Source organism: Coregonus clupeaformis, chromosome 19 (assembly GCF_020615455.1).
Source record: "Coregonus clupeaformis isolate EN_2021a chromosome 19, ASM2061545v1, whole genome shotgun sequence".
In the NCBI taxonomy this organism is placed as follows: domain Eukaryota; kingdom Metazoa; phylum Chordata; class Actinopteri; order Salmoniformes; family Salmonidae; genus Coregonus; species Coregonus clupeaformis.
In genome coordinates, this window is record NC_059210.1 from 2,034,350 (window position 1) to 2,178,528 (window position 144,179).

The window sequence follows — 144,179 nt, forward strand, 5'->3', positions numbered from 1 at the left end:
CATCCTATTTAATCACGGAATTGAATGGGAAAGCTGTATGTTTGGTGTGTTCAGAGCATGTTGCAGTGCTGAAAGAATATAACCTTCGTCGCCACTATGTGAGTCTTCATGCCGACAAATATGACAACTTTCAAGGACAGCGGAGATGAGAGAAGGTGAATGAACTGTTGGCGGGTCTGAAGAAACAGCAGTCTGTGTTTACTCACAGCCGAGACATCAGTGACGCTGCAGTGAAAGCTAGCTACCTCATTGCTAATGAAATCACAGTGGCTTCAAAACCATTTAGTGAGGGTGAATTTGTAAAAACATGCACGATGAAGGCAGCGGAGATTGTGTGCCCTGAAAAGCGGCAGGCTTTTGCAAATATCAGCCTGACAAGAAACACAGTTGCAGACAGGATTTCCGATCTTTCAGGGGATTTGGACAGCCAGTTGAAGCAAAAAGTAAAGTCATTTATTGCGTTTTCGGTTGCAATTGATGAAAGCACGGACATTACAGATGTTGCACAACTGGCCATTTTTTCATCCGCGGAGTTGATGACACATTGACCGTCACCGAGGAGTTCGTGGAGTTGGTGCCGATGACAGATACAACGACAGCAGCTGGTATTTTTACCGCACTCGCCAGCGCCGCTGGACAGGGTCGGAGTGGACTGGTCCCGCGCTGTCAGCCTGGCTACAGATGGTGCGCCCTCAATGATCGGGAAAAAAGCAGGCGTTGTGACAAAGTTCAGAGAGAAAGTGCAATCTGCAAATGGAGGACGTGATTTTTGACTTTTCACTGTATTTTGCACCAGGAGGCTTTGTGTTGCAAGTCATTAAAGATGGATAACGTCATGAAGGTGGTCATCCAAACTGTTAATTTCATCCGATCCAGAAGCCTGAATCACCGTCAGTTTGACAGCCTTCTCAGAGAGAAAGACCACATCTATGGCCTGCCATACCACACTGAGGTAAGATGGTTAAGCCGAGGTGCTGTGCTGAGGCGTTTCTTTGATTTACGAGAAGAAATTGAACAGTTCATGGAAGAAAAGGGCAAACCAGTGTTAGAATTTCATTCCGCAGAATGGATGCCGGACCTTGCATTTATGGTGGATGTTACAGAGCACCTGAATAACTTGAACAAACAGCTGCAAGGGCGCAACAAAGTTGTCACGCAGTATTATGACAGCATACGTTCTTTCAAGTTGAAGCTGTCATTGTGGGAGACGCAACTTGCCGGGTGGTGATGCAGCTCACTTCCCCTGTCTGAAAAATGTGTGCTGACCCAACATGTGAGCAGACATGAAGCGGTTCAAAGATAAAATAACGGGACTGTTACGGAGTTTGAGCAACGCTTTCAGATTTATGTTTATATGTTTTTATGTTGATGTGCTATTGTTTTTAATTGATTTTATTTTATTTGTATATTTAACCTATTCTTGACTCTGTGGTTCTTGCACTTGTTTGGGGAACAGGATTTCATTATTTGTATCTACATTTCTGCCTGAGAAATGACACCCTGATATAGTTCTGTGATATACTTCTGTGAATCACTGAGGCATTGTGTGTTCTTTGTCCTCAGAACTTTCAAATAACTTGAGGTGTTTTATGATTAATAGTGATGTTGTGCTTTTGGACACTGTCCTCAGGCTCCAGCTTTATGTTTATATGTTTTTATGTTGATGTGCTATTGTTTTTAATTGTTTTTATTTTATTTGTATGTTTAACCTATTCTTGACTCTGTGGTTCTTGCACTTGTTTGGGGAACAGGATTTCATAATTTTTATCTACATTTCTGCCTGAGAAATGACACCCTGATATAGATCTGAAACAGTTCTGTTAATCACTGAGGCATTGTGTGTTTGTGTTCTTTTTCTTTAGAATTTTCAAATAAACTTGACGTGTTTTATGATTAATAGTGATGTTGTGCTTGTACTATTTTGGACACACTGTCCTCAGGCTCCAGCTTTATGTTGTATGTTGATCGTATTAAAACAAAGAAAACAATCTGAAGTTGTTGTTTTTAAGTTATATATACCATGATTTTTCCGGTCCGGCCCACTTGGGAATAGATTTTCCTCCATGTGGCCCCTGAGCTAAAATGAGTTTGACACCCCTGTTCTAGACGATTCTGTGCTTTCAACTTTGTGGCAACAGTTTGGGGAAGGCCATTTCCTGTTTCCGCATGACAATGACCCCGTGTACAAAATGAGGTCCATACAGAAATGGTTTGTCGAGATTGGTGTGGAAGAACTTGACTGGCCTGCACAGAGCCCTGACCTCAACCCCATCGAACACCTTTGGGTTCATTTGGAACACTGACTGCGAGCCAGGCCTAATCGCCCAACATCAGTGCCCGACCTCACTAATGCTCTTGTGACTGAATGGAAGCAAGTCCCTACAGCAATGTTCCAACATCTAGTGGAAAGCCTTCCCAGAAGAGTGGAGGCTGTTATAGCAGCAAAAGGGGGACCAACTCCATATTAATGCCCATGGTTTTGGAATGAGATGCTCGACGAGCAGGTGTCCACATATTTTTGGTCACGTAGTGTATATAGGCCTCTGTATCTATAGGCCTCTGTACCCTCCGTGAGGGTCCGTGGTTACAGCTAGGGGGAGGGGTTGTACAGTGTTCACACAACCAGGAAGCGCTCGATATAAAAAGTATCGCACCCAAAGCGAAGTGTCAGTAGGCAGACACAGAGAACAGCAGGTCTCGACGTCCCTGACAATCACTTAACTCTCGTGCCAATAACGATTTCTTGATTCGGAAAACGGAGCTGGAAGAGTAAAAAAAACATTTGCTTTTGAATGCTTATTTTGTGAATTTGGTTTATCGTTTGTGCTAGACAATTGTCAATTTGAAACACAGGAGAGAAACTCGAGAGTAGCTGTGAGGTTTACAGTCCGGACCGAGACAGTCTTCCCTCTCCTCTGCCATGGCTTCGACAACCTGTACCAGATTTACCGACGAGTATAATCTCTACGAAGAGCTGGGAAAGTAAGTATTACAATGTTTTCATTTTTTGCCATCTTGATTGCATTATGTTTACGTACTGATGCTCTAAACGAGTGGTTCTTGAGATTACCTGTTACCTGCGTGGTGCACAGAAAGCGTTATTGTATTTACATGTTGTCTTCAAATAATGTTCCTAAACTTGTCATCTCTAAAAGCGTCGTTGCAGTTGTTTTTGATATTTTTACTTATATTTCATGTTTATGTAGTCTTTCACTCGCTCTTGACAAGTCACCGCCCTTTTAGTGGAACAGCCATTGTGTAAGGGCGTTGAAATTCCCAAGTGGTGCGCTGTCGTCTATAAAGCGTAGCGTCCCCAAATTTATGGAAAAATCATCTTTCTTCATAGGTGATGTCATCCCCAGCTCTCAGCAAAATGAAAGTGACATAAATGTGACCTATTGATCCGCTCTTGATTATTATTATCCAATGCCCACGTGTCATTATGCTGTTCTTGCCCTATTTCTAATCAGAAACAAAATAAATAAGACTTTTTTCGATAGGAACAATGTCAACACATTGATATGAATGATGGTGCGATAAAAGGGCATTGTAGATCCAAGGGTTACCGTTTTAAATCGTTAACAACAGCCCTCTATCCCTGGGTGACCTGAGTAGATGGCTTTGACATTACTAACTGTAGACTGTCCTACTGTAACAGCACAGGGCGCCTTTGCGGGGGCGGGCACAATTGTGTCACTTGCACTTTCGCTGTCTTCAGTGCTATTTTCAGCGATGTGTCAAGAAGTGGTGCAAGGCTCGAGTGCGTGTAGACTACAACCTGTAGTCTATTTCTCTTTCTTTGGCATTACATGTGCTGGACTATATGCAATACCGCTCAAATCTGACTAGTTGCCTAGGCATCCATGGGTCACCTCTCCTGTCCCACCTGTTTTAAAACGATAGAAACAAATCCTTGTTTTGATTTGTCAAAACTGCGTTTTTATGTCTCAATAAAAGGACAATTTAAAGTCAAGTCAATCAGCTTATAAAGTGTAGTGTAACAGTTAATTATACTGAACAGGTGATATAGGGATAGATCCATTGTTTGAGTACTCATCAGTTTTTGTTTCTTAAAGGGGAGCCTTCTCCATAGTGAAAAGATGCATGAGGATCTCCAGCGGACAGGAGTATGCTGCCAAAATCATCAACACAAAGAAGCTATCTGCTAGGGGTATGTGTCTTTACCATGTCTTTGCGGTTTCTGTTGAAAACCACTAAATACCCCAACAACTCCCTGTTATGTCAAGAGTTTTCAGTGAGATACACAGGTGGCGGCTTTTACCTGGTATTTATCTTCAAATTACATGGTAACATGGTACGTACATGGTATGCCAGCGTTTCCCAAACACTGTCCTCGGGACCCCAAGGGGTGCACTTTTTGTTTTTTGCCCTAACAAGACACAGCTGATTCAAATGATTATTGATTATTTGAGTCAGCTGTGTAGGGCAAAACAAAAATGTGCACCCCTTGGGGTCCCGAGGACCGAGTTTGGGAAGCCCTGTGGTATGCAGTTCCAGAGAAGCACCAAATGTTGCCACATACTTTCTCAATAAATACCAGAGGTGGGACCAAGTCACTATTATTCGAGTCACAAGGTACACGTCTCAAGCTGAGTCCCAAGTAGAACGGGTCCAGTCCAAGTCATGCATTCTAAGAGCAAGTCAAGTTTTTTTCAAGTCAAGTAAAAAAAATATATCTATCAGCAGTAGGCAAGGCAGGTTGACTTGCGCAGAGTCTAGATTTATTTACAGGTCTTGGTGATCCAATGGTGAAAGCGCCATATCATACAAAATATACAAGTAGATTTGACAAATATACGTGGGAAATAGCCAAAAGAAATAGCCTCTCTATCAGGCAGGCTTAACCTGTCCTATCTGAACGGACACAGGTAGAGGGCAAGACTGCACAGCCTCTCCTTGAGAAACCAAATCAAATACTTCTAACAGGAGCTCAAACAAGTGCATTCGGAAAGTAGTTTTGTTACGTTACAGCCTTATTCTAAAATTGATTAAATCGTTTTTTTTCCTCATCAGTCTACACACAATACCCCATAATGACAAAGCAAAAACAGGTTTATAAAGTTTTGCAAATGTATTACAAATAAGCTGAAATATGACATTTACATAAGTATTCAGACCCTTTACTCAGTACTTTGTTGAAGCACCTTTTGCAGCGATTATAGCCTTGAGTCTTCTTGGGTATGATGCTACAAACTTGGGGAGTTTCCCCCGTTCTTCTCTGCAGATCCTCTCAAGCTCTGTCAGGTTGGATGGGGAGCGTTGCTGCACAGCTATTTTCAGGTCTCTCCAGAGATGTTAGATCAGGTTCAAGTCCGGGCTCTGGCTGGGCCACTCAAGGACATTCAGAGACTTGTCCCAAAGCCACTCCTGAGTTGTCTTGGCTGTGTCCTTAGGGTCGTTGTCCTGTTGGAAGGTGAACTTTTGCCCCAGTCTGAGGTTCTGAGTGCTCTGAAGCAGGTTTTCATCAAGGATCTCTCTGTACTTTGCTCCATTCATCTTTCCCTCGATACTGACTAGTCTCCCAGTCCCTGCCGCTGAAAAACATCCCCACAGCATGATGCTGCCACCGTAGGGATGGTGCCAGGTTTCCTCCAGACGTGACGCTTGGCATTCAGGCCAAAGAGGTCAATCTTGTTTTCATCAGACCAGAGAATCTTGTTTCTCATGGTCTGAGAGTCCTTTAGTTGCCTTTTGGCAAATTCCAAGCGGGCTGTCATGTGCCTTTTACTGAGGTGTGGCTTCCGTCTGGCCACTCTACAATAAAGGCCCGATTGGTGGAGTGCTTCAGAGATGGTTGTCCTTCTGGAAGGTTCTCCCATTTCCACAGAGGAACTCTGGAGCTCTGTCAGAGTGACCATCGGGTTCTTGGTCACCTCCCTGACCAAGGCCCTTCTTCCCCGATTGCTCAGTTTGGTCTGGCGGCCAGCTGTAGGAAGTTGAACTTCTTCCATTTAAGAATTATGGAGGCCACTGTGTTCTTGGGGACCTTCAATGGTGCAGAAATGTTTTGGTACCCTTCCCCAGATCTGTGCCTCGACACAATCCTGTCTCAGAGCTCTAAGGACAATTCCTTTGATAATGCAGTTGACATACACTGTCAACAGTGGGACCTTATATAGACAGGTGTGTGCCTTTCCAAATCATGTCCAATCAATTGAATTTACCACAGGTGGACTCCAATCAAGCTGTAGAAACATCTCAAGGATGATCAATGGAAACAGGATGCACCTGAGCTCAATTTCGAGTCACATAGCAAAGGGTCTGAATACTTATGTAAATAAGGTATTTCTGTTTTTTAAATATTTAATACGTTTGCTAAAATGTCTAAACCTGTTTCTATGGGGTATTGTGTGTAGATTGATGAGGAATTTTATTTATTTATTCCATTTTAGAATAAGGCTGTAACGTAACAAAATGTGGAAAAATTCAAGGGGTCTGAATACTTTCCGACTGCACTGTATGTAGATTGACCAAAAAAAACAGCAAACATTTCAACAATAGAGTTTGTAGAGCGCAAGTGGAGAGACATGCCTATGGTGCGTCTTCGCCTCAGTAAGAATACAATTTTAACAACAAATTCCAAATGTAAGCTTCATAAGTAAATCATCAATTTCAAGCAATTTAGACATACCAGAAGACGAATAGGCCTCTGCTAGTAATTGTTGATTGATGCCCCATTGCTGGTGAGCTTGCAAGTAAACAGGTAATACAAAGATCTTTATAACTAACCCAAGATAGACCAGAGCCTGTTGTTTCCAATGAATCGTAGTGGGCAGAACAAGCAAGGAGGTGGGCAGAGCCAAGCACGAGGGCGACGCTGCAAGGGCGACGCTGCGGTTACGGTCTCTGGCTGCATGGAGAGTAATTTACGGAGACTCTGTGAAACAAAATTAGTGACACAATGTTACAAAACCTGGCCAAATCATTTCAAGTCATCAGCTTCAAGTCATAAAATGTGTGACTCGAGTCAACAACTCTGGTACATACCAGCTAAGCTAATGTCACCAAGAAGAATGGGTCATGGCTAGAAGGAATACAGCTTATGTCAAAGTGATATTACATTCTCGCTATGAACTCAGACTTTGAACAGCTAGTTTTGCTGGCTAGCTGGCAACAACAGCCGGGCACTAATACTTAAAATAAAAAAATACATTATTTCAATGGGCGAAGGAAATATAACTTGTAATATTGGTCACCATCTAGATGTCACAGTGACATGCCTAGCTAATACTGCCCTCGTGATGCATCATGCATGACAACACGCCGGTGCGAATGACCAGTGCACCGGTGTTGTATCGAGGTGCTTGCCAACGTGAGTTGCTTTCCACTGGGCAGCTGTATCATTAGGTCTCCGGCGGTAGCTAACATGGCCAACTTTTTTTCCTCCCAAAACATATTTATTTAGAGTACGATTGCAGCTTACTCGTGAAATTACTTATTGGTACTGCCGTGATACAGTCTACTCAATTAATGGGGAGAAGGGAGCATGCACGGCAAGCCGGCAGCACCACCCGGGCTCAGTGTCCTTCGCGCCCGCTTGCCGAGCACTGCTGTCCCACAGTACAGCGAAGGAAGTAGATAGTGTAGCCATCAGGGTGACTGCTAAAGAACATTGGTTGTAGTGATTTCCACCGCAAATGTACAACTACAGCATTTAACGTCTACATTTTTGTGGAAAAAAAACGTAACAATTAATTCTTAACACACTCCCAAGTCCCAGCTTCGGCCCGACAAGTTTCAAACTCTCGCAGGAGTTTGACATCACTTTGACATGAGCTGTATCCCTTCTAGCCATGACCAGAAGAATGCTGTATATGGTTCTAATTTGTGATGCAATGCTGAGTGGTCACTTGTCTCAAAGCTTTGTCAGCCTGTGAGAATTACAATACCCCCTCTGACCTCAGTCAATGACAGGAGAATTCTTCAAGACTCTTCTTCATTTTTGGGCTTAACCAATTGACCTGCAAACCAACGTCCCCCATTTTGCTCCTTCTCCCTTCTCTTTTGAGGGTACAGTGTACATTCATAACTGTATGAACATGACTCATTTCAGTAGTTGGATGTGGTCAGGCACCGGTTGTGACAATGGTTATCAACGTCTGTCTTTACAGTTCCTGTTTCATTGTGGCGAGGCATAAAATCCTAGTTTATGAGTATGCGAATCATAACAACATCAGTTAACCTGCTTTTGATTTCCGATTAGCAGTACATTATTCACGGTGTAGCCTATTTTGTCACAACCCCAGTCACTATGGGAATGGACCGTGTCTTGGAGGGAAACTACAAGTGGTAGAAATAGACATGCATTCTTCATGACCTTTTGTGTATCTATATACTGGTGCTACTATAGCAAGTCTTTCCTCCATACATTGGACCGCCTGTCTATAATAATAATATGCCATTTAGCAGACGCTTTTATCCAAAGCGACTTACAGTCATGCGTGCATAAATTTGTATATATATATATAAAATATATTTTGATTTGTTTAATACTTTTTTGGTTACTACATGATTCCATATGTATTATTTAATAGTTTTGATGTCTTCACTATTATTCTACAATGTAGAAAATAGTAAAAATAAAGACAAACCTTTGAATGAGTAGGTGTGTCCAAACTTTTGCCTGGTACTGTATATTTATAATTAATTATATTATTATTATCTAATTATAATATTAATAATAAAAATAAATAATATGCCATTTAGCAGACGCTTTTATCCAAAGCGACTTACAGTCATGCGTGCATACATTTTTGTGTATGGGTGGTCCCGGGGATCGAACCCACTATCTTGGCGTTACAAGCGCCGTGCTCTACCAGCTGAGCTACAGAGGACCACTGTCTAGGAAGCAGCTCTCTGGCCTTTTTTCTTTTTTATTCTCGCCATCCTTCTCTCTGAGGGAGCTTGTGGGTCGTGGCTCCTGCTATCTGCATGCCATTGTGCATGTCTGATTTCCCTCCACGAGGCTTAACGGGCTGCTGACAGACACACTTAGACACACACACACACACATGATGTCTCATGGGGAATCGGGGGTTTCCTTGCTGCACATACACTATAGAACAGTCTGCACGGGAGACGGAGGGATAGAGATAAGGGAAGGGGGTGAAGAAAGGGATGGAGTGAGGGATGATTAGGACTAAGAGACAGGAATGGAATTGTATCACAGACAGGAGTTAGACCACATGTCTAGAACAGAACATGAATAAAATGAGCGAGGGAGAACAGTAGGGAAGGAAACAACAGAGCTGGAACGAGGAAGCATTGGCCTATTCCTTACACAATCCCCTTTATGGTTGTGCTGGCTACAGTCAGCAAGGCGACGACTAGATTTGCTGAGGTGATGAATAGAGGGAGGCTTGGGGGGGGGGATGTTGGTGAGCGAAATTGTGACACTTGGAGGAGGTGGAAATGGGATGAATTGGAGAGATTGGGGATGGAGGTGAGGAGAGATGGAAAAGGAGAGGGCTAGCTGAGCGATCATGTCTCCCCATTCCTGAACTGAAGGCCACTTTAGAGGAGGGAAACCCCAGCTCTACTGTCTGTGCCAGATAAACAGGCTGGTTTATGTGGTGATAAACCAAGGCAGTATATCTAAGCTGGAGATCTAGCACCAGCCTTTTGAAATCTTACCCTGCCTAATGGCATTGATTAGGGTACTAATAATGGGCGGTACTGTAGAGTAGTGCTGGGAATTGCCAGGGACCTCACGATACTTAGGTGCCGATACGATATGTATTGTGATTCTCACGATTCTATTTTACATTTTAGTCATTTAGCAGACGCTCTTATCCAGAGCGACTTACAGTTAGTGAATACATTTTATTTTTTATTTTTTATATTAGCCCCCCGTGGGAATCGAACCCACAACCCTGGCGTTGCAAACGCCATGCTCTATCAACTGAGCTACATCCCTGCCAGCCATTCCCTCCCCTACCCTGGACGACGCTGGGCCAATTGTGCGCCGCCCATGAGTCTCCCGGTCGCGGCCGGCTGCGACAGAGCCTGGATTCGAACCAGGATCTCTAGTGGCACAGTTAGCACTGCGATGCAGTGCCTTAGACCACTGCGCCACTCAGGAGGCTATTTCTATATGTATTGCGATTCGGTATAGCGATTTGATGTTCCAAACATATTGCTCACTATCCACTGAGTGTACAAAAGATTAAGAACACCTGCTCTTTCCATGACAGACTGACCAGGTGAATCCAGGTGAAAGCTATGATCCCTTGTTGATGTCACTTGTTAAATCCACTTCAATCTTTGTAGATGAAAGGGAGGAGACGTGTTAAAGAAGGATTTTTAAGCCTTGAGACAATTGAGACATGGATTGTGTATGTATGCCATTCAAAGGGTGAATGGGCAAGACAAAAGATGCCTTTGAACAGGGTATGGTAGTAGGTGCCAGGCGCACCGGTCAAGAACTGCAACGCTGCTGGGTTTTTCACGCTCATCGGTACGCTCAATAGTTTCCCGCGTGTATCAAGAATGGTCCACCACCCAAAGGACATCCAGCCAACTTGACACAACTGTGGGAAGCATTGGAGTCAACATGGGCCTGTGGAACGCTTTCGACTCCTTGTAGAGCATGCCCTGGCGAATTGAAGCTGTTCTGAGGGCAGAAGGAGGGGTTTTATACACTCTGTGTATGTTTACTGCAGAGAGACTAGAGAGTATGAGAACCAGTTTTGATCAGTCAGGAAAATGGTGCTGAAAACATGTCTCACTATTTCAAAAGATTGAGAGCAAGCTATAGGATGATAAATACTGGAGGTTTGGCGCAGGTACAGCCGACTAGCGCTAGCTAACTTTACCTACAGTAGCAAAAGGTATATCTCTGTAACTGTATCCATTTTTCCCCCCATCTCTACTGTAGAGCAGTGTTTCGCAACTCCAGTCCTCGAGTACCCCCAACAGTACATATTTTCGTTGTGGCCCCGGACAAGCACACCTGATTTAACTTGTCAACTAATCATCAAAGACCTTGACATGTTGAATCAGTTGTGTTTGTCCGGGGCCACAACAGAAATGTGTGCTGTTGGGAATACTGGAGGACCGGAGTTGGGAAACACTGCTGTAGAGGGGCAACCTGATGGAGCTTTGTCCTTTGGTTGATCTTTCTTTGTCTATGTCCTTACACAGTGCAGTGTTATTAGACTCCACTGAAAGCAGGGAGAAATGTGGACGTAGTGTATTGGTCTTGGTTCACTGCCCTGCACTGTATTGATTGAGTTAGATCATGTGTTATCAAATCAGTCTGTCCCTGTTATCAAATAAGTTTCTGTTAGTAACTAGTACACTCGTTTTTTATGCGAGTGTGCAGTTGGCATTTTGTCATGATGTGCATGTGTGATATACCCATGCTTATTTCATTGTGTGTGTGTTTCTCTTTTTCTGTGTACACCACGAGCAGCACACTGCTTTAAAAACAGCAATCTTACTTTATAGGGCGGCGCACAATTGGCCCAGCGTCGTCCCGGTTTGGCCGGGGAAGGCCGTCATTGTAAATAAGAATTTGTTCTTAACTGACTTGCCTAGTTAAATAAAGGTTAAAAAAATAATGTTTGAGGGAATGAGTTACAGTACTGACATTCAAGGTTACTTCTCCTTGCACTGGGGATTCCCGAAGTGGGTCGTGTAAATTCAGAGGCTCGTTCGATAGTGAGACTCCACAGGGTATAGTCCCTCCCTACTAACCCACACTCCCTTTGGCTCACCAAAATGGACAAACCTATTTTTCCTCACACTCTTCTGTCAATGGATGGGCATTGGGAGTGGAGCTTTTGACTTGTTGCACTTCTATACTCTCTTCAAATCTCTCATTTGGTGATTTCTCACTTCTCTAAATTGGTTCATATTTTACATGTATGGGTTTCTGTGCTGCTTTCTTTGTGGTAAGATGAGGAAGTATCCGTTTTTGGAGCCAACTCTGTCTTATATAAAGTTGTTGATAACATTTCTCTCTTGGTTATGTCAAAGCTAGCAATGAGAACATACTGTAGCTCAAATGCTACTCATCCACAACGGCAAGCTTGTTTGGTTGACAGTTTAGGCCTACATTGTAAAATATAGGCCAGTGGTCAGACATCAAGCCAGCTATGATTTGATGTGGTTTGTGGAAAAACTGCAGCTAAACAGTCAGTAACAGAGGAAAAGATCAGTTTAAACCACATCAGCCCAGGGCTGTGGAAAAGGCACTGGTAATTGTGCACAACATCCACGCTGCTAGCGGCTCCTGGAAAATACGGACATTTCTCCTGAGTGAAGAGTCTTGGCATTGGAGCATGGACTCGCAGGGAACTGATTTAATTCCCATGGAAACAATGAGATTCAAGAAGCTAAACATAGTCCCCGGGGGTTGAAGAGAATGTATGGTTTCCCTCTTTGTTCCGTTAGTCCAAGACTAGTCCTGGAGCTGATGTAGGGCCCTATTAAAATCTGCGATGTGGATGGAATCACGGAATCCAGACATTAAAACGTAATTCAACAATATTCAAAAATGTAGTGAACTTGGTAGGGAATCAATTAAATGTATTGAGAATTTATTAATTTGCCCAAATGTATCATAAGACATGAACAGAATGCATCAGTGATTCATTTGCGTTTCCTGCCCACATCTACCACTTTGTGTAGCCGTTAGCAATGATGCTAATGAAAACAGTCTTTTGGGAGATGGAAAGGCTTTCCCAAAAACCTTCTCAATTTAAAGTTAACTACAAAGTAGCCTAACCTGGTAGAATGATCACAATTATTTGCATCAATCCAGGGTATTTGTTTAGCAACTCTACCATCACGTGCGCTACAAAAACACTGCTAAACAATAGGCTCTTGCTAGGTGCGCACTTGAATTAAAGGGTAACTACACCAAAATCAAGATGTCTGAGATTTTTCCCAAGCATTGTTGTGGACTTAGAACATCCAATTAAAAAATATATATATTATATAAAAATGTTTTGAGTGATCCTGAAACTGGGAAGATTCCGAAACCTGGAAAAACTAAACGGAATTAGGCAAAAAATAAAACTGATTTTGTAGGGCTCTACTGATTCTTTGTTGTTTATGAAATACTTCCTTCAGTAAACTTGGCCATAGATATTGTAGACCCTGGGGTCATTTAGAAGCACATTTAGCACAGACAGCCGCCATCATCTCAGATGAGGTCTATTTCTCTATATGTTATAAGCAGTAGAATCACACCTGACTTGTGCCTATCCTACTAGGCTCTGTCAGGCTCATTTTCTGCCAATGAGAGGGGTGTAGGCTCACCCTCAGACATGTGTTGATTACCCAACCAGACCATAGAGGGTTACCCCCCTAGAGTCGATTTTCGCGGCCCCACATACATCTAATTAGCATAATAAAAAAGTCCCCATAGAAATCTGTCAGATAAGCTAGAGATGTCCGTTTTTTGCACTGGATGCATCTGTCTACTGCATCCGCCGACGTAGCACTTCAGCATCTGCGGTAAAAGGTGACAACTATTATGACCCCTCTATGGAAAGATGAGACTCTCACGAACTTGATGGTGGACGCCCAAGGCCTCACAAGACTCGTCTAAAGGTCCGTTGGTACCAGTTTAAAAAATGAATGGAAGTATTTATGGAGGCTGTTTAGTGCCAAAAATAAGGGGTTAAATATTAATATTAGTTGTTTCCTGATCTTTCTTGTCTCTCAGATCGTGGACTGACACTTCAGAACAAACTTCCTTTTGATGTTTTTTGGGGACTATCTGTTGTTCAATGCGTTTGTATGGGCTAATAGCAGTAAGGCCAAATTAAAATTTTTCATCAGGGCTTAGACTGTACAGGGTTAAACCCTAACTCGCGTGCACATACAGCGCCCATCATAAATCAAAATCCCACTGGCCTGTGCCTTGGCTCATCCTTCGATCCCAGTCTGACCAATATGGCAGACCTTGGTGTTTGGGAATACCCTGTTCACACCACCATGAATACAGATTATTCGATCACCCCAAAGCCTATGACATATCCTCCTCAGAGCCCTAAATTTACCATGAAAGATTTGACTGCCTTTCTCAGCTTTCTATTTCACACCACTTTCATTTAGTGAATGGACCTCATTTCTATTATGGGGAAATGGGACACTAGCTGTGCTGTGAGGTCCCCAAGGTGTGAGGGATTTTTTCTTCACTCCGTTGCATGGCTATATATCTGTCTCTCTCATTCTCTCTCTCACGGCCGGGGGGGGGTTTGAGTCATAAATGGTATCCGTGTCACCAGGGAAAGAGCAGATGGAGTTGTGGTGTTTTTTTTAATCTCCAGGTTATTTTTGTTGATTCATTCTTTGTAAATCTGAATGGATTTGTGTAAGAGCCAAGCCTGCGGTCCATTTAACCCTCATATTCCATTCAAGAGAATAAGTGTAATAACAAAAGGAAAGCTGCAACGTTTGGCATGGTGTCAGGAGAACATTGTCTCTGTGTCTGTGCTGCGTTGCAGGCCTGCATTGGCAGGCTAAAAATATCTCATTAGACAACAGAGGGAAAGAGGGGGAGGAACAGTAGGGAGAGAGGGAGATGATGTCAGTCAATGATGAACTATCAGAATGAACAAAATACTCAGAGCCTTGGCAAAGCCATTTCATATTTGGCTGCGTAATGTTCAATGAATGACTGAATCAATTAATCAAATGTATTTGTAGGCCTTTTATTTCTAGCCTGAATCGGGTCACATGCGAATTGCTATATGTTCCGGGTTCTTGATAGTGTCACTCTAGTTCTACCCAACCGTGACGAGAACAGTCGTGGGTGAAGATGCATCAGGGAAGAGACGGGGAGAGATCAGAACAGCATGAAAGATACATGATTAGACGAGCACAGTGCAGAGGAGCGCACCACGCCTGGGCCACATGTGCATCAGAACATGTTATTAGCCGCCATGTTGACGGAAATTGCTTAAACAAATAAAATAAAATTGCAGAGATGGATCCTGGGTTTGGCGTATCATTGGCGTGGAGGATGGGTTTCAAACACTGTCTCCTGTGCTTTAAGGAAATAAAATATGCATCTCGCCTGTCCTTATCGGTCATGAAATCCAGACATTTTGTCATTCATTTTGTTTGTGGCAGACCTTTTGAATGTCTGTATTGTCATTTAGATGATAAAGCCATGAAATGTATAGTTCGTCGCCAAGGAGCTGTTGATCACTTGAATCTAAAGCTCAGACGAGGTGGCCGTCATCAATGAGAGTTCGTTACCAGTGTCTCATTGTGAATTATAACTGATGAATATTTGTGGATAATGCGCCACTTGTTTCCAAGCCCTATACAGATCAGTCTATCAGATATCCTCTATCCCATCACTGCTAATACAAAAACATTGACAAACAGGCCGATCAGGTGTCAGAGCGAGCGAGGGATTTGGTTTTTTATATCTTTCACCTGTTTCTCTTCTTTTCTCTCTCCTTCCCTTTGCCTGTTTCCAAGCTCATTTGCGTCACATTTTTCTGTGTGTGTGTGTGTGCTCTGTCTATTTTCAGACCTGACGTACACTCCCCTAGGAGCACTAGGCTACGCTAGCTAGCTCCAGCACCGTACCACTACACCACAGCCTGCCTGGCACGAGCACTCCTTTTATATAATATACAAAAACAGCTGAAATCAAAGTTGATTCAGAAAAACAGTAATTGTTTTTTCCGCGGAGGGATTTTCAGTGCATGCAATAGAACAGAGATATTCTGGGGAAAAAAGAGACTCTGCTTGTACCGTGTGATGTTTGATTTGCGTTATTTTGCGTAACCACACACAAACGCGCACACACACTGTGCATCACATCAAACCGTACCCCAGGTCCTGTCTACGTAAGCCTAAGGTGCTGCCAAGCCTGTCATCCCTGATCGATCCGTAATTTTTTTCTCTCTCTGTCTATTTCCACCTGTGGAGGGATAACAGTGAGCTTTCCCCTGGGCTTCAGTCTAAATCCTTATTTAGGAAAGTAGGCCAGGGAACTTGGGGGGTGGTGGTGGCAGGGCTCCGTTAATTAGAGCTTCTTTGTCTGGGAGAGGGGGACGAGGGACGGAGGGGGCGCTCCACAAGTGCCCAGAGGTGATCTCGCACTCTTAATGAATGATGGCACCCTTCACCGGGCCTTCTAGGCTTAGGCGTCTATGGCTTTTTCTCATTTTGGCAAAAGCCCGTTCTCCACCCTCTCTCCTCCGTGACCCGGAAACTGATAAGTGGTCGAGGAGATGTCAGTTCATTAGTAGGCAAATGGAAGTGTCCTCCCCTACTCGTAGCCATCTTTCATCGAATATAGTCATGTGTATCCTATCAGAGTTCCTCGCGGAAGAGTTTTGAAATCTGCCACACCCTCTTTGAATCAGCTTTTGTTTTGTCAGAGGAGAAAAGCTTGCACACGTTTTAAAACGATGAGCAGCACATTGTTTTTATCTATAAAATGTATTGCACAACTAAATATTTATTTTGTGATCCACCCCTGCTAGCGCATTTTTGTCCACATTCCCTCTCCTCGCCGCCTCTCCTCGATTTACCTTTTTCAAAAGGAGGCAAAAAAGGATGCAAATCTAATTGAGAAAAGGCCATTGTTTCTCTCACATTTTTTCTCTCGCTCTCTGAGAGAGACACAGGACTAGTGGAATGGAAACTTTCAGGGGATCATTCTTTTTCATTGACCTCTGACCCTTGGTGTTTTTTGTTCTCCTTAGGGCTGATGGGAGATGGGTTATGTGTAAATGTGTTCTACGTGCAGGAAGAACAGTAAAAACACACCGCAGTAATGAGACTCTGAGAAAATATTTTTATAGATGGAATATGACGTGTCGAGGATATGCCTTTTCAACACCAGTCATCATCTGTCATGCATTTCCTCTGTTATTCTTCCAAACAGGGTGCCAGCCGTTCATACAGGTGTTAGGTGGCTTATTCTAGCTTATGTTCCAAGCCGAGACTGTCAAACACACTCCTTAATACAAGTGGAACATATCCATTCTCCTTCACCCTGCCGCCACCTTAGAAAGCACTACCCTCATCTGGATTCAAGTATTCATGGGACTGTTATTTCAGCCTTCTCTGCTGAGGTGAAAGGAGTTCTCCCAATTAGCACTGGGTTTGTCCTTGACAAGGCCATGCTTTTTAATTTCGAAGCAAAATATGTGATGTGTGTGTGCGCGCGAATGGCTCATCGTCATGGGGTCAGAGACCCCCCTCCCCCCTTGCTGAACAGGAAATGCGTCATAGATACTGTATCTATCTTATAGGTGTATGAGTTGGAACTGGTTGAGTGTCTAGTATATATTCACATTCATTATAGGGGCACTTTTCTCATCACCCATGGAGCTGACTTGAGTATGATGACACTGCTTATGGCAATACTCAGCAGGAACTTTATCTGTCAAACAAAACCGACGGCTGCTATAGACCGTTGAAGAGATGCAGCACCACATGCTTCTGTAGATATGTTTAGTAGATGCATATGTGTTCTCTCACGTGCATTGCTTATGTAACCTACATCTGATCCCATACTGTATACATCTGTGATCGTCGTCACCGCCTCTTATGCTACATTACTATGCTACATTACTATGCTACATTACTATGCTACATTACTCCAATAAGAGAGCATTCTGTATCCCTCGTACAATGTCTATTCTGTTCATCAGCCACATTGTCTTCCCAGAGCTTTGAGCCGAGCCTCTGTTACCTCATACAAAACGTTACAATTCAGACAAGTTCAGGCAATGTTCCATCGCTAATGACCCCTATGTGGTAGACCGGCCCCCTCATGCTCTCCCTGGGTAATTAACTGTTCACACTGGGGCTAATTAAGGGGTTCTAATGATGCATCACTCACCCAGAGACCAGACTTGCTGTAAAAGCTACTCTTGGAGCGACAGAACAGTTTGTGACCCATTTTCCTTTGTGTACCCAGCCAACATAGTGCCAGAGAGCAGGCATGATCACGGTGACAGCTTGTTCTCTCTCTCTCTCTGTCTCCATATTGACCGGGTGTGAGACTAGAGAACTAAAGTAAAGTACTGTCATTCTGTCAACAAAGCAAGACGAGCTGTGTCTGTTAGGATATCTGTAATGGCAGGTTTGTCTCACACCGTTCTAGGTGAGGTCAAGCAACCTAGTTGATTGTGTCTTTCTTAATGATGAGCTCTCAATCAGGGATTATTCAAATCTACAACCCGGTGGGTGACAAGCACGGCCCCTTAACCAGTGATTTACAGGGATCGTGGATGTAGAATCATATGCTTCTCAGTGATTGCATATCATTACAACCTGTTGGAATACCTCCCGTAAGCGAAGGTAGTACAGAATTCTATGACTACCAAGATGAGTCCATTCGAGAGGATAACCTGAACCCCATGACAAAGAAAAATCCCCCTTGCTTTGCAAAACTCCTGAGAGCCATTGTTATTGGGAATCTGTCTCAATGAGGTTCAAGTGGACCTCAATGGGAAGGCCTAGTCAGTGATCAGATGAAACTGTAGAGTAGTATAGACTGAGGAAGAAGAGATGGTGGCAAGATGGAGTTGAGAAATGGGCAGAGAGCGAATGCAGGTAGACTTACATTTACATTATTTAGCAGACGCTCTTATCCAGAGCGACTTACAGGAGCAATTAGGGTTAAGTGCCTTGCTCAAGGGCACATCGACAGATTTTTCACCTAGTTGGCTCGGGGATTAGAACCAGCGACCTTTTGGTTACTGGCACAACGCTCTTAACCACTAAGCTACCTGCCGCCCCAAGACTTACTTACAGAAAGATGAAGAGCGGGATGAGAGAGGCCAGAGTGCAATCGCCATCAGGACCCAATGCTAATATTAATACGCCATCCACCTTCCACTGTCTCACTACAGAGTCTCCTTAAGTCTCCTGAGTGGCACAGTGGTCTAAGGCACTGCATCGCAGTGTTAGCTGTGCCACTAGAGATCCTGGTTCGAATCCAGGCTCTGCCGCAGCCGGCCGCGACCGGGAGACTCATGGGCGGCGCACAATTGGCCCAGCGTCGTCCAGGGTAGGGGAGGGAATGGCCGGCAGGGATGTAGCTCATTTGATAGAGCATGGCGTTTGCAACGCCAGGGTTGTGGGTTCGATTCCCACGGGGGGCCAGTATGAAAAATAAAAAAAAGATGTATTCACTAACTGTAAGTCGCTCTGGATAAGAGCGTCTGCTAAATGACGTAAAATGTAGAGAGTGGGTCAAGTGAATAAATGCAGCACTCTGAGCCTAGTGTGGTTCTGTCTGCAAAGACACATGGTGATAAGAAGGAGAGGAAGGATATTTGTATGGGTACAATATCTCAACGGACAGGTAGAAAGGGGGAGGGAGAGAGGAGGCATAGAGGGATAAGAGGAAGTGTGTGGGTGAAATGGGATTGCTCCGTGAATGTAACGTAGACTAGTTGCCTCATGGTGAGCATACTAAGAACAAAGAGCATGAGTAGGAGGTCAAGAAAGGCAAATCAATAGTTTCTCACAAGAACTAGGACTAGAAAGTGTTTGTGGTGCGTTTTACTTTTTCTTGCCCAGGTGTAAATGTCCTCACCTGTACTGTTGGACCACTGTCCTCATCACATTCCTGTTCTGCGACCGTTTGTAGTATGAGTCAGGCCCGCTAATCATTTACTTTTATAGGCTCTTCACTAAGCACACTCGTGGCTAGGGCTGGGTGATATGGCCAAAATATCATATCACAATATTTTTCACATTTTATGTTTTGGAATAATAATTTGTTAATTTGCTTTGTTGTGAATGACCCTAGGGTGGTAACATAGACATTATGAGTGATTTCAATGGGGCTTTCTCCATTCTGATTTGTTTTATACCGTTCAATCAAACTTTAACCAAAAGTTGATATCATTTGAGATCATTTCCACACTGCCACGTAGTGCTGCACCATATGGCCAAAAAATCTAGGCCTCATTTCTAACCAACTATTGCAATTGTGATTTGACTTGTGATTTAGATCAAAACACTTGCGTGAACTGTTGGAATCATGGAAATATGACGATTAGTCTAAATCCATAGTTAGAACGTAATAGTGGGCACTTTGAATAGTGCTTGACATGACAATGAATGATAAAAGCCAGGGAGGCGTTCATAGAATCAGGAATTGGAATACTAATGGTCTCTCTATGGAGGCGTTATTATGACAGGGTAGGGACCATTGTGTTGGTCAGTGTTTCCCAGGGGAGTGAGATCCTAATCTTTGGCTACATTAAATGTTTTCTCTTACTTCATGTCCAAACACATTCATGCTTCGCCTATTCCTCTCGGATACAGTTGCACAAACAACATGCTGATTTAGGCCTACACCAGCACTGGTATCAGGCTGTATTAGTTAGCTACGTTTGCTCTGACTCAGGACATTTATTAGCTAGCTAACTAGCGATTAGCATTAGTGGCTAACAATTTATTTTAGCCAAAACTTGCTAAGAAAAGACAAATTAGCTGTTTGACACTAAGATACACAAACTAATAGTGTAATTATAGAACGCTTGTGGATTTACTACTCGTAGTTACGGTTTGCTACCTATGGTTACCTTAGCCAACACCACATTTTGGTCCTAACCACTGCTATCTGCTGTTGCCGTGTCCACTGGTCCACCACCTTGACCATCACTTCCCAATGCTGTTCAAAGCCTACTCTAAGTAATATGCTGTATCCAGACCCAGACTTCTGTATCACAAATCCAGACAGTAATTCTAACATTCCCAGGTTGATCTCCCTAGAGATGGTGTAAACACACACCACAGCTGGAATGTGCTCTCTGTGTATTTTAGCTTTATGTTGTTTAACTTTGTTTATATTTCAGCCCAAATGTCCTGCCAAATTCAGTCTGATTGCTGTGGCGATCAGCATTTCTTACAATGTGTCCGACTCTGCTTTCTAGAGTGTTGCTGGATGTTCAGAGTTGCAAAATGGATTTAGCTGTCTGGTAGGCTATTGCACTGTGGACCTACAGTGTCTTTGATATTGATATGCCATTTGCCTGTTTGGCTTCCATGTGCTCATCACTTACAACCACACTCATTAAATGTGAATGCAGTTGATCTTGATGCTAAAAACTGGTTTATCCTCCCTCTTTGTTTCGCTCCCATCTGTTTTTGGCCTCTGATGCTTTTTTCCATCCAGCCATCATATACTTGCTGGCTCTCCGTTAGGGAACTTTCTCTTTTTTTTCTTGTCTTTGGTGTGATGATTGGGGGAGATCTCAAGGAACAGATGGCAGCTAGCAGGTCGAGCTAAACTCTCAGGCCATGCAGATAAACTGAACCGATTCAACCCAGAATTCCAGAACAGAACGCAGCCAGGGATGTCTGCTTTCCAGTATGTTTCGAGTTTCCCAAAATGGAATCCCAATGTCATAGTTGGTGCCTGCCTATGAACTAGATGTAGAATGTATTTTGTGATCACTTCCATTAGCAAGTCTTTGAAAAACGTATTCTGGATTGCTTGGAGTAACTGTGACCCTCTTGCCTTTGCGACAATATATTTGATTTCAAATTGTGGAAGAAGCTTTGGTTATTTTCAGGAGATTTTCAAGAGATCTTTTTTTAACCAAAGCTATAGCCTTTTTCTTATTTTGAGCCTCCTGGCAGAGAATCTCACCAGGTAATTGAGGTCACTCAGTGGTGACCTAGCCTTTTGACCCCTAACATCTTCCTCCGATGCTGTGCCACCACCAGTCAACACTACGGGCCACCGCACCTGCCGTGTCTCACACCATCCTACTGTATTGGTCACTTTAGACCTCAGGTGCGATGAGGAAAATAACTTGTGCCTGTAAGAGGGGGAAAAAAAACAATGGGTCCTTTTAGAATGTTGTGCTAGCTATGTTAGCTTAAGCGTTGGCCACCGTCTCCCATTTCCTGAAAATGAGGGTTCTGTCCTGTATGCAAATGCTCTGTCCGTGTGGTTGGAGAAGAGCCTGTATGCTAGCTACGCATCACTTACTGTCACCTATGAATGGAAATCTGCACTTTGAATACAGAAATCGAAATAGCCACAGGCCCAAAAATAACTAACCTTTCTGTGTAGCTTTAATGAACAAAAGCAGACTTGTCTTCGGTACCTTATGACTCACTGAAACTCACTTTTTTTTTACTTTTCAGATTATGGAGGAAAGGTTTCTCATTCAACTTTATTCTTGAAATTATACAGGTCACAGTCAGAAGCAATTTGAGATAATTTAGGTTGTTGCACACCGTTGTCAAGCTGAACAGCCTCCAGTTGAAGGTGACTCAGTTCTGCGATGTCAATTGGAGAGAGCTGGAGGTGTGTGTGTGTGTGTGTGTGTGTGTACATGCACACAAGTTAATGCACTGCCTATTTGTGTTCATATCTCTTTTGATTAGCTTGTCCTATAGGTTGTTATCAATAATACGTCAATATGTGTAGAGCATATCGATTACAGCTGTTAGTCTTTTTGTGATACCCAATTGGTAGTTAGTGTTGTCCCATTGCTGCAACTCCCGTACGGACCCGAGCTATTTTCAAGTCTTGCCATAGATTTTCAAGCATATTTAAGTCAAAACTGTAACTAACTAGGCCTCTCAGGAACATTCAATGTCGTCTTGGTAAGCAACTCCAGTGTATATTTGGTCTTGTGTTTTAGGTTATTGTCCTGCTGAAAGGTGAATTTGTCTCCCAGTGTCTGTTGTAAAGCCTACTGAACCAGGTTTTCCTCTAGGGTTTTGCCTGTGCTTAGATCTATTCAATTAATTTTTATCCTGAAAATACTCCCTAGTCCTTGCCAATAACAAGCATACCATAACATGATGCAGCCACCACCATGCTTGAAAATATGAAGATTGGTACTCAGTAATGTGTTGTTGGATTTGCCCCAAACATAATGCTTTGTATTCAGGACATAGTTACTTTATTGCCTTGTTGCAAATTGTATTTTGTACAGGCCTTCACTCTGTCATTTAGGTTAGTATTGTGGAGTAACTACAATGTTGTTGATCCATCCTTAGTTTTCTCCTATCACAGTCATTAAACTCCTTAAATGTTTTAAAGTCACCATTGGCCTCATGGTGAAATCCCTGAGTAGTTTCCTTCCTCTCCAGCAACTGAGTTAGGTAGGATGCCTGTATCTTTGTAGTGACTGGGTGTATTGATACACCATCCAAAGTGTAATTAAGAACCTCACCATGCTCAAAAGGATATTCAATGTCCGTTTTATAATTTTTTACCAATCTACCAATAGTTGCCCTTTTGTGAGGCATTGTAAAACCTCCCTGGTCTTTGTGGTTGAATCTGTGTTTGAAATTCACTGCTCGATTGAGGGACCTTACAGATAATATGTGGGGTACAGAGAGGAGGTAGTAATTCAAAAATCATGTTCAACACTATTATTGCACACAGTAAGTCCATGCAACTTATTGTGTGACTTGTTAAGCAAATGTATTATCCTGAACTTTTTTAGGCTTGCCATAGCAAAGGGCTTGAATACTTATTGACTCAAGACATTTCAGCTTTTTGTTTTTTATTAATTTATAAACATCTCTAAAAACATAATTTCACTTTGACATTATGGGTTATTGTGTCTAGGCCAGTGACACACCCATCCATTTTAAATTCAGGCTGTAACACAACAAAATGTGGAGAAAGTCAAGGGGTGTGAATACTGTACCACTGTTTAGCCAACTGTACAAGGTTTCTACCGGTAACTTGTAAACATTATCAGCTAACAGTACATCGGCAAATGCGCCCTTCTGCTGCTTGACAGGCAGAGCCCACAAAGGATGGGACATGAACCTAAATAACTTTCATTTTATATCACTCAAAAATCTAATTAATGGTGGCCAATATTGAGAGAGATCGTCAGACTACACTCACGTATCTGAAATGACATGGTCAATTGATGTACTGGTCATGAAAAGTATGCAGTTACTTGTCTTGCTGTATACCTCTGTAGAAATGTGTAGTTCTGACTATGCTCTTTAAGAGGTGATATTACAACCAAATGGTTAACATTTATATAACAATCCCTTGAAAATGTCACACAGTTCTTAATGGTTTTAGCAGAGCGGGGGTGTATTCTTGCCCCCGAGCATGCAAATTGAACGTTCGGCACCTTATTGTGACATTTTCTTGATAATGACCTACAGTACCAGTCCAAAAGTTTGGACACACCTACTCATTCATGGGTTTTTATTTATTTTTACTATTTTCTACATTGTAGAATAATAGTGAAGACATCAAAACTATGAAATAACACATATGGAATCATGTAGTAACCAAAAAAGTGTTAAACAAATCAAAATATATTTTATATTTGAGATTCTTCAAATAGCCACCTTTTGCCTTGATGACAACTTCGCACACTCTTGGCATTCTCTCAAACAGCTTCAGCTGGAATGCTTTTCCGACAGTCTTGAAGGAGTTCCCATATATGCTGAGCACTTGTTGGCAGCTTTTCCTTCACTCTGCGGTCCGACTCATCCCAAACCATCTCAATTGGGTTGAGGTCGGGGGATTGTGGAGGCCAGGTCATCTGATGCAGCACTCCATCACTCTCCTTGGTAAAATAGCCCTTACACAGCCTGGAGGTGTGTTGGGTCATTGTCCTGTTGAAAACAAATGATAGTCCCACTAAGCCCAAACCAGATGGGATGGCGTATCGCTGCAGAATGCTGTGGTAGCCATGCTGGTTAAGTGTGCCTTGTATTCTAAATAAATCACAGACAGTGTGACCAGCAAAGCACCCCCACACCATAACACCTCCTCCTCCATGCTTTACGGTGGGAAATACACATGCAGAGATCATCTGTTCACCCACACCGCGTCTCACAAATCCACAGCGGTTGGAAACAATCTAATTTGGACTCCAGACCAAAGGACACATTTCCACTGGTCTAATGTCCATTGCTCGTGTTTCTTGGCCCAAGCAAGTCTCTTCTTCTTATTGGTGTCCTTTAGTAGTGATTTATTTGCAGCAATTCGACCATGAAGGCCTGATTCACACAGTCTCCTCTGAACAGTTGATGTGGAGATGTCTGTTACTTGAACTCTGTGAAGCATTTATATGGGCTGCATTTTCTGAGGTTGGTAACTAATGAACTTATCCTCTGCAGCACAGGTAACTCTGGGTCTTCCATTCCTGTGGCGGTCCTCATGAGAGCCAGTTTCGTCATAGCGCTTGATGGTTTTTGCGACTGCACTTAAATAAACTTTCCAAGTTCTTGACATTTTCTGTATTGACTGACCTTCATGTCTTAAAGTAATGATGGACTGTCGTTTCTCTTTGCTTATTTGAGCTGTTCTTGCCATAATATGGTCTTTTACCAAATAGGGCTATCTTCTGAATATTTCCTACCTTGTCACAACACAACTGATTGGCTCAAATGCATTAAGAAGGGAATAAATTCCACAAATTCACTTTTAAAGAAGGCACACCTGTTAATTGAAATTCATTCCAGTTGACTACCTCATGAAGCTGGTTGAGAGAATGCCAAGAGTGTGCAAAGCTGTCATCAAGGCAAAGGGTGGCTACTTTGAAGAATCTGAAATATATAAAATATATTTTGATTTGTTTAATACTTTTTTGGTTACTACATGATTCCATATGTATTATTTAATAGTTTTGATGTCTTCACTATTATTCTACAATGTAGAAAATAGTAAAAATAAAGACAAACCTTTGAATGAGTAGGTGTGTCCAAACTTTTGCCTGGTACTGTATATTTATAATTAATTATATTATTATTATCTAATTATAATATTAATAATAAAAATAAATAATATGCCATTTAGCAGACGCTTTTATCCAAAGCGACTTACAGTCATGCGTGCATACATTTTTGTGTATGGGTGGTCCCGGGGATCGAACCCACTACCTTGGCGTTACAAGCGCCGTGCTCTACCAGCTGAGCTACAGAGGACCACATTAACCCATTACATACAGAGAGAGTCTGGGATTGTGTGTGTGTGTGTGTGTGTGTTTTCTGCAATTAGACTTAGTATTCTGCCCTTGCAAAAGAGTCCCCTTCTTAAGCTTAGCAGATGAAACTGTAGTATTACATGATTTATTACCACCAGTTCGGAGGTACAGTATTAGAAACGGAGTAAAACTGAAATAGAAGAGAAAAAACAACCATAAGTAAGAGGATACTGAATACTAAGCTTCATTCTCAATAATGGCACAGCATGTATTTTTACGTATGTTATAATATTATCATAAACTCAGAAATATGCTGCCGTATGCAAAAATATTTCCCAAACATGGCAAGATCAATTACATAGAACATATACAGGACATCACCAAAAGTATATGGACACCCCTTTAAATGAGTGGATTCGGCTATTTCAGCCACACCGGTTGCTGACAGGTGTATAAAATCGGGCACACAGCCATGCAATCTCCATAGACAAACATTGGCAGTTGAATGGCCCGTACTGAAGAGTTCCGTGACTTTCAACGTGGCACCGTCATAGGATGCCACCTTTCCAACAAGTCAGTTTGTCAAATTTCTGCCCTGCTAGAGCTGCCCCGGTCACCTGTAAGTGTTGTTATTGTGAAGTGGAAACGTCTAGGAGCAACAACGGCTCAGCCGCAAGATGGTAGGCCACACAAGCTCACAGAAAGGGACCCGGCGAGTGCTGAAGCACGTAGCGCGTAAAAATCATTGGTCTTCAGTTGCAACACTCACTACCGAGTTCCACACTGCCTCTGGAAGCAACGTCAGCACAATAATTGTTCGTCGGGAGCTTCATGAAATGGGTTTCCATGGCCGAGCAGCCGCACACAAGCCTAAGATCACCATGCGCAATGTCAAGCGTCGGCTGGAGTGATGTAAAGCTCGCCGCCATTGGACTCTGGAGCAGTGGCAACGCATCCTCTGGAGTGATGAATCACGCTTCACCATCTGGCAGTCCGACGGACGAATCTGGGTGCATAGTGCCAACTGTAAAGTTTGGTGGAGGATAAATAATGGGCTGTTATTCATTTTTTGGGCCCCTTGGTTCCAGTGAAGGGAAATCTTAACGCTACAGCATACAATGACATTCTAGATGATTCTGTGCTTCCAACTTTGTGGCAACAGTTTGGGGAAGGCCCCTTCCTGTTTCAGCATGAGAATGCCCCCGTGCACAAAGCGAGGTCCATACAGAAATGGTTTGTCCAGATCGGTGTGGAAGAACTTGACTGGCCTGCACAGAGCCCTGACCTCAACCCAATCGGACACCTTTGGGATGAATTGGAGCGCCAATTGCGAGCCAGGCCTAATCGCCCAACATCGGTGCCCAACCTCACCAATGCTCTTGTGGCTGAATGGAAGCAAGTCCCCACAGCAATGTTCCAACATCTAGTGGAAAGCCTTCCCAGAAGAGTGGAAGCTGTTATAGCAGCAAAGGGGGAACCAACTCCATATTAATGCCCATGATTTTGGAATGAGATGTTCGACGAGCAGGTGTCTACATACTTTTGGTCATGTAGTGTATCTCCAGCCATGCAGCTATCAAGAAAATACATTAATCTATCACTTAAACGATCATCCATACAAAATATAATGAATTGAAAGGTAAGTATGCTATTGTTTTACAGACAATAATTCTACAAAATGATTGCAAAAAGGATGGAGTTTGATAATATCTGCATCTCCACAGTGACTTTCACCATTTGCAATGCTAACAAGGATTCTTCTTTTACAGGATATAGAAACTTAAGCAAACAGACCTTATCAGTGAGCAAAATGGAATTCGCCTTAAAATGAACTCAAACCAACTGCAGAGGCCAGAACACTTAGTGTGATTTTGATCACTGATGTCAGTGGGGAAATGAATGTCTGTCTCTCTCACAATGTTCTAACGATAATAACCCGTTCAAATCCTAGACATTACCTGTGTGTGTGTGTGTTCCTCTTCCCCTAGCCAACATCGTTCTGCTTTAGCATCAGTTTATGAGAGTCTGTGTGTGCCACAGAGAGCAGACTGAGTCATATTGCCTTCTATTTTCTAATCACTGTGTGTTTGGGGTTTGCTTTTCCGGTGGCCAGACGTTCCAATCTAGCCACTCATTATAGGCACAGTACTTTTTAACATCAGTCATTATCTATTCGAGTAAAAAGGATGATGCTAAAAGTTGTCTGAAGAGTCTCCTATTAGAGGGGTTTGTTGGTAGCTTTTTAAAGGGGCTCGCTAATGACATGCTTGTAGCTAACTGAGACACACTTCAGAAAGTGGAGTTGAGATGGGAAAGAGATGAACAAGGAGAGACTAACAAGGAGAGAGGGATGATGATGAGACATAGAAGAAAGACCGTGATTGCGGTATTTGTTGTGGACTAAAATACACTTGAGTTGAAATTGATTGAGTTGCAATTAAATAAAAAAGAGGTCAAAGCTGCCTGTGCTGCTGTTTCATAGAAGGGGTGATTTTTGGTGTTATCCCAGCATTAATCCCAGTCCCGCCATCATTGCCAGAGCATCACGGTGCTCTGCATGTTCTCTCCACCCCAGATAGCTGGATTACACGGTTTTAATTCCTTCTCCAGCATTCTAATCACATTCATAAATCTGTCAAAAGTCCTGAGGGAAGTGGTTTGAACTAATGACAGGCACGGGCAGATTGGGATGTGTTTGTGTTATTGGCAAAAAATCTGAATTGGGCTGCCTGTGTTAAGATCAGGACTGCTAGTGCTGCCCTGGGGTGATGCAAAAACCCAGGCTCACACGTTAGGCCTCAGGGTCCACTTGCCTTTTTATTATGGAAAGATTGAAGACTCCCTGGCTGCGTTTAGACAGCCCAATTCTGATTTGTCTTCCCACTAATTGGTCTTTAGACCAATCGCATCAGATCTTTTTCAGAGCTGATCTGATTGGTCTCTTGCACTCTCTCTCTTACTCTGCTGACACACTGAGCTCTGATTACATAAGTGACCAAGATCCAAGTGACCCAAGATCCACATACTGTTACTCCACCTCTCGCTCTCTCCCTCCCTCATTCCTTCTGGAAACGCCCAGTCAGTGCTCACTTTCTCCACTCTAGACCCATAGCCTGACTCTGACACACACACACACACACACACACACACACACACACACACACACACACACACACACACACACACACACACACACACAGTCTTGTGCAGCTAACCTTGTGGGGACATACAATTCAGTCCCATTCAAAATCCTATTTTCCCTAACCCGTACCCTAACCTTAACCCAAAAACCTAACCTTAACCCTAAACCTAACCCTAGCTCCTAAACCTAAAACTAAACCTAATTCTAACACTAATTCTAACCTTAACCCTAAACCCCCTAGAAATAGCATTTGACCAAAATGTTCCCAGTTGGTCAAACTTTTCTTGGTTTGCTGTTCTTGTGGGGACTTCTGGTCTGCACTAGTATAGTTGAACACGTCCACACACACGGACGCACACTTATAGACGAGAGGATAAGTATGCGTCTTTGTTTGCATGTCTCAAAGGCTCTTTTTGAAGCACATCCAAAAGCTCTTCTATGAAAATTGAACGCAGGCATCATGAGGCTTGAATGAAAACTCAAGTGTCACCAAGTTCAAGTGTGTTAGTCTTTCATGACATGTATCAAAACACGACCCATGAGACAGTATGCCCAATTGGATATTTAAATAAATCCCACTGTCCCCGCCCAATGTCTGGACCACTTTTTAGCTGAGACTACACAAGCCCAGCTTTGTGCAGTGAAGTGAGCAGCCTACACGTTGACTCATAAAACCAACCCTCTGGTATAGTGAGTCACAGTTTAAACATGCCTCCAGAGAGCAAGAGAGAGGCTGTACGCCGCTCGTGCCTCCCCAGCCGAGAGAGCTCTGGTGTGGGGGAGAGGGGCCCGGCGCAAAACGGTCTGCCCTGCTTATCTCCTGCAAACATGGAGCTGCTTGCCAAGGTCTACCGCTGTTAATAACAGCTGTGTTTGTGTAGCGCTCTCTTGTGAGTCTCGCTCTTTCCCTCTGTTTGACACACCCTCTCTCGTTCCCTCTGTCTCTCTCTTTCCCTCTATCCCGCCCTACTCTCGCCTCATGAGCGAATCCTCAACCTATGGCTGGTTCCCCTAGGGGCTTTTCTGGCTCTGCCTAAGAAAACAGATCTTTGTCACCACTCTCAAGTACTCTGCAAATGTGTTCTCTGAAACTTCAGGTTAGGCTGTTCAAATGGCAGGCTAATGATCTCTTCTACCCAGTAACCTGTTTTTTTTTCACCCTGCAAAGGCCCTACTAATATACAGTAACCATCAGTGAATCTATATATGAAAGATTCTTGCTATTTCGCTCCTCTTGGGCATAGAATATACAATGTAGAGACACTGTTTTATTGTAGCTACCCAAGTCTGGAAAATGCTGGGGAGTCGGAATTGCTCTTGTCTGCATTCAGTGTTGTGGACAAGAACTGAATCCACAAATCCCATGTAACTTGTGTAATTTTCTGGAACTCAGAGTTCAGAACTTGTTACAGGTCAGGGAAGATCTAGGCGCACGTCCCTAGAGATACAGGATTACTCAGTGCCATTTTGCCAGAATTATGAAATCCCTTAGACTCTATCCCCATGTACCACCACATATCTATAAGTAGAAAACATTACATCCAGGGTGATGAGTACATTGCCACAGTTTTTAGAGTAAAAAGCAGAATCCTCCCGAATCCCCATCTACAAGCTTTAGTCAGTGGATGTGCAAACTTGACCCTGGCCTCCAGTGAGCCTATATAAGCACTCAAACATCAGGCTCAAAACTCTCTTACAATACATTGTGTAGGACAGATTTCATCAGCCATCTTGTTCAAAGCACAGGGTCAACAGAATCTGAGACGACACCTATGTGGATGACTTTGATTAGTCTTGAGATCTGTGTAACTCAGATACTAGATTAGGTGGGGAACATGATTTGATGGACAAACAATATATTACACAACATCGTATCACTTTCGTCAGGCCCCAGCTCAGTGCAGCTCAGACTCTTGACATTTTACATTGGAGGGGGAACATAATTTAATGCAGGAGTAGGAAACCCCTCTATGTTCAGTGATAGTTGTCAACTTGTCATGGTCATATGCACATAAGTGTCAGTCACATGTTGTAATGGGGTGCAGGATTGTACACAACATGCTATTATTTCCTAGCCCCTGTCTCTTTAAGGTGTAAAAACGTGAGCAGGTCTGCCGCTGTGATGGTCCTCTCCTCTCTAGGCTTTTGATGTTGACCTTAATCCTTCAAAGCCTGGATGACAGAGGTGGTGTGTGTGTGTGTGTGTGTGTGTGTGTGTGTGTTTGTGTGTGTGTTTGTGTGTGTTAAGCACTGTACTGTATTTTACCCAATTGAATGTACCTGCTGCAATGACTTCAATTCTCTGTACAGTGCATTGCATTGTTTACTAGTAGCAATAGAACTACATATCTCTTTAGTGTCAGTAATCCCTTTTTGTTAAATAGCAGAGCGTCTGAATCCTCTGCCCCCCTCCCTACAGGAGTTCATCTCTAAAAGCCAGCCTGCTCTCAGCAAGTGAAGGATTAGGGAGGGAAGAGAGGGAAGGAGCAGGAGACAGGGTAGAGGGAGGGAGGATGGAGGTTCTTAGCCTAAGCCTGCTGCACTGAAGCTAACATGAAAGGACATCCTTTCCGCAGGGTTGCCATGGAGAAAGCTGTGTATCACGCCGTTCGGGGGTCATCGTCGCTACCCACCGCCAACCCCAGACTCCAAATGACCGGAGTCATCGTAATAAGCATTAGAATAGCAAGAAAATTATTATAAAAAAATAAGACACATTTTCTGCTGTGCTCCGCTCCAGACTGCATGCCATAGAAATATAATTAATAGAACAAACGTCCCCATTCAAGTCAATGATGGCATAATGGGTGGACTTGCGGCCATTGTGAGGCGCAAAGTAGGAAGTAAAAGCAGGATGTGTACCCATAATATACAGTGGGGGAAAAAATTATTTAGTCAGCCACCAATTGTGCAAGTTCTCCCACTTAAAAAGATGAGAGGCCTGTAATTTTCATCATAGGTACACGTCAACTATGACAGACAAAATGAGGAAAAAAAAATCCAGAAAATCACATTGTAGGATTTTTAATGAATTTATTTGCAAATTATGGTGGAAAATAAGTATTTGGTCAATAACAAAAGTTTCTCAATACTTTGTTATATACCCTTTGTTGGCAATGACACAGGTCAAACGTTTTCTGTAAGTCTTCACAAGGTTGTCACACACTGTTGCTGGTATTTTGGCCCATTCCTCCATGCAGATCTCCTCTAGAGCAGTGATGTTTTGGGGCTGTCGCTGGGCAACACAGACTTTCAACTCCCTCCAAAGATTTTCTATGGGGTTGAGATCTGGAGACTGGCTAGGCCACTCCAGGACCTTGAAATGCTTCTTACGAAGCCACTCCTTCGTTGCCCGGGCGGTGTGTTTGGGATCATTGTCATGCTGAAAGACCCAGCCACGTTTCATCTTCAATGCCCTTGCTGATGGAGGTTTTCACTCAAAATCTCACGATACATGGCCCCATTCATTCTTTCCTTTACACGGATCAGTCGTCCTGGTCCCTCTATTTTGGTTTCATCTGACCATATGACATTCTCCCAATCCTCTTCTGGATCATCCAAATGCACTCTAGCAAACTTCAGACGGGCCTGGACATGTACTGGCTTAAGCAGGGGGACACGTCTGGCACTGCAGGATTTGAGTCCCTGGCGGCGTAGTGTGTTCCTGATGGTAGGCTTTGTTACTTTGGTCCCAGCTCTCTGCAGCAGGTCATTCACTAGGTCCCCCCGTGTGGTTCTGGGATTTTTGCTCACCGTTCTTGTGATCATTTTGACCCCACGGGGTGAGATCTTGCGTGGAGCCCCAGATCGAGGGAGATTATCAGTGGTCTTGTATGTCTTCCATTTCCTAATAATTGCTCCCACAGTTGATTTCTTCAAACCAAGCTGCTTACCTATTGCAGATTCAGTCTTCCCAGCATGGTGCAGGTCTACAATTTTGTTTCTGGTGTCCTTTGACAGCTCTTTGGTCTTGGCCATAGTGGAGTTTGGAGTGTGACTGTTTGAGGTTGTGGACAGGTGTATTTTATACTGATAGTTCAAACAGGTGCCATTAATACAGGTAACGAGTGGAGGACAGAGGAGCCTGTTAAAGAAGAAGTTACAGGTCTGTGAGAGCCAGAAATATTGCTTGTTTGTAGGTGACCAAATACTTATTTTCCACCATAATTAGCAAATAAATTCATAAAAAATCCTACAATGTGATTTCCTGGATTTTTCTTCTTCTCAATTTGTTTGTCATAGTTGACGTGTACCTATGATGAAAATTACAGGCCTCTCTCATCTTTTTAAGTGGGAGAACTTGCACAATTGGTGGCTGACTAAATACTTTTTTCCCCCACTGTAATATAATATGCCATTTAGCAGACATCAATATGTGCTGTGATTTGTTGATTCAACTCAACTGACATTACAAAAAATACATTCCATTGCATGAGCCACATCAGTTAACATCATTTGAATGAACATTCTACATTACCATGGAAATTATTGTCACAATACCAGGCAGCCATACAAGTTGATAAGACATTTAACTTGTTTAGTGTAGTCCATTTGTAACTCCACTCACTACTTGTAGTTGGTCTTGGCTAGCTTAATGTTCCGGTCGCTAGCTAGCTAGCACTCACTCACGTGGCTGCTAGCACCGTCATGAAACGGGGCGTGAGGGAAGCCCTAGAATATTAGGTTTTTCTAAGTAGTGAGAACACTCGGGAGCAGACAATGTTGAAAAGTAATCTTTAGACATGTTGTACTTTTCTTAAATGTAGTTTAGTAATTCACTAAAACAAGCAGAAACAAGAAAATTGCGTTTGAAAAAAGTCATGTTTTTGCTGTGAGCCAATGGCGTAACCTAGGTAACCACGGGTTGTTTTCCCCACAGGTGGGCGGGCAGTAACATTCTATTTAATACAAACTGGGACCATTGCGAGTGTACCCACGATTTTACCAGTCAAATTGCCAGGATTAGAGGTTCCAAGCCCGTTCTAGTCATTCTATTTCTGTGTGCTGCTGCTGCAGGGAGGAAGGGGGGTTGCCTAGGCAACTGAATACTCATTTGCTACAACACCGTGTTTGTTTCAGCAAGGAGCAACAAAGGTTAATCATGTTAACAGTCCATGTCACCACAGAAACGGACTCCACCGCCACGGACTGTTCACTCTGTTACCATCTGGCAAGCGGTATCGGAGTATCGGGTCTTGGACCAACAGGCTCTGAGACCACTTCTAATACCAGGCTATCAGACTGCTGTAAAGCTAAACCTAGCTGTCTCCCTGCACAGACCTGCACCTTGGAGACTATTTGCACCGGAGAGACTATATGCACCTTAGAAATTATTTGCACTGACTACTAGAGCCCTACCGATATGTTTTTTTGGGGGGAGCAGAACGTAGCACTATATCTGCAGCTGTACTGTTTTATACTAGGGAAATGGAAAATTGTAATTCTCATAAATTGCCATCCGAAAGAGCAATTGTCCAAGAAATATGCTTCAAATGTTGATTTCTTACATTGTGAAACTAATGGTGAGCATGAGATCCCCCTTTTCATCCTATTTATTGAATATCGGTTAGCAGTGGAATTATCATCCGTAACCGTAACCGATATAGCGGTAAAAGGCCAATATCAGCCCATAATATCGGTGAACCAATATATTGGTTGGGCTCTACTGACTACCCACACATCCAACCAATGCACACAAACGTACACCCATAAACACACACAAGCACACACTCAGAACTCATACACACACACACACTCAGAACTCATACACACACTCAGTCACTGCTGCTGCTCTATTATATACTATTGATTCCACTACCCACTTTATTTGTAAATAGTGTAAATACAGTCCATTATTACTATGCATACTACCTCTTCTATTACAGCTACTACTTATTTGTATTATTTATTAATGTACTGCATTGAGGGAGCTAGCTCCTTAGCATTTCGCTGCACCTTTTATTCGTGTTGTAAACTGTATGTGACGAATACATTTGATTTTAATGCCAGGCTGTCCCGTCTTCAGTCAGCTGTCCCCCCCCCCCCCCCCAATCCATAATCGTTGGTTACACAGTTATACATACTGTAAATGCGCCAACCATAACAATTAGGGAAATGGAAAGGCATTAAATGTAATTATTGGGTGAGACCGTGTTGAATATAGGCCTCTCTCTGTTTCTCCCGTTTTTTTCTCTCTCCCTCTCTCCTCTCTCTTTTTGCATCTCTCTCTCTTTTCCTCTGATCATAATTTTGAACTACTTCCAGCTACTCAAATGGCCCCCCAGGGCTTTGACAGTGAAAACAATGCAAAGCTTGAACCCTACGCATATTTGAATGTGGCTGGTGTTATCACAGGAAATTTGCATGTGCAGACACGAGTGAGATATCCTATAATAGCCCTTTTAGAAAAACCATCACAGCCTGCTGTCTGTAATATAAACAGAGGTGTGTGTGTGTGACAGGGTGTCAGAATGGAGGGAGAAATGGAGAGGGGTAGAGCATAGACAGGAGAGGAAGATGAGACAATAACTTTTGAAAGAGAATAGAGATATGGAGACAAGTGTACAGGTGGACACACTGCCCAATCAATAATGTGTTTTCTCACTGCTGTGTTCACGGCTTTGTTTATGCAGTGGGCAGCTGCTGTGTGTGTACATATATGTGTATTCCTATCTTGACAAACCTCTCATACTCCATTTCCTCCATCTCTCAATGATGATTATATGGACCCTTTTTTTATACAGCTAAACATTAATCGACGGTTAATAAAGCGCGATAACAAGACTGATTGCAGTTGGAGACCTTTTAGGCAAATGGATCAATCCAGTCATTACCCTACTGGATCTCCTCCACTCTCACAGGAGAAATGTCAAATCAATGACGTGACGTCCGATAGAGGCTTGCTTAGGAAACGGACTAGACGTTTTGGGAGGAAGTGCTGTTCTCAGTTGGAGACCTTTTTAGGCAAATGGATCAATCCAGTCATTACCCTACTGGATCTCCTCCACTCTCACAGGAGAAATGTCAAATCAATGACGTGACGTCCGATAGAGGCTTGCTTAGGAAACGGACTAGACGTTTTGGGAGGAAGTGCTGTTCTTTCTACGCCATGGGATACCGACATGCCTAATCTGTTACTGTGTGAGAAGTCTGTATCGACTCAGATTAAAGTAGTTTGGCCACTTCCACTTGATTTAAGATACTCTGTGTCCTTTAAAGCCCATATGGTTTGTACTGATAGATTTGGATGGAGTTTGTCTAAAGCTCCTCTTCCCTACTTGTTGTGTTCACTTCTTTGGTGAGTTTCCTGATGATAAGATCTATGTTAATGATAAAGGCCCATGGAATAGGAATTTGTCAGTGGCACAAAAAAAAAAAAAAAGACATCTGATAATGTTCCAGAGGTCTTTGACAGAGATGTCTTAGTGCGGAGAGAGAGAAAAAAGAACCAGATAAAAGATGGAGTGAGTTACTCCTCCTTTTCCCTGGGTTGGCAGGAGGCCCATGAGAATTGTGGGCATTGGTGTTTTCAGGCTAGCATACCAAATTAGCTGTTAGGCTGGTTTTACCTCCCTGTGTAGGCCTACGAAGTCTCATAAACAAGGGGAGTTGAAGTTTATGCTAAAGTCGTGGTCACTGTCTCTATATAAACCTGGGATAAACCTCACCCAATCTCTCACTATTGCTAAAGAAAGGCCTCTGTGGCACTAAACGCTGGTTAATAACACGTCACTGTACCATAACCAGGCAGCAGTTTTCTCCAAATCCACTGCTCTCCATCTGGCATGCAGCTTTATCCATATCACGCCTCAAACACATGTCCGCTCCGCTATCCCATCCATACACCCAGTCTGCCAGCGAGAGATATAACAACCAGAGCCTGGCCAGCTCTCGGCTAGGTGTCACTGCCAAGGGGGACACTTTCTGTCAGCTCTGTCCCTGCTATCGCTCGGCACCAGACACCCTTTCTCTCTCTTCCCCTGGCGCTGATGACGTGGATGTCGATTTAAGGCAGCCCCCCGCACCGCTGATTCAGAGAGGTGGGGTTAAATGAGGAAGACACATTTCGGTTGAAACTGACTATTTATCGTGTGTGTTATCACCATTCTGCCAGGCCAGGTGCCATCCGTCGAAATCCCGATCAGTGACACAATTAGTCACCTATGTAATGATGTACTGTAGTTTCTGTTTGTGATCCGAGCGCTTGTATAAGGCAAGTTCTTCATGATCAGTTAACTAACCCCGTGTAATGAGGTTAATACTTTGTCATATCAGCTTTTTCATGTTTGTCATTAGTCATGCCAATGGAGTTGCCCATTGAGAGCAGCAATAATATTTCACAGGATTGGTTGATACAGGGCAGTGAGAATCTAGTTTAAACTAGTTTAATCTAGTATTAACTTTTATTGGACTCTCTCAGGGTTTCACCTTTCAAGTATGAAAATGTATGCTCATTAACTGTAAGTCGCTCTGGATAAGAGCGTCTGCTAAATGACTAAAATGTGATTGGCCTATAATGTTTACTCTCACAATATAATCCCAAGAGTTAATTCAACTCCTATGGAGTCAACCGCAACACTATTTGGGGATTTATATGGTCCCATTTGAGATGTAAGGGTGTTTAAGTCTCATTTACATATTTCTTGCTGTGTCATATAATGGTGGCTTGCAATAGGCTTTGGCGCTATCTAGATTTTCATACGGTTATACCGTTCTTCTGCCATCCTGGGATTTACGGTATAGCACACAAGGTATTGAAACAAACAATTATAAAAATCTAACTGCATATGACAAATATGACAATGATGCCCCTCCCACATCTGTGGATACTCATTTTACATTTTAGTCATTTAGCAGATGCTCTTATCCAGAGCGACTTACAGTTAGTGAGTGCATACATTTTTCATACTGGCCCCCCGTGGGAAATGAAACCACAACCCTGGCGTTGCAAGCGCCATGCTCTACCAACTGAGCTACACGGGGCCCATAGTTTTAACTCCCTGTCTCTGTTTACTCTTATGGAGTTAAAAGAGCTTCATCCCAATCAACTCCAGTTATCAACACGATCACTCTGAGGGTTAAGATAACTCTCCTTAGTTTACCGTGTACTAGGTATGCAGGTTTTTCTGCTGTGTGCTGTGATTTCAGATGTGGGTTATTTTAATCTCCATTGTACACTGCCGCCCACGTCTCTATTCCAGCCACAGCTATTCTAGAGCCCTGCTGAGGCTACCACACAGCTCTCTCTCTCTTCCTCTCTCGGCCTCGCTCTCGCCACCTCGCTCTCGCCACCCCTGTGCCTCTCTCGCTCTGCCTCTCTTTCTCTGTTTAATTTGTCTATTTCGATATTTCTTTATCTATTTATAACATGTTCTGTCTCTCCATCTGTTGCTCCTGGTTTATCAGTTTCCCTACTCTCACTCTCCACTGTCTTTTGATTTTTCCCTCTGTCAGTCATTTGTCTCGTTCCTGTCAATATTTTACATTTTAGGACCCCATTAGCTATAAAAAAATATATTAAAAAAAATTTGATAAAATATTGAATTTCGCCATTACTACTATAGCCCATAGAAACGAATGGCAAAAAATGTATCATAAGGAATAAGGTTTTGAAGTGTCTGTCCTATATCTAGGAGATATAGGAAAGCTCAGGAAATATATATATTTTTGGACACATACACTCCATGGCTTGCTTGTCGAACATCTCATTCCAAAATCATGGGCGTTAATATGGAGTTGGTCCCTCCTTTGCTGCTATAACTGCCTCCACTCTTCTGGAAAGGCTTTCCACTAGATGTTGGAACATTGCTGCGGGGACTTGCTTCCATTCAGCCACGAGCATTAGTGAGCTCAGGCACTGATGTTGGGCGATTAGGCCTGGCTCGCAGTCGGCGTTCCAATTCATCCCAAAGGTGTTCGATGGGGTTGAGGTCAGGGCTCTTTGCAGGCCAGTCAAGTTCTACCACACCGATCTCGACAAACCATTTCTGTATGGACCTCGCTTTGTGCATGGGGGCATTGTCATGCTAAAACAGGAAAGGGCCTTCTTCAAACTGTTGCCACAAAGTTGGAAACACATAATCGTCTAGAATGTCATTGTATGGTGTAGCGTTAAGATCTCCCTTCACTGGAACTAAGGGGCCTAGACAGAACCATTACTCCTCCTCCACCAAACTTTACAGTTGGCACTATGCATTGGGGCAGGTAGTGTTCTCCTGGAATCCGCCAAACCCAGATTAATCTGTCGGACTGACAGATGGTAAAGCGTGATTCATCACTCCAGAGAACGTGTTTCCACTGCTTCAGAGTCCAATGGCGGCGAGCTTTACACCACTCCAGCCAACACTTGGCATTGCGCATGGTGATCTTAGGCTTGTGTGCGGCTGCTCGGCCATGGAACCCCATTTCATGAAGCTCCTGATGAACAATTATTGTGCTGACGTTGCTTCCAGAGGCAGTTTGGAACTCTGGAGTGAATGTTGCAACCGAGGACAGCACTCGGCAGTTCCGTTCTGTGAGCTTGTGTGGCCTACCACTTCGCAGCTGAGCCGTTGTTGCTCCTAGACGTTTCCACTTAAGAATAACATCACTTACAGTTGACCGGGGCAGCTCTAGCAGGGCAGAAATTTGACGAACTGACTTGTTGGAAAGGTGGCATCCTTTGACGGTGCCATGTTGAAAGTCACTGAGCTATTTAGTACGGGCCATTCTACTTCCAATGTTTGTCTATGGAGATTGCATGGCTGTGTGCTCGATTTTATACACCTGTCAGCAACGTGTATGGCTGAAATAGCCAAATCCACTAATTTGAAGGGGTGTCCACATACTTTTAACCCCTTATTTCTGTTGCCACAAAACTACTTCCATGCTTCCATTCGTTTGTATGGGTTACATTCAGATGAGTCCCGTGTGACACTTGTGGGGGTCTTAGAACAAAACGGAGAACGCCATCGTGTTCATGAGTCTCCCTTTCCATAGTGGGGTCATATTAGTTTGTAGTTCAAACGGTTCGGACGCTACAGACAGAAGTTGGCACATCAGCGTTACCGACTTCAGACGAGTCCCGTGACACTTGTGGGGGTCGTAGAGCAAAACGGAGAACACCATCCGTATTCGTGAGAGTCTCCCCTTTCCAGGCCAAACCGTTCGGACGCGACAGACATTTTCGTGAGGAGAGATTTTCGGGATGTCTCATGGTCTGACAAATACCGCTGTAGCTAGCCACCTTCCACCGTAGATGTGGAAGGCCGCCATAGGTGGATGCAGTGGATTGAGACTGATATCTCTAGCTCAAACTGACGGATTCTGATGGGTATTTTTAAAATTATGTTACTTAGATTGACACACACCAGCGTCAATAGACTCTTAAGGATTAATACCTGTGATCTGACACATTGCAGGTGGAAGTGGCAGCTGAGGCTTAAGGCCAACCCTTGGCAACACTTTATTTTCGCTGCCTTGGCAACACAGCCAAGAGAAGCAGCGAGTCAGGAGCTTTGATGGCGTATTGCCACCTCTCCCATATTTCAGCCAGCACTGCTAGTGTGTAGTGTGGTCTTTGTTAAAGTTGGTCTCCTGCTCTGGCTATTGTGTGGTTTGTATCGATGTGACTGTTTGGGCCAGGGCTCAAGATAAGAGAGGAAGATCCTCTTTAGGAGAATGGAGGGCAGATTGGCGCTTTAGCCACGTCCAGGCAGTGACTGTGTGTGTGTGTGTGTGTTTACGTACCTGCCTGTGGGTGTGTGTGTGTGTCATGTGTGCGCCGGTCAGTGTGTTTAGGCAGGTGTGTGTGTGTGTACACGTGCCTGCCTGCTGGCTGTTTGGAGCAGATGCAAGATTGGTGTTCAGTGTCTTGGTCTTTGCCCGTGGATGCCTTACTGAGATGCACTACCTGAGTGTGAACTGAATACTGAACAGCACCGACAGGGAAGGCTGTCCTGCCTCTATGTGACTGGGGATCTCCATCAGTGTTTAGGAAAGGGCCATTGTCTCCAAAGGATGCAGACACGCACACAGACTCTTGCATAACATTCTGTATTCATGCTAGCATACACATTTATAAAATGTAAATGAACATAAATTCACACCATTCATTAATTAGTTTGTTTATTAATTCAGCCATTCATACATTCAATCACTCATTGGCTCATTCGTTCATTTATTCACCCACTTACTCAGGAACCATTTTTTACTACTTCTCGCTTTCTACATCTCTCCCCCTGTGGATCCCTCCATCTCTCCCCCTGTGGATCCCTCCATCTCTCCCCCTGTGGATCCCTCCATCTCTCCCCCTGTGGATCCGTCCATCTCTCCCCCTGTGAATCCCTCCATCTCTCCCCCTGTGGATCCCTCCATCTCTCCCCCTGTGGATCCCTCCATCTCTCCCCCTGTGGATCCCTCCATCTCTCCCCTGTGGATCCCTCCATCTCTCCCCCTGTGGATCCCTCCATCTCTCCCCCTGTGGATCCCTCCATCTCTCCCTCTGTGGATCCCTCCATCTCTCCCCCTGTGGATCCGTCCATTTTTCCCCCTGTGAATCCCTCCATCTCTCCCCCTGTGGATCCCTCCATCTCTCCCCCTGTGGATCCCTCCATCTCTCCCCCTGTGGATCCCTCCATCTCTCCCCCTGTGGATCCCTCCATCTCTCCCCCTGTGGATCCCTCCATCTCTCCTTTTTTCAACACATTTGTTTGTTATGCAAAGCTGTAGCTCTCTGTGTCCCATCAATCCCTCTGCCTGAAACAGGTTAACATCTTTTTTTGCAAATACAGTATTTCCCCCCCGGTCTATGATGAATAACATTCTGTGGCATTAATACACGCTTAGTCTTTGTCATCATTATTATGATTATAGAAAAAGTGTTTACCTGCCTGTAGCCTTAGTACATGCTCCGCCTTTTCATTATTGTAATTACAGAAAGTACTTTTATATGCCTGTAGGTTGAAATGTCGCTGTAGGTTTAGCACTTGCATACTCCCAAACCTGCTCAGAACATTTGGGGCAACATACCATTGGGCATGAAAGTTCAGAACGTATGGAAGTGTAGAGTATGGAACGCATTCCAGCTATTGTGTTGGATGTTAAACAGAGTTGTGTTGTGGTATATGACTTTCTATTAAGAAGGCTGTGTCCATTGGAGTGGTGATCATGATTGTCCTCAGGGCCTGAGTCTTAGTGGTCTGGGTCTGTCTGAAAGAGTCCGTATGCACATAAACTAGTCAGTGTACAGTGTAACAGACTGTCTCGTCCCTGGGAATCAGACCCTTATGGAGGGGGCTGAAGGAGAGCGGGAAAGAGAGAAGGGGAGAGAAGGTGACACACACACAAAACACACATTGGCATTACAGTGACACTGTGCACTGACTCACTGTTCCTGCCGAGGGTCGAGAGCGCGTTGACTAAGACCACACACACACACACACACACACACACACAAATGTTTCTTCCTCTCGATATTCAGTCATATCATCTGACAGACACACACTATATACTGACCCCAACTTGACTCGTTCCTCTCCAGGCCCGTCACACACACTATCTCTCATCTTTTTGTTTTTGTCCAAAGGGCTCATAACAAATGCCATAGGTTGCACTGGGCATTATGCTGTATATGAAGAATTGACCAGCATTACATTCGGTATCTCAGTAATGTTTCTCAGATGGCTTAGCTGTGTTATGACGTGGATTCTCTGTCAGATTCTCTCCATTACCATGACTCATCACATTGCCCTTTGTCTGTGGAGTCAGCTGCACCGATTTTAATATTGATGATAATGATTAATGATTATGCGGATGGATCTGCAACACAGGGTCTTGGGCTTCTGTGGTGTCACACATTTGGATGAGCAGCACATCGTCATAGAAACGCACATTCACACCCAGAGTAGGTTAGAGCGGTGGAGTCATCTTTACCGTATTCATGAAGCCGGGGGTACCAAGGTGTGCCCGCTCCAGTGCCCATCTATCTGGGGCTAGCCTCTGGCCTTTAGGGGGATAGGGATGGTAAAGGGAAATGCCGGTCGTCATTTGCATCTGCCAGTGTCTGTGTGTGCGCGCCGTGGGTCTTCATTTGCATACTTACCTGCCACGTTATCAGTTTTATAAAACCGACTTAAGTGTGTGATGTGGCTTATTTTCAGTAGCAACTGATTCAGGCTTATCAGTTTCTCTTACAAAGTGTTGTAAAGACACAATGTCTTCTTGCGATAAATGGTGGCCCATTTATTTTAATGGGCCAGTCTGCGTTTGAAACAGCCCTTTTAATAACGGGCTACCCAGGATTCTCTGCTGCTCGTTACCTCTTTTTAAGCTTTCTCTCCATCGTTCGTTTCCTGGCTCGCTTTTAATGTTGAGCTGTTTTGCTGTTTGTCTTTTCTTTTTTCTTTTTCTCACTGCGAGCCTCTGAAAATAATTGGCTCCCTATTTAAATCAGTCTGGCTGTGCTGTCAAGGCCGAGACGGTGTAAAGTAAGGTCGCCCGGAGGAAGGAGAGGAAGCAAGGTCCCGTTTCCTTTTATTTATGTCAATCATTTTTCTCATGAAACTAAAAGAGGATACTTTACACATAACTCGACACCATTGGGTTTACGTCCACAATCTCTCCTTCAGCCTTGAGTCACTCCGCAGAACCTTCAGCCTAGCTCTGAAACAACAGGTACAGAATTAGCCGTCAACCACACACATCCTCGCATCCAACCAGAGAAGAAAGAAACCGATGAATTGGCCTCTTCAAGGCATTGGGGACTGAGAATGGACTTGGACCTGAGGGCGTCAGCGGGACCAGATGTGCTAGATTTCCATCATGTCAGTGACCGAGGAGGGGTTTGATTGCAGTGAAAATAGCTGCTGCCTGCCCCCGTTTCTCAGGCCTGACAGCACTCTCTCTCTCGCTGCTCATCTGGGGATGACTGACGCTAAATGGGTCAGCTCCGGGGTGAATCACACACTGTTTTTTAGTTGTGTTGCTAATGTTTAAAATCACACCACTTAGAGTCGTTAATGAGAGAATGATGGAGATTCATACTCTTTGTGTGTCATGATTTATGGTTATTCAGACCAATTGGATAATCTGATTTACATGATCATTTATAGCAATTGGATTGATGAACTGAATTGTGGAGAAAACATTGACGTTTACATGGTCTTTCTGTCTAGATCCATTTTAATCCCCATGTCATTAAAGGTTGTAAATGTAAATCAGGTACCATAATTCCACAGTGAATTCCATTATCCTTACATTAGAGCAATTGACTAAAGCCGTATGGAATTAATACAAGGATAGTGAGAAAGAAAACTCTGGTTGAGCTACTGGAGGTTAGTAGCGCTTTCACTCTAAATCCTGTTGTGTCACAGATTCGGAGCTTGCTGCATTGGGATGAGAAAGGTGACGCGAGAGAATGGGAGCATGCCAAAATCCGCCTGGCGACCGGGATTACCGCCCTGTAGAAGCACATCGGAAAGGTGTGATTGGGATTAGACGTTTTGTAAAACAAGACGTGATTGGAGGGATCTTTAGTGACGCACCCTGATCACATCTGGCTCGAGTAGCAGGGATTAGAACCGTGCAAAAGCACATCTGATTGGAGGAGCGCCGGTTTACAGGCATGTAAAAGCAAGTATGATTGGAGATGTAGATGTTAGGAAAATGCACCTGATTGGTGTTTGTGGGATTAGGGTGTTTTGGAATCAGATTGGATGACAAAAGCATCAGAGCCCTGTAAAGTTCAGTTTTGATCAAGAGAGTGGATTAGAGATGGACAAATGTTTCTAAATATATCCTGTAGTCTCTGAAGGAATCAGGCATTGTCCAATATGGCTCACATGAGACACACAGATGAGGCACACACACACACACACACAAGGCATACACACTCACAGATTCACTGACATGTCGGTAGCATTGCTCTGGCATTAACCAATAGGATTGATGAGGATTTGGTCGTTGACCCAGTTACACAGACTCCCTCAATACCAGCCCGGCATCCATCTGTTCTGAGCCATTGAGCTTCCTCTGCAGGTGAAAGACTGTAGTGGACTCCCTCCTATAGAATTGGCTATGGAGCTGCCTATGGAATTCCCCATGTGTACACCTTTCACAACAACACATGTAACCTGTACATAAACCACTTCTCTATTTACTTTCGCCATACATTTCAAATGTCACAGCAAGAAATGGCCTCTTCAACTCCCTGCACATCATGTTGACAGTGGCCTACATGCAGGGTTGGGGTCATTTCAATTCCAGTTAATTCAAGAAGTACCCTGACATTTTATTTATTTAGAACCGCCTGTACTTTCCTAACCTTTTGTCCCTATCGCTCTGCAGTCTACTTCTGGTTCACACAGAGAAGCCAAGGTGAATGTGTTGTTATGCCAAAGTGTAGCTCAGTTGGTAGAGCATGGCGTTTGCAACGCCAGGGTTGTGGGTTCGATAAAATAATGTATACGCTAACTGTAAGTCGCTCTGGATAAGAGCGTCTGCTAAATGACTAAAATGTAAATGTAATGAATACACTATATATACCAAAGTATGTGGTCACCCCTTCAAATGAGTGGATTCGGCTATTTCAGCCACACCCATTGCTGACAGGTGTATAAAATTGAGCACACCGCCATGCAATCTCCATAGACAAACATTGGCAGTAGAATGGCCTTACTGAAGAACTCAGTGACTTTCAACGTGGCACCGTCATAGGATGCCACCTTTCCAACAAGTCAGTTCGTCACATTTCTGCCCTGCTAGAGCTTCCCCGGGTCAACTGTAAGTGCTGTTATTGTGAAGTGGAAACGTCTAGGAGCAACAACGGCTCAGCCGAGAAGTGGTAGGCCACACAAGCTCACAGAACGGGACCGCTGAGTGCTGAAGCGCGTAGCTCGTAAAAATCGTCTGTCCTCGGTTGCAACACTCACTACCAAGTTCCAAACTGCCTCTGGAAGCAATGTCAGCACAAGAACTGTTGGTCGGGAGCTTTATGAAATGGGTTTACATGGCCGAGCAGCCGCACACAAGCCTAAGTTCACCATGCGAAGTGTCGGATGGAGTGGTGTAAAGCTTGCCGCCATTGGACTCTGGAGCAGTGGAAACGCGTTCTCTGGAGTAATAAATCACGCTTCACCATCTAGCAGTCCGACGGACGAATCTGGGTGTGACGGATGCCAGGAGAACGCTACCTGCCCTTAAGCATATTGCCAACTGTAAAGGGGTGGAGGAGGAATAATGGTCTGGGGCTGTTTTTCATGGTTCGGGCTAGGCCCCTTAGTTCCAGTGAAGGAATCTTAACGCTACAGCATACAATGACATTCTAGGCGATTCTGTGCTTCCAACTTTGTGGTGTTAGGTTCTGAACAAACAGAGTAAAAACTCACGGACGACTAGGAAAAAGCTCAAACCAAGTTTATTCAACCGCTTGGTCATACAGCTGCAAAGACAACATACAAGTCACACAAGCACATCTTTATACCTTCCAACTAGACAGAGTCATCTCCTTGCGTGTCTAAGATAGACACTCCTTCTCTGTTGTTAGGCAGAAACACAGTAGGTTCCTCTTACTGCTATTGTCATGGCCATGCCTAAGTCTGGGACCCTCATGGGTGTGGAAATGTATGTATGTGTGTGTGTGAGAGATAGGACTATAATCAGATGGTCTTTGGGGTGGGCCCCTGTGTCCCCCCCTTCAAACAGTGTCTTCTCTCTTCATCTGTTGACCTTATCTCGAGTTGAGTTCCACGTCCCTCATTGTCCCAGTTCCTCAGCAACTGGTCTGCCTTATCAATATCTGAAACCAGACTGTTGCTCTTTGTCTCCCTCCTTAGGAACATTCATATTCAACAATAACATATTTGAATAGAATATGAACTTTCTGCACTTCCCCTTTTCTCACTCAGTAACTTTCCACACACCTAGTACCTCTTTACCCTTCCTTGACCCCTAACATATACATTCCTTATACATGTAAAGTAATCAATAAGTTCTAGTATGGTAGAATCTACAATCCAACAGTGGCAACAGTTTGGGGAAGGCCCTTTCCTGTTTCAGCATGACAATGCCGTGGTGCACAAAGCAAGGTCCATACTGAAATGATTTGTCGAGATCGGTGTGGAAGAACTTGACTGGCCTGCACAGAGCCCTGACATCAACCCCATCGAACACCTGTGTTATTAATTGGAACGCTGACTGCGAGCAAGGCTAATCACCCAACATCATTGCCCGACCTCACTAATGCTATTGTGGCTGAATGGAAGCAAGTCCCTGCAGCAATGTTCCAACATCTAGTGGAAAGCCTTCCCAGAAGAGTGGAAGCTATTATAGCAGCAAAGGGGGGACCAACTCTATATTAATGCCCATGATTTTGTAATTAGATGTTCGACGAGCAGGTGTCCACATACGTTTGGTCATGTAGTGTATGTTTAACACGTCCGCCATTAATTCTACAAACTAGGGTCCTTCGGCGCATCCCTCTTCAGTTTAATTCAAAATTAGCTCTCGTCTTGGTTTCAGAGCTACCAGCTGGATATTTCCTCAACATTTTTCAGTCAAACCTCTTGATTTATCTCTGAAGGACACGCTACATTAAATTTTGCGAAAAATGAATTTTGTTCATTTCCTGGTTCTGTCGGCTGAATTGATTAATTATAAATAATTTACTGGTTGCAGCGGTCGGCCTTTTGAAAGATGAAAGCAGATCCTGGAGGAATTGGAGTCCTGCTTCGCTGTGGCGAAGATAACACTTACTCACCCTAACCACAAAGCCAGGGAATGCCACGGGCCCTAGGGGTGAAGGTGTGTGCCTCAAGACTCATGGCTTTTGTTTTGTGTCTCTCCTATAGATCACCAGAAGCTGGAGCGAGAGGCCAGGATTTGTCGCCTGCTCAAGCACCCCAATATCGGTAAGTCCCATGCTGTACAAGGCTTATACCTTCAGTGCCCTGCTCTCTCCTGTACTGCCCTCACTCTAACCTCTTCCCTCTCCTCTTTCTGGTTAATGTGCCAGCTGACCCTTCACTGGCAGCAGTAAGACTAGGGTTGCAAAGGGAGGGTATATTACTGGAAACTCGAAGTTTACCATTAAACTACCAGAATTTTTTTTACTGTCAAGGATTTTATGTAATTTATCACAAGACATCTAGTGGCCCTTTTGGGTACTTCAGATTATCTCTGGCCCCTGTAATTATCTTTGGCCCTCTTTGTGGCCTCATCACATAATCACAAAATATATACAATTCATAAAATAGAATGACCAAGGTGTAAAAAATTATCCTTAATATAAACCATCAACTTAGTGAATACCATTGGTGTTTAATATGAGGGTTTCAACATATTAAACACGAGCAGCACCGCAGATATTGAGATGAGCGAGATGAAAGACTTTGCTCACACACAGTATCTGCACATGTGCACGGGTTCGCCTCACACTGTTTACAGCATGGTAGCCAGGGCACCATAACAGCAGAGAAGTTGAGCCTCGTGCTTCAACGCTCTTAGTAGTTACGGACATTGACCCACTATATCAGGGGTGTCAAACTCATTTTAGCTCAGGGGCCACATGGAGGAAAATCTATTCCCAAGTGGGCCGGACCGGAAAAATCATGGTATATATAACTTAAAAACAACAACTTCAGATTGTTTTCTTTGTTTTAATACGATCAACATACAACATAAAGCTGGAGCCTGAGGACAGTGTGTCCAAAATAGTACAAGCACAACATCACTATTAATCATAAAACACGTCAAGTTTATTTGAAAATTCTAAAGAAAAAGAACACACAAACACACAATGCCTCAGTGATTAACAGAACTGTTTCACAGATCACAGAACTATATCAGGGTGTCATTTCTCAGGCAGAAATGTAGATACAAATAATGAATCCTGTTCCCCAAACAAGTGCAAGAACCACAGAGTAGAATAGGTTAAATATACAAATAAATTCAATAAGTTAGAGAAATGTAGAAAAATTAATGAAATCCTGTTCCCAAACAAGGCAAGAACCACAGAGTCAAGAATAGGTTAAATATACAAATTCAAAAACAATAGCACATCAACAATAAAAACATAAACATAAATCTGAAAGCGTTGCTCAAACTCCCGTAACAGTCCCGTTATTTTATCTTTGAACCGCTTCATGTCTGCCACATGTTGGGTCGCGCACACATTTTTCAGACAGGGGAAGTGAGCTGCATCACCACCGGCAAGTTGCGTCTCCCACAATGACAGCTTCAACTTGAAAGAACGTATGCTGTCATAATACTGCATGACAACTTTGTTGCGCCCTTGCAGCTGTTTGTTCAAGTTATTCAGGTGCTCTGTAACATCCACCATAAATGCAAGGTCCTGCATCCATTCTGCGGAATGAAATTCTAACACTGGTTTGCCCTTTTCTTCCATGAACTGTTCAATTTCTTCTCGTAAATCAAAGAAACGCCTCAGCACAGCACCTCGGCTTAACCATCTTACCTCAGTGTGGTATGGCAGGCCATAGATGTGGTCTTTCTCTCTGAGAAGGCTGTCAAACTGACGGTGATTCAGGCTTCTGGATCGGATGAAATTAACAGTTTGGATGACCACCTTCATGACGTTATCCATCTTTAATGACTTGCAACACAAAGCCTCCTGGTGCAAAATACAGTGAAAAGTCAAAAATCACGTCCTCCATTTGCAGATTGCACTTTCTCTCTGAACTTTGTCACAACGCCTGCTTTTTTTTTGAGGGCGCACCATCTGTAGCCAGGCTGACAGCGCGGGACCAGTCCACTCCGACCCTGTCCAGCGCGCCGACGAGTGCGGTAAAATATCAGCTGCTGTCGTTGTATCTGTCATCGGCACCAACTCCACGAACTCCTCGGTGACGGTCAATGTGTCATCAACTCCGCGGATGAAAATGGCCAGTTGTGCAACATCTGTAATGTCCGTGCTTTCATCAATTGCAACCGAAAACGCAATAAATGACTTTACTTTTTGCTTCAACTGGCTGTCCAAATCCACTGAAAGATCGGAAATCCTGTCTGCAACTGTGTTTCTTGTCAGGCTGATATATGCAAAAGCCTGCCGCTTTTCAGGGCACACAATCTCCGCTGCCTTCATCATGCATGTTTTTACAAATTCACCCTCACTAAATGGTTTTGAAGCCACTGCGATTTCATTAGCAATGAGGAAGCTAGCTTTCACTGCAGCGTCACTGATGTCTCGGCTGTGAGTAAACACAGACTGCTGTTTCTTCAGACCCGCCAACAGTTCATTCACCTTCTCTCATCTCCGCTGTCCTTGAAAGTTGTCATATTTGTCGGCATGAAGACTCACATAGTGGCGACGAAGGTTATATTCTTTCAGCACTGCAACATGCTCTGAACACACCAAACATACAGCTTTCCCATTCAATTCCGTGAATAAATAGGATGACCATTTTTCTTGGAACACTCTGCACTCTGCGTCCACTTTTCTCTTTTTTGACAGAGACATATTGGGGCAATGAGGGTGCCAAAGCACATAATGTTAAAAGTAGAAGCCGTAATAAATATTGCGGGCAAAACAAAGTAGCTCATTGGCTGCACGTGCTTGACCTACTTGCTCTGCCCCGGTATAAACAGTTTGCTTGCTTAACACAATTGCTATACCGGTAATTTACTGCAATTTTTCAATAAAATAAACTGCTGTTCCAATTGCGTCCACTTGGAACAGCAGTTTATTTTATTGAAAAATTGCAGCGCATTTTTATACTTTACAAAAAAAAAAATAATAATAATTTTTTCTTTTTCTTTTTAAATCATCTCGTGGGCCGGATTAAACCCGTTTGCGGGCCTGATCCGGCCCGCGGGCCGTACGTTTGACACCCCTGCACTATATGGTTTACTTTATGCATCTACGTCATATTGGCGAGTCTACTTTTAATTGAAAATGTAATTGTTGATTAGATGCTTTTTTCATTAATTCTGCTATTTGCTGTTGAACCATATGGTATATCCACTAGAAACTCAGGGACAATATGGACACAGATATAAAAACAATATTATATTTATGAAAAAGTTATTCAAGTATAAATGACCAAAGTTACCATAGATTGCCATAAATTACCTGTTATTACCGAAAATTCCGGTAACTTCAGTAAATTACCGGTAGTTTTGGAACTCTAAGACCAATCACACTTATGTCATAATTGCCTGTGTAGTCCAGTCACACACACACACACACACACACACACATTGACCATCTGTCTCAGTCCTGGCCAGCCCACTGTGCCAGGGTAGTTGTTCCCTTCCTCCATGGCTAAAAAAGGAGCGTGAGAAAGGAGCTGCTGTTTCCCTGTCAAAAAAAGCAACATATGTCCCCAGGATATCTCACGCATCAGGGAAAGTCACATTATTTGATTCCACCCCACCTCCACACACATGCCCTTACTTCCTTGAGACTATCCTCATTTTGAAGGCAAACAAACTCAATAACATCAAACCATTTGAAATACTGAGTAAATACTGGTTAAATCTTTCCATGCGCAGCATCGTTTCTTGATAGTTTGTGCAGACCCCATCTGTGTGGCTTCCCCAAGCCCACATCCCCCCAGCCCCCCATGGGCTGCCAAGGGAACCACGGAGGCCAATGCACTCTAATTAAGACTTCACTAGCAACGTGACCTCACTGGGTGGGTGTGTTTTTAAATTTATTTTTCTCTCTTCTTTCTTCCCCACTATTTTTTGCCGAGACGATGATGAGGGGGCGGAAGAACAAGTGGATGATAGGGGGGTTCTTTTGTTTGTCTGTTGTCGATAAGACAACTTGGTGCTAAAATGCATGCGAGAGAAAATTGTGAGGAAGAGGATAGTTTTGGGTTGCCATGTGTCTATTGGTTCTTGTGTAATCTGAACTTTATTAGGCAGCTTTAGATGGCATGATTTAATGTTCTGTGAGAAGAACAGCCTCCATGAAGCCTCAGTTTCAATGGGATCCTGGGCTCTTTTTTATATTTTTTTTAGCCTTCCCTTAATGTGGATTACGGGATAACATGAATGCCTATCAGGATGGATACTATCCTGACTATTGTACCATTAAACCATGTATCTCAATGATCTCAGGTTTCATGGTCTATCCTCTTAGGGTGATGTCTCAAACGCTACCCCATTTAAGGACTTAGCTATAGCGAAAATACCCCAATTGATTCTAATGAATAAAGACCCAGTTCCCATATTTCTACAGTATGCCGTTTTTATAGAAGGTCCATCCCCGTTTCCTCTTCGAGGTCATCCTTCTCTGTTTCATCCTCTGATTGTCTGGTGCGCGTAGTGATCGCCTCGTTAACGTTCCGCCTCGTAGGAATCTATATCCCACTGGTAGAGCCATCCCGCTCCTTAAGGTCGCCTTGGCGATAGAGATGTCAGTCAGGAATAGAACTAATGAAGACATGAGCGGATTCCTAGAGAAAGAGGATGTTTCTCTTGTTCTCTTTCTCTCTCAATTTTCTCTTTCCCCTTTCCTCTCCTATACTTTCTCATTCCTTCATCTCTCTCTCTCTCTCTCTCTCTCTCTCTCTCTCTCTCTCTCTCTCTCTCTCTCTCTGTCTCTCTCTCTCTGTCTCTCTCTCTCTGTCTCTCTCTCTCTGTCTCTCTGTCTCTCTGTCTCTCTGTCTCTGTCTCTCTGTCTCTCTGTCTCTCTGTCTCTCTTCTCTCTGTCTCTCTGTCTCTCTGTCTCTCTCTCTCTCTCTCTCTCTCTCTCTCTCTCTCTCTCTCTCTCTCTCTCTCTCTCTCTCTCTCTCTCTCTCTCTCTCCCTCAATTCTGAAGGTCAGTCACTGCCATCCATCTGTATGATATCACCCAGGGAAGTCATTTTCCTCTTGTGTGTTAATTACTCTTTCCAATGTTTCTGTTCATCTGTTCAGAAGCTCAGGCCAAAATATATGTGTGTGTGACACATGTTCAGAGACCCAAAAGCCTGAAAATAGAACAGAAATTTGGCTGGGCCTGTTGACCAGCAGACCTGTTCTACTGACCAATTGAAACACTGCAATACATGATTGTGGTTGTTGACTGATTAATGGCCTGTGTAGCCCTTACCATTTAGATACAAAGTGTCAGAGCACTCCACCCTTAGGTTAATATTTCAACAGGAAACATGTATACAGTGAGGGAAAAAAGTATTTGATCCCCTGCTGATTTTGTACGTTTGCCCACTGACAAAAAAAAGTATCAGTCTATAATTTTAATGGTAGGTTTATTTGAACAGTGAGAGACAGAATAACAACAAAAAAATCCAGAAAAACGGCATGTCAAAAATGTTATAAATTGATTTGCATTTTAATGAGGGAAATAAATATTTGACCCCTCCGCAAAACATGACTTAGTACTTGGTGGCAAAACCCTTGTTGGCAATCACAGAGGTCAGACGTTTCTTGTAGTTGGCCACCAGGTTTGCACACATCTCAGGAGGGATTTTGTCCCAGTCCTCTTTGCAGATCTTCTCCAAGTTATTAAGGTTTTGAGGCTGATGTTTGGCAACTCGAACCTTCAGCTCCCTCCACAGATTTTCTATAGGATTAAGGTCTGGAGACTGGCTAGGTGTCAGTAGCTGAGTGTAGATGCGGTGAGGAAATCAAGCGCAGGAAACACGGGCGTTCGTCAACAGACTTTAGTTAACAAAATGCAGCACCAAACAGGCGAACAGCCAACCCAACCGGGAGGCAAAATACAAATTACGCACAACACACACAGTGCGTAAAATGAAGATAGCGCACACAGTGCGGACTCTCGGAAAACAACAAACACGAGAGTAATACAAAAGAGCAACAGCTTGACAATAAACAATACCACATAACACCTGCCCCCACACACGAAAACTAAATAGGCAACCAAATCAAACACTAACAAGGGACAGGTGTACAAACAGACAAAACCAAACAAACATGAAACATCGAACGGTGGCAGCTAGTACTCCGGGGACGACGACCGCGAAGCCTGCCCGAACAAGGAGGAGGAGCAGCCTCGGCCGAAACCGTGACAGTACCCCCCCTTGACGCGGCGGCTCCAGCCGTGCGCCGATCCCGGCCTCGGGGACGACCAGGGACGACGCGGAGCAGGGCGCGTAGGATGACCCCGATGGAACTCGGTCAGCAGGGACAGGTCTAATATGTCCCTCCTCGGCACCCAGCACCGCTCCTCCGGGCCGTACCCCTCCCACTCCACGAGATATTGGAGACCCCCCATCCGGCGTCTCGAATCAAGGATGGACCTCACAGTGTGCGCCGGAGCCCCCTCGATGTCCAACGGGGGCGGAGGAGTCTCTTCTATCTCATAGTCCTGGAGTGGACCAGCTACCACCGGCCTGAGGAGAGACACATGGAACGAGGGGTTAATATTCCTGTAATCAATAGGCAGTTCTAACCTGTAACACACCTCGTTCAACCTCCTCAGGACTTTGAATGGCCCCACAAACCGCCGACCCAGCTTCCGGCAGTGCAGGCGGAGGGGCAGGTTTCTGGTCGAGAGCCAGACTCGATCTCCAGGTGCGTACACAGGCCCCTCACTGCGGTGGAGATCGGCGCTCGTCTTATGCCGACGGATGGCCCGCTGCAGATGAACGTGGGCAGCGTTCCATGTCTCCTCCGAGCGCCGCACCCACTCATCCACCGCAGGGGCCTCGATCTGGCTCTCGTGCCAAGGTGCCAGAACCGGCTGGTACCCTAACACACACTGGAAAGGGGTTAGTTGGGTGTAGGAGTGGCGGAGAGAGTTCTGTGCCATCTCGGCCCACGGAACGTATCTCGCCCACTCCTCCGGCTGGCCCTGGCAATAAGACCTCAGAAACCTACCCACATCCTGGTTGACACGTTCAACCTGCCCATTACTCTCCGGGTGGTAACCCGAGGTAAGGCTCACCGAAACCCCCAACCGTTCCATAAACGCTCTCCACACTCTGGAGGTGAACTGGGGGCCTCGATCAGACACTATATCCTCGGGTACCCCGTAATGCCGGAAGACATGGGTAAACAGAGCCTCAGCGGTCTGTAGGGCAGTAGGGAGACCCGGCATGGGAAGGAGACGACAGGCCTTCGAGAACCGATCCACAACGACCAGGATGGTAGTATTCCCCTGTGAGGGGGAAGGTCTGTAACAAAATCCACCGAGAGGTGGGACCAGGGTAGTTGTGGAACGGGCAGGGGTTGTAGCTTACCCCTGGGCAAATGTCTGGGCGCCTTACACTGGGCACACACCGAACAGGAGGAGACATAAATCCTCACATCCCTGGCTAACGTTGGCCACCAGTACTTAGTGCTAAGGCAGTGAACTGTCCGGCCGATACCTGGATGTCCAGAGGAGGGGGACGTATGAGCCCAATAAATGAGGCGATCGCATACCTCGAGCGGAACGTACGTCCGACCCACTGGACACTGTGGAGGACTTGGGTCGGTGCGTAACGCCCGCTCGATCTCTGCATCGACCTCCCATACCACCGGTGCAACCAGACAAGACTTTGGTAGTATGGGAGTGGGCTCAACGGACCTCTCCTCCGTGTCATACCGCCGAGACAGGGCATCTGCCTTCCCGTTCTGGGACCCAGGGATGTAAGTGATTTTAAACACAAACCGGGCTAGAAACATAGTCCAGCGGGCCTGGCGAGGATTCAGTCTCCTAGCTGCCCGGATGTATTCCAGGTTACGGTGGTCAGTCAAAATGAGGAAAGGGTGTTGAGCCCCCTCAAGCCAATGCCTCCACACCTTTAGGGCCTGTACCACGGCTAACAGCTCCCTGTCCCCCTACGTCATAATTCCGCTCCGCCGGACTGAGCTTCTTAGAATAAAAAGCACAGGGGCGGAGTTTAGGTGGTGTGCCAGACCGTTGTGAGAGAACGGCCCCAATACCGGCCTCGGACGCGTCTACCTCTACCTGGAATGGTAAAGCGGGATCCGGATGCGCCAACACCGGCGCCGAGGTAAATAGGTCCTTCAGTCTCCCAAAAGCCCTGTGCGCCTCAGCTGACCACCGCAAGCGCACCGGACCCCCCTTCAACAGAGGCGTTATGGGAGCTGCCACCTGTCCAAAACCCCGGATAAACCTCCGGTAGTAATTCGCAAAAACCCAAGAACTGTTGCACCTCTTTCACAGTGGTTGGGGTTTGCCAATTACGCACAGCTGACACCCGGTCAACCTCCATCTTCACCCCTGACGCAGACAACTGATAACCCAAAAAGGAGACCGACTTCTGAAAGAACAGACATTTCTCTGCCTTGACATATAGGTCATGCTCCAACAGCCTCCTCAACACTCGGCGCACCAGGGCTACATGCTCTGCTCGGGTAGAACTGTACACCAGAATATCGTCTATGTACACGACTACTCCCTGCCCCTGCATGTCCCGGAAAAGCTCATCGACGAAGGATTGGAAGACTGAGGGAGCATTCATTAACCCATATGGCATGACGAGATACTCGTAATGACCGGAGGTCGTGCTAAACGCTGTCTTCCATTCATCGCCCTCTCTAATGCGCACCAAGTTATATGCGCTCCTGAGATCCAATTTTGTGAAGAACTGAGCACCGTGTAATGATTCCGTCATAGTCGCAATCAGAGGAAGTGGATAGCTGTACTTCACCGTAATCTGATTGAGACCGCGGTAATCAATACACGGGGGCAGACCTCCATCCTTTTTCTTCACAAAAAGAAGCTTGAGGAAGCGGGTGAAGTGGAGGCCCGTATGTATCCCTGTCTCAGAGACTCAGCGATGTAAGTTTCCATCGCCTTCCTCTCCTCTTGAGACAAGGGATACACATGGCTCCGCGGGAGGGCTGCTCCTAACTGGAGATCTATCGCACAATCCCCTGTCTATGAGGCGGCAGCTGCGCCGGCCCTAGTCTTACTAAACACCAGTGTCAAATCCTCATACTCGGGGGTAATATGCAGTGCAGGCATTAGATTCGGACTTTCCACCGAGGTCGCCCCTATGGAAACACCCAGACACAGCCCCTCACACTGAGCAGACCACCCTTTAAGAGCCTTCTCTCGCCACGAAATAGTAGGGTCATGGGTAATCAACCAGGGAAGCCCCAGCACCACCGGATACGCAGGAGAGTCAATCAGATAGAGCTGAATCGTCTCCTCATGACCCCCCTGCGCCTCCATCTTAAGGGGCGCTGTGACCTCCCTAATCAACCCAGATCCTAACGGACGGCTATCTAGGGCATGTACAGGGAAAGGCTTATCAACGGGAAGGAGAGGAATCCCTAATTCTACACAGAACTGGCGATCTACAAAGTTCCCAGCTGCGCCTGAATCGACTAGCGCCTTATGCTGGGAACGAGGTGCTACCTGTGGAAAACAAACAGGCAAGGTTATGTGAACGACAGAAAGCTCTGGGTAAGTAGGGCGCCTACTCACCTGGGAGGACTCCCCAATGCGTGGCCTGCCTTCACCTCCACCAGGGGACCTTCCCCAACACCTAGCCGCGGTGTGCCCTCCACGGCCACAGTTGGTGCAGGGGACGGCCCCCCTCGGGTTCCTACTCCTCCTTTCTCTAGCGCCAGCACCTCCGAGCTCCATAGGGCTCGGCTCGGAGGTGCTGGAGGGTGAAAATGGGCGACCCCCATCCGGGACGTCCACGGGTGGCGAGCAGGGTGTCCAACCGAATGGCCATGTCGACTAGTTGGTCAAACGTCAACATGGTATCCCTGCACGCCACCTCTCTTTGGACGTCCTCCTGGAGGCTACAACGGAAGTGGTCTATGAGGGCCCGCTCATTCCACCCTGCATCTGCCGCTAGAGTCCGGAACTCCAGGGCAAAATCCTGTGCGCTCCTCATCCCCTGTCGGAGGAAGAACAGACGCTCCCCGCCGCCTTCCCTTCTGGTGGATGGTCGAACACGGCCCGGAAGCGGCGGGAGAACTCCGCATAGGTGATGGTAGCGGCGTCCATTCTCCTCCATTCGGCGTTGGCCCACTCCAACGCCTTGCCGGTGAGACAGGAGATGAGGGCGGAGACGCTCGTGTCCCGAGGGCGCCGGGTGTACGGTGGCGAGGTAGAGCTCCACCTGTAGCAGGAACCCTTGACACCCGGCAGCGGAGCCGTCGTACGCCCTCGGGAGCGAGAGCCGAATCCCACTGGGTTCCGGAATGTGGACAGGAGGACTGACCGATGGGGATGGTCCGGTAGGTGGGGGGCGTGGGTACCCCGCTGCTTTCCCATCGGTGGAGAGTGTTCATCACCCGATCCAAGGCGTGACCGATCTGGTTAATCCAGTCCTCCTGTCCACGAAGACGGTCCTCCATGACCTCTGTCGGCGCGGGTGCTCCTGCTGACTCCATGATGTGATGTGGTATTCTGTCAGTAGCTGAGTGTAGATGCGGTGAGGAAATCAAGCGCAGGAAACACGGGCGTTCGTCAACAGACTTTAGTTAACAAAATGCAGCACCAAACAGGCGAACAGCCAACCCAACCGGGAGGCAAAATACAAATTACGCACAACACACACAGTGCGTAAAATGAAGATAGCGCACACATGGAAAACAACAAACACGAGAGTAATACAAAAGGGCAACAGCTTGACAATAAACAATACCACATAACACCTGCCCCCACACACGAAAACTAAATAGGCAACCAAATCAAACACTAACAAGGGACAGGTGTACAAACAGACAAAACCAAACAAACATGAAACATCGAACGGTGGCAGCTAGTACTCCGGGGACGACGACCGCCAAAGCCTGCCCGAACAAGGAGGAGGAGCAGCCTCGGCCGAAACCGTGACACTAGGCCACTCTAGGACCTTAATGTGCTTCTTCTTGAGCCACTCCTTTGTTGCCTTGGTCGTGTGTTTTGGGTCATTGTCATGCTGGAATACCCATCCACGACCCATATTCAATGCCCTGGCTGAGGGAAGGAGGTTCTCACCCAAGATTTGACGGTACATGGCCCCGTCCATCGTCCCTTTGATGCGGTGAAGTTGTCCTGTCCCCTTAGCAGAAAAACACCCTCAAAGCATAATGTTTCCACCTCCATGTTTGACGGTGGGGATGGTGTTCTTGGGGTCATAGGCAGCATTCCTCCTTCTCCAAACACGGCGTGTTGAGTTGATGCCAAACAGCTCCAGTTTGGTCTCATCTGACCACAACACTTTCACCCAGTTCTCCTCTGAATCATTCAGATGTTCATTGGCAAACTTCAGACAGGCATGTATATGTGCTTTCTTGAGCAGGGGGACCTTGCGGTCGCGGCAGGATTTCAGTCCTTCACGGCGTAGTGTGTTACCAATTGTTTTCTTGGTGACTATGGTCCCAGCTGCCTTGAGATCATTGACAAGATCCTCCTGTGTAGTTCTGGGCTGATTCCTCACCGTTCTCATGATCATTGCAACTCCACGAGGTGAGACCTTGCATGGAGCCCCAGGCCGAGGGAGATTGACAGTTATTTTGTGTTTCTTCCATTTGCGAATAATCGCACCAACTGTTGTCACCTTCTCACCAAGCTGCTTGGTGATGGTCTTGTAGCCCATTCCAGCCTTGTGTAGGTCTACAATCTTGTCCCTGACATCCTTGGAGAGCTCTTTGGTCTTGGCCACGGTGGAGAGTTTGGAATCTGATTGATTGATTGCTTCTGTGGACAGGTGTCTTTTTTACAGGTAACAATCTGAGATTAGAAGCACTCCCTTTAAGAGCGTGCTCCTAATCTCAGCTCGTTACCTGTATAAAAGACACCTGGGAACCAGAAATCTTTCTGATTGAGAGGGGGTCAAATACTTATTTCCCTCATTAAAATGCAAATCAATTTATAACATTTTTGACATGCGTTGTTCTGGATTTTGTTGTTGTTATTCTGTCTCTCACTGTTCAAATAAACCTACCATTCAAATTATAGACTGATCATTTCTTTGTCAGTGGGCAAACGTACAAAATCAGCAGGGGATCAAATACTTTTTTCCCTCACTGTACCATGCACTGTCAAGGTCTTATAGAAACATTTTGTACATTATAGGGCATGTGATATTTATGTGGTTAAGCATTTATAATTGATTAATGTCCATGTTGTAAATGCTAGCAACATAACAAAGGTATATTGTGACATGGGAAGAGGGACGATGCCGTACAATACATCAACAAGACATCTCCTAACACATGGAATGAAAAATCACATTAATATTCCATGCAAATGATTTGGGAGGCTGCTGTATTGCATTGGTTGTACGACTGGCTGTGTCTGTCTAGTGAGATGAATGGGAAGTTTGTCTGAGGTTTATTATGGATTGAATATAGTGAGGTCTGGCAGGATTGGGGACGTTTCAGGCTAATTTGTGTAATGTATGAGTTTTTCCTCTTCCTCCCTGACTTTTCTATTTGCCTGCCTGCCGGGCACAAACACCCAGCCACGCACAAGCATCAGACTACACACACTGACACGCTAGCTGTCTTGATAACTGAATGGGTCCGTCTGAGAGGCATCATTTCTAATCAGACTTTCGCTTTCTTCCTCTGCCCCCCCCCATCCCTCTCTCACTCTTCCACAGTGAGGCTCCATGACAGCATATCAGAGGAGGGATTCCACTACCTGGTCTTTGACTTGTAAGTATTATTGCAACCAATAGAATGTTATATATATGGGGGATACAACCATCCCAGCTCTGCAGATTTTCTGCAAACAGACCAAATCATTAGATAATTTGCTTTGGTACTGTCCATATGTAGCTTGTTTATGGTCGCAGGTTCAGGAATGGCTGAAGAATTGCAACATTTACCCGGAGCTAACTCTGCAAATAGCACTGCTGGGTGATTTGAAAAGTCATACTCAATTGATCAGTAGTATAAAAGTACTTTTAGCAAAAATGTTTCTTTAATTTACAATATGTAGAAACTATGATAATAGAAAGGTTCAGAACTTTTGTGAAACATCACAGCACAGTTGAAAAATATGTGGCAAATAGAAATCAAAACTGGATGGTCTTCAGAGATAGATGGGAGGGGTTGAGGGTAGCTGAAGGATGGGATTAAAAACAAACAAAAGATAACTATAATAAAATACACTGTGTTCGTAAAATGTATATAGTATGTATAAGCTGTAAGTAGAAGCCTAAGTGTTGTTGTCCATTAGTTTACTCCAATTAGGGGAGGGGTGGTAGGGTTAATGGAAAATAATGAAGGAAAATATATTTACAAAAATATATAATTTCAGGGGGGGGGGGGGCAATACAGTTACATATCACAATATTACTTTTGGATGATATTACATCAATATTTGACTCTAAGAATCGATTTGTAAAAAATACAATAAAAACATAGGGATTATTCATCTTATAGCTTGTTTTCCATCTTTTTAAATAGTGAGCCAACATGTTTTTAACACTTATTTCCCTGACTGATCAAAACTAAGTGAGCAATACATTTGGAACATAAAATGGCAGTATCGAATCAAATTATATATAGAATCGTGAGAATCGCAAAACATATAGTTTCGGCAGCTACGTATCATGATAATATCGTATATGTATCGTACAAGTATCGTGATACCTACCGGTTAGTGGGGCATCATGGGAGATTATCAGCGGGCGTGTTCCATCAGAGTTCTCCTCCTCCATCTGTTTCATGTACTCACTCCTTCTGCTCTCCTCAACCAAAACTGTGATCAATTGTGTTATTGGAGTATGTATTTTTTTTTTTAGGGGGTAGATCAGCTTTAATATTGCAGATAGATTGTACCTTCCGTCAATGTAATTGTCTTCATCACTTCCAATCCCCCATATGTTTTTTTCCGCAAATATATATATATATATACACACACATACAGTTGAAGTCGGAAGTTTACATACACTTAGGTTGGAGTCATTAAATCTCGTTTTTCAACCACTCCACACATTTCTTGTTAACAAACTATAGTTTTGGCAAGTCGGTTAGGACATCTACTTTGTGCATGACACAAGTAATTTTTCCAACAATTGTTTACAGACAGATTATTTCACTTATAATTCACAGTATCACAATTCCAGTGGGTCAGAAGTTTACATACACTAAGTTGACTGTGCCTTTAAACAGCTTGGAAAATTCCATTTGAGTCAATTGGAGGTGTACCTGTGGATGTATTTCAAGGCCTACCTTGACATCATGGGGAAATCCAAAGAAATCAGCCAAAAAAAATTGTAGACCTCCACAAGTCTGGTTCATCCTTGGGAGCAATTTCCAAACGCCTGAAGGTACCATGTTCATCTGTACAAACAATAGTACGCAAGTATAAACACCATGGGATCACACAGCTGTCATACCGCTCAGGAAGGTGACGCGTTCTGTCTCCTAGAGATTAACGTACTTTGGTGCGAAAAGTGCAAATCAATCCAAGAACAACAGCAAAGGACCTTGTGATGATGCTGGAGGAAACAGGTACAAAATTATCTATATCCACAGTAAAACGAGTCCTATATCGACATAACTTGAAAGGCCGCTCAGCAAGGAAGAAGCCACTGCTCCAAAACCGCCATAAAAAAGCCAGACTACGGTTTGCAACTGCACATGGGGACAAAGATGGTAGTTTAAATGTATTTAGCTAAGGTGTATGTAAACTTCCGACTTCAACTGTACATATACAGTGGGGGAAAAAAGTATTTAGTCAGCCACCAATTGTGCAAGTTCTCCCACTTAAAAAGATGAGAGAGGCCTGTAATTTTCATCATAGGTACACGTCAACTATGACAGACAAAATTAGATTTTTTTCCCCCAGAAAATCACATTGTAGGATTTTTAATGAATGTATTTGCAAATTATGGTGGAAAATAAGTATTTGGTCAATAACAAAAGTTTCTCAATACTTTGTTATATACCCTTTGTTGGCAATGACACAGGTCAAACGTTTTCTGTAAGTCTTCACAAGGTTTTCACACACTGTTGCTGGTATTTTGGCCCATTCCTCCATGCAGATCTCCTCTAGAGCAGTGATGTTTTGGGGCTGTCGCTGGGCAACACGGACTTTCAACTCCCTCCAAAGATTTTCTATGGGGTTGAGATCTGGAGACTGGCTAGGCCACTCCAGGACCTTGAAATGCTTCTTACGAAGCCACTCCTTCGTTGCCCGGGCGGTGTGTTTGGGATCATTGTCATGCTGAAAGACCCAGCCACGTTTCATCTTCAATGCCCTTGCTGATGGAAGGAGGTTTTCACTCAAAATCTCACGATACATGGCCCAATTCATTCTTTCCTTTACACGGATCAGTCGTCCTGGTCCCTTTGCAGAAAAACAGCCCCAAAGCATGATGTTTCTACCCCCATGCTTCACAGTAGGTATGGTGTTCTTTGGATGCAACTCAGCATTCTTTGTCCTCCAAACACGACGAGTTGAGTTTTTACCAAAAAGTTCTATTTTGGTTTCATCTGACCATATGACATTCTCCCAATCCTCTTCTGGATCATCCAAATGCACTCTAGCAAACTTCAGACGGGCCTGGACATGTACTGCCTTAAGCAGTGGGACACGTCTGGCACTGCAGAAATTGAGTCCCTGGCGGCGTAGTGTGTTACTGATGGTAGGCTTTGTTACTTTGGTCCCAGCTCTCTGCAGGTCATTCACTAGGTGTGGTTCTGGGATTTTTGCTCACCGTTCTTGTGATCATTTTGACCCCACGGGGTGAGATCTTGCGTGGAGCCCCAGATCGAGGGAGATTATCAGTGGTCTTGTATGTCTTCCATTTCCTAATAATTGCTCCCACAGTTGATTTCTTCAAACCAAGCTGCTTACCTATTGCAGATTCAGTCTTCCCAGCCTGGTGCAGTTCTACAATTTTGTTTCTGGTGTCCTTTGACAGCTCTTTGGTCTTGGCCATAGTGGAGTTTGGAGTGTGACTGTTTGAGGTTGTGGACAGGTGTCTTTTATACTGATAACAAGTTCAAACAGGTGCCATTAATACAGGTAACGAGTGGAGGACAGAGGAGCCTCTTAAAGAAGAAGTTACAGGTCTGTGAGAGCCAGAAATCTTGCTTGTTTGTAGGTGACCAAATACCTATTTTCCACCATAATTTGCAAATAAATTAATTAAAAATCCTACAATGTGATTTTCTGGAGAAAAAAATTCTCATTTCGTCTGTCATAGTTGACGTGTACCTATGATGACAATTACAGGCCTCTCTCATCTTTTTAAGTGGGAGAACTTGCACAATTGGTGGCTGACTAAATACTTTTTTCCCCACTGTATATATATATATATATATATATATATATATATATATATATATATATATATATATATATATATATATATATGTGTGTGTGTGTGTGTGTGTGTGTGTGTGTGTGTGTGTGTGTGTAATCATTTTTTAAGATATATTTCCCTTTATTACTTTCCAGCCCCACCACCCCTCCTCTAATTGAAGTAAACTAGTGAACAACAACGCTTAGGACTCTACTTCCAGCTTATACATACTATATACATACTATATACATTTTATGGACACAGTCAATTTGACAATAATTATATTGTTTGTTTTTACTCCTGAACTTCCTCTACCCTCAACCTCTCCGATCATTTTCATGATGTCCATCCGGTTTGCTTCTAAATGCCATATCTTTCTAACTGTGCTCTTTAACAAAAGCTCTCAACCTATAACCTATATACTTATTATGGACACAGTATGCTTTACATTAGTTATCTTGTTGTTATTAGTTGCATATTAGTTCATGAGCTACACACTGAACAGTGTTTTGCATTGGTAATGTTGGTTTGAATATTTTGTAAATGTATATGTTTGTTCAGAAGTGTCAACGCAGAGTTTTGAGGCATCGCTCGACTCATACCCCCATGGATATTTACATGATTAATATTTATGGAAATCTAAGTGGGCAGCTTCACAGGTGGCCCCAAAGGCAATAAAAACGTGTGCGCGCACCAGTGCAGCCAGTGCAGCCATCCACACCAGTGCAGCCAGTGCAGCCATCCACACCAGTGCAGCATCCACACCAGTGCAGCCAGTGCAGCCATCCACGCCAGTGCAGCCATCCACACCAGTGCAGCCAGTGCAGCCATCCACACCAGTGCAGCCAGTGCAGCCATCCACACCAGTGCAGCCAGTGCAGCCATCCACACCAGTGCAGCCAGTGCAGCCATCCACACCAGTGCAGCCAGTGCAGCCATCCACACCAGTGCAGCCAGTGCAGCCATCCACACCAGTGCAGCCAGTGCAGCCATCCACACCAGTGCAGCCAGTGCAGCCATCCACACCAGTGCATCCAGTGCAGCCATCCACACCAGTGCATCCAGTGCAGCCATCCACACCAGTGCAGCCAGTGCAGCCATCCACACCAGTGCAGCCATCCACACCAGTGCAGCCAGTGCAGCCATCCACACCAGTGCAGCCAGTGCAGCCATCCACACCAGTGCAGCCAGTGCAGCCATCCACACCAGTGCAGCCAGTGCAGCCATCCACACCAGTGCAGCCATCCAGGCTGTGTCCCTGCTCTACACTGCGGGGCGAATGGTCCTTATTTTAAGGAGGGCTAAAGGCTTCTCCTCTTCCCCTAATGTTCCTCTGCATGGGATCCTCTCCCCGAACTTAAACACTCTTCACTTACCAGTAGACAGCACTTTATTTTACGGTACTTTTTCCACTGGTATTTACCTGGTGTATATACTAGGAAAGTGTGTTGTCCTTTTTTTCTTTTTGCATAGTTTCTCACCCTCTAGTCAAAGTATAATGGGATGTGCTTGTGAGTAAGTTACTCTAACAGTCTAATATTCTCATAGACTCTGATGTAGTGAGGAATTGGAATATACCACTGCCCCACAGGGTATTCTAAATAGACTAAACGCCTATCTCCTCCTTTAAGGATTACTAGGTTAATCCACTGGTTGATCAAGTGGGTTTATTTCCAATGGCAGCATGCCAAAACTGACCTTATGCACCACAGATGTCAAAGTGGGCTGGAAATCCCAGTCTCTGTCCTCTATGGAGATGGCCTATGTTCAATAAGTAGGCCCCTGAGCATTTCATGAACATGTGACCCGACAGGGAAAAACTCTGGGCCCTAGTTAAAGCCAATAAATGCCCCAGAGTTTTCCCTTGGTGAGGTCACAGTAAAGCCTTTTGCTCTGAGTGATTTGATTAGTGTTCCTTACATATAGCTCTCTCCCCAGCAACAATGTCTCTGTGTTTCTTCATATGCTACATCATTGCATGTTATATCCATATTTTACCATTTGTTCACACACATCAATATCACTCCAGAAGAAAAACATTACATCTACTCTCCCTTGCTCTTTCCAACAGTCCATCCAGCTCTCTGCCCATTACTTCCACTATCTTTCGATCTCTCTCTACCACTCCCTCGTGTATTGGCAGCAGTTTGGCAGTGTTTAATTTGGCAGCTGGAAAGGGAAATCAGTCCTAATTTATTTAAAATGCTGCATTTAATTTGACTAAGGGCTGTAAAAGAAAAAGGGCCACTCTTAGGCAGCTGAGATGAGTGAATTGCAGGGATGAAAGCTTTTCTTTCCTTTTACACAAATAAACCTGGCCAGAAGAATGACAACAAACGAGGCAAATTACATTGACCGTGAATAAAGGTTAAAAAAAATTACATACAGCTGCCTTTATTTTAATGCATTCATTCAATGAACAACCACTTTTTACTACTATGTTATATGGAACAAACTGAAAGCATTGCGAGAATCCATTGGACATGGACTGCGGTTTGTTGCACTCTGAACACAATCCAAGTATCCAAGTGTTGTGGTTACATGAAACATTCCCATCTCTTGTGTTGCCCAGTTCCTTGGAATAACGCTTAAGATTTGGGACATTTAGCTCACTGGAATACACAGGAATGCATTCCAATCTAGTATGTGAACAAAATGTTTTATTCTAACACCATTGGAGGAGTGTCTAATGGTATTCTAATGATCAGGAAGCATATTCATTGTTTTGACCAAATCGTGACATCTTTCTGTGTCTCTCTAAATATGTTGTTTCTCTCCTTCTCCAAGATGCCTGAAAGGCAGATTTGCATAGCTAATTGCACCCCCGTTCTCCGGGTCTCCCACTGTTTTCCGAACTTCTAGCATGGAATTAACCCGTCTCATATTCCCCTTTCTCCCAGGGTGACTGGTGGGGAGCTGTTTGAGGACATCGTAGCCAGAGAGTACTACAGCGAAGCAGACGCCAGGTCAGTGTCACACAGACTCACTTAACAGCAACTATGTTATTGGTCTAGTCAAACACATGTCAGTGGATCTGAAAGCACACATTCTAGTTCACTTAGTTGTATACAATAGACTTCATCATTAGAGTTTAAGATAGGTTTTAAAATGACACCAGTTACTGCCTCTACATAACACATTACATGTGCACACACACACACACACACACACACAATATATATGTGTGTTACTGCATGCACCCTCCTTCTCTTTGTTACTGTAGTTTAGTAATAGTGTTTATAGTATCTGTATTATATATCTGTGTGTGCTGTCTGTAATGTATCTTATGAATATAATCTTCTGTCATCTGTTTTTCTTCAGTTTTTCTGTTGCTCTCCTATCACGAGGCTGCCGTCTGCAGATCTATTTCTTCCTGTATAGGATACTTCATTAATAAACAATGACCTGAGTTTGAAATCATATAATTTTAATCTGGCTGTTTCTACTCATTCCAAAAAAGAATGTTCAGTTTAAAGTAAGACTGTTAAAAGATTCAGTCCTTTTGTCATTTCTGGCATTGAAAGCCAATTAGCATTCTTGTGACCGAAATAGCATTACCACTTTCCAAAAGATTAAGTGGTAGAACAAAATGTGAACTTTACTCTACTTCTCTCTTGAGTTTTTACTTTTGATATTATTATAGTTTCACTGGCCTTTCTCGTTTTTGTTGCTGTTTTTTGTATTTTTTTTCTGATGTGTGTTCTCTCCTCCTCGCTTCTTCTGGCCTTGTCTCTCTCCTCCACAGCCAATGCATACAGCAGATTCTAGAAAGTGTAAATCATTGTCACCAAAGTGGTATAGTTCACAGGGACATGAAGGTTAGTACACAACAGAGGCTATGCTGGCACCATGCCCGCCTGCCCACCCGCCGCCCAAAATCCACCACCAATTAACAACCACCAACCCCCCCTCACCCTGTACCCCCACCAGCCGCTTGCCTCTTCCTCTCTTCCAAACTCAATCCCCTACCAGCAGCCACCCTGACCCCTCCACCAATCACTACTTGTGGCTGAGGTCAGGTGGCCCACCAGGGGGCGTGGGCGGCAGGGTGGTGAGGGGGGGAGGGTGACACAGCTCACCTTGCCCTCCTCTGTATGCCCAAAGACGATGTGCATGTAGCGTCTCTCTCCGGTCCTCGTCTCTCTGCTCTGAACGCCTGCTGTGAGCCTGGGTCTTGGGCGTATTTGATAAGCCCCTCTGGTTTAAGAGGGGTATAAATAGGATCAATTCATCCACCTCCTCCCTCCTCGCCCTCCCCAGGGTCGAGCTCACAGCCAGCGGGGAGCTAACACCACTTCTGTTTTGAGACCCGGGGGGACAGTGGGTGGGGGTGGTGGGTGATGATGTCATAGCCAGATATCCTTGTTCTTAATGGTCCAATCAGAACACACTTTTGTCTAACTTATTCTGCATTCACTTATTAGAACATCTACAACCTTTCCTTCACCTTATAGTCAAGGCAATCACATTCAATTGGGTTAATACATTGGCTCTACACTGGGGTACTAGTGTTATAGGGGTGGTAGTTGGAGGGATATTAACAAATCATTGGCCTAAACATCATCCCAACCACCACCTCCACCACCACTGCTGCCCCCCCCAGTCTCAAGGTGAGCGCATGGCACACAGTGAGTGTGAGCTTGTCACTAACCCACGCCCCCTGGTGTTTGCATGCAGTCATTGCATTCAGCAGATCCTAGAGGCCGTGCTCCACTGCCACCAGATGGGCGTGGTCCACCGCGACCTGAAGGTGAGTAGAGACACTGGGAAGCCAAACACAGCCCTTCTTCTTCTTCTTCCTCTTCCTCCTCCTCTTCTTCCTCTCACTCCAACTCTTCTAGTTGCAGGGAGACCCAATCATCCTGACTGACTTTCAGACTCATCCGTTTGACTTTGAGGGTTAAGCACTTTGATAGACTCTCCGACACGTCTTGTTCAGTTGAGACATGAGACATGGGAGTCACAGGGTCAAATTATGAGTTTGAACTTTTCCACTGCATTAGTGATTGCTCAGCCAGTTAAAAGCTGATGAAATAGTAATTACTATTACTAAATAGTAATTACTTATTTGGGACTTTTGGAAAGGCATGTTGACCTTTTACGTCCACACCTCTACTGAGGCACTGTGTTGGTCTACAGAACAGTGACACAGGTGTTAATAGGCACGGAAATAGGACCTGCAATCCCTCCAATTAAATGGTGTATAAAATCAGGCCTTGCTAAAAAAAGAAAACGTGGCAGGAGAAAATGGGATGAGTGAAGTAAAAATGTCACATTGTCCAAGTAGAATTTGGAGACTTGCCATTGTTGGGTCTTTCCACCAATTCGGTGCCTTTTGAGATGTGTAACTTGGTATAAAATAAACAAATACTTTTGAATTTTTAAATTCTGTCACAAAGAGCAAATGTTCAACTTAATAAAAAAACAAGTTTCCCCATCTCGAGGCTAAATAACAAAAATACTATTAAGTGCTTATTAGGTGCCAAATAAAGTAACAGGGTTGCGATTTCATCTTAAATCCGCTATAAATCCCCTTGTGGCAGGGGGAATGGAAGCTTGTTGTGTGCAACAGGAGGGGCAATTTGAATGCAAGCTTCACAAAAAATTTTTAATTGTTAAACCATTTCTAGCCTGTCTATCTATGGGTAGGTAACAGGGTTGACGTGTTATGCGTGACCTGCTCAGTGTTACACCAGAAAATACCAGAAAATGGCCAAAAATAGTAGAACCAGCTCACCTGCTTTTACACAATGATTTTACTATTTTAAAAGGAATAGTAGTTTCACCATATTCAAAAAAGAGTTCAGTTCACATAACAGGGTTGACCTTAAAATGAGGGACAGGTTTGAATCACTAATCACATGAAATAAATAATAATCTTCAGAAATGACTGTCAAAGCAACACAATAACTAGGGCTTTACAATTATGGTGAAAACTTTGAGAAATATTGGGTTTAAGTGGGACAAAATCTTCCTGGAAGTCAGAGGGTGCACAGAGGGACATGTCAAAATGCAGATTTTTTCTTACTTTAGCAAGTCTTTATTCATATAAAAAATTGGGATTTATTGAATTCTTCATGTGGTTTATATTAAAGGGCATTTCATTGAACATAACAGGCTTTTAAAAATCTATATTGGTGCACAATTTTTACTTAAAATATCAAAAGCCACTCATTTCATGGAACAACCCTGTTATACACTCCTTCTCCAATCTCCCAAACTCCCCACGTCCCCGTCATTGCCGTCATGGCAAGTTTCAGAACTCAAATTTGCTAATCAAATGAGCCAGGTGCAGCCAGGAGCTCCATTTCACTCCTGAAATAATCACCCCACGTTTGCATTCGCCTAGGCCCTCTCTGGCATTGCTCTGATTGGCTGCTACCGGCTTGTTACCATGGGGAGTGGCGGAATCGACAAAAACAAAAGAAATATGAACAAAACAAAGCATGAAAGAGGCCGATGAAAGGCCATATCTTCAGACTGGTGTGACCTACGTGTGAGTGTGTGTACGTGTGTGTTGGGGGAGGACCCATATTGACACACACACACACTCACACACACTCATGCATATAGTAATTTTGACAAGACACACTGTAATCGTACTGAACAGTACCATTGTATCCAACCAAACTAAATTTAGGTGGACACAGTTAAGCGGTTGGCACTCTAGACTGTTTCCACCAGACCACACACAGACTGACTGCATCAGAACAGACATCCCTCTCAAGCTGTTCCTTCAAGACTCATTGACTTCTGACGGCACTCTGTTCAGCTCTACCTCCTCATTTCCGTCTCATTATCCCTGCTCATCTGTCCATCTCTTTTTTCATGCCTCTTCCCTCTTTCTTTCACTCCTCTTCCCTTCTTTTTTTCCTTTCACCCTTAACTGAACTCTTCCCTCTTGTCCTCCTTCATTCACTGTCCAATCTCCCCTCCTCCTCTTCCTCTTTCTCCCTGCTGCTCTAATCACTGACGCTGCTGCTCTCTCTTCCTCTGTCTGTCCACACGGCCAGGCCACTCTGGATGATGCTGGTCTGGATGACTGCATTAGAGACCAGGGCTGTCCCTGTCCTCTCTCTCTCTCCGCTGCCCTCCTGTAGATTCCCCGCTCCCTCTAGGTTTAGATACCAAGCCACTGGTTTAAATCCCTGAAGACAAGAGATTGAGACAGATGTAGCTAGGAGATTGAGGAATAGTAAGTGAGAGATATGCACAAGGGTAGACGGCTGCATGCGGGAATGCGTGTGTGTGTGCATTTGCCAGCGTTGTGTGTGTGTGTGTGACTGAAAGCCAAGTGCATCTTTCCCGGTTGCAGTAGCTACAGTAAGGCCACCCAGGCTAGATGAATGTGGAGTAATAATTACATCTTTATGGCTGCGAGACCTGAATTAAATTAGACCCATTACACAGGAGCCCTGAGGACCGGGCATAAATCCTGATCACAGTGAGCTAGATAGGATCCACACACAGAAACACACCACAATTAATTTACCCAGTACACACCACAATTAATTTACCCAGTACACACCACAATTAATTTACCCAGTCCTGAAAGATATACTGGCTATGGACTATAGCTCTCATATGTGCTTCTAGATTAGATTACAACGTATTGATCAGCCTATTTAGGGATTGTTAGTCATATTGAGTTTTCATAATACCTATTTGGTTATGAAGCACATTATATAAAGCTCATTAGGGATTATGTGTTATAGGGAAGACTCTATAGCCCTCAAACTCAACTCTGGACCTCAAAGCCAGTTCCACTGCATTTTTTCATTGTTCCCCTCTAACCAGGGACTGATTTAGACCTGGGACACCAGGTGTGTGCAATTAATTATCAGATAGAACAGAAAACCAGCAGGCTCCGGACCTCGTAGGGTAAGAGTTGAGTACCCCTGCTCTATATGATTGATGCTATAAGGATGATGTATTTTTTTATTTTTTTACCTGGCCCCTTCCAGTCACATCACACAGGTTACATGATTTTTGGGTGGGGAAGGGAGGCTGGGTTGGTTGGGGTGTTTGCAATGACTGCATGGCACTGTTGACTGCACTTACCCCACCTCCCACCGTAGCATGTGAGCCCCGTCTTTGCCCTCTGATCTGCACGAATCACGAATCACAACTCACAAATGCTCTACTAACTGCACCAATGAATGATCATGAATTTACCCTGTTTGATTTTATGTTATATGATGTTGAGGAATTGATTATTTTAGTTTTTTTTACACCATATGCAATATCTAGGCCAGTGGTCACCAACCGGTTAATCGCTATCGACTGGCCGATCTCCAAGGCATTACTAGTTGATTACCAAACATTTCCTTATTTTCTTTGTGCTGTTGGCGGTAGGTGCACTGCGCCGGGAAGGCAGTGTTCCCATTTTGATCCATTTCATGTGTCTGAAGGTAGAACTCCGCCTACCCGGCAGTCCCAGAGAATAAATCAAGTGCACCTATAGGCCTACCGCTGGCTGCACAGTTTCCAGACTGTAAAAATAAACCTTGAACTCACAGCAAAGTTGATACTGTGAGATTTAAAAACGTTTAAAACCATGACTAGAGAGAGACTCAACGAATACAGCAAAGAGCTGCTGTATGTTTAAGTTATTCAGCAATGTCAACACTTTGTTCAACACTTTTATACGCCATAAAATGTGCGTTCTCCCTACTTCCACTCACGCTACAACCAGCACTGCTGCTGCAATGAATGAGTATAGCAAAGTGTTCCGATAATCATACGCTGTTATTATTAACGGCTTGTCTCTTTTAATATCGAGGAATATTTCACTTTCTCTGGTCATAGGAGTAACAACAGGAATTGGTGCATGAGGCAGATTAAATGCAGTGCGACTTGAGTTTCGCCATCAGCTGGGGCCCTGAGAGGCAGCCTCACTGCTGCTCCCTCCCACCCTTCAGACTGACCATCAGATGCAGGCCATCAGTCCAGTAAAATAAACTAAAGCCAATTATTATGCTCACTCAGCTGTGCCTCACTAGTAATTCAAGCATAGCCTATATGCAGTGATAATGTATTGGGCCTATAGCCTACTGCACAAACCTCTGCTACAGAACTGTTTTTAATTGGTTAATGTTGCATAGGCTTACATTTTAAGTTATGTAAAAAAAAAAAAAACGGTAGATCTCGTCTTTCATTTTGACTCCGTGATCTTGACTCAGAAAAGGTTGGTGACCACTGATCTAGGCCATAGAAGTGGTTAGTCCACTGACATACAGTTCATGAGGTACTGTAACTAATGTATTTGCCCCAGAAGCAAACCAGCTTCGCTCCAAAAAGTAGCTGAAACAGCTTCTGCTCACATCTCCTGTTTAATACATTACCTCTCCTGAATTATTTCCAGTTAAGATTCAGAGAAGCCGCTTTGAAAATGTCAGCAAATGCATTATTCCTCAACCCAGAACCCAGGGTAACCTGTACTCTAAGCCCCTCCCCTTCCTGTTCCAACGGGGCCTATGCATGAGTCACTGTCGACCTCAGACCTTGTAGCTCCGCCCCTCGGGCTAAACGGGAGCCTGACTGCGTGTGGCTTATTACACACTCTCATGTATCTTTGTGAAGATCAAGCTGTGTCCACTCTGTCCTTGCTGTGTCCGTATCAGTGTCAACCCTGTTACTCAACACTGGTGTAGGTGGTGTAAAATTGTCCCCAGTGTGTGTTGAGTGAGAGCGTTGAGTCGTAGGGAGCTGTTCCTCTAGAGCGTGAGCTTGGTGACGGTGAACATGCACGGCCCCACAGGGACACAGGAGGGGACACGATGGAGTTTATTATTACACAGTACTGATGAGGAGTTATGAATGGGTTATAGAGGGGATTGCCATAGTAATGTGCCAAAATATACTTTGGTTAATGGAATTTGGTCATACACTACATTACCAAAAGTATGTGGACACCTGCTCGTCGAACATCTCATTCCAAAATCATGGGCGTTAATAATATGGAGTTGGTCCCCCCTTTGCTGCTATAACAGCCTCTACTCTTCTGGGAAGGCTTTCCACTAGATGTTGGAACATTGTTGCGGGGACTTGCTTCCATTCAGCCACGAGCGTTAGTGAGGTCAGGCACTGATGTTGGGCGGTTAGGCCTGGCTCTCAGTCGGTGTTCCAATTCATCCCAAAGTTGTTCGATGGGGTTGAGGTCAGGGCTCTGTGCAGGCCAGTCAATTTCTTCCACGCCGATCTCGACAAACCATTTCTGTATGGACCTGGCTTTGTGCACAGGGGCATTGTCATGCCCCAAACTGTTGCCACAAAGTTGGAAGCACAGAATCGTCTAGAATGTCATTGTATGCTGTAGCGTTAAGATTTCCCTTCACTGGAACTAAGGGGCCTAGCCCGAACCATGAAAAACAGCCCCAGACCATTATTCCTCCTCCACCAAACTTTACAGTTGGCACTATGCATTCGGGCAGGTAGCGTTCTCCTGGCATTCGCCAAACCCAGATTCATCCGTCGAACTGCCAGGTGGTGAAGTGTGATTCATCACTCCAGAGAACGCCTTTCCACTGCTCCGGAGTCCAATGGTGGCGAGCTTTACACCACTCCAGTCGACTTTTGCCATTGCGCATGGTGATCTTAGGCTTGTGTGCGGCTGCTTGGCAATGGAAACCCATTTCATGAAGCTCCCGACAAACAGTTATTGTGCTGACGTTGCTTCCAGAGGCAGTTTGGAACTCAGTAGTGAGTGTTGCAACCGAGGACAGACCATTTTTATGCACTTCAGCACTCGGTGGTCCCGTTCTGTGAGCTTGTGTGGCCTACCACTTCGCAGCTGAGCTGTTGTTGCTCCTAGACATTTCCACTTGATCAGGGCAGCTCTAGCAGGGTAGACATTTGATGAACTGACTTGTTGGAAAGGTGGCATCCTAAGTCGCTGAGCTCTTCAGTAAGGCCATTCTACTGGCAATGTTTGTCTATGGAGATTGCTCGATTTTATACACCTGTCAGCAACGGGTGTGGCTGAAATAGCCGAATCCATTAATGTAAAGTGTCCACATACTTTTGTGTATATATAGTGTATAGTGGGGATCATACAATTTTTCAATGGTGAGATGACCCACCGTCTAGGATTTACAACCCAGTGTGGATATCACCCAAAATACTAGAGAGAATACACCTACTGTATAATATATTATTGCGGACATGTTCCTAGAGTTCATTTTCATGTATATTGCTGTATGAGAAGTGTTGAAATCCTGTGTCTCCCTCTCCACTCCAAGCCTGAGAATCTGCTCCTAGCCAGTAAGCTGAAGGGAGCAGCGGTAAAGTTGGCAGACTTTGGTCTGGCCATCGAAGTGCAGGGAGACCAGCAGGCATGGTTCGGTGAGTACCAGTCAGTCACAAAACATCTGTTCAAATATCACCAAGGATCCCAAACTTGGCTGTCCATTTGAAGACTTGTTTTACATGTCCAATGCAGCCGTTTTTATTTAAATATCAAATAATTTCTGGGTAACAATTAATTACCTTACTGTGAATTAAAATGGTACAAAAAAATGAACAAATAGCTTCTTAGCAAAGGGCAATTTTTCAAGCAAGAATTTTGCTAGGACTGGGAGTGGTCTGAGTGGGGAGGGGAAAACTTGCTGTTATTGGCAGAACGGTTTGGAACTCTCTTTCTTATTAGTCTAATTCATTTACTGCCTGGTAATTTACTGCCTGGCTGAAATTGCAGGTGGTCTTTTCAAATAGCTCTTACACTAAAAACCATTATCATAATTTTCACAGTATTATTCCAATCTCTTACACCTGAAATCTGCACCAACGCGATTTAAAAAGTTGTAAATACACTAAAATATGCTAGAATTCCGACAGGATTATACAATCAAAAATGGCCTCACCTGTTTGAAGAGAACTCTTTCTCTAGCTCATTTTACGGTAGAAATGTATCCATTAAAAAAATTAAAATAAATAGCTTTGGTGCCAATTTCAGGTATAAGTGGTCATTTTTAAAAACGTTTCACCCAATACTCAAAACTGATAAATGCACAGGAAGCCTGTTCAGTGGACCCGTTTTCTTGCCCTAATTTAGCAATACTTGAAAGGCCCAGTGCAGTCAAAAACGTGACATTCCTGTGTTTTATATATATTTGCACACTATGAAATGTGTTGTTGTATACAGGTAGCTTAGTGGTTAAGAGCGTTGTGCCAGTAACCGAAAGGTCACTGGTTCTAATCCCGAGCCGAATAGGTGAAAAATCTGCCGATGTGCCCTTGAGCAAGGCACTTAACCCTAATTGCTCCTGTAAATTGCTCTGGATAAGAGCGTCTGCTAAATGACTAAAATGTAAAAATGTATACTATGTAGCCCCAGGGTGTAACTAAGCATTTACTGTGCTTTACAGACCCTGTTTTATTCTAAACAATATCTAAAGCCACACAAGCTTTAGAAGTACTTTGGTGTTTACTTTGTCTTTAAACCCAAGGCTCCACCACCAGTGCTGAAGCTAAGTCACCTAGTTAATGTGTGAGAGGTGAGACTTTGAGGTGTGTCCGCTCTCTGGGTTTAATAGTGCAGATTTTATTAGGTGGAGAAACAGGGCCATTTCCCTGCTAATCCCCACAGAATGGGGGAATAATTATCCTAATCCCCTGGGCTGGCTGTCACCTGAGAATCATCTACCCAGTTCACTGGTGGTGCCCCAGGGCATGCTGGGAATTTTAGTTCTTTAGAGAAGTAGGCTGCATTCCACTGGTGGGGAGCCACACTATGTTCCCCAGAGGGTCGTTCCAGTGGGGAAGTTTTGAAAGCTTGTTAATCATGTCCCATAAACATTGCATTAAGGATTCATTTGACCTCTAATTGGCTGTCTCTTAAAAGAGACAGGATTCACCCTAACCACAGGGATTCCAGGATTGTCTCCAGCAACATTGCGAACGGTTTTAGAGCCTGACGGCCTGGGTGTATTTGTGCTCCAATCCTACCTGTCATAATCAGCAACAGAGGACATGGAAAGTCCCGTAGAAATGGTAGACGTTTTGTTCTATGAGATTATCTTCATCAGCAAACATTACTTTTTGAGATGCACCCCATTTTTTTCTGTCAGAACAGCCTCAATTCGTCAAGGCATGGACTCTACAAGGTGTCGAAAGCATTCGACAGGGATGCTGGCCCATGTTGACTCCAATGCTTTCCACAGTTGTGTCAAGTTGGCTGTATGTCCTTTGGGTGGTGGACCATTCTTGATACACACAGGAAACTGTTGAGCGTGAAAAACCCAGCAGCATTGCAGTTCTTGACACAAACCAGTGAGCCTGGCACCTACTACCATACCCCGTTCAAAGGCACTTAAATCTTTTGTCTTGCCCATTCACCCTGTGAATGGCACACATACACAATCCATGTCTCAATTATCTCAAGGCTTAAAAATATTTTTTTTACCTGTCTCCTCCCCTTCATCTACACTGATTAAAGTGGATCAATAAGGGATCATAGCGTTCACCTGGTCAGTCTGTCATGGAAAGAGCAGGTGTTCTCAGTGTAGAACAAAACATTTAAGATCTCCTAAGCCTGTGTTAACCTCAGACCTTATTTTCTGCGTTTTTCCCTAAACCATATTTCTTCCCTATAGGGATGGCTGCACAAACCAGATGTAACTCATTTCTGGATTTTAGGACTACAAACTGGCATGCTCTGGCAACTTTGATGGGGGTGTGGGCAACAAAATATCTGAATTTATCACGAGGGGCCGTAGTGGCTCGTGGGTCTGCGTACCCACATCCATACCCACACATGCAGTCAGAGCCGTCCCTAGACGGTTGGGGGCCCTAAGCAACATTTTGTTGGAAGCCCGCATTCTACCTTGTGATCAAAACATTTTAGCGGCCCCTCTCTTGACAGCGGAGAGTGGGAAAAAAAGTTTTAGTTAATTTCCTACAATTCTACACTTTGCCAAGGGGAGTAGAGATAATGTTTCAGTTTTCTAGCAAGTTTGATGCGACTCTACATGTTTTCCCATGGGGTGGAGAAGATTTAGCAATTTTATAATGCATTTCATGCAATTCTACTCATTTTGCCATGTGTCGGGGAGAAATGTTAGCAGTTTTACAGCAAATGTCCTGAAATTCTACACATTTTGCCCTGACTTATGCCATGTTAATATGATGTCTGAGGGCGAGTGACTTACAAAATCAATGGGTCCCCCCGGTCCGTAATTCGACCATGATTACGTTAGTTTAGATGGCTGGCTAGACTAATTTACCAATCAAAAACAATTTTGCTCACATGGGCTAATTGAGTAAAGAGCTAGGGTTCTGTCCAATTGGCGACAGATTTTCATGCGAATATTCAAAACTCTGCATGAAAACAAAATGCACATTTTCCCACCATTTACATTTGACATTTTAGTCATTTAGCAGACACTCTTATCCAGAGCGACTTAGTGAGTGCATACATTTTTCATACTGGCTCCCCGTATGAAACGAACCCACAACCCTGGCGTTGCAAGCGCCATGCTCTACCAACTGAGCTACAGGGGACCAGAGATGTTTCCATCAAATTGACTTGTTGCCGATAAAAGGTTGTGTGTGGTGACGTAGTGCACATAAAAATAACTTCTGTGGTTAAATTCCCCATGTACTCAATTTAAAAAATACAAGTGAAATGGGTTTCCATCGTATTTTGAACTACTGACACTATAGACAACCACAATTGTGCTTGTCATTTTGGCACTGAATGTCGGATTTGGCTTTTTTTTTTGTGCAGATCTTGAATTAATGTTCTGAATTGATCAAAGGGACAGTCTAAATTAATAAACGGGCCACACAAGCTTTAGAAGTTGAATAGCCCTGGTGTATGTAATGTCATCAGAAGTATATTTTCTGGGTGACCTAAATACTGACAGGTTTTCATCAAACTGTCTCAAAAAAAGCTTCAACCTGTAACCAGTGCCTGCAATCTGGTTCAAGTTATCAGTCAACCTACCAGGGTATATACAAACAGCACAGGAATGAAATCATCCAAATGTATTGATCACATCTTTACTGATGCTGCAAAAATCTGCTCTAAAGCAGTATCCAGATCCATCGGATGTAGTGATCATAATATAGTAGCCATATCTAGAAAAAAACAAAGTTCCAAAGGCTGGGCTTAAATAGTGTATATTTTTTAGTGATTCCTATGTTGAAGATGTATAATATTTGCTGGTCTGTTGTGTGTAATGAATTTTTATTTTACCTTTATTTAACTAGGCAAGTCAGTTAAGAACAAATTCTTATTTACAATGACGGCTACCCCGGCCAAACCTGGATGATGCTAGGTCAATTGTGCGCCGCACTATGGGACTCCCAATCTGCTACTGACCCTTAGTAAACTTTTGGAAAAATGGTGTTTGACGATATACAATGCCATTTCACAGTAAACAAATGACTTTCAGCACGCTTATAGGGAAAGGGACTCAACATGTATGGCACTGACACAAATTACTGATGATTGGCTGAAAGAAATTGGTAATACGATTTTGGGAGCTGTTTTGTTAGACTTCAGTGCAGCTTTTGAAATTAGCGATCATAGTTTTTTCAGCAGCAGACTGTTATAGCTTTACATCCTCTGCCATATCATGGATGGAGAGTTACCTAATGGAAGCCTCTCTAATGTAAACCCGGTCAATTTTGGCATACCTCAAGGTAGCTGTCTTGGCCCCCTTTTTTCTATTTTTACTAATGATCTACCACTAGCCTTGAGTAAAGTGTGTCTATGTATGCTGATGACTCAAAACTATACACGTCAGCTACCACAGCAAGTGAAATCACAGCAACCCTTAACAAAGCACTGCTGTCAGTTTTAGAATGGGTGGCTAGTAATAAGATAGTCCTAAATTATATAATCATTCGCTAAACCCTAAACCTTATCCACATCTTGTAATGAATCTGGCAATTGAGGAAGTTGAGGAGACTAAACTGCTTACTGTAACCCTAGATTTTAAACTGACATGGTCAAAACATATTGATGGGGAGAGGTCTGTCTGTGATAAAGCTCTGCTCTGCTTTCTTGACATCACAATCGAGAAAACAAGTCCTACAGGTCCTAGTTTTACCACACCTGGACTACTGCTCATTTATATTGTCAAGTGCCACAAAGACGGACATAGGCAAATTACAGTTGGCCCAGAACAGAGCAGCACAGCTGGCCCTTAAAATGTGTGCACTGAGGGCTAATATAATATGCATGTCAATCTCTCCTGGCTCAAAGTAGAGGAGAGATTGACTGCATCACTACTTGTCTTTGTGAAGAGGTATTGGCGTGTTGAAAGCCCCGAACTTTCTGTTCGAACAGCTAACCTACAGGTCAGACACCCATACATACCCCACTAGATATGCCACCGGTGGTCTCTTCACAGTCCCCAAGTCCATAACAGACTCTGGGGAACACACAGTACTACATACAGCCATGACTACATGGAACACTCTTCCACATAACTCAGTCGAGCAGTAACATTTTAAAAACGGATAAACCAACACCTCACAGCACAGCGCGGACTGTGAAGAGACATGTACACATGCGCATACGCACACACACTCTAACACACACACTCTACACAGACCCACACATTGTAATATTGTAATGTTGTATTTTAATGTGCATTTAATACTGTACATTTGTGGTATTGGAGCAATGTACATATGTATAATTCACAATGTCGAGCAGGCTATTGTTTTACTATGATGTATTGTTTTATTATTGTTTGTACTCCAGGAAGAGTAGCTGCTGCCTTTTCAGCAGCTAATGGGGATCCTAATAAATACAAAAAACAGTGGGATGTAAGTGCACATGCATCTTGGGAAATGTAGTTCATTTATATGACGTCTCGTCTCTGTTCCAGGTTTTGCTGGAACCCCAGGCTACCTGTCCCCAGAGGTCCTGAGGAAAGACCCCTATGGGAAACCTGTGGACATGTGGGCCTGTGGTAAGGAACTTCCCAACATGGAACAATCTATTTGCCTTTGAGCAAAAGGCTAGTACTGACTACAAAGTGCCTACATGGCTCTCACACAGACAATGAGTTCATCTAGTTCACACTCCTTGAATTAATCACTGCAGCCGCTCGTTACATAAACTCATCAAGGGCCAGCTGGGCTTTAGATGTCTACCACACACTCATTCACAACCTGTGCTCTCTGAATTCTGGGCCACAATGACTTATTTGTGTCGTTGGAGTGCTCTACTGACCAACCAAGGGCCCTTGAGCTTGTCCCGGTAACCTACCAGCCAATGAGCAACACAGTGCTGAAGTGCTTGGCTTGTTTTTGTCACCACAGTGATAGTGACATGATGGAAACCCTTATAGTGGGAGGAGTCTATGAAGAGGGGGTACTTTTCTGTCCTCTCCTGATCTCTTCATCCGTGTAACAATGAAAGCTGTTAAAGCTTGTATTAAGTCCAGAGTATGTGAGCGGAGCTGGAGCGAGGATTGGAGTGTGCCCAATTTGACTGGAGCGTGGAGCGAGGTTCCCAAAATCTGGAGCGTCGGCTCCAGTAGTGCTCACTTCACGAGCTCAGGGCATGCCCGGCCCAGCATGCATTTGTAGTCTACTTGTGTGCTGCTATAGCCCCTTGCTTTAGCTACTGTCATTTAGTATGCTAAATATTTTCATAAAGAAACACACAGGTGAAAAATCAAGGTGACTTACAAAGATGAGGAGGATCAAGAGCAAGAGAGGGAGTGTGGTGATGTAGTGTCCACAACTAAATAATCATTTTGGAATCTGAAAAGACGGGTATCACGAAAGCATGATGGTGTACTTACTACGTGCACATGCTAACAGAAAGGAACGAGTTGGGTAGCTAGCTAAGTGTGTCATTGTAGCAAAGTATTTATAGTACCAAAAATCAGATCTCTTAAAAGTTTCATTCATTAAATTTCGTTCTATTATCTATACAATATGCCACCATTGAATAGGCCTGGCATATTACCTTCAAATTTAAATGCTTCACAATTAATTTCTTTGTAGGCTATAGCCTTGAAATAATTGAAATAATATAGCCTAAATAATTCATTTCCGTTCCTCCTTAGGCTATCTGTCTGGCTCCTGACCTATTTAGTGTTTATATGCTGTTTAATACGACATGTAGCATCATAGTCACATTTTCCTGTTTATTAAAATACTTTTTAATAAACAGGAAATCATATGGTTTGGTTTCAATACTTCAAAACCAAATGGTAGGTCCAGGTAGTCACAAAAATAGATGGGTGTTGGTTAAATTGTGATTTTTAATGAATGGAGTCGAATTTGGAGCTGCTGTTTTTTTGTGGGGGGGGTGAGGAGCGGTTTTTAGTGGAGCGGTTGGAAAGGACGTGGAACGATGAGCGGCACTCACATACTCTGATTAAGTCAGTAAAGGTCATTACTCAGATATTATTGGGTCATACTGGCTTTGATTGTACTTTCTCCTCTTGCTGAGTTTTGAGTATAATTTTGAAATGACATTTATTCATAATTGGTATCGTGCTAATTACATGTTTGTGTCTGTCTCATCAGGTGTGATTCTCTACATTCTCCTGGTGGGCTACCCTCCCTTCTGGGACGAGGACCAGCACAGACTGTACCAGCAGATCAAGGCTGGGGCCTACGATGTGAGTACTCACACGACACATACTCTGTCATGCACGTGCTTTCACACAGACAAATTGATCCATTTGCCAATCTGTCAGCAGTGTTTAACACTTACTGTGGAAGTCTATTCAGCAGAGTCTCACTGGCATAAGGTATCACCAGTGGTGGAAAAGGTACCCAATTGTCATACTTGAGTAAAAGTAAAGATACATTAATAGAAAACGACTCAAGTGAAAGTCACCCAGTAAAATACGATTGAGTAAAAGTCAAAGTATTTGGTTTTAAATATACTTAAGTTTCAAAAGTAAATGTATTTGCTAAAATATACTTAAGTATCAAATGTATACATTATTTCAAATTCCTTATATTAAGCAAACCACACAGCAACATATTCTTGTTTTTTATTTATTTATGGATAGCCAGGGGCACGCTCCAACACTCAGACATAAGTTACAAACAAAGCATTTGTGTTTAGCGAGTTTGCCAGATTAGAAGCAGTACGGACGACGAAGGATGTTCTCTTGATAAGTGCGTGAATTGGACCGTTTTCCTGTCCAGCTAAGCATTCAAAATGTAACAAGTACTTTTGGGTGTCAGGGAAAATGTATGGAGTAAAAATTACATTATTTTCTTTAGAAATGTTGTGAAGTAAAAGTTGTCAAAAATATAAATAGTAAAGTACAGATACCCAAAAAAACGACTTAAGTAGTACTTTACACCACTGGGTATCACTGGAGTTGATTTCCATGGTTGTTATCTGACAGTCTTTACATGAGGTTAAGGCAGGCTTGCTCTTAAATCGATACCGAAACCTCCCATCCCCTCACTGTTTCTGAGACTTACATCACGATCACTTAACTTTAGCAGGCAAAGCTAATCTCCTGTTTGAGTGACTGGAATGGAACATGTTTATCTTGAAGGAAATGTTAGCCACTTGATTTCAACCCGAGACAAGGCCATACTTGACACATCAGAATTCCAGTCTCTGTCTATTGGCTGAGCATTGCCTCTGTTGGAACACCACACACAGGCTGTTTGTCTATTTCCTCCTTGTCTGGCAGCTCTCTCCCTGCTCTCCCCAGTCAATCCTAACGCCTGTCCCAGACAGATTGAGTCTTAGGACGAGAGAGGAGGAGGAGGAGGAGAGAGGCAGGGGGACAGCCCAATGCGATGGCTCAAGCCCAACTTGGCTCTGGAGACGAGCACCTTCTGCTCAGTGAATCTGTTTTTTTGTCAACCGTGTGATGTTTTTTTTTGCCAGTTCTCTCGCTGTCCTTGTTTCTCCAAGGACACATTTTCAAACAAAGCTGAATGGAGGGAGGGAAAGAGTGAGTGAGGGATGGGAGGATAGATGAGTGGATGGATGGACTGATGGATGATGAGCCTCATTGCCTCTCTCGATGTTCTCCCCTTCAGTTTCCGTCCCCTGAGTGGGACACGGTGACCCCCGAGGCCAAAGACCTGATTAACAAGATGTTGACCATCAACCCTGTCAAGAGGGTCACCGCCACAGACGCACTCAAACACCCCTGGATCTGTGTACGTGTCTTTCTCACACACACACACACACACACACACACACACACACACACACACACACACACACACACACACACACACACACACACACACACACACACACACACACACACACACACACAGTCTTGTACAGCTAACCTTGTGGGGAAACACAATTCAGTCCCATTCAAAATCCTATTTTCCCTAACCCGTACTCTTACCCTTACCCTAATCCTACCCCTAACCTTAACCCTAACCCTAGCTCCTAACCCTAGCTCCTAACCCTTAACGTATTTCTAACCCTAACACTAATTCTAACCTTAACCCTAAACCCCCTAGAAATAGCATTTGACCTTGTGGGGACTAACAAAATGTCCCCAGTTGGTCAATTTTTTGTTAGTTTACTATTCTTGTGGGAACTTCTGGTCCCCACAAGAATAGATAAACACGTCCACACACACACTCATACACACAGTCCAATGGTCCGATGAGCACACCTACAGACTTAAAACATTCTCCCCCTCTCTCTCTGTCCTCTCTGCAGCAACGTTCCACTGTGGCGTCCATGATGCACAGACAGGAGACGGTGGAGTGCCTGAGGAAGTTCAACGCCAGGAGGAAACTCAAGGTGAGGGAAGGTTTCTCACAGCACTTCACCAGGTTTCGTGAGTGAGACATTGAGAAAGTGACAAATTGACTAAATCCGAGCCCATGCGTGTCATAGAGTGGACCCTGAGCACTATGTAATCCAATCATTACCTTTCCACCTAATGTTTGACACCGTGTTAGAGATGAGGTGACAGTGTGACAAGTATTAAAGCCTTGGAGGTCAGTCTTTCAACTCACTGTTCCTTTTTTCTTCCTCAGGGTGCTATCCTCACCACCATGCTGGCCACACGCAACTTCTCAGGTAAGATGCATCTACCTACTGTATTGTAGTTTCTTTCAAGGTGTCTCTCTTTTGGCTCTATATATCTGTTTTTATTTCTCCCCTCTCTCCTCTCTTTCTCTCGCTCTCTCACCAGATCAATATTTAGAATTCTCCATCAGCTGCTGCTTAATAATGCTGCTGGATGTATTATTTCACCAAAACACTTGAGGAAATCAATGGGGAGAGAAATGAGGGAGAGAGGAGCAGGTGTTAAAGAAAGGACTGATAGAGTGAGAGAGGAACAAGGAGAATAACGCATGAGAGTGTATGGAGCGACAAAATGTGAAAGTGACATGAGTTGTAGGGGAGAACTCCAGGATGAATACGCTGGCCTTTAAAACGACCACTATCAGCCTGCTCTCAGTTGATATCAATAGAGACTGCCTGGAGACCAGCGGGGCGATGCTGATCAATGTGGTTCAGACAATCTGGGCCTCTTAAAGGGCAATACTTTAATATTTTGTCTGTTAGCTGAAACTATTATTTCTCTCTCAGGGTGATGAGTGAAAGGGAGGTGAAAGGAAAGGGGATACCTAGTCAGTTGCACAACTGAATGCATTCAAACAAAATGTCTTCTGCATTTAACCCAACCCCTCTGAATCAGAGTGGCTACTGGAGGAAAGATGTGGACTTCACTTTCTCCTGCTTCCTTGTATTTATTTGGGCAATTTAAACAGAGTACTGTGTTCAGGCAAGAAAAACACATTGTTTAATCTCTCTCTCTCCCTGTCAAGACGTTGGTTCTCTTGTTACCAGAAAATATTTACATTGTTTTCAATTTTCATTCCATATAGCCAATGCTTTTTTTGCTCAGAACAAGACTTTACACCAGTGGTATTCAAAGTCGGGGTCGCGACCCTTTATGGGGTCAGCCCAAAAATAAAAAAACATATTATATGGGATCAATATACAAACTTTTATGAGAAAGATGTTATTGAGTATGTATTTATTGGTTTATTTTCATTTGGATGAGATAAAAATGCTATGAGTTGAAGGTTATTTGTTAATGTAGTAATAGAAATGTACAGACTTTTTTAAGGTTGTGTCATTAGATTTGTAACGGGGTGGGTTCGCAAGGAATTATTTAGGAAATTCTGGCGTAAAAAATGGGGTCCTCGCTGAAAAGGTTTGAATACCACTGCTTTATACCCATTCTGTTTTGTTTACCTTTGTTTTTTCTCCCTTCTGTTTTTGGGAATGGGTAACCTTGTGAGGTAAGTGTCTCTGTCATGGAAAGAGGCATACCTTGGCACTGCTCTCTACTCATGTGCCCATCTTGGTAACTTGCACCCCTCTCAGACTAAACATTTTCACAAACACCTTTCTTCTTCCCCCTCTCATACACTCTTCATGCACCTGTGTGGCTTTAACCAATCACTGAGCTTTTCCACGTGCCAGAAATCTCATCACTCTACCCAACCAGCCAATTAGCTCGCTCCATGCGTGGACTATATTTGCATGTTGATTTAGGGGTGGGTGCTAACGTGTTCTCTACGGAGGAGTTGTTATTATGACATTAACATGATTGGAGTCTTCCTTCAAAAAAGTTTTAGATGCAAGCAATTGAAGGTCTCTATTTACGAGTGTGTGTGTGGTAGAGGGCATTAAACCTACATTCTTTAGGACTGTCACAGTTGGCCCATAATTGACCGTCTTCACTAGATATAGTGGCGTGTGTGTGTGTGTGCACGTGTGTGTGTCAGAGGTGTCCTCGCTGACCTTGTCCCCGTGTCCTCTGTCCTTACAGCAGCCAAGAGCCTGCTCAACAAGAAGGCTGACGGCATCAAGGTAGGTTTATCCACCTCTCTCATCCACTTCTGCGATCTTAACACCTGACAACACACATTGACACACACACACCTTTAGTTATGGACTCATGTAACTTATATTGCACTTGTAACTGACAGACTCGGAAGAGAAGTTGGAATATTTCTACAAAACATATGTTTCAGCTGCCAGCAGTGTCATTTTGAGTGCTGCGTGACTAACATGCTGACTAGACTGGGCACCAGACGCGATCAGGACCTGCAGGCTGAAATGTCAAAATGAACCAACTATATTAATTTGGGGACAGGTCGAAACACATGAAACATTCATGGATCTTTGTAGAATTTGATTTATTTTGAGTCACACAAAATGGTGTGTTCTCTACTCTGACAATTAATCCACAGATAAAAGGGGAACCTAGTTAGTTTCTAGTAATCGCTCCTCCTTCAGTCTTCTTCTTCTGTGGACTTTTATATGGCGGTTGGCAACCAACTTTAAGGTGCATTACTGCTACCAACTGGACTGGAGTGTGGACCTCAGTTCATCTTTCAATCACCCATGTGGATATACGCTCCTAAAAAACAATGAGGAGATGGGAGAGGCGGGAATTGCAGCGCGTCAAAAACATGTATGTGTACATTTATTTTGCAACACGCGCGCACGCAACACGGGCTGGTGTGGCCAGCATGTAAGATATCTCAATAATCGGGCCCCGCCTTCACAAAATAATTAAGTTAGAGTGGTAGCATCTGTTTTGTGATATGAGGAAGCTAAAAAAAGAAAAAAAAAAGAACATGCTGACAGATCTGCTTAATCTGAATGAAAGTCCTCATCTCCCGTCCAATCAAATCTCAGCTGTCATAGCAGCTAATGGTTCCATATGACCTCCACGTGTTCCTCAGTATCTCTGTTCCCCCTCAATCTCCCTGTTTCTAAATCTGACTACAAAATCCCAGTCACTCTTCCTTATTGGGGGATTTTATCTCCCCCTCCTCTCAATACTACTCCCTCCCTTCTATCTCTATTTTTCTATTTCCTATATTTCTACCCTCTCCCCCCTTTTCTCTCTCGCTCCCCTCTTTTCCTCACTCACACCCCTCTTTTCAACCACAAATGTCTTGCTCTCCCCACTGGGGGTCTGTGTCAGACAGTGACTCACATGCTATCCCCCTCACAGCTGTGCTAGAGTGGCCTTCCTCCTGTGGCTGTCTTCTCACCCTGGGTCCAGTGTCAAACTACTGGCTGACTTTGTCTGTCCCCTGCATCTGTCTGCCTCCCCTGGCCCCCATCTCCCTCTCCAAATGCTGATCCTAAAATACTAGGATCACATACCCAGGAGCAGCACTTGACATACACTATATATACAAAAGTATGTGGACACCCCTTCAAATTAGTGGATTTGGCTATTCCAGCCACACCCGTTGCTGACAGGTGTATAAAATCGAGCACACCGCCATGCAATCTCCATAGACAAACATTGGCAGTAGAATGGCCTTACTGAAGAGCTCAGTGACTTTCAACGTGGCACTGTCATAGGACGCCACCTTTCCAACAAGTCAATTTGTTAAATTTCTGCCCTGCTAGAGCTTATCCGGTCAACTTTAAGTGCTGTTATTGTGAAGTGGAAACGTCTAGGAGCAACAACGGCTCAGCCGCAAAGTGGTAGGCCACACAAGCTCACAGAATGGGACCGCCGAGTGCTGAAGCGCGTTCAAATCGTCTGTCCTTAGTTGCAACACTCAGTTCCGAGTTCCAAACTGCCTCTGGAAGCAACGTCAGCACAAGAACTGTTCATCTGGAGTTTCATGAAATGGGTTTCCATGACCGAGCAGCCGAACACAAGCATGGCTTGAGTGGAGTAAAGCTCTGCCACTGGACTCTGGAGCAGTGGAAACGCGTTCTCTGGAGTGATGAATCACGCTTCACCATCTGGCAGTCTGACGGACGAATCTGGGTTTGTTGGATGCCAGGAGAGCGCTTCCTGCCCGAATGCATAGTGCCAACTGTAAAGTTTGGTGGAGGAGGAATAAAGGTCTGGAGCTGTTTTAATGGTTCGGGCTAGGCCCCTTAGTTCCAGTGAAGGGAAATACAGCATACAACGACATTCTAGACGATTCTGTGCTCCAATTTTGTGGCAACATTTTGGGGAAGGCCCTTTCCTGTTTCAGCATGACAATGCCCCCATGCACAAAGCGAGGTCCATACAGAAATGGTTTGTCGAGATCAGTGTGGAAGAACTTGACTGGCCTGCACAGAGCCCTGACCTCAACCCCGTTGAACACCTTTGGGATGGATTGGAACATCGACTGCGAGCCAGGCCTAATCGCCCAACATAAGTGCCCGACCTCCCCACAGCAATGTTCCAACATCTAGTGGAAAGCTATCCCATAAGAGTGGAGGCTGTTATAGCAGCAAAGGGGGGACCAACTCCATATTAATGACCATGATTTTAGAATGAGATGTTCGACGAGCAGGTGTCCACGTACTTTCCTCATCAATCTACACACAATACCCCATAATGACAAAGCGAAAACAGGTTTTTAGAAATGTTTGCTAAAATAAAAAAGCAAAAAAAAACCAGATTGGACATGATTTGATTGGACATGATTTGGAAAGGCACACACATGTCTACATAAGGTCCCACAGTTGACAGTGCATGTCAGAGCAAAAGCCTACCCATGAGGTCGAAGGAATTGTCCGTAGAGCCCCGAGACAGGATTGTGTCGTGGCACAGATCTTGGGAAGGGTACCAAAAAATGTCTGCAGCATTGAAGGTCCCCAAGAACACAGTGGCCTTCTTAAATGGAAGAAGTTTGGAACCACCAAGACTCTTCCTAGAGCTGGCTGCCGGGCCAAACTGAGCAATCTGGGGAGAAGGGCCTTGGTCAGGGAGTTGACCAAGAACCCGATGGTCACTCTGACAAAGCTCCAGAGTTCCTTTGTGGAGATGGGAGAACCTTCAAGAAGGACAACCATCTCTGCAGCACTCTACCAATCAGGCCTGTATGGTAGTGTGGCCAGACAGAAGCCACTCCTCAGTAAAAAGCACATGACAGCCCACTTGGAGTTTGCTAAAAGGCACCTAAAGGACTTTGACCATGAGAAACAAGATTCTCTGGTCTGATGAAACCAAGATTGACCTCTTTGGCCTGCATGCCAAGCGGTGAAGCATGGTTTACATTTACATTTACATTTACATTTTAGTCATTTAGCAGACGCTCTTATCCAGAGCGACTTACAGGAGCAATTAGGGTTAAGTGCCTTGCTCAAGGGCACATTAACGTCATTTAGCAGACGCTCTTAGCCAGAGCGACTCACAAATTGGTGCGTTCACCCTATAGCCAGTGGGATAACCACTTTACAATTTGGGGGGGGTTAGAAGGAATACTTTATCCTATCCCAGGTATTCCTTAAAGAGGTGGGGGTTTCAAATGTCTCCGGAAGGTGGTGAGTGACTCCGCTGTCCTGGCGTCGTGAGGGAGCTTGTTCCACCATTGGGGTGCCAGAGCAGCGAACAGTTTTGACTGGGCTGAGCGGGAGCTATGCTTCCGCAGAGGAAGGGAGCCAGCAGGCCAGAGGTGGATGAACGCAATGCCCTCGTTTGGGTGTAGGGACTGATCAGAGCCTGAAGGTACAGAGGTGCCGTTCCCCTCACTGCTCCATAGGCAAGCACCATGGTCTTGTAGCGGATGCGAGCTTCAACTGGAAGCCAGTGGAGTGTGCGGAGGAGGGGGGTGACGTGAGAGAACTTGGGAAGGTTGAACACCAGACGGGCTGCGGCATTCTGGATGAGTTGTAGGGGTTTAATGGCACAGGCAGGGAGGCCAGCCAACAGCGAGTTGCAGTAGTCCAGACGGGAGATGACAAGTGCCTGGACCAGGACCTGCGCCGCTTCCTGTGTAAGGCAGGGTCGCACTCTCCGAATGTTGTAGAGCATGAACCTGCAGGAGCGGGTCACCGCCTTGATGTTGGCGGAGAACGACAGGGTGTTGTCCAGGGTCACGCCTAGGCTCTTCGCACTCTGGGAGGAGGACACAGCGGAGTTGTCAACCGTGATGGCGAGATCATGGAACGGGCAGTCCTTCCCCGGGAGGAAGAGCAGCTCCGTCTTGCCAGGGTTCAGCTTGAGGTGGTGATCCGTCATCCATACTGATATGTCTGCCAGACATGCAGAGATGCGATTCGCCACCTGGTTATCAGAAGGGGGAAAGGAGAAGATTAGTTGTGTATCGTCAGCGTAGCAATGATAGGAAAGGCCATGTGAGGATATGACAGAGCCAAGTGACTTGGTGTATAGGGAGAAAAGGGAGAGGGCCTAGAACCGAGCCCTGGGGGACACCAGTGGTGAGAGCACGTGGTGCGGAGACAGCTTCCCGCCACGCCACTTGGTAGGAGCGACCGGTCAGGTAGGACGCAATCCAGGAGTGAGCCGCGCCGGAGATGCCCAGCTCGGAGAGGGTGGAGAGGAGGATCTGATGGTTCACAGTATCAAAGGCAGCAGACAGGTCTAGAAGGACAAGAGCAGAGGAGAGAGAGTTAGCTTTAGCAGTGCGGAGAGTCTCCGTGACACAGAGAAGAGCAGTCTCAGTTGAATGACCAGTCCTGAAACCTGATTGGTTTGGATCAAGAAGGTCATTCTGAGAGAGATAGCAAGAGAGTTGGCTAAAGACGGCACGCTCAATAGTTTTGGAAAGAAAAGAAAGAAGGGATACTGGTCTGTAGTTGTTGACATCAGTGGGGTCGAGTGTTGGTTTTTTGAGAAGGGGAGCAACTCTCGCTCTCTTGAAGACGGAAGGGACATGGCCAGCGGTCAAGGATGAGTTGATCAGCGAGGTGAGGTAGGGGAGAAGGTCACCGGAGATGGTCTGGAGAAGGGAGGAGGGGATGGGGTCAAGCGGGCAGGTTGTTGGGCGGCCTGCAGTCACAAGTCGCAGGATTTTATCTGGAGAGAGAGGGGAGAAAGAAGTCAAAGCATAGGGTAGGGCAGTGTGAGCAGGACCAGCAGTGTCATTAGACTTAACAAACGAGGATCGGATGTCGTCAACCTTCTTTTCAAAGTGGTTGACGAAGTCATCCACAGAGAGAGAGGAGGGGGGGAGGATTCAGGAGGGAGGAAAATGTGGCAAAGAGCTTCCTAGGGTTAGAGGCAGATGCTTGGAATTTAGAGTGGTAGAAGGTGGCCTTAGCAGCAGAAACAGATGAAGAAAATGTAGAGAGGAGGGAGTGAAAAGATGCCAGGTCGGCAGGGAGTTTAGTTTTCTTCCATTTCCGCTCCGCTGCCCGGAGCTCTGTTCTGTGAGCTCGCGATGAGTCATCAAGCCACGGAGCTGGAGGGGAGGACCGAGCCGGCCGGGAGGATAGGGGACACAGAGAGTCAAAGGATGCAGAAAGGGAGGAGAGGAGGGTTGAGGAGGCAGAATCAGGAGATTGGAGGGAGAAGGATTGAGCAGAGGGAAGAGATGATAGGATGGAAGAGGAGAGAGTAGTGGGAGAGAGAGAGCGAAGGTTGCGGCGGCGCATTACCATCTGTGTAGGGGCAGAGTGAGTAGTGTGGGAGGAGAGTGAGAGAGAAAAGGAAACAAAGTAGTGGTCGGAGACATGGAGGGGAGTTGCAGTGAGATTAGTAGAGGAGCAGCATCTAGTGAAGATGAGGTCAAGCGTATTGCCTGCCTTGTGAGTAGGGGGGACGGTGAGAGGGTGAGGTCAAAAGAGGAGAGAAGTGGAAAGAAGGAGGCAGAGAGAAATGAGTCAAATGTGGACATAGGGAGGTTGAAATCCCCCAAAACTGTGAGGGGTGAGCCATCCTCAGGGAAGGAACTTATCAAGGCGTCAAGCTCATTGATGAACTCTCCAAGGGAACCTGGAGGGCGATAGATGACAAGGATATTAAGCTTAAATGGGCTAGTGACTGTGACAGCATGGAATTCAAATGAGGAGATAGACAGATGGGTTAGGGGAAAAATTGAGAATGTCCACTTGGGAGAGATGAGGATTCCTGTACCACCACCCCTCTGACCAGATGCTCTCGGGGTATGCGAGAACACATGGTCAGACGAGGAGAGAGCAGTAGGAGTAGCAGTGTTTTCAGTGGTGATCCATGTTTCCGTCAGCGCCAGGAAGTCGAATGGTGGTGGCAGAATCATGCTGTGGGGATGTTTTTCAGTGGCAGGGACTGGGAGACTAGTCAGGATCGAGGGAAAGATGAACGGAGCAAAGTGCAGAGAGATCCTTGGTTCACCTTCCAACAGGACAAAAACCCTAAGCACACAGCCAAGACAACGCAGGAGTGGCTTCAGGACAAGTCTCTGAATGTCCTTGAGTGGCCCAGGCAGAGCCCGGACTTGAACCCGATCAAACATCTCTGGTGAGACCTGAAAATAGCTGTGCAGCGACGCTCCCCATCAAACCTGACAGAGCTTGAGAGGATCTGCAAAGAAGAATAGGAGAAACTCCCCAAATACAGGTGTGCCAATCTTGTAGTGTCATACCCAAGAAGACTCAAGGCTGTAATCGCTGCCAAAGGTGCTTCAACAAAGTACTGAGTAAAGGGTCTGAATACTTATGTAAATGTGATGTAAAATTTTTTGTCATTACGGGGTAATGTGTGTAGATTGATGAGCGTAACAAAATGTGGAAAAAGTGAAGGGGTCTAAATACTTTCCGAATGTACTGTACTTAGTCATTGCAGCTACAGTATGCTTAGCGGTGTATAAAACATGGTACAGCTATATGGATACTTGATCATCGTGGTACTTTTTAATAGTACGTTTACAAACACATATGGTAAGTGTAATTTGAAACTTGTATCTCATTATGGTAAGTGGTGAAATACCTGGCTAAAAGATAATTAATATATTATTTATTGTTTAAAGGAAAACTCACTCTATGACTATAGATGAGGTTTTATGAAAAAAATACATTCTAAAGGGGTGATGATATTACAAATGTTGATCGGAATGTGCAAACTGTCCTTTTAAATATGCATTGGAGATAATATAAGACCAGTACTTGAAACAATGGAACACTGTGAAACATCAACGAAACCAGGCCTGGTGTTCATAGCAGATTTTGAGAAGGCCTTTAATGAAGTACGACTGGAATGTATATATAATTGCCTAGACTATTTTAATTTAGGAGAATCCCTTATACAATGGGTTAAAGTTATTTATAGCAAGCCCAGGTGTAAAATGGTAAATAACTGTCAAGAGGAGTAAAAAAGGTTGTCCACTGTCGCAGTATCTATTTATTAGGGCCATCGAAATGTTAGCTATTAAAATCAGATCCAACAATAATATCAAGGGGCTAGAAATGTAAAGTTGTCTTGAATTCGCGATATGGATCCCTGCACAGTCTCATTGAGGATCTAGATCATTTCTCTAACCTCCCTAGATTAAAACAGAAGTATGATAAGTGTACCATATTGTGTATTGGATCGCTAAAAAACTACTTTTACAATTCCATGTAGTTTACCAATAAACAGGTCTGATGGTGAAGTAGACATACTTGGTATTCCTATCCCCCAAAAAATAAATGAACTCACTATAACAAATTTCAATAGAAAGTTAGCAAAAATAGATCTTGCAACCATGGAGAGGTAACTACCTGTCTATTTGTGGAAAGATCACCCAGATATAACTCTTTAGTCAAATCACACTTTACTTATGGTGCTGTGTACTCCAGACAACTCGTTTCTTTAATTATATGAGCAAAAAATATTTAACTTTATTTGGAACGGCAAGCCAGACGAAATTAAACATGCTTATTTATATAATAAATATGAGTTTGGGTGGCTAAAATTATTAAATATTAAAGCATTAAACCTCTCACTAAAAGCTTCAGTCATACAAAAGTTATACTTCAACCCGAACTGGTTCTCCAGTAGATTAATAAGAATTGTTCACCCCTTGCTAAATAAATTGACTTTTCCCCTTTATCCCAGTTACATCCCCTCACTTTTGGTTAATTGGAAATGGAACCATGTTCAAAATATTGCCCTTTCTAAAACAAGCCATACAAAGCTGGTTGCAATTCCAGTTCCATCACCCTGAAAAGATAGAACAAATATTACAACAAATATGATGTTTAAACTTAAATATACTAATTGAAAAAAATAATATTGGAGGAAATGAATTATCGTTGTTAATGATATTATGGATAGTAATGGAGTAATGTCACATATGCAGTAAACAACAAATATATGAAAATGTTTGCTCTATCCAAAATTACAAACAACTGATTGCAGCATTACCACAAAAATGGAGGCGGCAAGTGGAAGGGGTAGAAGGTAGGGAACTTGTTTGTCTCCCTTTTATTAAAGACCAAATAAATTCATAAATATAATAGTTTTCATTTAATAGAAAAATATACCAGTTTCATTTGAGGACCAAAATGTTGACAGCTGTGCCATACAGGTTGCAAAATAGTTGGGAAGAGATTTTCAATGTGCCGATTCCATGGCACATGGTTTATGAACTGATACACAAAACAAAGCTTGATTCAAAACTTAGTTTTTCCATTTTAGTTATTATACAAAATGCATTCAACAGAATGTTATGTATATGGGCCATACAACCATCTCAGCTCTGCAGATTTTGCTGCGAAGAGACAGAATTATTAGATAACTTATTCTGGTATTGCCCCCTATGTACCTTGTTTCTGGTCACAGGTTCAGGAATGGCTGAAAAATCACATTTACCTAAAACTAACCCTACAAATAGCACTGCTGGGAGATTTTGGAAAGCCATAGTCAATCAATCAACAATATAATAATATTCTTAGTAAAAAATATGAATCTTTAACTTACAATCTGTAGATACTATGCGATTAGAAAGGTTCCGAATTTATGTGAAACAGCACAGTTGAAAAATACACTATATGGTACATGGAAATTATAAGAGGGCACTTTACTGAGATAGTTTGGACTGAGAGCAGCTGAGGGGTGGGTTTAAAAGCTCATGATCTATAATAGTTATGACTGAAAACAATATATATAATGTATACCGGATGTGTTTAAGTACTATCTATCCAGATGTATCTCAAATAACTATATTTTTGCTATGTAACTACTGTGTAAAAAAAAAAAGTGCCATGTATGTAACATGTGTTTAGAATGTACATACCAAGTTAATTTGGTCCTCTGAAGAGGGGTGGTGGATAAACCAATATTTTTTTTATACAGGTATCCAAGGTGATTATGGCAGGCAGTTTAAACAGCTGTAGGAGGTTTAGCATCTACGTACATTTGTATCTGGTATATTTGCCAAAATCTCTTTTTTAAATCTGTCTATCTGCAGCCGTGTGAGTCATCAGTGTGTTTTTGAAAGCACAGCAGGCAGCTTTTGAAAGATTATTTCAGGTTTAGCGCAGGGGTCCAGCATGTTACCCTCTTAAATGTCACTGCCTCTGAGGCTGTGTTGAAGAGTAGATAACCTAATGGAGTGGGGAAATGACAGGCATTACATTATTTAGTCCTGCCATCAATTTTGGTTTCCATGTATGCTGAATCTTTAATGATTACAAATGTGTGCGGCAGGTAGCCTAGCGGTTGAGAGCGTTGGGCCAGTAACCGAAAGGACGCTGGTTCGAATTCCCGAGCAGACTAGGTTAAAAATCTGTCCGTGCCCTTGAGCAAGGCACTTAACCCTAATTGCTCCTGTAAGTCGCTCTGGATAAGAGTGTCTGCTAAATGACTCAAATGTAAATGTGTTTGTTATAAAATACCCTTTTTCAAAGAATATACTGTTAAGTATAGGGTCTTGACTCTTGACACATACTGGTTGTGTTTTGGGGTTGAGATATTGTGATATTGGACCCAGTTTGTCTTGTTCTTTTTTGTGTTCTGACGGGTTGATGCAGAAACTGAAGTCTGAGACCGAGCCAATGCCAATATTGCTGGTATGCCTGTCCCTACTTTTTATCTAACCTGGCAACTACCACGGGTTGACAGTGAGATAGTTGATTTTAGAACACCCTAGTGCTGTCTACTGGTTAGTTTCAGGGTGGTTCGACTGGCCATTTGTAGACCCCTGGCCTAGGATAGTTGTCTAGTATATTGGTTTAATGAGCAACCCATTGTATAAGCCTCTTGATGTGTAGTTCGAGTTCGATGGCTATCTCCCCATATCTCCCTGTAGAGAACCTAGTTCTACGATCAGGTGCATTCCAGTTGGCCCATATTACCTAGTTATTTTTTAAAAATTGTTTCACATAGCTGTGATGCCCAATGACTGGGCTACATAATCAGGGCATGCAATGCACAAAGGAATAGTACAATGCCTTTTGACCTAAATGTTTTCCCTGATGTGCTTCCAATGACAATGTGCTCCGATGCAGATGATGATGTTCATGCTAACAGTAAAGCCAAAAACTATTGGGATGTCACGACATCGTTTGCCTTTAATTTGAACAGAATTGGATAATTGCATTACTGCTGGCTTTTTATTTCTCCTCTCTAGTTTAGCGTCACAATGGCACTAATTCATTAGATTTAAGGCCTCCATAAACAACATTAACAGTGGCAATTAGGCTTCCTGAAAAACACGAAAACAGTAGAGCGGAACAGCTAATTGCTTTCAAGTTCATGTTTATGAAATTCTGTTTCAGCGAGGAACTCCTTTGCATGCTTTTTAAATTCTGCATATAATCCTCCAGAATGATGTATCGCTACAGGCTTGGAACTAACAGATTTGTCTAATGAACTTATTTTCTCTCACTAAACTTTTATACCCTGCAGAGTATTTGGTTCTTAACACCCATAGACGTCCAGGCGAGACTTTAGACTCTTAACATTTTCTCTCCTGCAGCTGTATATTCCTGACAAACCTCTCCTGTCTCTCTTACTGCTTGGACCACTAGTCTTTGTTCCTGAAATCAATCTCTGTTTCTGTCTCTGTCTCTATCCACTTACCTTGTAGATCAACAACAAGACCAATGTAGTCACCAGCCCCAAAGAGCCCCCCACGCTGGTACACTGCCTGCCTTTCTGCACGTCTGCCTGCCTGTCAGTCTGTCATCCTCCATGCTTTGGCTGCTCAGCTCACTCTAACATCATCTTTCTTTGTTTTGCTCCCAGTGATGCCTCTTTTAATATTTAATTGTTGTTTTCTTTATAGGCTAACACATTTTTCTTTTTTTTGGTCATACACAGGCATTTACTTTTAGACATTGCAGTTGGAATGTGCACTTGAACTTCATAACTGGGTTTTGTTTTTTTGCTTGGAATGGCCCATAGTTCACCATTGCATGTTTCTGTGTGTGTGAACAATTGTGCACCCCAGGGCTCATGTTTTTACTGTCACTCCACTTAAGCTTTCCCCCAAGTTACCAAGGAAACCAATGAGACATGCTGGTTGAAACGCGCAGGCGTGCTTCCTAAAATAGACTTCACACACATGCAGTGAAACGCATCCAAAGATTACTCTGCTAGTGCCATCCGTGTCACCCTTCCACCACATGAGTTTCAATATGACAGCCCACCTGTTGGCACTGCCCAGAGGGGATCGACTCAGACTTACCCAGGTTTTATCTACGCGTGTTTGACGTGTCAGGTCAGCCAAGAGGCCTGTACTGTATTTAACCAGCCCAAGGCAGAACCATAGACACATCCCTAGTATAATGTCACCATTCATAAATACATACAAAATATTGCATTAGCTTTGTTTTTCATCCAATTCCGTATATAATAACCTCATGGCTTTTTAACAATGGCTATTACACTACTTCTATAGTGATGCGGTTATGTATTTCTAGATGTGCGAAATGTGGCTTGTCATAGCTATGTTGATGTTCACTCATCAACATAGCTATGCCTGGAGTCAGCTGTAATGGTCATGCCTTGCCTTGGCTGTACACACTTAAAATACCTTCCTGTAGTTTATATCCAGGAAGGGCCCGGTGACTAGCATGCTTCCTACTGCTGTACAGCTCCCATCCTGTCTTGGCTGTTGTGTGTCTGTTTTAAATATGAACTGTATCATAGCCTTGTCTTCAGATATCGTTCAATTGCACCAAGTTGACTACTCAAAGATATCTATTTTTCATGAAAAAGTTTAGCGTACTGCACAAAGCCCATAGCAATAGCCTCAGTAGTGCGTCATTTGTCCTTTCACTATGCCCAACGACATGCTCGCCCTCTGATTTTACCCCCAAACTGCCTTTGGTCTTTTTTACCACCACAATTTCCTGTCTATTTAACCCCTTCTTCACCCTCTTCCTCTTCCTCCTCCTCTCTGTGAATCAGGAGCCTCAAACCACTGTTATCCACAACCCAACTGATGGAAACAAAGTAGTGAGTAAATCGAACAGTAGTGCCAAACATAGAGGTGTTTAATGTTGTGCTGTAGTTAGCAGAGTGATAAGATAGTTGGTTTTAGTTTGTGTTTCTTACATAAAGTCTTATATAACGTTGCATGCATGGTGCCTTGGCGTATGTCCTAAATGTTTGTTTAATTTGCGCTTCACACAGACACTGGACAAAGGACTCTGTCAATATGTTATATCTTATGTTAAACAAATATGTGTGCTGTATTTATACACTGAGTATACAAAACATGTTCTTTCCATGATTATAGACTGACCAGGTGAATCCAGGTGGAAGCTATGGTCACTTATTGATGTCACTTGTTAAATCCACTTCAATCAGTGTAGATAAAAGGGAGGAGACTGGTTAAATAAGGATTTTTAAGCCTTGAGACAATTGCAACTGAATATTAGCAAGGTGTTCCTAATGTTTGGTATACTCAGTGTATGTTTGTCAACTCATAAGTATTGAATGTTTAACTACATTTGTCCAGTTTATGCTACACTTGGCCTGAATAATCTACAGTAACTACAATCAGATCCGTTTGACAAATGTGGATCCAGGCTATGTCTCCTTTAGATGTATTTGTTGTAATGCTTGTGCATGAATATGTGCATCCTTCTGTTTTTATCTGAGTGTTGGAGTAGTACTGCTAGTGGCTTACTGTTAAAATGACGTAGTAAAAAATTAAACAACTAGGCCCTACAGCTTGTACCTGTGTGTGACCTACGTTCAAATCTGTCTATTCTGTTACAATGTCAATGATTTATATTTTTGTTTGTGTGAGTATAGCCCAACAGAAAGATGGGAGAGTATGTTTAGTTATCCAAATCTGTTATCTCGGCGGTTTGGAAGATAATCAGTCCCTTTGCCAAAATTATTTTACTCATCTGACAATACATCACATCTCTTGTGCTCACGCTTTATCCAGTTTCAACAGCCGACAGGTGTTCATTGTTCTTAGCTGTTTGTTCTTGTCCAACAGGAGTCCAGTGAGAGTGCAAACACCACCATGGAAGATGAGGACGTGAAAGGTAGGAGCACATAAATGACTAGAAATACAAAAATAACCAAACTGCACTAGCGCCACTCTGAGCTAGCGTGAAGTGCTAGCCACATGTATTTGGCTTGTAGCACTGTGTTGGCTCTGCTCAGTCTAAGTGAAAGGGAATGTGTTATTCTCACAGCACTGACGTGTTGGCATGTATTTTTGTCGTGCTGATTTTGCATGAATATGTTTGCTATTAAAATGCCAGTTTTTTTCTTGGAAGAATTCATCAGATAAGCATTTGTTTATCCAGGCATCCATTCATTTGGCTTTTTCATTTAAGATGCTTAATTAATCCACTTCATCTGTCCATCTTCTGGTCTCATCCCTTGAACATGCACTGCCATCCTTCAAACACTATAATGTCTATCCATGTCAATACATTTAAGCTCCTAGACTTTACTTAAATTGTCAGTTCTGTGAATGAACGCTGTCCTGCTTTCTAATGTCATCTCTCTAACCCTGCATTTTCTTTTTATGCAACTTGTACAACTATTGATGTAGTCCTTCTGTTTTCACTGTATTTGTTCAACATTTTAGTCATTTAGCAGACGCTCTTATCCAGAGCAACTTACAGGAGCAATTAGGGTTAAGTGGCTTGCTCAACAGATTTTTCACCTAGTCTGCTCGGGGATTCGAACCAGTGACTTTTCGGTTACTGGCCCAACGCTCTTAACCGCTAGGCTACCTGCCAAGACCAATGGTAATGGAAGAATAATGGGTGAATTGTGGCCCAACTTGGATTGTCAGTGTTGCATTTTACACCCACTCTGCTGAGCTAGTTAGTGACTCATTAGTGATTTGGAACTGTGTTTACAGTGGGTAATGGGAACTAACACAATGAGAGCAGGCTGAGTCTACAAAGGGAAGCCATGGGGGAGGGAGGGACTAGTGTGGACTGTGTGTACAGTCGTTTTAGGGAGCTGAATCAGGCTCTGCTGCTGGCCTCACATGATTTCCCATTTCGCTGCTGCCCTGTTGGTCCGCTGAGCCAGAACACAGTGTGTGTGTGCACAAGCTCCACCATTACAGATAGTCATTGGTAGCATTTGTTCACCTCCCTCTTCAAACGGAAGGTTTTGCTTTTATTTTTTTCTAAACCCAGAGGCGCAACATTGCGAGACTACCGGGAATGCTTGTGAAGCAGACCAGGCTGGGGTTTGGGGTTAGAGTAGTCAATGAGAGAAGTGAAACATTCTTCCTTAGTTGTTAATTTTCTCAAAATCTAAAGGCACAACCTAGATTCAAGCCAATGTCTTAAGTAGTTGAACATGTTATTACTCCAACCTCGTGAAAGAGACAAACTGACACGCTTTCACAAGGAGTGCCTTTGATTTGACGGCCTGCACATCAGTGTTGCCAACTTAGCGACTTTGTCGCTATATTTAGCGGGTTTTCAGACCCCTCTAGCGACACATTTTCATAAAAGCGACTAGCGACAAATCTAGCGACTTTTTCTGGTGTTATTGGAGACTTTTGTAGACTGACGTGAAAGCACGTATCGTTCTTACTCTTCTCAACGAGCAGCGGGTGCTTTGTTACCCCCATCCCAAAGCACTCACAGGCGGTCCTCGCGCAGCAGTCCCTCCCAGCTGCAGTCAGAGCAGGAGATGTTGACCCCTCCGCATCCAGACTGCAAATGAATCGCGCATGCGGCTTACATTCAGGGCGGGATGTAAATGTAGGGTGTTTTTTACTTACTTTTTGTCTCTCCCACGACGTTATTCCTCTCTCCTACAGCGTCCATCACAATTACATGCACATGGCAAATTAGGCGATGATGTCATTTAGCGACTTTTGGGACAGCCAATAGCTGCTTTCCTCACTGAGGAGTTGGCAACACTGCTGCACATGCGCAGTTAGGCGCGAGACGACCGTTAGACCCGATTTACGTGTTTCTGCACGCGGGTTTAGCTAGCTAACGTTGCTATGACATCGCTTACACGCGTGATTGGGGATTTCTATTGGAGAAGCAGTTTCTGCCTATCTTCATACTGTACTGTCTTTGGTTTTACCTTGTATGACATCATGACATCTGGGGAGCGTGACGATGACCCCAATCACAATAATTAATCTCATTCTACTCTCCGCCTTCAAAAGGCCTTTGAAAATCTGAGACGGGGATGCAATTTCGTTAGTCAATCTCATGAGCTACCTGCTTTGAAATGTGATAAGGAAATCTCATGAGCTACCTGCTTTGAACAGTACTTCCTAGGTCCTAGGACTCCTAGCTACGGCAGTTTGCATGGAGAGGAAATTGTGTTTCCTAGCATTTGAGAGTGTTGCTTTCTGTCAACGTTTGCATTCCGTGACGGATGATTACTGATGGGTTCTGGCTTTATGTAATGTGACATGTCTCATTGCTGTTCGTTCCACCAAATGTGTCTGTGTTGGTGTTGCTGCTGTTGTTTATGTGAAGCTAGATGCTTGTCATTTTCATATTGACTTTGTTTTCTATGGCATCTGCTTTGTTTAAAAGATGAAGGCATTTCATTTCCCAGTTTGACGGTAGTCGTTCCATCAGGTTGTGTGTAGGAGTTGGAAAACTGTAGGATGTGTTTTTTTGCATGGTCTCGCCCTGTATTTTCTAATGTTCCAAATAAACAAAACAATGTTTCTGGCCACCAACCCAACACACAGGAAGCTATCAGTCCCCAAGTGTCACTCGCCCTGTGACATCAACACTTGCCAGAAAGAGGAGGCCTTACAACCATCCCATCATACATTTTTCATCAGTTTTTTTTTATTAACATTTTTCATGCTTTTTCTCCTCAGCATTTTGTTTCCAGAGCTCCCACTGAGAACAAGGCAATGTCACTCATCCTTCATTCACTGAACCTTTCATTTCTTTTCTCCATTTCACTTTTTTGTTTTCAATCCCTCACTCCATCCATCCATCCATCCATCCACCCACCTCTCATACCAATAACCCTTGTCATCCCGACACCCTTGCCCAAGTCTCCCGTCCCTCCTCCCCAAATTCCCCTTGCTTCTGGCGGGAGCGCTCAGGCTCGTACCTCTCCTCCTCCTCTTCCTCATCTTCCTCCTGCTGGTATTCTCCCAGTGTTTGGCCCAGTAGGGAGGAGTTGTGCCACTATGTTCTGAGGGCCCTGGTCGCCTGCTACCTGCTCCTCCTCTTCACCTCCTTCTTTGTGGTCTTACACTCTGTCCACCCTGCCGCCCACTGTGGCCCCTACCACACCCACACACAGGGGCCTCCGCACCCCCTCGGGCCCCTGCCTAGCCCGGGCCCCAGCGACATGCAGTGTAAGTTTGCCCAGAGTGATGGAGAGGGCACAAACTTAAACAATTTCCCCCCAATTCCTACTACCCTCTGTGCCCCACTTTCCCTGAACTTCCCTCCATATCCTGTTGACCACTATCAGATATGCATCATTTTAAGTCCACATTTGTTTAGGATATGACTTTTAGGATCATTTGGTGCACGTGGTGAGTGAAAATACATGCAAATAATTCCCTCATTGTACCTGGCACTCGATACCAAAGACTAAACACAACCTAGGCACACAACCTGTTACTGTTTGTCATAGAATCCTGTGAAAGAAGGGTCCTAAAAAGTACCCCTTATTTTACTGAGGTTACACTATGTAGGTTGGCCCATTGTTACACTCTGCTTCAGCGGCGCAAAGCAGCGCTGGTCTCCCATGCAGGCATCCAGTATGTTTGTACTGGGCTGCCCTCTGGTGGTCATGGTCTGCCATTGGAGTAGTCAGTCTAACCAGGGGTTGCCAGAGGATCAGTACTGAGCTCATCATCACTGTCTTCTTATAACAGTCTTTGGAAATGTATACAGTAATGCATTTACAATGTATGACACCTAGGCTGGGCATAGAAAGAAAGTATTACTGCAGTGTTGATGCGTACGTAGAGAGTGAGACTGTCGTCAGCTCCAGGGTTGACAGTGAACAGTCTAAAGGAGTGTGAGAGTACACTTTAAGGATTAGTGTTGATAGGGTCTTTTTCTTTGCATAGACTGAAGACTTCCAGGAAAGGGATGGTTTCATTGACCATTAGTCTCTACATTGACCGGGCATTTAATAAGTGGATTGCATTTGGTGCAGAAATGAATTAGACATCCCTTCTGTAGAATCAGAGTGATCTGGCCTATTCAAACTGTCTCTCTTCCCCAGCTGTAGACCGTGTGTGTGTCCTCAGATGATGAACCTTTCAGTCTCATCAGGCTTAGACAGAGGCAGATGGTCAAACAAAGAGCCTCTAGACAGAGGAAAAAGCTCCACGCTCTGTTTCTCTCTTGTCAAAACCAAGGATCAGTTTCTCATCTTATTGCTGCTTTATCCATCAGGATCAAAACTGATGTGTGAGCACCTCGATATACAGTACCTCATAGCAAGCAACATATTAAAGAGTACTAATGTTCCCTAAAAGAAGATAATTTTGTTTGCAGAGTCCCATTTCTGATTTAGACAATAACTGACAGGCAAAAACAGCTTTGTTTTCCCTCTGTGTGCTATTGAGTGTTGTCAGGGGGACATTCCAGCTGTATTTCTGTATTTTGAAAGTTATATATCTTGAAAACGTGATTGCTGACATGCAAAACATTTTTGCGACTGTGTCAACAATGGACTAATGAAACAAATACCAAAAGATAGTTTTGGGGTGGAATTTTCCTTTAGGTTTTCCAGTTATGGAGGAGTTTTATTTCATCTTAGCAAACAGACTGCTAGAGGACAAGGTCTGTCAGTGATGTGTCAGCGGGTTTGTACGTGTTGGACTGCGCAACAGCAAATGTCAGAACTTGAGTACACTGACCCTTTTTTGTTGTTGTTGCTGTATCAGACTAACTGCCAGACTAGTAGCCAGTCACTGATGGCTAATGTAAGACCCAACTGGAGTGTTGTAGAGCCTACATTGGAGTCTCTTCCTCACATTGGTGAACAACGTTCTGAGAAGTACACAGAACTGAGGAGAACTGTTACTTCTTTGCATCATTTGTGTTCTGTCAGTCACGTCGATTGGAAGTGTCAGAGGGGACAAAAGTGTCGATGGTAAAGAGTTTTTAAGAAATAGCATTGATCTTTTTCTCATTTCTGGGACTTTAATCTATGTTTAAGTGCATGTTTTTTATGCATCAGTCACACTAAAAAACGGGTACTAACAGTCAATTCACTACCATTCCATTGGACATCTACCTCAAATAACAGATTTGCTAAACCACAAAACCTTTTTTTCTCTATATCCATTACCTCTTAGCTTGCCTACTTACCTTGTGAGGTAATGAAATCATGTTGTCTGTGTTTTCATGGTGAAACACACGGACTCTCCCGTGTGTGTGTGTGTGTGTGTGTTGTGTGTGTGGAAGTGGTGAACCTTGGCTCCTGAACCTATTGTCTGTGTTGTGGGTCATATTGTTACCACTACTTCAAATCAAATTGTACTGGTCACACACTGTATTTAGCAGATGTTATTGCGGATGTAGTGAAATGCTTGTGTTCCTAGCTCCAGCAGTGCAGTAGTATCTAACAATTCACAAAAGTACACACAGATCTAAAAGTAAAATAGTGGAATTAAGAAATATACAAATATTAGTGGTGTGTGTGTGTGTGTGTGTCTGTGTGTGTGTGTGTGTGTGTGTGTGTGTGTGTATATATGAGAGGGAAAAACATATGATCCCCTGCTGATTTTGTACGTTTGCCCACTGACAAAGAAATGATCAGTCTATAATTTTAATGGTAGGTTTATTTGAACAGTGAAAGACAGAATAACAACAAAAAAATCCAGAAAAACACAAGGCAAAAATGTTATAAATTGATTTGCATTTTAATGAGGGAAATAAGTATTTGACCTCCTCTCAATCAGAAAGATTTCTGGCTCCCCAGGTGTCTTTTATACAGGTAACGAGCTGAGATTAGTAGCACACTCTTAAAGGGAGTGCTCCTAATCTCAGTTTGTTACCTGTATAAAAGACACCTGTCCACAGAAGCAATCAATCGATCAGATTCCAAACTCTCCACCATGGCCAAGACCAAAGAGCTCTCCAAGGATGTCAGGGACAAGATTGTAGACCTACACAAGGCTGGAATGGGCTACAAGACCATCGCCAAGCAGCTTGGTGAGAAGGTGATAACAGTTGGTGCGATTATTCGCAAATGGAAGAAACACAAAAGACCTGTCAATCTCCCTCAGCCTGGGGCTCCATGCAAGATCTCACCTCGTGGAGTTGCAATGATCATGAGAACGGTGAGGAATCAGCCCAGAACTACACAGGAGGATCTTGTCAATGATCTCAAGGCAGCTGGGACCATAGTCACCAAGAAAACAATTGGTAACACACTATGCCGTGAAGGACTGAAATCCTGCAGCGCCCGCAAGGTCCCCCTGCTCAAGAAAGCACATATACAGGCCCGTCTGAAGTTTGCCAATGAACATCTGAATGATTCAGAGGAGAACTGGGTGAAAGTGTTGTGGTCAGATGAGACCAAAATCGAGCTCTTTGGCATCAACTCAACTTGCCGTGTTTGGAGGAGGAGGAATGCTGCCTATGACCCCAAGAACACCATCCCCACCGTCAAACATGGAGGTGGAAACATTATGCTTTGGGGGTGTTTTTCTGCTAAGGGGACAGGACAACTTCACCGCATCAAAGGGACGATGGACGGCACAATGTACTGTCAAATCTTGGGTGAGAACCTCCTTCCCTCAGCCAGGGCATTGAAAATGGGTTGTGGATATATATGGGTATATGGGTATTCCAGCATGACAATGACCCAAAACACACAGCCAAGGCAACAAAGGAGTGGCTCAAGAAGAAGCACATTCAGGTCCTGGAGTGGCCTAGCCAGTCTCCAGACCTTAATCCCATCGAAAATCTGTGGAGGGAGCTGAAGGTTCGAGTTGCCAAACGTCAGGCTTGAAACCTTAATGACGGAGAAGATCTGCAAAGAGGAGTGGGACAAAATCCCTCCTGAGATGTGTGCAAACCTGGTGGCCAATTACAAGAAATGTCTGACCTCTGTGATTGCCAACAAGGGTTTTGCCACCAAGTACAAAGTCATGTTTTGCAGAGGGGTCAAATACTTATCTCCCTCATTAAAATGCAAATCAATTTATAACATTTTTGACATGCGTTTTTCTGGATTTTTGTTTTGTTATTCTGTCTCTCACTGTTCAAATAAACCTACCATTTAAGTTATAGACTGATCATGTCTTTGTCAGTGGGCAAACATACAAAATCAGCAGGGGATCAAATACTTTTTTCCCTCACTGTATGTGTGTATATATATGTATGTGTGTGATGGGATGTATAGACATTATGGACAGTATGTGGATAGAATATTTAGTATATCTGTAGGATAGAGTAGTGTATATATACAGCAATAGTTGAATAGGATGGTATTGACTAGAATACAGTATATACATATGAAATGAGTAAAACAGTATGTAAACATTATTAAAGTGACCAGTGTTCCATGTCTATGTAAATAGGGCAGCAGCCTTTAAGGTGCAGGGTTGAGTAACCGGATGGTAGCCGGCTAGTGACAGTGACAAAGTTCACTGGGTAGAGGCCGGCTAGTGATGGCTATTTAACAGTCTGATGGCCTTGAGATAGAAGCTGTTTTTCAGTCTCTCGGTCCCAGCTTTGATGCACCTGTACTACCTCGCCTTCTGGATGATAGCGGGGTGAACAGGCCGTGGCTCGGGTTGTTGATGTCCTTGGTTATCATTTTGGCCTTCCTGTGACATCGGGTGCTGTAGGTGTCCTGGAGGGCAGGCAGTGTGCCACTGGTGATGCGTTGGGCAGACTGCACCACCCTCTGGAGAGCCCTGCTGTTGCAGGTGGTGCAGTTGCCGTACCAGGCGGTGATAAAGCCCAACAGGATGCTCTCAATGGTGCATCTTGGGTTAATGTAAATCCCTCAACTGCTCTAAAGAGATTCATTCACTCCCTTGATTACTTAAATACATCAGAGGTGTCTTTACTCTAATCACATATGGTTGTGGGACAGTTCACTGTTAGGTTTGTGGCAACCTGTGAAAATGTATTTTTTCTCTCTCGCTCCCCCTCTCAGCTCGTAAGCAGGAGATCATCAAAGTGACTGAGCAGCTGATTGAGGCCATCAACAATGGAGACTTTGAAGCCTACACGTTAGTGATCTTGGATTTTATCTACAGTGATCTACAACAGCAATCTCATACAGAGGCCCTACAATCTAGATATTTATCCATAACACTGCACCATTTGAAAACATGAAAACTGAATTGTTTGTGTTCCACTTCTTCTGTCTCACAGGAAGATCTGTGATCCCGGCCTTACATCCTTTGAGCCAGAGGCTTTGGGAAACCTAGTGGAGGGAACCGACTTCCACAGGTTCTACTTTGAGAACGGTAGAGCGCCTGCATTCCATTATGCGCTTGTAGCAGTAAAGATCGACACAACCATATGAAAACCAATGGCTGTAGAAGCATTAATTACCATGATTGTGTACTGATTTGATCAATTTCCCTCCAATCCACTTCTCTCCTCCAGCTCTGTCTAGGAGCAAGCAAGGGCCCGTCCACACCATCCTGCTCAACCCCCACGTGCACCTGATTGGCGACGATGCGGCATGCATCGCTTACATCCGCCTCACCCAGTACATGGACGCCAGCGGCATGCCACGCACCATGCAGTCGGAGGAGACCCGCATCTGGCACCGCCGCGACGCCAAGTGGCAGAACATCCACTTCCACCGCTCCGGCTCGCCCACTGTGCCAGCCAAATAAGGTGACTAGAGGTGGGATTATAGCCCTGTGCTGGCCTGCTTCATCCAGTCATTCTGGAGCTACATAGCTAGATTGGTTCTGCTTTGGCCCTGCTATCCCTACACGGTCCCTGTCCTGTATCTGTACCTGGATCTGCTCCACCTGCACTATGTAGCGTGGTCTGCCTTGGTTCTGGTTTAGCCCTGATCATCCCTTGCTAGTCAAGGTAGGTGACTGTAGGTGCGCTTAGCCCACCCAACCTGCTTCATCCTGGACCTATGTAGCTAGCTTGGTCTGCTTTGGTTCTGCTTTGGTCTTTCTCTACACTAGCTGGCCTCAAACACACTTTTACAATACCAGTTACTAATTACCAAATGTAAAATACGTCAATTCCTCATCTTTGTGTTGCAGTTGAGAGGACCCCCTAGCCTACAGCTGTCAGCTGACCCACGGAACCCGCCTACTAAGTGTGTCACATCCTCGTCCAATCCCAGCCCAACGCTACAACTCTGCCCTCTGAGTGTTGTTTACATATCGTCGCTGCTGGACTGAAGATTCTTCTTGTAAAATATGAAAAGGAAACAACAATCTTGACGATATCATTTTATAGAGAAAATGTTGGTGTTTTATCTAATTGTTCCATTCTTCTCAGTCTTCTGTCTCATAGCAGGACATTTATAACTGAAACATATAATTCTTTTTTTATTACAATCATTTCCTCATTTTAAACATGTTTTAAGTTTGAATGCCATAGGAAAATATATACATTACATGCCAGAGTTGTTGACAATATGTGAAGTTTGCTGATTTGTGGGCTTATGAGTTATATATGAGAGATTTTCAATCTTAACTAATATACAGTAATACAATGCCGTCCGTAATTATTGGGACAGTGAAGCATTTCTTCTTATTTTGGCTTCTTTTGAAATCATGGCTGAGGGTTATACAGCACTTTTTGTACTTACAGTAGTCCTCCCATTTTAGGGGACCAAAAGTATTGGGACAAATTCACTTAAATGTGTATTAAAGCAGTAAAAAGTATGTGGTCTCATATTCATAATACGCAATGACTACATCAAGTTTGTGACTCCACACATTTGTTGGATGCATTTGCAGTTTGTTTAGGTTGTTTCAGATTATTTTGTGCCCAATAGAAATGAATGGGAAATAGTGTATTGTGTCATTTTGGAGTCACTTTTATACGGATAATCCTGAATGAATTGTGAATAATGATGAGTGAGAAAATTAGACGCACAAATATCATACCCCCAACACATGCTAACCTCTCACCATTACAATAACAGGGGAGGTTAGTATTTTGGGGGGGTATGATATTTGTGCGTCTGTAACTTCCTCACTCATCATTATTAACGATTCATTCGGGATTATTCATGGTAACCTCCACATTAATGTAGAAGTGTTTAGAAACATATTACAAAATGACACAATACATTATTTACCATTTAATTTCTATTTGGCACAAAATAATCTGAAACACAACCAAAACAAACAGCAAATGCATCCAACAAATGTGTAGTCACAAGCTGGGACCAAATACTTTTTACTACTTTAATACACATTTAAGTGAATCTGTCCCAATACTTTTGCTCCCCAAGAATGGGGGGGACTATGTACAAAAAGTGCTGTAATTTTTTAGCGGTTCAGCAATATGGATGAAAATACCCTAAAATTAAAGCTGACAGTCTGCACTTGAACGTCACTGTTTGATTTCAAATCCAAATTTTTAGAGTATAGAGCCAAAAGAGGAAAAAATACTTCACTGTCCCAATAATTACGGAAGGCACTCTATATGGCTTGATTTTTCAATATTATCAGTGTCGGGGATATACGGTGAATTGACAAACTCATTAGTGTATTCATATAATCTCAGTATTGCACATCGATCCCAATGACTAAAGTGATATCAGTTTAGCCTTAAAGGACAGTGACCAAAATATCGCAGTTTGTCAATTCTTTTTTAAATGTCAGTTTTTGTGCAGAAATTGCTAAAAATCTATAAGAATATAAGTGAATGACAAACATGAGCTTGCTTTTGTGGTGATGTATAGACTTTTGTGATTGAGTGAATCGCTATAGCTTCGCTTAAACTCTGGAGTATTAAACTGTTTAAACATTAGCTTAGTTTACAATCTGTTGACAATTCAAGTTTTCTTGTTCTCAATTGGCTCAATATTAAGTATGATTACTGGGAATTTCAATTGATAATTTATGTTATTAAGGGAAAAATGGTACCTATGTTTTGCCATGATATCCGTTTGGCTATACATCATCACGTGAGAAGTGTGAAGTCTCAATGATGGAATGTCAACTATACTGTAGATATAATGTCCACATACATTTCTCAAGGCCATTGTATGACATATGGAACACTGTTTTAAAGTCAAATAATGATATTTTCATAAGGATGATAATAATTATGTGAATTTTATTGGTTATTTTTTCTCTTAATTTTTATATTTTTGAATTATTAGGTTGTCCCTTCTTGGATTATTGTTGATAATTTCTTCCAGTCTACACATATCGGTGGAACTATTGACCCCCCCCCATGGAAGAAAAGAAAGAGCCTTTTACTTACCAGTTGTACCACTGATGTGTCAGTTATCTACTTGACAAGTTGCAACACACATTGATGTTTTATACTGCGGAGAAGTGAGACCGTTATCAAGTATGGAATCACATTGTTCTGGTCAGTTTTTCCTAGTTGGTAGAGATTTATTGAATGGGTGTGTTTAGGTTTGTTCGTTTTGCCAATGGATATGTAAGGGAATGACTTGTTAAGTTGAACTGCACTATGGGACACATTGTGTATTGTTACCATGATGGGAAAGGACTGATGTTTAAATGTTTAAGAAATATCTAATAAATGTGTGATTTCTTCCAAGTTTCTTATTTCCATGCCAGTTTGTTTGTGATGCGATATCTCTCGATTTTGAAGGCAAAATTTAATCACTGTAAAATCTTGACATTTCAATTCTAAATCTCTGTATTGTAATCCTTTATAGCTTGGTTAGGAAGAATGACAACCACTCCATACACATTTGACACATGTACATTTTTATTTTCTGCCACGTACACACTGTAGCTGCTATGCCATGTTAGCAATTCTGTTTTTCTTCCTTTTTATTAATTTCATAACTAATACATGCCCTCATAGATATTTATATATATGTATAATATTATCACCATGGAAACAAGATGCGGATTCATCAAATCAAATGTACATTTGACAGATTTCTTTTGTTTAATTTATTTCTCACTTTTTCTCACACAAAGTAAATTGGCAAAGTGAGGAACTGTAATATTGTTACATAGATATAGTTTGTTCTGCAAATAACACCAACGATGCTTTCAGCCAGCCCATGATTACAGTACATCCATGTCTGTTCTGTTTTGGTTTCTGTATTTGTTTCAGTCATGGTTTCCAGAGAATTTCAGAATTCAAGTGAAGCCTTGTGTACAATGGCAACTTATCGGTCAAAGAGTTGAAATTGCAATTCCCTTGTTTTATCTCAACTCACATCTTCAACTCGCACTCACACAAACACACACACATAAAACACTCTCACGGCTCTGCACACTAGAGGAGAGGAAGAGCACGGATGGACATCAATAAATAAATATATAAATCTTAATCAAAATGAAAGTACACAAAGATGTAATCTGCAGAAGTCGGATCAGTCTGTGGGGGCCAAATTCATATTGATATTGCATGGATGGTATTTTACAGTGGATCTTCTTCTGAGGGCAGTAATTTTAGGTTTTTTACATCGCCTGCCACCAAGGCACTAACCCTCAATCTAACCAGTTAAAATAAATGATTAGGCAAGAAATGTGAACAGTTAACATTAGAAAGTAAAATAAAAAAGTTAGTTTAGAAACAAAGGTTAGAAACTTTGGAATTTAAGGTTAGAAAACAAGGTGCATTGGGATTCAAACCAGGGACCTTGAGTGTCGCAACCCACGTTTAACGTCCGTCCATCCATCCATCTGCCGACTTACCTCCCTAACTTTTCTTATTTGACACTCAACCTGTCACAAGCTCCTCCCCCAGGCCATCCAACCAATCACATAGCTGCCCTCAGAACAAGATTAAATAAGGAAAACTCCACTGAGTGAGAAATAATGCATATGAAAGGGCTCTAGCAACATTCAGAGCATATCTATTGGGGTTATACTACTTATCAAAATTAAACAAAGCCATTGTTTTTTAACATAAAGGATCTTCCATCTCCACGGTACCATCACAGGTAAACAGGAAGCAGATCAGACCAAAAATAATCTGTCAAAAACAAGATGTGCCAATCTTTTGAGATTATCACCATTTATTGGATACCATTTGATACCAACAGAAGAAATCAAATCAACAACAGCAAATAAAACAAAACAACTACACCACACTGTCTCTGTGGTGTTTCTCTCTGTCCCCATCCTCACTTGTACAATCTTAACAGGCTTAATCAAAGCTATTGTAGACATTCATATGAGTAATGTACCACTGGGGTAAAATGAACAGGGGGTGAGATGGCAAACACGATTGACGCTTGGGGGGGCATGGGGCGTACCTAGTGTTCTGACCCATTGGTGCAGTAATTTCGGATAAGTGCTCGTACATGAAAGACAAGAAAAGAGAACATTTCGGATCGCAAATGGCAGGTCGCAATGTCAGTGAGGATACTATGAACTAACACACACACACGCTCACATGCATTCACACGCACAGAGGTGGCGGCAGTCTGATGCACTGCTCAGAAGGAAGTGTGAATACACAGCACACATAAGAAAGCCAGAAACAGAGAGGGATAGACAGGGAGATAGTGTGAAGAAGAAGATACACAATTACAGTACGTGGGGCTGAAAGTGTGTGCTCAAAGGACCTGTCAAAAAACTACACATCATACACACAACCAGCTTGAGCTAACTTTGTAAACAGAACTGTAGTGCTGAGCGATTAGTGCTTTTTGAGGTCGTTTCGGTTCAATTATGCACTATGCATTATGTGGGTTGAATGCTGTAACAACACAGAATAAAACAATTAATAAAAGTCCCATGATAGTAGTGACTGCTTATCACTTATTAACCATTAGTTATTCACGTTACTTTATTTTAAAGGGGCAATCAGCAGTTCCTACGTTCATTTTTAGACTTATAAATGAATGATATGTACCCATTGATTCTTGAAGAATATAACTTAGAAATGCCTCATGAGCTTAGTTCAACTGTCGTACCCCATCAGAACCCAAAATATAAACGTGTTTTACTCCGTTTGTAAACAATGTAAATTTAAACAAACACTATATAGCCTCAAAACATGGTTAAACATTTTTTTTATATCATGGATGGTCAGTCCTTGAATCCATAGCTCTGTCTATGCATTTGAAAGAGGTTACATTTCTCCAGCCCCATCCCTCAGCTTTTTACCAAAACAGGGGTGGGGAGTACACTTTGTTATTGTTTCTGCTGCTGATTGCTGCTTTAATAAAATATTTCACTTGTGTATATTACATTTGTTTTATTTGATGAATTTATTATTTCATTCCAAGTCATCATCTCATCTCTCTAGAGTGCCTATGCTGTCTGACAAAATCACTATTTTAGTAGTTCTTCAAAGTAAATAAGGCATACTTTTATGACTGCTGAATACCAACTACTGTATCAATCACTTAGATCATGTATTTTCAGGTAGAGATACCTCGTGAAGAAACTGCTCAATGTGTATCCCTTGTTGATCGCGGAAGACCGGACAAGTAGCCACACAACGGATTATGGTCATTGTAGTTAATTATCATGTTTTCTGCGCTAAACTATATAGAACATTGGCCTGTTGGAAACTACAACATCTCACAGTTCAGGCATGATCTGATTTATATCAAGAGAAACTACAGCACAATGTGCACATTGAGCTCAGAAAAACCCCAAACTAAATGGAATTCAAATAATTGAACCGACATCAGTCAAATAGTTGTTTAAAACCAAAAAATAACCAACATTTCGGTTAATCACTCAGCACTACAGAACTGTAGCGGAGGGTTATATGGGGGGGATTTGCTTCAGTCAAATGTTGGTTCAGATCACATATTTGCGCTTATCTGACTCTGAAGTCCTTGATGAAACACTATGGCATTCCCTCCCTTTTTACAGTATCTTTCGAAACCTTTTTGTGACAACTGACTCCTAGTGGGGCGAAAAGGGTCAACTTTGTTATGACCCTTCACCTCAGAACAGAAGAGCGATTTTGATTGGTGCACGTACGTGTACAGCAGGTACCATGGGGCAAATGTAATAAATGCTTTTGAACTACTGTTTGTTTCGTTTTCTCCCAGTCCGAGCATGTCACTTCTCCTTTATTTACAAATGTTTACAATCGTTCCTTTAGGAAGATGCCTGTGCATGAGGCGAACATCAGAGGTGCCCCCTCTTTATTCATTTTCCGTTTTTGTTTTCCTTTCATTGCATTTTGTTTGTGTTGTTGTTTATTGTACCACAGCAGCCAAAAACTAAAAGAACCCCCAAAAAAGGATAACGACCAAATAATATTCTAAGTCACCCGACGAGAAAGGGGGAACTATCTTTGGTCACAAAATGAGCAAAGAAAACAGGAAAAGTCAAAAGGAAAAGGACAAAAAAAAGTGAAAGCACAAATAACAAAAAGTGCTCCATTATTTGCCACAAAAGGGGAAAAACAACAATCAAAACAAAAATGCAATCCAGTGTCTTTAGCAGGAGATGTCTGTGTGGAAGGTAAAGGTCAGGGGTGAGCTTACAAGACTTCATAGGCTTTTAGTGGATAGGGGGCTTATGTAGTATGGGGGGCAGGGCCAACAGGGAAGAAGAACAACTCAGCCAGCAAATAAAATCAGCCCATCACTTCTTCTTTCTCTTCTCCTCCTCTTTCTCTCCTTCCTCCTCCTCCTTGGCGCAGTAGCGTTGGAGCAGCAGGTGCAGGTGTTGCTGAAGGGCGTCGGGTTGCAGGGTCTCTGGGGTGTCGTCCAGCCGCTCCAGGTGCACATGCTTACCCTGGGCGTCCCTCACCACAGTCCTCTTCTGGGTACGAGACTTACGCATCTGGGTTCTGGAGATGGGATGGGGGAGAGGTTATTAGGCTTGGTGAGACAATTATTTTCAATCACCCTGTCAAAGTTTTGATAGCACTTCATTGACAGGCTTGCACAGTTTGTAGGTTGACCAAAACTCTATTGACCGTAATTTTTGTCATTCATGTCTAAAACACATCATGCATGTTAGACCACGCTCTAACATCAGGAACAACTACAGTATGAGTAATCTAAAAGCGTCACACAAGCCCTATGGCTGAAGGTCCTATGATTAAAGGAGAAGTTCGCTTTTTTACAACTATATCTCCATTTTTGATGGAAATGGCTTGTTGTAGAAGGGTCCAGACACTTGTTTTGCAATTTTCCTTGTTTTTGAGAAACTTACCCTGACCAGCGATTAATTGCCTCATCCTCGTTGTGCAGTACGGGGGCTCTGAAAAAACAGTAACAAATTCTCCAAAAACACCCAAATACGTTCTTTACATGAAATTGTGTCATTCCGAACTTGAGCCATTTCCCCTATCCAGCTGTTCCATTCTCCGTGTAGCCTGCTGCTAGAGGTAACTGCCAAAATAAAGTAAACACCAACATAAAGTGTCTTAATAGGGCATTGGGCCACCACAACAGCTTCAATGCGCCTTGGCATAGATTCTACAAGTGTCTGGAACTTCATGTGTGGAAGCACCTGCTTTCAATATACTTTGTATCCCTCATTTACTCAAGTGTTACTCAAGTTCCTTTATTTTGGCAGTTACCTGTACAATGGACAGAGAGGTATCGCTCGAGTCGCAACAAAATGTAATATAACGTTGCGGTATTTTGGTGTTTTTAGGAGCATTTGTTCATGTTTTTTCTGAGGCTCCGTACTGCACAACGAGGATGAAGAAATGAATCCCTGGTTTGGGTACATTTCTCAAAAACAAGTGAAACCGCAAAATAAGTGTCTGGGCCCTTCTATAACATTCCATTTACATCAAAAATAGAGATCTGGTTGTAAAAAAGCAAAATTCACCTGTTAACTTACCTTTCAAATTACCATGTCAAAATGTAAGCATCTAAAGTGTGTTTAAGAGTTAGGGTTAAGATATAGAGGAGAGGAGAGGTATTCACTAACCTGCTCCCTGATATGTTTATGCTGTATAGCCAATGCCATGACATGTTTAGTATAACAAAGACCATAGGTGTTGGTCATATAGCACAACCAGACCTGAGACCAGGCTGTATTCACACCATGCGTTCAGATAAATCATTCAGCAAACTAAGAGGAGTGTCCAAACAAAGATGGACACGTAGGTTAATGAACTCCCATTCTGTTCTCAAACCTTTTGACCACAGAACCGTCGTCCTTCACAACCTCTTTCTCTACTAAATGAGGAAGTTGGATTTTTCCAAAGCCTCCAGCATAACTCAATGCCTGGATGTGACAGAACAAGGAAAATGACATTTCAAACACCAAAACCCAGTGTCTCTGGTCCTAGAGTTGTTCTTCAATCTGGCACCCAATAAGGTTTTTTAACAGACATATTAAAAACAGACATGTTTCTAACAAACATGTTACAGTCAAGAAGCCTTCAGCTTTATATTCCAAGCACAGTATTGCTTGCAACACTTGACCCAGCTCAACCTGCTCTGCTCGAGCCACTGAGGTAGAAAGGACACTCCTGGCATTGTCACAACTGCTCTCCCTCCCTGACGACTGACCTTCTCAAAGTCCTCTTTGGCCGAGGGGAGGTCTGCAGCCAGCGTTGAGTCACCCGTCTGCTTCTCCATCCTCTCGCCCCTCACCACCGTCGTCTTGACCACCTTGCTGACTTTTCGGCCCTGCACCTGCTCTGACTCGAAGTCTGAGGCCGTGGTGGCCCCCAGGGCCAAGGGCTCCGAGAAGGTCAACTGGATAGGTCAAACACAGGGTTCAAAGGTCACTGATACAATAGACTACAAAACTTGATTATACAGTATATACAGTAAGGTTATACAGTCATTATAGACACATTCTATATTGTGGTGTAGCCCGAACTATACACGGACCATGAATAGGCAAGGGATCTCAGCACATACACTCTTAGAAAAAAGGCTTCCAAAAGGGTTCTTCGGCTGTCCCCATAGAATAACCCTTCTTGGTTCCAGGTAGAACCTTTTTGGGTTCCATGTAAAACCCTCTGTGGAAAGGGTTCTACATGAAACCCAAAAGGGTTCTACCTGGAACCAAAAAGGGTTCTTCAAAGGGTTCTCCTATGGGGAAAGTCGAAGACTGCTTTAAGGTTCTAGATAGCACCTTTTTTCTAAGAGTGTAGGGCTCAGGAAGCAGGTTAAAGGCAAAATAAGGCTTTTAATGGAAAAATATACAAATACATTCAAATCAAAAGGCTCTGTCAGAGCAATGAGACTTACTCTAAGCACCAAATGAGTCAAAATACTTTATTCAAACATTAAGGTCCATGGAGCTTTGGAGAGCTTTTTTCTGCTCTCCTTATGGCAAGTTCCCAGTACAGTATATCCCAGGTGCTGCCAATTTAACCAAATCAAATCACATTTTATTGGTCGCATACACATATTTTGCAGATGTTATTGCGGATGTAGCGAAATGCTTGTGTGTGATGGGATGTATTCACCCATCTGCTTAATTGGCCAAGTGACCTAGCACAGGGGGTTATGGGAGGTGTTGTGTTCTATCTGGCAGCCATGTTGCTGTAATAGGACTACATGTTTCTCCTTTGCATGGTGTTTTGTTGCAGGTTTTGTTTTTTGGCTATTCATTGTCAAGCTTTAACCTCTTTAGGATCGGACACTTTTTTTAAATTTTCAGGACCTGGACCTGAAAAGGATATGCATATTCTTGTTACCATTTGAAAGGAAGCTCTTTGAAGTTTGTGGAAATGTTAAATTCATGTAGGAGAATATAACACATTAGATCTGGTAAAAGATAATACAAACAAAAAAACATGCGTTTTCATATATATTTTTTTATCATCTTTGAAATGCAAGAGAAAGGCCACAATATAATATTGCAGTTTAGGCACAATTTAGATTTTGGGCACTAGATGGCAGCAGTATGTGTGCAACGTTTCAGATGGATCCAGTGAAGCATTGCAATACTGGACTATTTTGTATCAAGTCTGCCCAAATGTGCCGAATTGGTCAATTGATACATTTTCAAGTACATAACTATAGAGAACATACAAAAATGATATGGTAATACAAAATGTATGTTTACACACTCCCAGTAATGTCATACATTATGGATTATTAGCTTATACACTAACTTTCACACATCAGATGGCCGGGCGGGGTGGGTGTGGAGCCAGAGACAGCAGGGGTACAAACTGTAGAACCCAGTTCCTACATTTGAATATAAAAATGTATTTTATCTAACAAAACTATGCTACATTTTATCTCTGGGACACTTAGGATGACAAATCAGAGCAAGATTACTGAATGTAAGTACATTATTTACCTTCAGAGGTGAATGTATCAAACTAGTTGTCGTGATAAGTATTTTGTTGTTGTGCACTCTCCTCAAACAATAGCATGGTATTTTTCATTGTAATAGCTAATGTAAATTGGACACTGCAGTTAGATTAACAAGAATTGAAGCTTTCTGCCCATATAAGACATGTCTATGTCCTGGAAAGTTTGCTGTTACTTACAACAGTCATGCTAATCACATTAGCGCACGTTAGCTCAACCGTCCCGTATACGGGACACCGATCCCATAGAGGTTAAAAACCAAAGCCAGACTGCAACATTTTAGTAGCATAGCTAGGACTGTGGCATGTGTCTGTACACTTTCCCTCCACTGCGTGCTGTTAATGGGACACACGAAAGCAGCGCAATTGAAGTTGAATTCACCGATGCGAGCGCATCAGGCTGTAATTTCATGAAGTAGATGACTCAACTGTTGACTCATTTATTCTCGCTTGTGTGTCCTATTCGGCCCGCAGGCTTTGTGTTTGACACATGCGCAAGCCTATTAGCCACGTTATGACTGACTTGTGATCATTGCCCTTGCTAGTTTGTTTGTATTGACATTCCCAACCTTAGTTACAGTCATCAGTTTTTTGGTCAACATATTGAGTAATTAAAACTGAAACAGTGCATCCCGAATGGGTGGAGGCAGCAAACAATGTACCAGGCCAGCTGTGATTAACAACCTGATAGCAATATTTTTTGGACTACCAATACATTTATTGGTGAATTATATCAATCATGCATTGAACTGCATCCGTCTATTTTGCCAACAATGACTTACTGTACGTCATGGAATTTTTAGCAAAATATAACATCTTTTTAAAACCTCTTATAAAGTTGGTTTTGAAGCATGAACTGGACATTAGATATTTCTGACTGATATTATGATTGTCTGTTTGTTTCATATCTACAAAGTAGTTAAAACCCTGTCAGTTCCACTTTAAGGCCAGACACCCTTGTGACATCACAATATCCACAGTATATGTAAACCATGTAATACACAATCGTTTTCAGAAATACTGTAATATTGACCCCAAAGAAAGTCTATAGACACAAAGACAGCAGACAGACACACATACAGACGGACTGACCTCGGTCTGATCTCCCTCGCTCCGGACCACTGTCCTCTTCACTACCTTGGAGAAGCCGTCTCCTTCCTCCACACTGACCATCTCCTGGTGAGATCCCTCCACCGTCACCTCCTCTCTCTCTACGCCGTCTGGAGAGAAGTACTTACGGATCACCTTCCGCGTGATCTGGGGGAGAGAGACAAGAAAGAGAGAAAAGTTACCACTGGTTGAGCACTGAGCAGCACGACTCGGTCATATAAAATAATACACACGTACAGTATTTGCCTGAGGAGATAACTTTATAATTGACAAACATGGATATATAGTAGTTACAGTATGTAGTTGAGCTCTACTGTAAATCGGGCTATGTTCTAGAGTTAAGTGTCTGTTATACAGTGAATGTAGATGCAAAATGTCCCTTTACCTTCTTGACTACCATGTTTCCATGCTCATCCATGTACTGTTCCTCTGTCACTGTTTGCGGAGGGATGTCTGGCAGATCATCCGCCTGGTGAGAGAACAGATACACAGTCATACAACTGGAACACATACTGCAGTTAAGACAAGCACAGTAAGTCCACAGAAGAACCGGTTGAAACATCGTAAACCCCACTCAAAAAGGAAATAAACCGTTTTCAATCATTATCTAAGACCATGAAGATTGAATCAATCTGTCACAGAACAAAATGATATGGCATATGAGGGTGCAGTAGGAAACATAGCAGAGACAGAATGAAATACAAATCAAAATTTGAGAAAAGTGAAGTGCAGCACAGCAACAAAACTCAACTCCCATCTAGACCCAGCAACACAGCACACTAGGGCAGGGCCCATTTCTCCACATGCTCTTTAATGCCGTATACCTGGATGATAACTCTGCGTCGGACCACCCTGGTGGTCAACACCTCCTCCTCTGAGCTATCCGACGACAGCAACCCTAGCTCCTCATTTATCTCCTGAGAGACAGCACACAGCCATTGTGGCCATAGTAGATCATTATAACATGGTTACACATTTTGTATAGTTACTTCAGGCACTGTTACTGCAGGCACAGAGCAACAGGCAAGTGTTCCTTCTTTTATCTTTCTTGGCTCTTTACTTTTCTCTCATAAGGATGCCAAAAAGGCATTCAAAAGTAGGCTATTGTAGACCTGATAGAAATGTAAATAGAAAATATACAGTATGAGAGAGGTGGAGATGGAAGATGAAGAGGAGGCACAGTTGTACAACAATGTTCAACAAAACCAGCCATGCAAGATATGGCAATGATAATCCAAAGAAATTGTGGTCAAAGATGCAAACAAGTACTTCTGTATGGAATGTTGAAGTGGAATATGAAGTATTGACAGTGACAGTGAAGGTAATTATTTCACAATATTTTTTTATAGAATGTATTTGTATGTACTGTTCATTGTATCAGATAACCTAGCTGAAAATATAAGAATAATTTGCAAACACAGCAAAAAAGCATTCTCATAATTAAGTATTTTCAATATTGAGCAGGCTTTTGTCACATGATTATTCCATTGTGTTGGTCAATAACCCCACTTTGAAGTGGTTTGACCTAGAGTGTATTGTTTGGTAAGTATGCACACATGCATAAGCTTCTTGTATTAGTCTCTGTGTTTGAGTCAGTTGATGTCATCTCTGGACTGTGGTAACACTGCAATCAGCCTGAGAAGCTGGGACACAAGCCAGGGCAGGGTGCAGTCGTCATGCTTGATCTCTTACCCGTTCCAGAGAGTATTCATCGTCATCGTACCCTGCCTGCGACCTGGATGGAAGCTCCTCACACGTGGGTACAGTTTCACTTTCACTTTCTGGTCTGTCATAAATGCCATAGTCCCCAAGACTTTCACTACCCAAAGAGAAGCGATTATGGTCATCCACCCGTAGGAACTGTGCGCTGCATACAGGGCTTCCTTTGAGGAAGCCCGTTTCCGGAGTGCTGCCAAAGGGGGTTGGGGACGGAGGCTCCTCGATGTGGTAGAGGACCTCCGGTTCCTCTGGCTCCAGATCCTCTGGCTCTGAGAAGTCTGACAAGTCATCTTTGCAGTCAAAGAACTCCAGGTCTGAATTTTCTTGGACGGAATCTGATTGGACAACTGGCCCAAATGAAGAGAGTGTTTTCTCAAATTCGCAGATCACTCTCTTAAAGTCTGGCGAGAATTCAAAGGCTTCTGCAGATCCAGGTGTAGCAGACTTGGAAGCGAACTCAGGACCCATCAAGGTGGTGGTTGTGACCTGACCCTTATCTGACAGAGGGTCACTGAAGACTGGAGAAACTGGACTCATATCAGTGGGGGACACCTGGCTACACTCAGAGACTCTCAGAGAGTGGCGTCCGGAAAACACGGCCTCGTAATCTGATGGCACCAGGAATTGGCTCGACATCGGCGAAAATAACTCACCCGAATGAGTCTCCTCGAATTCCTCTTGTGTACATTCACTCCAGTCTGAGAATTCCTGAGTGGCAGAGTCAAATACCTTTAGTTTAGGTGTCACTGCTCTATGGGTAGAGAACGGGTCTTGTTCACTGATCTGCAATGGGGTTGCTATCAGAGGTTCGTAGCCTGTGGCTCTCTTTGTCTGCTTAGTAGATGCTAGACCTGATACGCTGGTTTCTTGACTCAAGTCTAATATTGCCCTTTCCTCATGTAAAGTACTTTCCGTTATCGTGGTAGACTCTAATTTGCTTTGCATCTTTCCATAACTGGTCTTCAACTGTATTTCCTTGGCTGTTTGAGACAGAGCCTGGAAGTAAATGTTGACATCACTTGAACAAGGATACTTCAAATGTGTTGTTACAGCAAGTCAGTTGGCATGCTCCAATAAAATCCCATCAACAAACTGCATCACATGAGAGTACTTGCTTGACTAAGGTCTCGTTAGAAATGTTCTCCCACAACACCATGTCACATTTAAATCACTGCAATAACATTGGAGAACAAACCAAGCAATTCTAAAGGTCAACATCACAGTGCCCAACAAAGTTACAGTAATAGCAATATGCTTCCACACAAACTTACTAAGAGCTCAGATGAGTCAGAATTGGTTAGTTACATCACACACCATCCAAGTGCATTGTGATCTTACAAACATTCCATAGATACACTCCATTTTGCCGAAACCCATTGGTGAATCCAGACATCCATTTCGACCACACAGTGTTATTGTCATCCTCCATTAGAATTGGGAGTTATTACATCATTCCATAGCACGTGCAAAGTCAGCTTTATCGTGCTCTCTCTCTTACCCTCTGTGGGGCTTCCTGGGTTTTTATTGAATCAGCACTGAGGCGCAGGACCTCTACTTCTTCCTCTCTTCTGTCCTGGACCTTCACTGGTTGTTGCTTTACTGGGACATCTTTCTGGACCCTTTTGACGTTTTTCAAACCAATAGTGGCTTGGGGAGTTGGGATGGTTTCAGCATGCTCTGAACCATGCTTTGTCTGTGCCTGTTCCGTAGATGTAGTAACCATTTCTGCTACTAGTCCACTAACCCTTGGTAAGCCTTGATCTGTCGTGGTCATTTGTCCCTGCTCTATTTCAAATTCAGTGGCTGGAACTGACAATAGAGTAACATCCAAGGTATTTTCCTTGGGCGACATTGGGATACGCTCAGACGTTAAAACAGATGTCACATGACTCAACGTACCTGCTTTAAATGTCATTGTTTCTGTACCTGTAATAACTAAACTTAACTCTTCATCTGATGCACCTGATTCAGGAGACTGCTGCCTTCGGGAGACATCGGCCCAATAATCTACAGGTAACGCTATGAATACAGTGTCTGATGACACAGATTCAGGTGAAGACGTTCTATCACTAAGGGCCCGGGGTTCCATGAAGTACTGAGATAATATCCTCATAAACTCTGGCACTGGTGAGTCAGGCGATAGTCGTCTATTCCTGCTGACTGATTCTAGGGAATCAGGTGAGGATGGCCTACTCTCTAATGCTGACGATGATATGACCATTAGATCATACTCAGAGCCAGAAGACATTGATTCAGGTGATGATGACCTGTGTTCTATTGTGGCATACTCCATATTACATGAATCCATACCTGACACACCTGATATTGTATACTGAGGGATGGGTGAGTCTGAAGAAAGAGACCTATTGTCATTGATCTCATGCATTGATTCAGGTGAAGATGATCTAACCTTATCCATTGACATCGCTGATTCTAGGGACATGGTTCTGTATTCAACAGACTCAGGGGATAACGGTCTATCCTTCTCAACTTGTTTCTCTAATAACACAGATTCAGGTGATGATATTCCAACATCTGCCTTTAACACCAATGTTGCAGGTGATATGGGTCGGCAGTCAGGTAATGACTCAGGTGATCGAGGCTTATCCTCTGTCTCTGATACAGACACTATGACCCATCCATCTTCAGAGTCTGATTTGGAGTGAGGGGAAGCTGATCTGTGACCTGTTTCAAATGTATACTCAGATACTACTTCTGCAGCTGGTGATTCAGGTACAACTATATCAGATACGCTTGGAACACTAGGAGCGCCATCATGATCAATCTGGACTGTCTCAGTTGTAGTTTGTGAAGGTTCCACTTGCCAATCTGGTAGAGCTTCTGTGCTGAGCTCAGTGCTACCTTGAGCAACTTCTCTCTCCTCTGGAGTAGTCTGTACGTACTCTATACTCTCAGACAAAGCTACATCATGATCGATCTTGGCTGTTTCAGTGGTAGTTACTGAAGGTTCCACTTGTGGACCAGGTAGAGATTCTGGACTGAGCTCAGTGCTACCTAGAGCATATTCTTCCTCACCAGGAGGAGTCTCTACATATGCTTCGCTACTACCAGTATACTCCAAGAAGCCGGTTTTACTCAAGAAGGTTTCTCCTAAATATTGGGGGTCATGTATTTGAGAGATACGCTTCCAAAGTGTTGCTGGTCCATGTTCATCAGCTGATGCCACTGATTCAGGCGTTACTGCTCTGTTGTCAGGACAGGATTTGTCAGAATATACCAACACGAATTCCATGTCTGATGTTATTGATAATGGGGATGAAGACCTATATCCTGTTTCTACTGTGGAAGACCCAAGTGCGATCTGTGTAAATTGTGGAATTGGTGACTGAGGTGACAAAGACCTATGCCCATTCACTGATGCTACTGATTCAGGTGAGTCTGGTCTCTTCTCATCAAAGACCGATTCAGAAATGAGTGGTGCATATTCTATATCTGAAGCCGCTGATTCAGGGGATGAGGACCTACATCCAATCATTGAAACAATAGACTCTCGTAATGCCTGTCTAAACTCAGGTATGGGTGAATCAGGTGACAGTGCCCTGTATTCATCTACAGATGCTATTGATTCAGGTGATGCAGGTCTATTCTCAAAAAGCATTGAGTCATGTAAGATGAACTCTGTTTCAGATTCCATATCTGAGCATACTGATTCAGGCGATGCTGATCTATTCCCTGTCACTAGTGTAGTAGTTTCGTGCTGTGTGTACTGGGGTACTGGGGAGTCTGGTGACAGAGCTCTAAACTCATCTACTGATGCCGTTGAATCAGGAGTGTCTGGTCTATCTTCAATCTCAGAAATCAGAGGAGTGTATTCTGTTTCAGATTCTGTTTCATAATCTGCCAATGATTCAGGGGATGAGGACCTATATCCAATCATTGAAACGATAGACTCTCTTAATGCCTGTCTAAACTCAGGTATGGGTGACTCAGGTGATAGCGCCCTGTATTCATCTATAGATGCTATTGAATCAGGTGATGAGGGTCTATCCTCAAAAAGCGTTGAGGCACAAAAGAATAACTCATTTTCAAATTCCTCATCTGACAATACTGATGAAGGTGATGAGGATCTGCTTCCTGTCATAAATATGGTTGGTTCTGGGAAATATTGTAGGTATTGTGGTAGAGGAGAGTCTGGAGACAGACACCTGTACTCATCCACTGATGCTGTAGATTCAGGAGAAGATGATCTGATGTTTGTCAGTAACACGACTGATTCAGGTGACATGGGTCTATACTCTGATAAATACTCAGGTGATAGGGGTCTTTCCTCTGTATCTGATACTACTGACTCAGGTGAGTCTGGTCTCTGCCAAAAGGCAAACACCTCAGATGAAGGTCTGCCTTTATCTGTGAATATTGTCGAAAAAATATCAGAAAGCTCTAATTCGTTGTTTGACCATACTGATGTTAATGATCGTGGTCTATCTTCATAGAATAACGACATTAAGGGCAGAGTCCCACATTCCATATCTGAGCACATTGATTCAGGTGAAGTTGACCTGTATCCAATAAAATGTGGAATAGATTCAGGTAATGGCGGCCAAAAATCAGGTATGGGTGAGTCCGGTGAAAGCGCCATGTATTCATCAACTGATGCTACTGATTCAGGTGATGAGGGTCTACCTCTCTCTGAAAAGAGTGTCAAGAAGATGTCAGAAAGATCATATTCATCATCTGACAATACTGATGCAGGTGATGATGATCTGCTTCCTGCCATAAACAGAGTTGGTTCTGGGAAATATTGTAAGTATTGTGGTAGAGGAGAGTCTGGAGACAGACATCTATACTCATCCACTGATGCTGTAGATTCAGGTGAGTCTGGTCTCTGCCAAAATGCCAAAGTCTCAGATAGTATGTATTCCATTTCGGAAGTGCCTGAAATCACTGATTCAGGTGATGATGATCTATATCTATATACAGAAGATGTAACAAATTCAGGTATTGCCTGTCTGAACTCAGGTATGGGTGAATCAGGTGATAGTGCCCTGTATTCATCTACAGATGCTATTGATTCAGGTGATGAGGGTCTATCCTCAAAAAGTATTGAGCCATATAAGAATAACTCTGTTTCATATTCCATATTTGAGCATATTGATTCAGGTGACGCTGACCTGTATCCTGACATAAACAGAGTTGGTTCTGGGAAATACTGTAAATAGTGTGGTAGAGGAGAGTCTGGAGACAGACATCTATACTCATCCACTGATGCTGTAGATTCAGGAGAAGATGATCTGATGTTTGTCAGTAGCATGGCTGATTCAGGTGACATGGGTCTATACTCTGATAAAGACTCAGGTGATAGGGGTCTTTCCTCTGTATCTGATATTATTGACTCAGGTGAGTCTGGTCTCTTCTCATCAAAGACCGACTCAGAAATGAGTGGTGTATATTCAATATCTGAATCAACTGATTCAGGTGATGATGACCTGTACCCAATAGTTGAAATAGCAGATTCAGGTAACACCTGTCTAAACTCAGGTACGGGTGAATCAGGTGACAGTGCCCTGTATTCATCTACAGATGCTACTGATTCAGGTGATGCAGGTCTATTCTCAAAAAGCATTGAGGCATATAAGAATAACTCTGTTTCAGATTCCATATCTGAGCATATTGATTCAGGCGATGCTGATCTATTCCCTGTCCCTAGTGTGGTAGTTTCGTGCTGTGTGTACTGGGGTACTGGGGAGTCTGGTGACAGAGCTCTAAACTCATCTACTGATGCCGTTGAATCAGGAGAGTCTGGTCTATCTTCAATCTCAGAAATCAGAGGAGTGTATTCTGTTTCAGACTCTGATTCATAATCTGTCAATGATTCAGGGGATGAGGACCTATATCCAATCATTGAAACGATAGACTCTCTTAATGCCTGTCTAAACTCAGGTATGGGTGACTCAGGTGATAGCGCCCTGTATTCATCTATAGATGCTATTGAATCAGGTGATGAGGGTCTATCCTCAAAGAGCGTTGAGACACAAAATAATAACTCATTTTCAAATTCCTCATCTGACAATACCGATGAAGGTGACGGGGATCTGCTTCCTGTCATAAATATGGTTGGTTCTGGGAAATATTGTAGGTATTGTGGTAGAGGAGAGTCTGGAGACAGACACCTGTACTCATCCACTGATGCTGTAGATTCAGGAGAAGATGATCTGATGTTTGTCAGTAGCATGACTGATTCAGGTGACATGGGTCTATACTCTGATAAAGACTCAGGTGATAGGGGTCTTTCCTCTGTATCTGATACTATTGACTCAGGTGAGTCTGGTCTTGATTCAATAAAGAATACCTCAGAAATTAAAGGTGCATATTCAATATCTGAAGTCACTGATTCAGGTGATGAGGATCTATATCCAATAGAATATGTAACAGATTCAGGTAATTCTTGTCTAAACTGAGGAATGGGTGAGTCAGGAGTCAAGGACCTGTATTCATCTACAGATGCCATTGAGTCAGGTGAGCCTGGTCTCTGCCAAAAGGCAAAAGCCTCAGATAGTATATGTCCAATTTCTTCTGATTTCACTGAATCAGGTGACGATGGTCTGCTTCCGGCCATAAACATTGTTGGTTCTGGGAAATATTGTAAATATTGTGGAATTGGTGAGTCTGGAGATAAAGATCTATGCTCATCCATTGACTTCACTGACTCAGGAGAATCTGATCTTAACCCACTCTCGGTTGATAACATTTTACTTAATTGTTCTGATTTCTGTACATTCTCTATTGTACTCCCACAATACTCAAACATACCTGTTTTACTAGCAAAGGTTTCTCCTACGTATTGGGGGTCATGTATTGGAGAGATCAGCTTCCAACGGTCTGCATCGTACACAAGTTTGTAAATGGGCACTCGTATGACTGATTCTGATGGTGAATGGGCATATTCAATATCTGAAGTCACTGACTCAGGTGACGACGATCTACATTCAACAAAATATTCAAGTATATTCTGTCTAAACTCAGGTATGGGTGAGTCAGGTGACAGTGCCCTGTATTCATCTACAGATGCTACTGAATCAGGTGATGCGGGTCTATTCTCAAAAAGCATTGAAGTAAATGAGAATAACTCAGTTTCATGTTCCAAATCTGACAATACTGATACAGGTGACGATGATCTGCTTCCTGTAATAAACATGGTTGGTTCTGGGAAATATTGTAGGTATTGTGGTAGAGGAGAGTCTGGAGACAGACACCTGTACTCATCCACTGATGCTGTAGATTCAGGAGAAGATGATCTGATGTTTGTCAGTAGCATGGCTGATTCAGGTGACATGGGTCTATACTCTGATAAAGACTCAGGTGATAGGGGTCTTTCCTCTGTATCTGATATTATTGACTCAGGTGAGTCTGGTCTCTTCTCATCAAAGACCGACTCAGAAATGAGTGGTGTATATTCAATATCTGAATCAACTGATTCAGGTGATGATGACCTGTATCCAATAGCTGAAATAGCAGATTCAGGTAACACCTGTCTAAACTCAGGTATGGGTGACTCAGGTGACAGTGCCCTGTATTTATCTACAGATGCTACTGATTCAGGTGATGCGGGTCTATCCTCAAAAAGCATTGAGGCATATAAGAATAACTCTGTTTCAGATTCCATATCTGAGCATATTGATTCAGGCGATGCTGATCTATTCCCTGTCCCTAGTGTGGTAGGTTCGTGCTGTGTGTACTGGGGTACTGGGGAGTCTGGTGACAGAGCTCTAAACTCATCTACTGATGCCGTTGAATCAGGAGAGTCTGGTCTATCTTCAATCTCAGAAATCAGAGGAGTGTATTCTGTTTCAGACTCTGTTTCATAATCTGTCAATGATTCAGGGGATGAGGACCTATATCCAATCATTGAAACGATAGACTCTCTTAATGCCTGTCTAAACTCAGGTATGGGTGACTCAGGTGATAGCGCCCTGTATTCATCTATAGATGCTATTGAATCAGGTGATGAGGGTCTATCCTCAAAAAGCGTTGAGGCACAAAAGAATAACTCATTTTCAAATTCCTCATCTGACAATACTGATGAAGGTGACGAGGATCTGCTTCCTGTCATAAATATGGTTGGTTCTGGGAAATATTGTAGGTATTGTGGTAGAGGAGAGTCTGGAGACAGACACCTGTACTCATCCACTGATGCTGTAGATTCAGGAGAAGATGATCTGATGTTTGTCAGTAGCATGGCTGATTCAGGTGACATGGGTCTATACTCTGATAAAGACTCAGGAGATAGGGGTCTTTCCTCTGTATCTGATATTATTGACTCAGGTGAGTCTGGTCTCTTCTCATCAAAGACCGACTCAGAAATGAGTGGTGTATATTCAATATCTGAATCAACTGATTCAGGTGATGATGACCTGTATCCAATAGCTGAAAAAGCAGATTTAGGTAAAATCTGTCTAAACTCAGGTATGGGTGAATCAGGTGACAGTGCCCTGTATTCATCTACAGATGCTACTGATTCAGGTGATGCGGGTCTATCCTCAAAAAGCATTGAGGCATATAAGAATAACTCTGTTTCAGATTCCATATCTGAGCATATTGATTCAGGCGATGCTGATCTATTCTCTGTCCCTAGTGTGGTAGTTTCGTGCTGTGTGTACTGGGGTACTGGGGAGTCTGGTGACAGAGCTCTAAACTCATCTACTGATGCCGTTGAATCAGGAGAGTCTGGTCTATCTTCAATCTCAGAAATCAGAGGAGTGTATTCTGATTCAGACTCTGTTTCATAATCTGTCAATGATTCAGGGGATGAGGACCTATATCCAATCATTGAAACGATAGACTCTCTTAATGCCTGTCTAAACTCAGGTATGGGTGACTCAGGTGATAGCGCCCTGTATTCATCTATAGATGCTATTGAATCAGGTGATGAGGGTCTATCCTCAAAGAGCGTTGAGACACAAAAGAAAAACTCATTTTCAAATTCCTCATCTGACAATACCGATGAAGGTGACGAGGATCTGCTTCCTGTCATAAATATGGTTGGTTCTGGGAAATATTGTAGGTATTGTGGTAGAGGAGAGTCTGGAGACAGACACCTGTACTCATCCACTGATGCTGTAGATTCAGGAGAAGATGATCTGATGTTTGTCAGTAGCATGACTGATTCAGGTGACATGGGTCTATACTCTGATAAAGACTCAGGTGATAGGGGTCTTTCCTCTGTATCTGATATTATTGACTCAGGTGAGTCTGGTCTTGATTCAATAAAGAATACCTCAGAAATTAAAGGTGCATATTCAATATCTGAAGTCACTGATTCAGGTGATGAGGATCTATATCCAATAGAATATGTAACAGATTCAGGTAATTCTTGTCTAAACTGAGGAATGGGTGAGTCAGGAGTCAAGGCCCTGTATTCATCTACAGATGCCATTGAGTCAGGTGAGCCTGGTCTCTGCCAAAAGGCAAAAGCCTCAGATAGTATATGTCCAATTTCTTCTGATTTCACTGAATCAGGTGACGATGGTCTGCTTCCGGCCATAAACATTGTTGGTTCTGGGAAATATTGTAAATATTGTGGAATTGGTGAGTCTGGAGATAAAGATCTATGCTCATCCATTGACTTCACTGACTCAGGAGAATCTGATCTTAACCCACTCTCGGTTGATAACATTTTACTTAATTGTTCTGATTTCTGTACATTCTCTATTGTACTCCCACAACACTCAAACATACCTGTTTTACTAGCAAAGGTTTCTCCTACGTATTGGGGGTCATGTATTGGAGAGATCAGCTTCCAACGGTCTGCATCGTACACAAGTTTGTAAATGGGCACTCGTATGACTGATTCTGATGGTGAATGGGCATATTCAATATCTGAAGTCACTGACTCAGGTGACGACGATCTACATTCAACAAAATATTCAAGTATATTCTGTCTAAACTCAGGTATGGGTGAGTCAGGTGACAGTGCCCTGTATTCATCTACAGATGCTATTGAATCAGGTCTATCCTCAAAAAGCATTGAGGTAAATGAGAATAACTCAGTTTCATGTTCCAAATCTGACAATACTGATACAGGTGACGATGATCTCCTTCCTGTTAAAAATATGGTTGGTTCTGGAAAATATTGTAGGTATTGTGGTAGAGGAGAGTCTGGAGACAGACACCTGTACTCATCCACTGATGCTGTAGATTCAGGAGAAGATGATCTGATGTTTGTCAGTAGCATGGCTGATTCAGGTGACATGGGTCTATACTCTGATAAAGACTCAGGTGATAGGGGTCTTTCCTCTGTATCTGATATTATTGACTCAGGTGAGTCTGGTCTCTTCTCATCAAAGACTGACTCAGAAATGAGTGGTGTATATTCAATTTCTGAATCAACTGATTCAGGTGACGATGATCTGTATCCAATGGTTGAAAAAGCAGATTTAGGTAAAATCTGTCTAAACTCAGGTATGGGTGAATCAGGTGACAGTGCCCTGTTTTCATCTACAGATGCTACTGATTCAGGTGATGCGGGTCTATCCTCAAAAAGCATTGAGGCATATAAGAATAACTCTGTTTCAGATTCCATATCTGAGCATATTGATTCAGGCGATGCTGATCTATTCCCGGTCACTAGTGTAGTAGTTTCGTGCTGTGTGTACTGGGGTACTGGGGAGTCTGGTGACAGAGCTCTAAACTCATCTACTGATGCCGTTGAATCAGGAGAGTCTGGTCTATCTTCAATCTCAGAAATCAGAGGAGTGTATTCTGATTCAGACTCTGTTTCATAATCTGCCAATGATTCAGGGGATGAGGACCTATATCCAATCATTGAAACGATAGACTCTCTTAATGCCTGTCTAAACTCAGGTATGGGTGACTCAGGTGATAGCGCCCTGTATTCATCTATAGATGCTATTGAATCAGGTGATGAGGGTCTATCCTCAAAGAGCGTTGAGGCACAAAAGAATAACTCATTTTCAAATTCCTCATCTGACAATACTGATGAAGGTGATGAGGATCTGCTTCCTGTCATAAATATGGTTGGTTCTGGGAAATATTGTAGGTATTGTGGTACAGGAGAGTCTGGAGACAGACATCTATACTCATCCACTGATGCTGTAGATTCAGGTGAGTCTGGTCTCTGCCAAAATGCCAAAGTCTCAGATAGTATGTATTCCATTTCGGAAGTGCCTGAAATCACTGATTCAGGTGATGATGATCTATATCTATATACAGAAGATGTAACAAATTCAGGTATTGCCTGTCTGAACTCAGGTATGGGTGACTCAGGTGATAGTGCCCTGTATTCATCTACAGATGCTATTGATTCAGGTGATGAGGGTCTATCCTCAAAAAGCATTGAGGCATATAAGAAAAACTCTGTTTCATATTCCATATTTGAGCATATTGATTCAGGTGACGCTGACCTGTATCCTGACATAAACAGAGTTGGTTCTGGGAAATATTGTAGGTATTGTGGTAGAGGAGAGTCTGGAGACAGACATCTATACTCATCCACTGATGCTGTAGATTCAGGAGAAGATGATCTGATGTTTGTCAGTAGCATGACTGATTCAGGTGACATGGGTCTATACTCTGATAAAGACTCAGGTGATAGGGGTCTTTCCTCTGTATCTGATATTATTGAATCAGGTGAGTCTGGTCTCTTCTCATCAAAGACCGACTCAGAAATGAGGGGTGTATATTCAATATCTGAATCAACTGATTCAGGTGATGATGACCTGTACCCAATAGTTGAAATAGCAGATTCAGGTAACACCTGTCTAAACTCAGGTATGGGTGAATCAGGTGACAGTGCCCTGTATTTATCTACAGATGCTATTGATTCAGGTGAGTCTGGTCTTTGCCATAAGGCAAATGCCTCAGATAGTATATATTCCATTTCTGAAGTACCCGAAGTCACTGATTCAGGTGATGATGACCTTGTAGTTGAGAAAGCAGATTCAGGTAATGCCTGTCTAAACTCAGGTATGGGAGAGTCAGGGGACAGTGGTCTATGCTCATTGACTGATCCTATAGATTCAGGAGAGGAAGTTCTAGTGTCAATACCCAGAACTATTGAATATTTTGAGTCAACTACTTCAACTTCAGCATCAGATACTGATTCAGGTGACAATGATCTATGATATGATTGAGCAGTTTCAAGGAAGAATAGTGAATATTGGGGTATGGGGGAATCTGGGGATGAAGATTGACATGCTTTCAATGACTTCACTGACTCTGACGAATCTGATCTCAAAGCAGACATTATCTTAACTGACTCAGGTGAGAGCGTATATTCAGACTCAGAATCAGGTGAGAGTGGTCTGTCCTCGGTAACCTCAGTTGATGAAGTTTGATTTTCTCTTTCTGCTGTCTGCACATACTCTATGATACTCTCAGCATACTCAAACATACCAGTTTTAGGGGTTTCCCCTACATACTGGGGATCATGTATTGGAGAGACCAGCTTCCAAAGCTCTGCATCGTACTTAAGTTTGTATACTGGCACTCTTATTACTGATGGAGGGACATGTATACCTTCATCAGATACTGTTATTGGTGACACAGATGGTTCTTTTGGAGTTTGGGCTAAATCAGGTACTGACAGTCCTTTCTGAGTTTCAGGTTTTCTCGATTCAGGAAATAATTGGGGTGTGGAGTTGAATATTATTAGTGGACTTTCAGGGACATCTACACCTGATTCAGTTACTGTTACTGGTGACACACAAGGTACCATGTCTTGGTCTTTTGAAAGTGAGCTATGCTCAGGTGATAAGGGTCTATTTTCAATAGCTGCAAATCTTGAATCAAATATCTCAGAAACCTCATCATCTGGTAACGATTCAGGTGACGATGATCTATGTTGAAACTGAACAGCTTCACAGAACAATGGTGAATATTTGGGTACAGGGGAATCTGGTGATAATGATCTATTCATTGTTCCTGTTGATCCAGGGGATGTTGTTTTAATATCCTTCAACAACATTAGTGACGAAGATGACATGGGTCTATACTCTGATAATGACTCAGGCTTAGAGTCCGACTCCTCAACTGGAGAATCTATTGACAACGATTTATTTTCAGGTTCGGTTGTCTCTTCATACTCTATTCCTTGTCCAGCATACTCAAACACACCTGTTTTACTACAGTCAGTTTCTCCTACATATTGTGGGTCATTTATTTGAGAGATAAGCTTCCAAAGCTCTGCATCATACACAAGTCTGTATTCGGGCACTAGTATTGCTGATGGAGGGACATGTATACCTGATTCAGATACTGTTATTGGTGACACAGATGAAGGTTGAGCTAAGTCAGGTACTGATAGTCCTTTTTGAGGTTCAGGTTGACTAAATTCAAGTAATGGTGCAGTTGCGGACTCGGTTAATATTGGTGGACGTTCAGGGACATTTATACCTGATTCAGTTACAGTTATTGGTGACACACATAGTACCATGTCTTGATCTTCTGAAGGTTGAGCTACATCACTATTTGCTGATAGACCTTCATGAGATTCAGGTTTAGTAGATTCAGGTTTTGCTGGTTTAGGTGCAGTTACAACTTCTGCAGGTTTCGTTGGAGGTTGGTTTGTAAAATGTAATACAGACTCAGATAACGGTTTTACAGCAGGAATTTCGGTCACTGATTCAGATGCTGCCTCAGTTTCGGAGGACTTTGATTTTCGTTTTTTTGTTGACGATGGATTGAGTTTTGTTTTGCCCTTTTCAGTAGACCGCTGTATATCTAGCTGTATATTTTGCATGTCTGTTGAATTAGCAGGTTCTGACATTACAGGGTTAGGTTCAATAGTGTCAAGTGATTCTGCTGTCAATTTGTCATTTTCTGGAACAAGTGTCGTAGATTTTGGCAACTTCACTTTGGTCACAGATGGAGAAACAAGGGGTTTAGAGGATTTCGATTTAGTCAATGCTGAATACGTTATCTCCTTTTCAAAGTCTAAAGCTTCAGGTGAATCTGATCTATGCTCTGTACCTATAGACTGCAGAGACATTGGAACATATTTAGTGTCTGATGATACTGATTCAGGTGAAGAAGATCTATGATCAACAATAGAGTCTGGTAATATGTGCCAAAACTGAGGTATAGGTGAGTCAGGTGATAGCGCTCTATATTCATCTATTGATGCTATTGATTCAGGTGATGAAGGTCTATCCTTATAAAGTAATGAAAGTAATGGTGCAGTTTCATAATCTATATCTGAAAATATAGATTCAGATGATGATGATCTACAAATCTTCACTAAAGCAATGGGTTCCGATTGCCAAAATTGTGGAATTGGTGAATCTGGAGACAGAGATCTGTGTTCATCTACTGATCCTGTAGATCCAGGTGATGATGCTTTGATATCGTTCAGTAACATCAGTGATGTAGGTGACATGGGTCTATACTCTGATAAAGACTCAGCTGACAGGGGTCTTTCCTCTGTATCTGATACTATTAACTCAGGTGAGTCTGGTCTCTGCCAAAAGGCAAAAGCCCCCAATAGTATACATTCAGTTTCTGAAGTCACTGAAGTCTCTGAAGTCTCTGATTCAGGTGAATATGACCTACACCCTGTAGTGGAGATAACCGATTCAGGTAATGGCTGTCTAAACTCAGGTATGGGAGAATCAGGGGATAGTGATCTATGCTCATTGACTGATCCAGTAGATTCAGGTGATGATGCACTCTTCTCTAAATACTCACTGCCCGGGGATATCGCTCTGGCAAACTCTCCCCTGTTAGGAACCATAGGTGTCAAGGGCCTGTCCTCTGCATCTGCTAGCCCTGGTGCTAGTAGACTACATGCAGCTCCAGGGGCACTTAGGAACATTCGTCCTGGGTCATAAGGTGGTAATTCTGCAGTTTCCCATTCAACCTCAGGGGGCGGTAGAGGAGACAGGGGTCTAAACTGAGGTATGGGCGAGCCAGGCAAGAGAAGACTTAGTTCAGTATCGGATGACAGTGACTCGGGAGATGAGGCTCTACTCTCAGTCAACAGTATGGATGAATCAGGTGTTGACGGGCGATACTCGGGTATATGTGAGTCAGTTGATTGGGACCCAGACCTATCATCTGATGTCACTGACTCTGGCAAAGATGATCGATCATGCACTACAAATGTAGTAGCATACTCAGATGCTGAGTCAGGGGATAAAGACAAAGGCATGGCTAACTCAGATGAGACTGTATTAGAGGCTCCCTCCTGACTTGAAGGCTTATGTTCAGGTAAGGTTATCTCAAAGCTGTACTCTACACCAGTTATAACAGATTTGGCTGATTTGGAGTCAGACACTGGAGGAGCTGACACCTCTCCTGGGGTCTCAGCAGTTGAGTCATGTGACATCTGGATAAATGCAGTGCTGACAATGGATTCTACTGGGACCGACTCCGAAATCTGAGTGGTTCTTGACACGTCTGATGATGTCTGAGCTATTGTCTGTGATTCCTTACCCACCCCAAAGGTGATAGACTCTAGGGTAATGGGACTGATATCTACAGGGCTGAGATGTAGCTCAGTGGAGATAGCTTCCTGGTCAAGAGTAGCCTGGTCTACATCAATCAAAAGCATGGAGGTAGGGGAATCTGCTGCATAAACCCGGCTGGCTCTGTAAGTTCCGGCTACCTCATCCAATTCCATTGGTGTTTTTTTGGATTCTTCACTAGTTGACTCCTCTACATATCCAAACAGGACTTCGTAAAGTCGGTGTGACACCTCGTCAATATGATCCTCTGAGAATATCTCACATGTCTCTTTGGGGCGTACCACCTCAGAAGCCTGAGGAAGCTGAGTAGACTGAGGAAGTGGTAAATTCATAGGCTTGGCTGTAACACTGATCTTCTCAGAAACACGTTCAGTTGTCTGAGAGGTCATAGTGACGGGCGTGGTGGAGAGGTAAGTGTAGTACTTTGAGGTTTGCTTTAGCTCCACAGACAGTTCACTGAAGTCTGGCTCGGCCTGGTCACATTCAGTCAGACTGTCCCCGAAGTCGGTCATGGACAACGGACGGTTCTCACAGACACGCTTACTACTTTTAGTGGGTGACTCTTGGTCATTCGTTGACTCTTTGTTGTCGCTTTCTGCCTGGGGGGGCTGGAGTGACCCCTCACCCCACTCTGCACCCCGCTGTGCCCCCTTCTCAGAATGCTTGACAGATAGAGAGGGTGAGGGGGGAGGGGTGGGCCCGTTGTAGACAGGATCTAGGACGTGAGAGGTGAGCTGGTAGGGGGAGGTGCGGTACAAGGTGAAGAAGGGACTTACTTGTTTAAAAGTGCCCATGTGTAGTGACTCAGCCTTCTCCGATCCACTCTGTGGTGTACCGCCCACAGAACTGAGGAACAAAAAGTAACATGAAGTCAAACATCTAATCACATTTGAAGTCTCCCAGCAAAAATAACACACAGTTATTCTTAAAAACATTTTATTCCTATTGATTTTAACAATGCAAATCACGATTATTTGACTGAACTGTTTGTTTCTACAACCATACACCATTAGCAGAATATAGCAGAAAACAACATAAGACCTTTTTAACCATACCAATTTCTCTTTCACTCAATACTTCACTCTTATACTGACTGATCGACTTACTGTGTCATCTCCAGCTCTTTCTGCAGCTTCTCCTTCTGGGCGTGTTTCAGGAGGCCTGTTACTGAAGTGTCTATCTCTACCCGCCCTGATGTCTCATGCAGTGATGACATGCTGGAGGAGAGGTCCTCCTCTGACACCAGGAAGGGCCCCTGCCTGGACCCTGGCCCACTGGGGGTGCCGTCTGTACGCCTGCCTGGCCGGGGACTGTCTATGTCCTCATGGAGGGCAGAGAAACCTGGACAGGCATAGATATGGACACCGTTATTAACCTGTGATCTCTTTGGCATAGTTAGTACATTTTGGTTGATAAAGATGACATGAGGTTTACTGTCTCATGACGGTAAACATAGGACATTTCCATTTTGCTTGGTAGTACAGTCGTGGTCAAAAGTTTTGAGAATGACACAAGTATTGGTCTTCACAAAGTTTGCTGCTTCAGTGTTATGAGATATTGTTGTCAGATGTTACTATGGTATACTGAAGTATAATTACAAGCATTCCATAAGTGTCAAAGGCTTTTATTGACAATTACATTCAGTTTATGCAAAGAGTCAATATTTGCAGTGTTGACCCTTCTTTTTCAAGACCTCTGCAATCCGCCCTGTCATGCTGTCAATTAACTTCTGGGCCACATCCTGACTTATGGCAGCCCATTCTTGCATAATCAATGCTTGGAGTTTGTCAGAATTTGTGGGTTTTTGGTTGTCCACCTGCCTCTTGAGGATCGACCACAAGTTCTCAATGGGATTAAGGTCTGGGGAGTTTCCTGGCCATGGACCCAAAATATAGATGTTTTGTTCCCCGAGCCACTTAGTTATCACTTTTGCCTTATGGCAAGGTGCTCCATCATGCTGGAAAAGGCATTGGTCGTCACCTAACTTTTCTTGGATGGTTGGGAGAAGTTGCTCTCGGAGGATGTGTTGGTACCATTCTTTATTCATGGCTGTGTTCTTAGGCAAAACTGTGAGTGAGCCCACTCCCTTGGCTGAGAAGCAACCCCACACATGAATGGTCTCAGGATGCTTTACTGTTGGCATGACACAGGACTGATGGTAGCGCTCACCTTGTCTTCTCCGGACAAGCTGTTTTCCTGATGCCCCAAACAATCGGAAAGGGGATTCATCAGAGAAAATGACTTTACCCCAGTCCTCAGCAGCCCAATCCCTGTACCTTTTGCAGAATATCAGTCTGTCCCTGATGTTTTTCCTGGAGAGAAGTGGCTTCTTTGCTGCCCTTCTTGACACCAGGCCATCTTTCAAAAGTCTTCGCCTCACTGTGCGTGCAGATGCACTCACACCTGCCTGCTGCCATTCCTGAGCAAGCTCTGCACTGGTGGTGCCCCGATCCCGCAGCTGAATCAACTTTAGGAGACGGTCCTGGTGCTTGCTGGACTTTCTTGGGCGCCCTGACACCTTCTTCAAAACAATTGAACCTCTCTCCTTGAAGTTCTTGATGATCCGATAAATGGTTGATTTAGGTGCAATCTTACTAGCAGCAATATCCTTGCCTGTGAAGCCCTTTTTGTGCAAAGCAATGATGATGGCACATGTTTCCTTGCAGTTAACCATGGTTAACAGAGGAAGAACAATGATTTCAAGCACCACCTTCCTTTTAAAGCTTCCAGTCTGTTATTCTAACTCAATCAGCATGACAGAGTGATCTCCAGCCTTGTCCTCGTCAACACTCTCACCTGTGTTAACGAGAGAATCACTAACATGATGGCAGCTGGTCCTTTTGTGGCAGGGCTGAAATGCAGTGTAAATGTTTTTGGGGGATTAAGTTCATTTTCATGGCAAAGAGGGACTTTGAAATTAATTGCAATTCATCTGATCACTCTTCATGACATTCTGGAGTATATGCAAATTGCCATCATCAAAACTGAGGCAGCAGACTTTGTGAAAATTAGTATTTGTGTCATTCTCAAAACGTTTGACCACGACTGTACACTATACCTTCACTGTGATCCATTGCAATGGTCCTCTCAATCTCTGCATAGGTGTGGGATGATGCGTCCTCCTGGGTGGACTTCATTATCTTGGTTTCGATGAGATGAACAATGTCCATTCTGTTGATCTTGGTGAGTCGTTTGATCAGTGTAGTTTCTGTGTATAGAAATAATAACATAATAACAAAAGATCATAACAGTAAATAAGCCATTATGAAAATATTACAATTATCAATAATAAATATTCATAATACAATAAGGAGTGATATATCAGCATACCTGTGGCATGTTTGCCATCCCTGTCAGTCCAGAGCTTCAGCAGGGCGTGGCTTTGGTCCTGTAGTGAGTTGGGGTTCTCAATTCTTATTAGATTGATCCTCTCCTCACTGAACTCCAGCTCTCGAGCCAGCTCTAGAAAACCCACCAGAACAAAGACAGATATTATGATATTGTTTTTTAAAGGATTGATGATAATCACCCAATTCTGGAAACATCTGGCTGATCAAATATTTTTGTTGTTGTTGTTGTTGAGAATAGCAACCTATGACACTTATATGACACTTTTCACTGTTAACTATGCAACGTTAATGTTAACATTCTTCAAGAACCACTGGGAAGTGTTTAAATCAACATTATCGTCATCCTTTATCGTCTCTGACACTCTTGGAATGCCAACATGCCTGGGGTTCCACTCACCCGTCCAACTGAAGCCCAGGTGGTCGGCTATTATTTCCAATCGTTCCTCTTTCCTTTCGGCTTCATCCTGTAGATCTACTGTAAATGCCACCATAACAGCAGGAGAGCCATGAGTGGACAGGCCGTGCAAAGATGGCCAGGCAAAGTCACATTCACATTAGGAAGAAAATGCTATCTTCAACCGAGCACAAAGACTCTTCACTGGCTTTCTTGTGCCCTGTAATGCTATAATGTTAGCTATTTGGAGGTATGTGTAGATAATTGACAGTAACTGAAACATATGTGTATTTGGTGTATAGCTAGTGATTATCATGCAATTTTGGTAACTCTAGAAGAAGAAAAAAAAACATGAATGGAAACATACTGTATGGAAAGTAAATCGTAGTAGTTCAGCCAATTGTAACAGCTCCGGAAAAATGTAAGTTGGATTCTTACATTTTTTTATCTCATTTTATATATTTCTGCTTTTCTCCTACAGCCTAACTGCGTTAATCAAACACATTTGATACTAAACCTGACTATGACCTATGACACATTGTCAAGCTAAAACTGATCCTAAATTCCTTAATTGAGTCCCTGACTTCAAAAATGCCTTTAGGTCAATCTTGAGATTTGTAGAACACATAGAAGGAAAAGAGACACAAATACAAACACAAGACACCACTTAAACACCACAGAAGCAACCACAAAGAGTCTTTAGCTACCAAGAGCATTAGTTACAAGACACAGAGAAGCGGCACCTTTTAAGGCTAGTGTGCTAGCGAGGTACAATATAGAGAGAATGAGCCCCATGAGGAGGGGGGTACCTTGACTTCTGACTGTATCGTTGGGAATTCGTTGCATCTGCGTGTCAACAGGGTCGTCCCACAGGGGTCTAATGGGATAGACGTCTCCGGAAGTAGGGAAATGCATTTCGGGAAAAGTCTCCCTCTCTATGACGGAGGGGTCTATGCCACTGCTCTCGTCATCCGAGATGGCAGCCTCATGCTCTTTGTCTTTCTCGGCCTGAGCCAATCTCTCAACCAGCTTTGCCGCTTCGTCACTAATCTCATCGACAAACTCGGTGGACTTCTTGCGCGGCTTGCTTTTCTCTTTGGCGGGGGTGGAATTGTTGGATGGCTGACCAAGCTTGCCTCTAACTGGCAGCCTGGATTGGAAGCCGAAGCATGACTTGGGCTTGGTGGAGTAATCAGTGCTCATGGGACGAACCTGGCCCTTTTTAGCAGATGTCTTGTCTCCCTCACAGAAGCTCTTGGCTTTGGAAGACGAAGTCTTGGTTTTGGGAACTGCAGAGAGACCTGCATCTGTCTCAGACTTTCTCCTCGAGTCCTTTTTTACTGGGACCTTGAGCTTTGTGTCCTGGGAAGACACAGTATGTTTAACTGATGGCTCAGGCTTGACAGGGCTAGCCTTGCCTTTGACAGGTATTCTCGATTTTGACTCTGCGGAGGGGGTCTCTTTTTTAAGAGTTGCTGAATAGGGGGATGTAGGGTATGTAGAGGAGGAAGAAGTTTTAACCCGACTTTGGGAGCCAGCCTTGGCTGGAGCTATAGCTGGGGTTTTAGTTGGGATCTTTTTCACTTTTTCACTAGAAGTTGGGGTTTTGGTCTTTTCCATGGTTTTGGGGAGTTCTATAACTGAATGCTGCTCCTCGGGAGAGGAGTCAGAGGACTCTTGGTCTTGTTCAGGGTACACTGATCGAGTGACAGTTACTGCTGTCTCAACATTAGCTATCATTGGGTCTGGGGAACTATTTTCTACCTCTAGGGGGGTCTCCTCTACAATTGAATCTGGTTTAACTTCTAAAGCCTCAGGAGATACTGGGGATACTGAGTCTTTGTCTTTCTTAGTGATCTTAGCTGAGGCGGAAAGACCCATTCTAGGGATTCTAGATTTAGAGGCGTCTGATTTAGAAGGGGAGGCTGCTGCAGCCCCGCTACCTGTCTGATCGTCCTCTGAAGCATCTTTAGGTTGTTTCTCATCTTCCATTTTTATCTCTAGAGTCAGGTTGAGACCCACTTCACTGTCTAATGGGGCTGCTCTATCTCCTGGCTCTTCTCTGACCTGTTCAGACAGCGCCTCCTCTAGAGGATGCTCTCCTATCTGGAAGAAGTAAAAGCCCTCGTCCTCATAGGTCCGTTTGGTCATGTCAATAGCTCCGCTGCGGGTCATCTCGAAGAGCTTCCCCTCTTGGAAGAGGAAAGGATTGGGCTCGCTGGTTGGCGTGCTCTCCTCTGTGGGGCTCCTTCCTGGGGTGGTGTCCGTGGTTGCCCCCTGGGACTGCTGGTTCACCATCAGACCCAGGATCTTCTGCTCTTCCTCTTTGACGCGGGCCGTGAAAGCATCATCGTCCTCACGCATGGCGCTCCAGGGGTCTGCCTCCGCGTTGGCGGTCACGCCCTTTGACTCGGTTCTGGGAGGTTCCTCTTCCTCATCGTCTTCCTCTGTGTCGTCATAGATACAGATCTCAGGTTTGAACATTTCCTTCGCTTGTCCGATAATGATGGTGGAGGACGTTTCTGCCTCAGGGGCTCCTGAGTGCCTCCTGTAATCTCCTTTCACTTCATCAGTTATATTTCTCTCTACCTGGCTGGGAGCCTT

The 144,179-nt window shown here is 43.5% G+C and overlaps 3 protein-coding genes across 19 annotated transcripts in view; 2 read left to right on the forward strand and 1 right to left on the reverse strand.

The window, feature by feature from the left end:
- The first annotated feature begins 2,664 nt into the window (after window positions 1–2,664).
- Window positions 2,665–110,161, forward strand: LOC121554284 (calcium/calmodulin-dependent protein kinase type II delta chain). 13 transcript variants are annotated; one of them, XM_041867768.2, is made up of 20 exons: window positions 2,665–2,982; window positions 4,077–4,171; window positions 47,862–47,921; window positions 60,507–60,561; window positions 67,067–67,132; window positions 67,912–67,984; window positions 75,407–75,509; window positions 81,008–81,091; window positions 82,665–82,759; window positions 84,156–84,278; window positions 84,802–84,885; window positions 85,125–85,167; window positions 86,936–86,976; window positions 97,869–97,919; window positions 99,194–99,241; window positions 100,239–100,287; window positions 108,350–108,425; window positions 108,571–108,665; window positions 108,808–109,054; window positions 109,434–110,161. In XM_041867768.2, exons 1-19 carry the CDS (start codon window positions 2,921–2,923, stop codon window positions 109,041–109,043), a joined length of 1,539 nt encoding a protein of 512 aa, XP_041723702.1. In that variant the 5' UTR covers window positions 2,665–2,920; the 3' UTR covers window positions 109,044–109,054; window positions 109,434–110,161. The 13 variants fall into 13 exon arrangements, with proteins under 13 accessions (XP_041723702.1, XP_041723700.1, XP_041723703.1 ...); XM_041867766.2 differs by having other exon boundaries at window positions 108,808–109,044; XM_041867769.2 differs by having other exon boundaries at window positions 86,939–86,976; window positions 108,808–109,044.
- A 4,498-nt stretch (window positions 110,162–114,659) lies between these two features.
- The window catches only part of LOC121554286 (ankyrin-2-like), a 130,990-nt gene continuing 101,470 nt past the window's right edge, over window positions 114,660–144,179 (reverse strand). For all 5 annotated transcript variants that reach the window (XM_045227066.1, XM_045227067.1, XM_041867780.2 and 2 more), the window contains 11 exons: window positions 142,385–144,179; window positions 141,579–141,656; window positions 141,162–141,293; window positions 140,890–141,039; window positions 138,938–139,172; window positions 138,608–138,677; window positions 121,058–121,141; window positions 120,655–120,819; window positions 117,797–117,985; window positions 117,418–117,509; window positions 114,660–116,112 (listed from right to left, as the gene is read on the reverse strand). The exon at window positions 142,385–144,179 is cut by the window's right edge and continues 3,041 nt beyond it. In XM_045227066.1, the coding sequence (XP_045083001.1) occupies window positions 115,905–116,112; window positions 117,418–117,509; window positions 117,797–117,985; window positions 120,655–120,819; window positions 121,058–121,141; window positions 138,608–138,677; window positions 138,938–139,172; window positions 140,890–141,039; window positions 141,162–141,293; window positions 141,579–141,656; window positions 142,385–144,179 (3,198 nt within the window). In that variant the 3' untranslated portion in view covers window positions 114,660–115,904. The remainder of the gene's footprint in view (window positions 116,113–117,417; window positions 117,510–117,796; window positions 117,986–120,654; window positions 120,820–121,057; window positions 121,142–138,607; window positions 138,678–138,937; window positions 139,173–140,889; window positions 141,040–141,161; window positions 141,294–141,578; window positions 141,657–142,384) is intronic.
- LOC121554287 (dentin sialophosphoprotein) lies at window positions 124,031–133,133 on the forward strand. The gene is made up of 2 exons (XM_041867781.2): window positions 124,031–129,464; window positions 132,381–133,133. Exons 1-2 carry the CDS (start codon window positions 129,255–129,257, stop codon window positions 133,131–133,133), a joined length of 963 nt encoding a protein of 320 aa, XP_041723715.2. The 5' UTR covers window positions 124,031–129,254.

Bases quoted from the DNA above. Each gene is read 5' to 3' on its own strand.
- LOC121554284 (XM_041867768.2), top strand. From the start codon at position 2,921: ATGGCTTCGACAACCTGTACCAGATTTACCGACGAGTATAATCTCTAC. The intron at 108,426-108,570 runs GTTAGTGATCTT...TCTGTCTCACAG, and splicing joins GGAGACTTTGAAGCCTACAC to GAAGATCTGTGATCCCGGCC. The intron at 108,666-108,807 runs GTAGAGCGCCTG...TCTCTCCTCCAG, and splicing joins CAGGTTCTACTTTGAGAACG to CTCTGTCTAGGAGCAAGCAA.
- LOC121554287 (XM_041867781.2), top strand. From the start codon at position 129,255: ATGGGCACTCGTATGACTGATTCTGATGGTGAATGGGCATATTCAATA. The intron at 129,465-132,380 runs GTAAATGAGAAT...AAAAGCATTGAG, and splicing joins TATTCTCAAAAAGCATTGAA to GTAAATGAGAATAACTCAGT.